The sequence below is a fragment of the Vipera berus genome, assembly GCF_964194415.1.
Source record: "Vipera berus genome assembly, chromosome: 1".
NCBI classification, from domain to species: domain Eukaryota; kingdom Metazoa; phylum Chordata; class Lepidosauria; order Squamata; family Viperidae; genus Vipera; species Vipera berus.
This window is the reverse complement of record NC_138202.1, coordinates 213,702,622-213,846,800: the sequence shown is the minus strand read 5'-3', so window position 1 is coordinate 213,846,800 and position 144,179 is coordinate 213,702,622. Positions and strand designations below refer to the sequence as shown.

Genomic DNA, 144,179 nt, shown 5'->3' with positions numbered 1-144,179 from the left:
TTAGGCCTTACACATTGATAAAACAGCTGACCTGTTAGACATGGCAAGTCACAAATGACCCACTGGCCCAAAGGTGAAATGACTAGGAGGTGCTAGTCTTGCCCTCAGGATATTCCCGCCACCCCACTTTCTTTTGTCCTTTTAGGAGTCAGGAAGACATACTGGGGCAGTCTGTCATTTTTATTTCCTAATGATGGTTATAAGAGTCCAGTGGACTCAGTGGCATTCTTGGAAATAACGAAGGTGAAAGTGGCTTTGCAGCATGAAACTTCCTTCCTCCCCCATTAACAGAATCCTAAAATCAGGAAAATGGTCATTGGTGGATGCCAAAAAGCATAAATGGTACACTGCTGCTCCTGAATTAAGAGATTGCCTGGCCCTGTTATAGATACTTATAATTTTTATACATTTGGTTTGGAGTTTGTACTTCTAATTCATCTATTATGCTTTTTAAGCCCCATTCAAACTTTATCATTATTAAAACTGGAGTGCTCACACCCATCAACATTGCTTGAAGTCTTCCTTGCATTTTGTATCAAATAATTGCTCATTCAAGGTGCAACTCAGGACACAGGTCTGTTAGAGGTGTGACAAGTCACAGGGGAACACACTGCCTGCAAGAGTTCAGGGGCCTTTAAGCAATGTGAGTGATGGATGGGATTGATTCAGAACCCAGATCCTGTGCGCAGTCCTGTTTAAACCAGGTCTAAATATGACTTAAATGGACTCCAGAAGATGGTAGAGGACAGGAAGGCCTGGAGGAATGTTGTCCAAGGGGTTGCGATGGGTCGGACACGACTTCGCAACTAACAACAAAATATGAGTTCTCTGTAACTGTGATGAAGCACAAACAACAGGCATTTAGGGAAACTAAAAAAAACTCAGTCAGACACAATTAGGTTTGTCTTACAAAGTAAACAGGAGTTGATGGGGCATGTTCCATTCATCTATGTCCAAAGGATTCATGTCCGCAATTACAAGAAGTGAATGTCGATTATCAGAAGCAAATTCACATTTACTCACCATCTTCATATTTGTTTTAATATCTCTGATCATGAGTTTGTAATTGTGTTTTTGTGTGTGTGTTACACACACAAATATCAAGCATTTTAATCTGTACATCTCCTAAGGAACAAATCAAATGTGACCAGAGAACAAACAAGCCCCTGTAGATCCCAAAACTAATAAAAGAGTAAAAGATTGCTTGCCTGGTCCTATGGACACCAATTAAATCCTTTTGCAATGTTTAATTTCCCTTTTAATAGGAAAGTTAATTAGAGGAGTATTCTAGCAAACAGATGGATTTTGAGTTAACATTGCAAAGCACTTTAAATCAGCTGGACACCAAATTCTTAGGAGTACATCCTGTCTTCTTGGATGTTTTTTTTTATCTGTCTTGGTCTGCATAGAAAAAATATGCAGTGTAACTAAGGAGAGGCAGGATACTTCTGGGTTTTATTTCCTGAAGCTATTTCTGGATTGATTTAAATTAAATTCTGCTTGGACTGTCTCTTCATATCGACCTTGCTTATTTATCCTTTCCCCTCAATTCAAGGAAAGAAAATGCTTCTTTCTTCCTATTGACTCAGCACAGTTTCCAGGGGAAAAGCCACATTAGTCTATTGTACTATAGTTAAAGCAGCAGTCTTGTTTAGTTAACTTAAGTGTACCTTTGCAAAATAGACCCCATTTTGTCACATGTATGGCATAATTACCCCCAAAGTGGTGGGAAAGCGCACATATCTGACCATCTTTTGGGAAGGAGCGGAAATTGCCCTGGGATCCGAATCGGAAGGAAATAAAATTCAGACAATGCAGGCAAAACAGTGATAACTTCTTGACAGTGGCCCTTAGGTATGAAATTGGTGAGCTGATGAATATGCCTGGTGCAAGTCTTGATGTCGTTTCTTGATGTTCCAAATGAATTCTGTGAAATTCCATAAACAATGCTCCCCAAAGCAGCATAACAAACTTAATCAAAAGAGACTTATCTTGCCTATTAGACTTCTCTGAGTGATTTTTGACTTCATTCTCAAACTGTACTCGCCACTTCTTGGTTCTGACTCATTGCAGCATAATGGACTGTTAGAATGCACTTGGATTTTGTTCACTTTCTTCTGTTTCTCCTTCAGGGATCATCTCTCTTCCATGCAATTCGTAAAAAAGAATTGGGTTTGTTTTTTTTTACCCAGTTGTCAAAAAGTACTGTTAGATGGATCTTTGATCAACTGTATACTCTTTTTTTTAAAGATTTTTATCCTGCCCCTTTTCTTTATATACTGTACAGCTTGACAGTGGACATACCTAAATACTCCTTCCTGTTCCTATTTTCTCCCCAACGACAACCCTTTGAGGTGAGTTGGGTTGAGAAAGAGGGACTGGCCCTAAGTCCCCCTGCCAATATTCATGCCTAAGACAGGTCTGGAATTCACCAACTCCTGGTTTCTAGGCCAGCACTGTGCTCCCTATATGTCTGGAAATTCTCGGTCATCCAGGTCATAGTTGTCCAAAGTTGCTTTTTCAATTTCCTTGTTTTTCTTTGAAGACGTTTCACTTCACTTCAGCTCATGACTGAAGAAGCTTCATGGATGAGAAGCGAAATGTCTTCAAAGAAAAACAAGGAAATCCAGTTGCCTCTTGAAAAAAAGCACCTTTGGGATGTCCTCCCCCATACTAAACAAATCAGTTATTGTTTTTTATTTATATGCTGCCCTATCATTTATTTATTTAAGAAAATTTATAGGACCACTCAGTGACTGCTTAAGGGCAGCTTAAGGATAAAAACCAATATAAAAAAGCAAGGTAATGGCAACTGGTTCCTGTTTATGACCTTTGCTATGTCCCAAGGACATGTGACCACCTCCTCCAACCCTCCTGACGACAGCGATCACCATACAATATTTTGCTAAGAAGTACAGATAGTCCTCGACGTACGGCCACAAAATTTGTGTTGCTAAGTGAAACATTTGTTAAGTGAATTTTACAACCTTTCTTGCCACAGTTGTTAAGTGAATCACGGCAGTCGTTAAGTTAGTAACCCGGTTGTTAAGTGAATCTGGCTTCCCCATTGACTTTGCTTGTCGGAAGGGTTCAGGAGGTGGTCACATGTCCTTGGGACATAGCAAAGGTCATAAACAGGAACCAGTTGCCATTACCTGAATTTTGATCACATGATCATGGGGATGCTGCAACAGTCATAAGTGTGAAAAACAATCTTAAGTCACTTGCTCTTGTAACTTTGAACGGTCACTAGATAAACTATATTGTATGTCGAGGACTATCTGTACTGAATTCAATAGGACTGCTTCTAAAGAATGTGTTTTAAGATTGCGTAAGCTTTTTTCCTTGATTATTTTACTATTTATATTTCAATTGCATGTTTTTCAACCTCTCTGCTTTAATATTCTTTGCCACATTTAATGACTTTCTGCCAACTGCATTCCATAACTAAGAAACTTTAGTTACTTAGTTAATAAGTAACTTAATTAGTTACGTTTGTATCATGGAAAATCATTTTTTGCTATGGCTACAGGTAAAAAGGTAGAGCAGGGTAGAATGGTATTCAATATATGTATATGTATTTTTAAAGTTTGTGCCCCACCCAAGATGGCGGACGTGCTCGGCTGAGCTCCGCGAGCACCAGCTGTTAGGCGTCTCTTGGGAGCCCCTCATGAGCCTTTGGGCTTTTTGAGAATGGAGATTGGGGGATTGGGGGATCAGGCAGCGAGACAATTAGGAGGTCGACGAAGCTGGCAGTGACTTACTTTGCGCTTTTTCGGCTTTTGGCCCTCTCGCCGGCGGTGGGGTCCCCACGTTGCCCTAGCTCGCCTTGGGCCGCTTTTTAGCGGCAATGTCGCCCTCGGGCCGTTTCGACGGTGGAAAGGGCGATTGTTAGTCATCTTGGCGGCGACGGCGTCTTCAGTCCATTTAGTGGCGGAGAAGACGACCGCGGATCATCATAATGGTGCAAAGATGACGTGGTTCCCGCACCGCTTTTGGACTGCTTTTGCAGCGACGATGTCGATTTTGGACCATCTTTACTATCCCGGCCTGCCTACCCTTTTTGCCTCGGACATAGGGACATACATATTTATCATCTTCCTGCCTACCCTCCCCCCTCTCCCCTTGGATTTTGGACACACCTGGGTATCGGCCACGGTGGGAGAGTGGCTTGACTTTTTCCATCTGCGGCCCCATGGAGGTGGGAGCTCTATGGGGTTGCCTACCCAGAGGATATCTGGTCCACCTCCAGGAACAGAGTTGCAACCCGTCGTGAGAGGGCGGGGGGTGGCCTGTCTCTGGGGGCACCCAACTGAGTGGCAGTGAAGTTGGGTGGGGACCTAGATATCTGTCTTTATGCTTCGATCCTCCCATGGATACAACTAATGGGACGCCTTTCCTGGACTTGCTAGACTCATGCGAAAATATACTAGCACGGACTTGTATGCCCTCAGGGGAGCCCCCCTCTCCTGGGTGCGACCCGCCTCCTTAAACACTTTCAACCTCGATGACGGGCCCGGGTTTTGGGACCCTGAGAGATGGCTGGGCAGGGGCAGGGGCCGTCAATATAAAGTTAATAGAAGGCCTCTGATCATTTTTTTATCTAAATTTTTTATAGGGTTAGGGAGAGGGGTGGGTGATAAGGGTTGTCTGGCTTTGGGGGGTGGCCAATCAACCATGGCTCAGGCCAGACTTGGGTCCGACCGCGCGGCGGGAGAACGGGGTGTCGCTGTCTCCGGAGCTCACGAGCGGGTCGTGGGATTACCAATTCCCACGACGGGGAATGGCAGCAGGCGGATAGACAGGGGGCCGTATCGCTACCGGGAGGGCCATCTCCGCTACTTGCAAGCGGTGAGGCGCTCCGACCCTCTGCCTCTTCCCCGAGGTCCCGGGAGCGAGGATGTGCAGCCTCCTGAGCTCCGGCTGGTGTATCTGAATGCCAGGTCCGTGGTCAACAAAGCTCCCCTCGTTAGGGATTTAGTTGAGGGTGAGCATGCGGACCTGGCCTGCATCACGGAGACTTGGTTGGGCCCAGAGGGTGGGGTCCCTTTGGTTGACCTCTGCCCACCAGGCTTCCGGGTGCTACACCGGCCACGAGCTCATGGTAGGGGTGGGGGAGTGGCGGTTACTATTAGGGAGACCTTATGTCCGCGGGAGACCACCGTTTCTCAGATAGTCGGGTGTGAGTCTCTCTTTGTGAGATTTGGTTCTGGGGCGCAGTTGGGCTTGCTGCTGGTGTACATTTCGCCTAGTCGCACAGCGGCAGCCCTGCCCGAGCTGCTCGATATCCTCTCAGGGTTGGTGGTTGAGTTTCCCAAACTTATAGTTTTGGGAGACTTCAATCTACCATCCCTGGGAGGTTCATCTGAGCTAGCTCGGGAGTTCATGGCTTCCATGACGGCCATGGACCTGACGCAAGTAATTTCTGAACCAACTCATGAGGGAGGTCACACCCTTGACCTGATTTTTTTATCTAGACGGTGGTTGGATGATCTTGGTGGGGGCTCTCCATTTATTATGCCCCTGTCATGGACCGATCATCATCTCCTGCGGATGGTCTTCCGTTTTGCCACCCCCCGCCGTGGGGATACGGAGCCAATCAGATGGTACCGCCCCAGACGCTTAATGGATCCTGATAGATTCCAAGCGGCGCTGGGGTCCCCACCTGCCTCCATTGCTCACAGCTCGGCGGATGCCTTAGTGGAAGCCTGGGAAAGGGCAGCCACTGAGGCACTTGACCGGGTTGTACCCTTGCGGCCCCTGACCCGGCGCAGATCCCAGCGAGCTCCATGGTTTTTCGCGGAGCTCCGGGAGATGAAGCGTCGGAAACGGGGCCTAGAGAGCTGTTGGAGGTCTAGCCGATCCGAACCCGACCGGTTGCGGTTAAGAACCTACATTAGGTCTTATCTCGCAGCGATGAGGGTGGCGAGGTGTAACTACTTCTCTACCCTCATCGCGTCCGCAGATAATCGCCCGGCCGCCCTGTTTAGGGTGACTCGCTCACTTCTTAATCAGGAGGTAAGGGAGGATCCCTTGCAGGGTCGTGCCGAGGAATTTAGTCAACATCTGTCGGATAAAATCGCTCGGATTCGGACCGGTTTGGACTCCAACTGGGCAGAGTCTGGCGATCAGGACACGAGCGGTCTTGTCAATGTTACCTGGGAAGAGTTTGATTCTGTGACCCCTGATGAAGTGGACAGGATTATGGGGAGGCTGAGCTCCTCCACATGTTTGTTGGACCCGTGCCCTTCCTGGCTGGTTTTGCAGCTAGGGAGAGGACACGAGGCTGGCTCCAGGCGGTTATATCTGCTTCTTTGAGTGAGGGTTATTTCCCCACCGTCTTGAAGGAGGCGGTGGTGAGACCTCTCCTCAAGAAGCCTGCCTTGGACCCAGCTGTATTGAACAACTTTCGTCCAGTCTCCAACCTTCGCTTTCTTGCGAAGGTTGTTGAGAGTGTGGTGGCGCATCAGCTCCCTCTGGTCCTGGGTGAAGCGGATTATTTGGACCCCTACCAATCGGGTTTCAGGCCCGGGTACAGCACGGAGACGGCATTGGTCGCTCTGGTGAATGATCTCTGGAGGGCTCGGGACAGGGGATATTCCTCTGTCCTAGTCCTATTAGACCTCTCGGCGGCTTTCGATACCATCGACCATGGTATCTTGCTGCGGCGTCTCAGGGGATTGGGAGTGGGAGGCACAGTTCTTCGGTGGTTCTCCTCCTATCTCCTGGGACGCTCGCAGTCGGTGTTGGCAGGGGGGCAGAGATCGGCCCCTAGGTCTCTCGTTTGTGGAGTTCCTCAGGGGTCGGTTCTCTCGCCTCTCCTGTTCAACATCTATATGAGACCGCTGGGTGAGATCATTCGTGGTTTTGGAGTTGGGTATCATCAATATGCCGATGATACCCAACTTTTCTTTTCGACCCCAAACCACCCCAGTGATGCCCTCGCTGTGATGTCCCGTTGCCTGGAGGCGGTTCGGGTCTGGATGGGGAGGAACAGACTTCAACTCAACCCTGACAAGACTGAGTGGCTGTGCATTCCGGCATCCCGGGACATTCAAAATGTTCCATCTCTTTCTGTGGGGGGTGAGCTCTTACCCCCCGTGGATAGGGCTCGCAACTTGGGAGTCCTCCTAGATTCACGGCTTACCCTGGAAGATCATGTGGTGGCCGTGACTAGGGAGGCTTTCGCCCAGGTTCGCCTGGTGCGCCAGTTGCGGCCCTATCTGGACCGGGATGCCCTGTGCACGGTCACTCATGCGCTCGTGACCTCTCGCCTTGACTACTGTAATGCTCTCTACATGGGGCTTCCCTTGAAGACCACTCGGAGGCTCCAACTGGTACAGAATGCGGCCGCGAGAGTTGTCTTGGGAGTTTCCCGGTACTCCCATGTTACACCTTTGCTCCGCGAGCTGCATTGGTTACCAGTTGTCTTCCGGGTGAGGTTCAAGGTCTTGGTTATGATCTTTAAGTCCCTACATGGCATGGGTCCGGGTTACCTCGGGGACCACCTGCTGCCGGCGTCAACTCCCCTCCGCCCTGTGCGTTCCCACAGAGAGGGCCTCCTCAGGGTGCCTCCGGTCAGGGAATGCCGACTGGCGGCCCCCAGGGGGAGAGCCTTCTCTGTGGGTGCCCCGGCTTTGTGGAACCAACTGCCGGTGGAGCTCCGGATGGCATCAGACCTCCGAACTTTCCGTCGTGGCCTGAAGACCCATTTATTTGAATTAGCTGGTCTGGCCTGACGGGGGATTTGGGTTTTAAATTGTTGTTTTAGAATAGTATTATTGTTTTTAACTGGGCACTGATTTAATCTTTTTTTAACTTTTGTATTGTATTGTATTGTTATTTATATATGCCCTGTGAACCGCCCTGAGTCCCTAGGGAGAAGGGCGGTATACAAATTAAATAAAACGTAAACGTAAAGTATACTGTTGCAGCTTGTACCGTATATACTTGAGTATAAGCCGAATTTTTCAGCCCACTTTTTGGGCTGAAAAATCCACTTCGGCTTATACTCCAGTGAACAAAAAAAAGAACTGTCCCTTCGTTCGGGCCAGGCTGCTGAGAGAAGGGAGCGGCAGAGCCTTGCAGAGCTGGTAGAGGTGGCGGCAGTCCAGCGTTGTTTCTCCCCCTCGTGCGTGCGTGTGTGTGTCAGACCCACGGGAATGGCTGGTAGGGAAGCGGCATTCCGGCATTCCCCCCCTTCCTGTGTGTCGAGCCCACGGGGCTTGACACACAGAGAAACGCAAATGCCGGACTGCCGCCACCTTTACTAGCCATTCCTGCGGGTCTGCCACACACACATACACACACACGCCGCCGGGCTCGGCTCCTCGGCAGGAGGGGCAGCCCCCGCCGCGCCCCCCTCCCGGCCCGCAGCGCCGCGCCGCCGCCGCTTCCTCCGGGCAAGTCGGGGGGGCTTGCGGGGCGAAGGCACCGGCCGGGGGGCAGGCAGGGCGGGAGGGCGGCCGCGCAGCTCAGCGCCGCCCCGAAGCCACAGCCAGCCGCCGCCGCCCGCGTCCCAGCGGAGAGAGCCTGCCCTGCGGAGCGCGCTCGCTCGCTCGCCCGCTGCCTCGCCTGGGACCAGCGGCGGCGCTGCAGTCCGTCGCCAGGCGGAGCTCAGTCGCGCAGCAGCCCAGCCAGCCAGCCCACGCCCCCTTCCCCTCCCGGCCCGCCGCGCCGCCGCCGCTTCCTCCGGGCAAGTCGGGGGGGCTTGCGGGGCGAAGGCACCGGCCGGGGGGCAGGGAGGGCGGCCGCGCAGCTCAGCGCCGCCCCGAAGCCACAGTCAGCCGCCGCCGCCCGCGTCCCGGCGGAGAGAGCCTGCCCTGCGGAGCGCGCTCGCTCGCCCCGAAGCCACAGCCAGCCGCCGCCGCCCGCGTCCCAGCGGAGAGAGCCTGCCCTGCGGAGCGCGCTCGCTCACCCCGAAGCCACAGCCAGCCTCCGCCGCCCGCGTCCCAGCGGAGAGAGCCTGCCCTGCGGAGCGCGCTCGCTCGCCCCGAAGCCACAGCCAGCCGCCGCCGCCCGCGTCCCGGCGGAGAGAGCCTGCCCTGCGGAGCGCGCTCGCTCACCCCGAAGCCACAGCCAGCCGCCGCCGCCCGCGTCCCGGCAGAGAGAGCCTGCCCTGCGGAGCGCGCTCGCTCGCTCGCCCGCTGCCTCGCCCAGGACCAGCGCCGGCACTGCAGTCCGCGCCGGGCGGAGCTCAGTCGCGCAGCAGCCCAGCCAGCCAGCCCGCCGGCGGGCGGACGGGCGGAGAGAAGCCCGGCCCGGAGGGGAGGGGGCGGAGTCGCCGGGGGCGCAGCCCGGGGCCCACATGGGGACACACCGGTCTGGCCGCAACGAGCCGAGCCCGACGTCCACCCCCCCCCAGCCGGACTGATCTCTGCCGAAGCTGGGGGGGGCAACCCGGGTGGCCGCGAATGGGCAGCCGGGCTTCCTTGCCAGGGAAGCCCCCAGGGCGCCCCCAGAGAGGGAAGGCGGGCAGGGGGGGGTCTTCAACTCTCAGGGGGCTGCAGCCTCCTTCAGAAACCAGCCCCCACCTCAACGGAAAGAGGCCTTTTGCCCCCGAAAGGCCTTGGTCACTGAATTACAGAAAACAAAGAAACCTGTAGCTGCCCTACAGAGGAGTGGGGGGAATGAGGAGGGGAAGAGACAGATAGCGCTCCCCACTATGAAAGTCACCACGCTTTCAGTCCAGAAATAATTAAGGCACAGCAGAAATCCAATTCTTTGAATGGAAATGAGGTTGTTTCTCCCCCTCGTGTGTGTGTGTGTGTGTGTGTGTGTGTCAGACCCGCAGGAATGGCTAGTAAAGGTGGCGGCAGTCCGGCATTTGCGTTTCTCTGTGTGTCAAGCCCCGTGGGCTCGACACACAGGAAGGGGGGGAATGCCGGAATGCCGCTTCCCTACCAGCCATTCCCGTGGGTCTGACACACACACGCACGCACGAGGGGGAGAAACAACGCTGGACTGCCGCCACCTCTGCCAGCCCTGCAAGCCTGTGCAGCCCCGGGGCGGCAGAGGCTTGCAGGGCTGGCAGAGGTGGCGGCAGTCCAGCGTTGTTTCTCCCCCTCGTGCGTGTGTGTGTATGTGTGTGTCAGACCCGCAGGAATGGCTAGTAAAGGTGGCGGCAGTCCGGCATTTGCGTTTCTCTGTGTGTCAAGCCCCGTGGGCTCGACACACAGGAAGGGGGGGAATGCCGGAACGCCGCTTCCCTACCAGCCATTCCCGTGGGTCTGACACACACACGCACGCACGAGGGGGAGAAACAACGCTGGACTGCCACCACCTCTGCCAGCCCTGCAAGCGGCAGAGGCTTGCAGGGCTGGCAGAGGTGGCGGCAGTCCAGCGTTGTTTCTCCCCCTCGTGCGTGTGTGTGTGTGTGTGTGTGTGTGTGTCAGACCCGCAGGAATGGCTAGTAAAGGTCCGGCATTTGCGTTTCTCTGTGTGTCAAGCCCCGTGGGCTCGACACACAGGAAGGGGGGGAATGCCGGAATGCCGCTTCCCTACCAGCTATTCCCGTGGGTCTGACACACACACGCACGCACGAGGGGGAGAAACAACGCTGGACTGCCGCCACCTCTGCCAGCCCTGCAAGCGGCAGAGGCTTGCAGGGCTGGCAGAGGTGGCGGCAGTCCAGCGTTTTTTCTCTCCCTCGTGCTTGTGTGTGTGTGTGTGTGTGTGTGTGTGTCAGACCCTCAGGAATGGCTAGTAAAGGTGGCGGCAGTCCGGCATTTGCGTTTCTCTGTGTGTCAAGCCCCGTGGGCCCGACACACAGGAGGGGGGGGGACGCCGCTTCCTTACCAGCCATTCCCGCGGGTCTGACACACGCACGCATGCATGAGGGGGGGAAACGCCGGACTGCCGCCACCTCTACCAGCCGTTCCCGCAGGTCTCACACACACACACACACACACACACACACACACACACACACACACACACGCACGAGGGAAACAACGCTTGACTGCTGCCTCCCTAGCAGACCTTCCCTGCGGGATGTGCTGCCAGGAAGCCTGGCAGCCTGATGAGCGGACCCTGCGAACCGCGGCCGAGCCAGCTCCGGGATGCTGCCAGAGTCAACGAGCGGCTCGTCGTGGCACAGAATATAGATATGTTGCTAAGAAGGGGCCAAGCTTATACTTATACTCAGCTTATACTCGAGTCAATAACTTTTTCCAGTTTTTGGGGGTAAAATTAGGGGTCTTGGCTTATACTCGAGTCGGCTTATACTCAAGTATATACGGTATTTAATTTTTAATTTGCTGACCTATTTTCTTTCATTTCAAAGTCTAAGAATTGGGAGTATCTTTTTTCCTGGTTTTGATCATTAGAATACCATCCTTAATTATACCGAATACCACTGGATTTGACAGGGGAAGAAAGGGCTGAAATCCAAGCATCCATGATAGTAAATGACTCTTTGTATTTTTCCAAACTGCTAATCGTCAGACTACTTGCTAGAAGTGCTACTAGGGCAAAAGGATCACAGGGGACTTTGTGGAAAATGTGTGAAACAGATTCCATTTACACCTGCTGCAATCTGCATAGTGCAACCGGCCTCGTTAGCAATTTGCTTTACTATTATTTCTGTGCTCCACAATATTATCTATGGATCAGACTCTAATCCGATGCCTTCTTGATGCTTCATTACAAGGTCAGGAAAAAAAGACATCGGACTTTGATTTCTTCTGTAGCCATGAAGTTCATTGGGTGAATTTGGAATTGTTGCACACACCGGTTCTTCTCACTGCACCAAGCCATAGTTAATCAACAGGGCTTGCACATCACAGTACATTGTAAATTATGATTTGCAGCCACCATGGTTTGCAAGGTTTACATAGCACCAAGTCCAAACTGAACAAATCTCTTTGTGACTTAGTGTGATGGGTAAACCTAGTCACTCTCTATAAGACTATACTACCTATACATCGGAAGGACAGGAACAAATATAGATAATTAGTATAATTTACGCGGTAGTTATTAATGCATTTTGGGGGGAAGGCAGAGAAATTTGTTGTGGATGTGTTGATACAATCTAAAACTAACTACAGGCAAGAAGGCTGTTCTATAAGTGGTGTTCCAGATAGAGAGTTCATCTCCACCACCACCATTTATTTCCAGTTTCCAGCAAAAGCGTTCATTGCAGATAATGAGTTTGTTTAATGATCATGGTGTTCACTTTAGAGTCACAATGTTTGCTTAACAACTGCCGTAAAAAATCTAAGTCAGGTCAGTCATGTGGGTGTCTTGCCTTTATGACTGTCATGACATCCAACACAAATTCCGGGCTCCATTATGATTGTAAGTCAAGGACCACCTGTATAAACAATTTTATCCTTTAACTTACGGTATTTACGCCATCAGAGTGTCAACAGTTTCTAGTTTATATTGTATAAATACCGCTGTATACTCAGCTGTGGTGGTTTTTGCCCTTCAAGTCTCTGCAGTTTTCTTGGCAAGGTTTTTGGGTTTTTTTTGTTTTTTTTTTTTGGGGGGGAAATGGTTTTCTATTAATTTCTTCCTAGGGGTGAGAGAGAGGGGTGGGTGGACTGGCACAAAGTCATCCAGATGGCTTCATACTGCTAGACTAGACTAGAACTGCCGCCTCCTGTTTTCTGGCCTGTTGACTTAATCACTACACCAAGCTGGCTCTTATCCCCAATTAATATCTGTATTTTATAATGTAGTACTCTCATCTTATAATGCAATCAAACAATTACTTGAAAATAATCAGGCAAGTTAGGGTTGCTTGCCGGTCCACAGTTCAGTATCAGTAACTGAGAATACCCTAGAGCAGTATAGATTAGCTAGACAGCTGAGACCATATCTGGAAAAAGCAGGCCTCAATTCCGTACATTTTTATTATATGCACAGGATATATCCAGCCTCGCTTGCTGTATCCCTTATGATGTAGTATTGCCTTTAATCTTCAGCTAGTTCAAAATGCAGGCGCCAGAATGCTTTTATAGATTGGGAATTTTTTTTTCTGGCATCAGATAAATTATTAATCCACTTATTTTCAGACTTAGTTCTCTGTGTAGTCTGGAACCAGGATATATGAAACTCTGAATGGTCCAAGGGTGCTATTTCAAGTTTAGTTTCACTTATTAAATATGTGCAGCCATAGACTACTATTCATTTATGTGACTAAATTTTAAAATGCAATGGAAACAAAAGACTGATTGGGGAACTAGCCCTATCATTAATTTCCATATGATTTAAATAAAGCTTTGGGGCTACTGGTATCATTAGAACTATTTTCTATGATATCATCTCATTAATATCAGGTACAGGAAAGCTTTATTTTTTCTTCATACAAACTGAAGTTGATAGCACACCTGTTCACAGTTCACTTTTCACAGTCTGATAAACGCAATGTGTAATTTAAAGGATAATTGGGGAAATCCTCAATCTAAGAATGTTTACCCCGAGGGCAAAACCTTGCTAATATCTACTCCCTGTCTCAATTTTATGCATAATTTGCAATCTTCAAGTGTGAATGCTTGCGAGGGTGCTTAAGTTATATTAATTTAATACTTAGCTTGTTTATGGTCCTGTTTCAATGTTACACTGACCAAGGCAAGAACCTAGCTGCCACCATAAGATTCTTATTTCTCTTCATGGCCAAATTATGTATCAACTCTCACAGCTCCTTAGATTAGTTGGCGTTGAGAATGAATCGGTGGTGGGATTCAAATTTGTGAACAACCAGTTCTCTGTGTGGACGCCGCTTCCGGGAGTCCATTTTGGGCCTGGGCAACATAAAATTAGCTACCGGTTCTGCCGAAGTGGTGCGAACTGGCTGAATCCCACCACTGGAGTGAATGCTTATTTTGATTATGTGCCATCAACCACATAGAAAGATTTTCTCCATGATCTGTCCTTAACCTGTTTCTTCAGGTCTTCCAGTAATATACCTTCTGGTATCTCCTATGTGACTGTCCTCCTTGTTGCTGATCATCCTCTTCTGCTCTTTTCCTCCATTAGAGTTTTCCCTGGAGCAGGGCTTTTCAACCGTTTCACCCACTGTACCACTTTTAGGATATGGCAACATCCGAGTACCACCAGTTGCCTAGCAAGGTGTCGAAAACTTGATGACCAAAAAAAAAAAAAAGGAAAAAAAGTGGTGAAGTACAGGTAGTCCTCGACTTACAACAGTTCGCTTAGTGACTGTTTGAAGTTACAATGGCACTGGGAAAAAGTGCCCCCCAAGCCACAGCTGAGCAAGACACGTGCCTGGCCACCTGGCGGCGCTGTTCCTCCTGTCCGAGGTTTTCATTGTTGTGAGCATTTTTGTTGAGGATTGGCAGCGGGGGTGCGCTGGGGGGGGTGTTTGGCTTTTATTCCCCCCATCTGCTGGGTGGTTGCTTCACATGACCCCGGGACACTGTGACCGTCATAAATATGAATCAGTTGCCAAGCATCTGAATGTAAATCACAAGACCCTGGGGATGCTGCAACATTCCAGCTGATCAGCGCTTCTTCTAGGCTCAGCAGAAGCGCCAGGATCAGTGCCGAGCTCCAGTTGGAGCCTGGCGCTGATCCTGGCGCTTCCACTGAGCCCTGACAACCCCAAAGAAGCGCTGATCTTGGCGCTTTCGCTGAGCCCTGACAGCCCTGCAGCTCCAGCCATCATTCGCTCAGTCTTGTGCGGTCATTCCCCTCCCCCGTTATCACTTTTCTAGGATGGTCGTGTACCACCTGCCAGGTGCCAATGTACCACAGGTGGTACCCGTATCACTGGTTGAAAAGCCCTGCCCTGGAGGAATACTTATCTAACAATTCATACAAATTTCCCACCAGTTTGTCTCCAACCACATTGATTTCCAAGCTCAGTTTAAGTTAGTAGCCACAGAGATATTTGAAACCCTGAACCATCCAGGCCCTCCCCACAGAAACCCAAACAGAACCTAAAATTGTATTCCAGGGCAAAATTATAATTACCATCTATTCTGTTTACACTGAAAAATTCACTGCATTACGTGGAGCTTATGCTAAAGAAAATGGTGCCTGGACTATCTCATGACAACCAAGTTATCAAATTCTAAACCTAGCATAATATATTAAACCCCTTGTGTGTCAATTGTTGTGCAGGTAGTCCTCCATTTACGACCACAACTGACCCAAAAGTTACGTTGCTGAGAAATTTGTTAAATGAATTTCACCCCATTTTACAACTGTTTGCTACATTTGTTAAGGGAATCATTGCAGTTGTTACATTAGTAACACTGTTGTTAAGTGAATCTGATTTCCTCATTGACTTTGCTTGTCAGAAGGTTGCAAAAGGGGATAATGTGACTCTGGGACACTGCAACTGTCCTAAATGTGACTCAGTTGTCAAGCATCTGAATGTAATGCTGCAATGGTCATAAGCGTGAATAACAGTCATAATCCAAAAGAAAGGGACACCTAGCTGTTGTGTCCCCTCACACTGTCTCCTGCTAGTATAAAATTATGTTGCGTTTTTAGATTTGCAAAAGGAAGCACCAGGGCAGAGAAACCTTCTGTAGAATTTACAAAATTATAATTTTTTTTCATTAAGGATGTTATGCAAAATATTATCACAATTACCCAGAGATGTATTACTTTGAATTGCATGCTTTCTGGTCTCTGGAACATTCTTCTGCTTCGGTAGTTTTCCTGTTAGCAAATGTTTTTTTTCCCCCTTGAATAATTTTAACCTCATTTATATAGACTACTACACCATAGTGCTGAAGAAAGAAGCGACAGAGACTCAGAACTACCTAACAGCAAGTTACAGAAATCTCTACATGCTACTTGGGGCGTTTAGCTGGAACAAGGTATTCACTGATGCGTAAGAGGAATGAGGTCGCACATCTGGCCTGTGGACCTTCAGCCTCTAGCTCAGGGGTCTCCAACCTTGGCAACTTTAAGACTTGTGGACTTCAATTCCCAGAATTCCTCAGCCAGCTTGCTGACTGAGGAATTCTAGGAGTTGAAGTCCACAAGTCTTAAATTTGCCACAGTTGAGGATCCCTGCTCTAGCTTGTCTTGGTGAATCAGGCATCAAGCTGTGTTCTTCATCCATTTGCTTGAGTGTGAGGAGTGCTTTCTGCATGGCAAACGCAGCTTCAAGAGGTGTCCAGTGGCACAGAGTTCTGCTCATGTTCTGTTCAAGTTTCAGGCCTGACTGTTCAGTGCACAACACAAGAAAGGACTGAGGTTGGGCAGGCAAGTCTGGGTATGGCCAATTGTGCAGCTGCCTTAGGCATAAGCGAACAGCCTTTTGAGGCTGAATGTATTGAAGAAGATTTGTACAATAAAAGATATACATGGACACTTGCTTTGTCCTTCAACCCATGTACACCAGACATGTCAAACACAAGGCCCGGGGGCCGGATCCGGCCCGCGAAGTGGTTTCATGTGGCCCGCGAAGCCATCCTGGAAACAGTGAGGGAACGGCCCCCACTGCCTTGGCCCTGGCCCAGAGACCCTCCTTCTGCCAGAGACCCTCAGATCTCTCCCACTCCTGCCCAGGCTCCCATAGGCACCCTTGATGCGAACGATGTAGAGCTGGCCATGCCCACCCAGTAGGTCTTACGCACTCTAGCCACACCCACCCAGTAGGCCACACCCACCCTGGCCATACCCACCCGGCCCCCTGAGGGCAACTGCAGTGCTGATGCGGCCCTCAATGAAATTGAGTTTGACACCCCTGATGTACACCAAATGGAACAACTATTCCTTTAGTCTCTATGGTGCAATTACTAGAGTTTTTTGTAGTAGTAAGAAGGAATTGTGGTGCTGGTCTATGGTAAGCAGTTCCAATATTTCAGAATAACAGAGTTGGAAGGGACCTTGGAGGTCTTCTAATCCAATCCCTTGCTCCGGCAGGAAGGCCTATACCATTTCACACAAATGGTTGTCCAATCCCTTCTTAGAAACTTCCAGTGTTGGAGAATTCCAAGTTGTTCCAGTAATTAACTGTTCTAACAGGAAAGTACTCCTTAGTTCTAGGTTGCTCCTCTCCTTAGTTTCCAACCATTGCTTCTTCTCCTGCCTTCAGGTGCTTTGGAGAATAGGTGGCAGCAACTTAGATATTGGAACACTGTTATCGTCACCTCTAGTCCTTCTTTTCATTAAACTAGATATACCCAATTCAGCAACCTTTCTTCATATGTTTTAGACTCCAGTTCTCTAATCATCTTTGTTGCTCTTCTCCACACTTTCTAGAGTCTCAATATGTTTTTAAAAAATAATGGTGACCAAAGCTGGATGCAGTCTTCCAAGTGTGGTCTATAAAGTGGTATAAACACTTCACGTGATCTTGATTCTATTCCTCTGTTAATGCAGCCTCGGACTGGTAAAGTAAAGGATAAGTAAAATGCTCATGTCTGTGGATGATTACCAGTAGCTACGTTCCAACTTTAGTGCCTCCCCATGTGGTTTGACTAAAGAGATGGCTATTGGCCATGCTGACTATGACACTCAGCTGTTAGCATCAAATATGTGCCAAGACAGGAAAATTTGCTCTAGGTCAGGATCCCGAAACTCACCAGTTCATCAATCCGTTCATGAAGTTTCAGATTATTTATCAACTCCCAAACATTTATTATATGCAAATAATTTAATATTTTACACACATACACACACTAAAGTAGGATCTTGTGGCAATAGCCATGTTCTCTTTGGAAGGTAGCATACTAAATCCTGGCTGAGCTCAGCGTCTGAGAACTTTGAAACTGGCTAAATCAAAGCTTCAGCCCATGTAAAATCTGAGCAGTTGACTCCTCTTCTGTGAATCAGCCTCTTTAGTGAGAGATGAATGTGGGTGGGAAGCCAGGAAATAACAATGTTTCCTGTTTATCAGGTGGAATAATAGGTAATAATCTATTTGCAACGGAGACAATAACTGCACAGAGAGAACTGACCTTCACACAAATTGTTCATTTACATTTTAGAGAGACAGAGAATACATTTTGAACTGAAATCTGTATCTGCCAACTCATTTCCCTTCTTAACACCCACTTAAAAAAAGAAATAAAAAAGGGAGATGTGGATTTTTTTGGGAAAAAAATGATCCACACAGAGGCAGTCTGACTGCAGCTGAAGATTTGTGTTATTATACTTTCGTTATCCTGGAAGGCAATTGTTTGCTTGTTTGTTTCCATGCTTTTTTTTGGGGGGGGGAAAGCATTGAGAATATTAACTGTGCTTGATAATAACATGCACCAGAATATAAATTTAGTTAAGCTTTTCTCTCCCCACCCTCAACTTATTGAAATTAGCTTTTCTCCTGAATGAATCATATGTTGACTCACTTAGCTGACTAACTGCTTTCACCATTGTCAGTGCCTGTCTTGAAGCAAAAATCCATTATTTTCGTTCTCTTGGCTTACGATTCAATTTTTTAATAATAACATCTCCACAGCAGTGCTGCATGTTATAAAAGGTAACCAAGGATGACTGATTAATAACAAGCCGCTTGAAAGAGGGATGTACCTTGGGAGCAATAGTCATAACAACACAAAAGCTTTGTTTAATATTTAAAAGCTTTCTTTTAATTTTTTAAAAAATATTTTAAATATTTAAAAGCCTTAAAACACGTTATAATGTTCATTTCCATTGCTCACTAATGCAAATAGATATCTGATAATTATGTGTTCATTTCCTACAAGCAATAAAATCAATCTTTGAGGTTCCAGGAATGAATCTGCTGGGAATTCATATGTAAATTATCAGAATTGCTCAAGACTAAAATACAGATATAATGTAGTACTTTTCATGTTCAATCCACAGCTGATACTAATATATACTGCTCAAAAAAATAAAGGGAACACAAGATAAGACATCCTACTATTAAATACAGTACGTTGTGTTGTTTAAGTGTTCCCTTTATTTTTTTGAGCAGTATAGTTTGGTCCTTTCTATTCTATTTTAATAGGGTACATATTTTAGACTTTGCACAAGCCTAGCCTCTCTTCTAGTTATTAACACAACCACATTTTTTTTAAAGCCTTGGCATAAACCAGTTAATGAACTGACTTACTCAGAAGCCTGAAAAAAGGAGGATGAGTGCATTGCAATCCTGTATGAATCTATTGGTCTTCCTGCCTTAAGGAAGAAAAAACTATTGGTCCAGTAGTTAAGGCTAAAAAGCAAGAAACTGAGTTCAAGTCCCGTCTTGGCCATGAAAGCCAACTGGATGACCATGGGCCAGTCACACTTTCTCAGCCCAATTTGGCATTATGATGTGTTGGAAAGCTGGTTGGGGGGGACTGAAATCTCACATCTTCTGGTTGAATATATTCCTTGTTTGTTTTCTTTTTCCTGTCCTGTCCTAATGATCTAGCATGAAATAGATCCATTTGCCTCCTGGTAAATCATCATATCTCAAGTTCAAATTGACTGTTGTTCATAAACAGGTAACTTGTAGATTTTCACCACTGTTAAATAGATTCCAGAGTCAATACACATCCCTGCACATTGCCTGGAACTTTATTTAATCATGGTGAAAGCTGACAAAAAATCGTAGTTGAGTTTCAATGACCTGGAGGTTGTCTGCTCTTTGCTTTGTGCTACATTCAGGCTGCCAGTTGGGCTCCAGGTTCTTTTACTCAGAATGTAGCTAGGGCATCTACCAGACTCAGTCTCTTGCCTTTGGCATGGTGTTGTTGTTGTTGTTGTTAGTTGCGAAGTCGTGTCCGACCCATCGCGACCCTATGGACAATGTTCCTCCAGGCTTTCCTGTCCTCCACCATCTTCTGGAGTCCATTTAGGCTCACGCCTACTGCTTCAGTGACTCCATCCAGCCACCTCATTCTCTGTCGTCCCCTTCTTCTATTGCCCTCGATCTTTCCCAGCATTAGGCTCTTCTCCAGCGAGTCCTTCCTCCTCATTAGGTGGCCAAAGTATTTGAGTTTTAGCTTCAGGATCTGGCCTTCTAAAGAGCAGTCAGGGTTGATCTCCTCTAGGACTGACCGGTTTGATCGCCTTGCGGTCCAAGGGACTCGCAGGAGTCTTCTCCAGCACCAGAGTTCAAAGGCCTCAATTCTTTTGCGCTCAGCCTTTCTTATGGTCCAACTTTCACTGCCATACATTGCAACTGGGAAGACCATAGCCTTGAGTATACACACTTTTGTTGACAGGGTGATGTCTCTGCTTTTTAGTGTGCTGTCTAGATTTGCCATGGCTTTCCTCCCGAGGAGCAAGCGTCTTTTAATTTCTTGACTACAGTCCCCATCTGCAGTGATCTTGGAGCCCAGGAAAATAAAATCTGTCACTACCTCCATTTCTTCCCCATCTATTTGCCAGGAATTGAGAGGGCCGGATGCCATGATCTTGGTTTTCTTAATGTTTAGTTTCAACCCAACTTTTGCACTCTCCTTCTTCACTCGCAACAAGAGACTCTTCAGTTCCTCTTCACTTTCTGCCATTAGAGTGGTATCATCTGCATATCTTAGGTTGTTGATATTTCTTCCAGCAATCTTAATTCCAACTTTTGACTCCTCTAGCCCTGCCTTTCTCATGATGTGCTCTGCATATAAGTTAAATAGGCAAGGCGACAGTATACAGCCTTGCCGGACACCTTTCCCAATTTGGAACCAATCAGTGGTTCCGTGTCCAGTTCTCACTGTTGCTTCTTGGCCCGCATATAGGTTTCTCAAGAGACAAATAAGATGTTCTGGTACTCCCATCTCTTTAAGAACTTGCCACAGTTTGTTATGATCCACACAATCAAAGGCTTTAGCATAGTCAATGAAGCAGAAGTAGATGTTTTTCTGGAACTCTCTAGCTTTCTCCATGATCCAGCGTATGTTGGCAATTTGATCTCTAGTTCCTCTGCCTCTTCGAAATCCTGCCTGTACTTCTGGTAGTTCTCGATCCACATACTGCTGGAGTCTAGCTTGTAGGATTTTAAGCATAACTTTACTAGCATTAGAAATGAGTGCAATGGTGCGATAGTTTGAACATTCTTTGGCACTGCCTTTCTTTGGAATTGGAATGTAAACTGATCTTTTCCAATCCTGTGGCCACTGTTGAGTTTTCCAAATTTGCTGGCAAATTGAGTGTAGCACTTTTACTGCATCGTCTTTTAAGATTTTGAATAGCTCAGCTGGAATACTGTCACCTCCACTAGCTTTGTTGTTGCTCAGCTTTTCTAAGGCCCACTTCACTTCACATTCTAGGATGTCTGGCTCGAGGTCAGTGACCACCTCATTGTGATTATCAGGGACGTTAAGCTCATTCTTGTATAGTTCTTCTGTGTAATTTTGCCATCTCTTCTTAATCTCTTCTGCCTCTGTTAGGTCCCTGCCATTTTGGTCCTTTATCATGCCCATTTTGGCATTGAACGTTCCCTTCATCTCTCCAATTTTCTTGAAAAGATCTCTGGTCCTCCCTATTCTATTGTTTTCTTCTATTTCTTTGCACTGTTCATTTAAGAAGGCATTCTTATCTCTTCTAACTATTCTCTGGAATTCTGCATTCAATTGGGCGTATCTTTCTTTTTCTCCCTTGCCTTTTGCTTCCCTCCTTTCCTCAGCTATTTGCAAAGCTTCCTCAGACAGCCATTTTGCTTTCTTGCATTTCTTTTTCTTTGGGATGGTTTTGGTTGCTACCTCTTGTACAATGTCGCGAACCTCTGTCCATAGTTCTTCAGGCACCCTGTCTATCAGATCTAATTCCTTAAATCTATTTGTCACCTCTACTGTATATTCAACGGGGATATGATTTAATTCATACCTGACTGGCCTGGTGCTTTTCCCTACTTTCTTCAGTTTAAGCCTAAACTTTGCAACAAGAAGCTCATGGTCTGAGCCACAGTCAGCTCCTGGTCTTGTTTTTACTGACTGTATAGAGCTTCTCCATCTTTGGCTGCAGAGCAGATAGTCAATCTGATTTCTGTGTTGACCGTCTGGTGATGTCCATGTGTAGAGCCGTCTCTTGGGTTGTTGGAAAAGAGTGTTTGCTATGACCATCGTATTCTCTTGACAAAATTCTATCAGCCTGTGCCCTGCTTCATTTTGTACTCCAAGGCCAAACTTGCCTGTTATTCCGGTTATCTTTTGGCTTTCTACTTTAGCATTCCAATCCCCCATGATGATAAGGACATCATTTTTTGGTGTTAGTTCTATAAGGTGCTGTAGGGCTTCATAGAACCGGTCAATTTCATCCTCTTCAGCACCGGTGGTTGGGGCATAGACTTGGACTACTGTGATATTGAATGGTTTGCCTTGGATTCGAACTGAGATCATTCTGTCATTTTGAGGATTGTATCCCAGTATTGCTTTTCCTACTCTTTTATTGACTATGAAGGCTACTCCATTTCTTCTGAGGGATTCTTGCCCACAGTAGTATACCTGATGGTCATCTGAATTAAATTCACCCATTCCTGTCCATTTTAGTTCGCTGATACCTAAGATGTCGATGTTCAGTCTTGTCATCTCTTGTTTGACCACGTCCAGCTTGCCTTGATTCATGGATCTTACATTCCAGGTTCCTATGGAGAAAAAATCTTTACAGCATCGGACTTTCCTTTCACCACCAGACATATCCACAGCTGAGCGTCCTTTCGGCTTTGGCCCAGTCGCTTCATTCTTTCTGGCGCTACTAGTACTAGCCCTCTGCTCTTCCCCAGTAGCATATTGGACGCCTTCCGACCTGAGGGGCTCATCTTCCAGCGTCATATCGTTTTGCCTTTTGGTACTGTCCATAGGGTTTTCATGGCAAAGATACTGGAGTGGGTTGCCATTTCCTTCTCCAGTGGATCACGTTTTGTCAGAACTCTCTGCTATGACCTGTCCGTCTTGGGTGGCCCTGCACGGCATAGCTCATAGCTTCATTGAATTACGCAAGCCCCTTCGCCACGACAAGGCAGTAATCCATGAAGGGGTTGGCATGGTACCTGCCTTAATACCATCAGGCAGTCCCTAGCATTCCAGAGCAGAAATGGAATCTAAAAGCTGGGGGGGGGGGTAAAATCAGTCCAAACCAGTTGCCGAGACAGACAGCTCAGTACTAAAACAAGCAGCAAAGGAATTGCAAAATGTTCAGGGCAGCAGCATTACAAATACAGGCTTTTTTGCCACACAAATATTGATCTCTTGATTCTTCGTCTCTTCCAGGAGATCAAGAGATTGGTGTTCCCTTGGCAAAAACATCCATGGATACCCAGTTATCTATTATTTCCATAATCCATGAATTGACTCTACTGTCTGGTGTAACATAAGGGACATGGCAGACAAAGGTTGGGGAATTCCTAAAGTTACCTAGCTCAGGGCATCCACAACAAGGTGGTAAAAAGAAAGCCAAGATGGCAGTTGCAACAGAGATTTCTGGGTGGAGAAAATGGTAGACTGACCCAACCTGAGACAAAGACCTCTGAACAGGAGGCAAGTCCAGGCCAGCAGAACTTCTTCAGACAAGAAGAGACCACTAGATCACCCACCTGTGCTCCAGAAGATAATTCCTCATGAGGAGACCTGCAGACCTGAAAGGAGCCTGTGGATGACTCATGATTAGGGTGGGAGAGAAATACCAAGCTCACAGCCTTGAGCTGTTCAAGGACACTAACTTCACCCATATCTCCACTTTTCTATTGCACATTTTGAATACAGTAATAAAGCTATAGAGATCTTCCAAGCAGCAGAGCATTTAAACTACCTGGTAAGTGATCCTCCAACCTGGATTAAAGTTAAAAGTAAAGAAACAGCTATAAGGATTTTAAAAATAATTAAAAACAAAAGCTTAACAAGAGTTTGAACTAAGAAAGTTTCAAGTAAACTAACAGGACAGTTGAATTTGCAACAGTATTTATTTTAAAGTGCTTCTGAATTAGTTAAATAAATAATACACATCTCCATGGCAGCAAGAACTGTTTAGGCTTGGTTAGCTTCATCAAACAAAAAGGTAAGGGAAAGTAGTGAAAGATCATCTGACTGTAAAACTATGGAATGCCAAATAGGACTAAACAGTTCAGGATACAGAGAAAGGGATGGGTGGGAAAATATTCTCCTTTAATTTTATATACAAATTATTTTAAGAACCAACATTTGGGTGAAACCTGAACTGTTTTTACTGGGACTTATAGATAACCAATGGGACGCGGTGGCTCAGTGGGTTAGGACGCTGAGCTTGTCGATCAGAAGGTCGGCAGTTTGGTGGGTCAAATCCCGAGTGCCGCGTAACAGAGTGAGTGCCTGTTACTCGTCCCAGCTTTTGCCAACCTAGCAGTTCGAAAGCACATAAAAATGCAAGTAGAAAAATAGGGACCACTACGGTGGGAAGGTAACAGCGTTCCGTGCGCCTTTGGCGTCTAGTCATGCCGGCCACATGACCATGGAGACGTCCTCGGACAAGCGCTGGCTCTTCGGCTTTGAAATGGAGATGAGCACCGGCCCCTAGAGTTGGAAACGACTAGCACGCATGTGTGGGGGAACCTTTACCTTTACCTATAGATAACCAATTAGACTTATGAAAGATTGGGTTTTTTTATATAACTATTGTATGCAGAAAAATAGAAAATACTGAAATACCTACGATGGAAGAATAGATTGTAAAGATGATGGAACTCAAAAAGGGACAAATTTGACCTGTCTAATCAGTACCTTTTAGGAGTGACCATGCCACTGGGCCTATTGAGACCTGTAGTTCAGCACGTAAATTCCCCAGTGTTGGCCTTTTTGCAAATTTGGTTAAAGAAAGTATTCTTATTTATTGCAGTGGCTTGTAGTCCATTTACTTCAAAAATAAGGTGCTACATATTGGCATTGTAAACAAAAAGCATTGTAGGAAGAGAGCCGTTAGTTTATGGTAGCCAAAATTCAGAAGGAATCTGGTGGCATCTTTTCAGAATAACACATTTTATTAAAAGACACAAGATTTTGCGAACAGCAACTCATTTCACCAGACTCCTGTTTTGTTTGCACTAAAGGAATAAATAATGTTTCTTTATTTTCATCAAAATAGAAGTGCTAAAACTCATGTGAGTGCACCCTTAAATATACTTTAAGCATTTCACATTTTAGGAAAGGCTTTAGAATACAGAATAAATGATGACTTAATTTAAAAAAACACAATATGTTATTAGTAACACACTGCTTTTCCATAAAAATAATCTAAGCAGCTAGCAATGACAACATCCACATAAGAGAAGAAATAACACTGTACAAGCATATAAAAATCTGATGACAGCTGACAAATGGTGTCAGCCCAGTTTGTTTTTTAAAAAAAAAATTAAAATATATACTAAGAGTCTGAGTGGCAGGAAAAGAGAAAAAAAAGCAAATTATCCCACAAAGCCAAACATGCTTTTAAAATACAACCTGTCTTCCAACAGCACTTTCTTGTTCCCCATCTCTAGTTTCTTATTTATTGCATTCCTTCTTTACCATATATATATAGAAGGTATTGTCACCCATAGCATACCATGCAATATATACTGCTCAAAAAAATAAAGGGAACACTTAAACAACACCATGTACTGTATTTAATAGTAGGATGTCTTATCTTGTGTTCCCTTTATTTTTTTGAGCAGTATATATTCTTTCCCACTGAAGAGATCTCACTCTTCAATGTTATTTCAGCAGCATGAAGGCAGCCTAAATGTTGTTTCTGATAATAATAATAATAAAAAGGTTAGGCTAGAGCCAGGAAAGTGTCACCATGGAAAACAAGCTTATTACCAAGATAATTACCAATGCAGAGAATAAGTGCCCAAGCCCAGCAAGCTGGTACGTGGTTATTAAATCTCATTAGCATGTTTGTATTGGATGCATTTCTGTGTCAGTGCTGTTTAGCATAGTGCTACTTCTGTTCAGAGGTCTGCAAGAACGAGTCCCCACCTTCAGAACTTACCTTTTCTCAAGAGGTCAACTATGTAAGCCTTTCCTGCCCTCCAGAGATACTTTAATTCCTCTGCCCAGTCAACTCACACCCAGTCTTCTGTTCTGGTTTGGCAGTTGCTTTCTTACTGCTGGGAATGTATAAAGAAAAGGTGAGCTGAGTCAACGTCAAAGTTTTCCCGTCCATAACTTTACCAGCATCACTAACCTTGTAAGGCAAGCCATTCAGAGTCGCCTTGCAGCGAGATGGGTAGCAAATAAATTTAATAAAGAAACAAACCAACCTTGTACTTTATTCTTCCTGCTGGGTTGGGAGAAATGTGCCAAGTAGACAAGGCTTTGAAATCTGCCTTTATTGAAGGTCACAGTGATTCTAGGTTTAAGTACAGTAATTATCTTGCTAGACCATGGCTACATTTTCTGTTTGCTGCTCCTTCCATAATCTCATTGATTTGTTTATTTCACATATGCATAGTCTCACTGCTTCCTGAGAATTTTTTAAGGGGTTGCATTACAGTTTTGTTTAAAAAAATATTTTTATAATCTTTGGCAAGATGTTAGGTTCCCTGAAGCATGCAAACTATTCTATATTTTTTCTTAGGAATGACATTTTGCAAATCCCTTTATTCTTCTTATCAGTTAGTTTTGAAGAGATGGAAGCAAAGTAAGTATAATACTAAGGTGTTGCAGTAGGACTGAATTGTGTCAGGTTTAAGCCTGCATAAAAGCTCACTAGGCATGAATTACTTTGGACAGGCCATCCTTTTCTAGACAAGCGTTGCAGCCAGTGTGTTCAGACTACTTTATGCCACCTGGGTTTCAAGTGACAAGCAATAGTCCACATTGTCCATCTGCTTCTTTAGTGAGAATACAATTCCATCCAGATTTAGACACCTATTCAGTTCCTGGACATACAAGATTACAAACCACAGGGCGTTCAACTTGCTAAGCTTGTTTGGCTATTGTCCAAACCATTACAGCATCCATAACCTAATGCAGCATTTATATTGGCTCACCTGACAGAAGACAGGGAGAAATAGCTAGATATCCTGAGCTTACAGATGAAATCCACTCTCGGGCTTCAAATGTCTTGATCCAGCACCTGCAAATAGCTATAAAACCAGGGTATCAGAATGGGTTGCTATGGAATAGCCACAGCCCAGCAGTCTCCGAGCCAAGCAGATACCTTTTAAACTCATGTCTATTGGGAGGAGCAGAAGACTATTTTCTTACTCTGGTCCAAGGGTAACTTGCAGCCTGGTGCAGATAGATTGAGGCAATGTCACAATTGTATGTATATTGATTTCTTTGTCGCCCTTGGATCAAACTTGACTCCCGATGAGGAGTCCATGCAGATTTCTTTGCAGCATTTTCAGAAGCCGCTTGCCCTTGCCGTCTTCCCAGGGCTGAGAGAAAAATGACAGGCCCAATGTCATCCTGCTGACTTTGTTCCTGAGGCAAAATGAGAACACGGATCTCCCTGCTCTTATTCCAGTGCCTTAACAACCAGACTAATTTGGTGTACCAAATTGTTTACTCAGAAGTGAACCCCAGTGAGTTTCGGAAGCTGACGCCCAGCTAGATGGGTCCATGTCTGCAGAACCCTTGTTGCCCATTATAGAAAATTGTGATGGCTCCTTCAAAATAGTAGTGAGTTGCTCCATTTTTCTTCTTTGCAGTAAAACTGACAAGCAATCTTTTCCTGAGCTGTATCATATGGTAACTTGGTCTCAGGGTGGAGGGACTCAGTTTTAATAAGGACGGGGAACACATATTTCCAATTCAGGTCTGAGATCAAAACCAGAAAATGAACAAATCAAGATATATGAGTTGCTTCCTCCCACAGTCAGTTCCTTCCAACTGATGAAGAAAATCTGTCTTCTTTCTTGTGAACAGATTACTTTCTAATTTTAAGGGGAAAGACGTTTTTCCCCCAGATTTATGCATCTCAGCTTTGAAGAGCTGCCATTTCCAAGATTTATCTAGTGCCTTGAATATGAATAGAGCAGAGGGCAAAATTTCTGTTGCTTCGTCTTGAAGGAATGGAGGCAGGTTGCTGGCAACTTTTCCTCCAAGAAATTATATAAGAAGGGGTCCAACACATGACAGGGGCCTGACAGCTTTTTATCGCTTCTGTCTGCCTTGCACGCTGACAGGAGTATAAAGAAAGGCTGTCTTAAAAGAAGCCTGAGAACAGAGGAATGGTGCCCAGAGGTCTGTCAAGAGTCACAGTTATTACCAGGGCACAGCAGGCGAAGCTTCTTCATGAAAAATAACAGGAAAATTGGCCTCTTATCACATTGTGTGGAATTCAGTACCTGCTTCGGATGTTTTCCTCAGTATTCCCTCCCCCCCCCAATACACTTTGCATAAGTTAGGATCAACATTTGAGAACTTCCATTCAGCTAGTAAACATGGCGCTCTATTTTACAATTGAGAACTGCTCATTTTACCCTTTCCTGTGTTCTTAGCTTCTGCATTCTCCAAATCCAGAAAAAAAGGATGCTACAACACTTACAAATGATACCGGTCTTTTATAAGTATGCTTCTTGCTCCAAAAGGGGTACAGAGGAGAGGTATTCAACAGAACCCACAGTCCGCTATGATCTTAGCTTTGCAGTTGGTCTTCCTTTTTTAGAAAAATTAGAAGTGTGAAAATTACCTAGTCCTGAATGCCATCTCCCCCCTTCTGTAACTGGTAATCCAAGGTCTTCCTTAATTCAGAATGATTGAAAGACATTGAAAGATGGATGGATGGATGGACAAAATGTTCAGCTTTCAAATTGTTCATATTCTCTGAATTCATCAGTTAGCCATAAGCAACCTACTTAGTCTCAACCTGAAACCCCACCAATCTACAAAAGCAAAATCAATAATATAGTAAAGATGGCAGCATTACCAGATGTAGAGTGTTTTGGAAATTGGGACACCCCAAAAAAACATTGCTTTTTCTAGTTTTCTCTAATGTCTAGTCAGGGCGATACTACATGTATGTAATACGATGCGTTATTTCCTCCTCATGGAAATGTCAGCCCCATGTTTAATTCCCAAATGGTTCTAATGTTAAAAGAGAATAACAGTCAATTTATTCTGACCTCAGCTTGAGACCTTGGCCAGATGGTTAAGTGAATCTAGGGGACCTGTCCAGAATACCATTTTCCTGCCTTGATATCTTTCTTAAGTTTTGAGCTTGCGTAAATTTTACATTTCTTACCCAAATCTTTTCCCAAGTATCCATTGTAATAACTTCTTGAAAATTCTGAGCCCACTTTATCATACAATCTTTCATGCAGCACAAATGGTACTCCTCTCTTCCTCTATATCTCAGTTATCCTGTCAGTAATTTTGCGATGTAGATTAGGTTAAGAAATAAAATGAAGATCACCCAATGAACTTTACAGCAGAGTGGGACTACGAATCTGAGTATGATCCTAATCAAATATTCAAATCAGTATACAATACTGTACTACATTCCTTATTTGTGTTCCAGAGATTTTATAGCAATCATGGCAGTGACAACATTGTAATTTTTAAGATTACTGCAATAGCAAGGAGAAAGTTTGAACAGGATTTTGCAACTTTTTGGTGGTAAGGCCAAAAGGTTAATAATAAAGGCAAAAACGTTAGAAAATCAGGCGGCAATCTCAAACCCATGTGAAAATCGCTGAAGTCTTATCAGAGGTGGTGAAATTTTGCAATTGTTGCCATTATTTTAATTTTGATATGTTTGCCATTTAGGAATGTCACATTTACTGAATTATTATTGTGTGCTAATTTATTGAAGTCACTGCCAAAATACCACTTCATTAGAACATTCTGGATTGATCTCATTTGTTTTTGTTTTTAATTTTCCTAAGTTTGGAGTCAAAATTAATTACACAGCTTTGATGTAAATTACTATATCGCCAGTAATTTCATATCTGCAACATCAGTCTGGTATTCTTTTTCAGTTTTGTTGCCTATTGGTTCCAGCATAAAACAGATCAGTAGATCTCAGAAATTACAGCTCAGATTTTGCTCAGAAGGTAGGGTATCTAATGTTAGTTTGATTTTATGGACAAGGGTTTTTTTGTTGTTCTTGTTCAAATAAATGTAATATAGCTTGACTTCTCCAGTTCCCCCTTAGCAGAAGGTTCAGAAAAATGCTATAGGGAACCACACAATTAGCCTATTTATTTAAAAGTATTGTATAAATACCATTCAATGAATACAAATACAGAGTAAATTTGCATAGGATTTTGTATTTAGGATAATAGGCAATCAAGAGTTCTCTGCATCTATAATTGGCAAGATATAGGGGAGCAAACATTCTAGAACAGCTAGCAAACAAACTACAATGTTTTTTTTAAAAAAAACATTATTCCAAGCATGTTTCCAGCTATAATTCTGATTGTCTCTGTTGGATTTTGTGAAATGAACCTCTGAGTAAACACATTCAAATTTGCACTTCCATCATTAACTTCTTAGCATGTGTTTTTCCCAAATCCCTACAAGTTGGTCCCATAATTCCTGCAACGTATCTGGAGAACACCAGGATGGAGAAAGCTTTGTGGTGGTTGCCACCTATTAGAGCATAATGGTGTTTCTTTGTGCTTTTGCAAACTGCTTATTTGTTTGCTTGTTTATTTGTAATAATCACCAAAGCTTATTTTTTTAAGCCAATAGGTAACAACACCTTGCTTATCTTGATTAATTTCAAAAAGCTAAGATAGTTTTCACCAGATTGGCGCTAAACTGGCTAGACTAGGAATTTGGAAAAAAATATCCCAGAAGGAAAAAGAAATGACAAAGCACTTCCATCTTTTTCCCCCCCAAGAAACTATATAGATGTGTCCAACATCTCACCAGAGGTGAAGCTTAGTTCAGTGCAGATTTTTTTACCTTTCCTTTAATTCTTTTGGGTGGGTGTGTGTGCGTGTGTGTGTGTGTGTGTATTTATGGTGGCTGCAAGTATGGTATAGTGTCACAGAAATGAACCCCATTCATTGTAACAATATAGAATAGTACATTGGAAAGTGTTGGGATCCATTTACTGATAGGCTAGATAATCCATGAATTACAGTTTTCTTGTTCTCATTAATTAAATCTGCAACAAGAAGTCTCTGGATTCACAGCTTGATAGAAACTCAGAACTGTAGTAGAGACTGTAATTAGCAATCTAGTTTTGATAATAAAAGAAGTAGTGTTTGAGAAGAAGATGGAAGAATAAAGCTGTATAATTATGATTGAGGATTGTATGGAGCAAGCCTGCTCATCTGGCACAATTTTCTCCATTCAAACTGAAGAAGGGAGAAATGGTTTTGTTTTACCAATTCAACAAATACAAGGGAATAATGAATGCATAGGATTACAGCTATTTGTTTATATTCAGGTTTTTAAGGAAGGCTTAAAAGCTAGCTTAAAAGCTATTGGATTCTATATAAGTATAGAAATTCTTGGTTTACGCAGTAGCTTAAAAACTTAGGTAAGGTGTTATAATCTGGCCAGACCATCTGCAAGAAAAGTAGCTAAAAGAAGCAGCTGTCTCATTATTAAGAATGTTTGATAGAGGGTTGCTATGTTTTGAGAAAGGCAAGTGAACCAAGATATTTTTGACATGACTTTTTATTGTTAAGACTGCGCATTGATTTTACCAATGTTGGGGGAAAAATTATACTCTGAATCAGCCATTTTCCAGGTACTCAGGTGAAAGATTAAGTAGCTACAAACTGTAACAATTTTGTACAAGAACTTTCAACTAAATTTATACAATGGTATTATGTCAAGCATGGGATGGATGGTCTTCCACCTCTGGAAGGCATTTGTTTGTCTGCAATAACCAGTTGTGGAGGGGAAAAAAATACAGTACCTGCGATTGATATCCAAAAGTAGCCTTAGGGCAGGGATGTCAAACTTGCAACATGACGTGTCGCGATGTATCGTGACTTTTTTGCCATTGCCAGCAATGGGGTGGATGCGGTTTTGCTATGATGCATCCAGCCCGTGGGCTGGCAGTTTGACACCCTTGCTTTAGGGGGTTGGCTTCAAAATAATTCCAATGATTAAATGCTAACCATCCGTTAGTACAAGCCACTTATAATAATATCTCTCTTGTTTTTCATAGGCATAATGGGGAAGCAGAATAGCAAACTGGCTCCTGAAGTGATGGAAGATCTGGTGAAGAGCACGGAATTTAATGAACATGAACTCAAGCAGTGGTACAAAGGATTTCTAAAAGATTGTCCTAGTGGAAGACTGAACTTAGATGAATTTCAGCAGCTTTATGTTAAGGTGAGCTCACAGTTTGTGGCATGTCATACCTCATTGATAACATGGGTCAAGACTAATTAATTGTATCATTTGTAGCCAAGCTACTTAGAGTGGTTTTTTGACAGCAGCAAAATCATAATCAGTGACAAAACATGCCCTCTCTGCTATTGGCTGCCTACTCCTCCTCCTCCTCCTCCTTCATTTTAGAATAAATACATAGAGAATGTCCCATTCAAGAGTACTAATTTAGACCCTTTAGAAAGTGGGGAGATCACCCAACACATGCTAGACCACTTCCTTCTACTCAACATAAAAGCATGTCAAAGAATTGTTAATAAACAATGGAATGACAGCACAATTTTTTATATTCTTTCCTGCCTTCTGTCTCATGTTGTTTTGCTGGAAAACATTTTGTAAATGTGTGTGCAGAGCGTGCATATTTTTGGGGCTTATATGCTGCTTCAGTGGTAATTGATTCTAAGCAACATATGTGCTCTAATTATCAACAAAACCCTTTGTCATTAATATATGTGTTGATGAACAGACTGTACTCTTTACTTTTATTTATTAAATTTATTTATTTTTTAAATTTATTCACTATCCATCTTGCTGTCACTCTGGGCAGCTTACAGTCTGGTAAAACAATATTATTAAAGGCTAAAATATAGGATAAATACATTAAATATATTAAAAACAACAAAGAAATAACTAAGTAGGGAGTAAACAGTTTTCAAAATAATATTAGAATTGTTTAATTCAGGTTAAATAAATTGATTTTGCCCTTGGGGTAAATTATTTTTATATGGAAAACTTTTCATAAACTAGCATAAACTGTTTTAAAGGAGAGGAGATAATGAGAGTACAAGATGAAAACTGAAGACTTGAGAAAGATACAGTGAAGGATCACAACCTAAAATTTATTTCTACAGGCAAAATAAACTTAGTATCCCTTGCTGGTTAACATTTACTTAAATGTTTTATTATCCGTATGTCTTTCTTCACTCCTTTTACTCCTTTCCTGTTTATCTCATCAGATGTGCTGTTAAATACACACACACACACACACACACACACACACACACACACACAATAAAAGCAATGTTAATTGAAACTGCATACAAAATAACAGAAGATTGAACTGATCTCTGTAAACCTCCACAGATGCACTCAGAATAGATTCGTTATTTTCCAGATCTCTGTCCCAGCATTTATGTGACAATTTGGAGGCTGTTTATTCTACCAATTTTTTGATTTACTTCTCTTGGTTGACGGGATTTCTAGTGGCTGAGGACCACCACTCCAGCAATGAAAATTACTTCATTAACAGTGTCTTCAAGGTTAACATGGATTCCATAGACAACTCTAATATAGCCAGATAGGCAAAGATATTGAAAACTTGAAGAGTTGAGAACCAGGTTAACCCAGAAGCAAACTTCAATCCAAATAGGGGATAATCTTGGGCAGATTAATATCAGCTGAGTTTAAATGGGCACTAAGGCTCTGTAAACCACAGCAGTGCCCACAACTCGCTATAACTGGAATCTGAAAGAGAGCAGGAGCCCAATATTTTCCATTAAAAATATTTCAAATATAGTGTACTGTATACAGCACAGTTTCAAATCCATTCATGAGGGGTATGTCACATTTTCACTGAGTTGACGTAATTTGATTTCTAATTTTGACTGGTTAATACTGAACTTGGGGAAGTGACACCTAGATTGATATACTAGATATCAGTCAGGGTATCTAGATACAGTTCCTAGGTTTACGCTACATGATTGAGCAGTGTTTCAACTGTAATTATTGCAATGCCATGGAACATGAATGCTGACATTGTTCCTGGATTGCTTGAAGTTTTTAAAATGAAAGTTGGATATGAAAAGCTGACCATGATAAAGACTTCCAAGTTTAGCTTATTCGTTTGTCGCCAAGGCTAATGCATTTGTTGCAAGTAAGTTTACTGTGCAAGTATGGTTTACTAGATGCTAACAAATGATAGCCAGCTTTTCATAGCTCTCCCTGTACAAATATGCAAGAACAGGGCAGACTAACTATACTGGAACACTAATAACAGCAAGAGAAGGAATAGGAAAAGCACATTGTGCTTCATGGATTCACTTTGTAGCACAGTAGTGAAATACACACAACTGTATATACAATTGCAAAATCTTTGAGATTTACTGTCATCGCTGGCAATTTTCTGAAACTGGTCTGATCAACTCTGTACTACAGTCATGGACCAGCATAAAACTAGTCTGCTATTGCATATATTGAAAATCACATTCTTAACATTTAAAACTTGGAGAGAGGTCAGTTTGGCTGCATTTGTTCTGTACCAGCCTGCTACCGGCCCTGCAGAAAAGGCAGGGACAACCCCTTTACAAACGGCAAGAGGCTGGAATTACGCCTGCCAAATTTATAGCTACAAAAACAAACAAGACACGAACCAAGAAACATGAGCTTTAAGAAACATGAACCATTCGAGCGGTTGCCTTCAGCAAACCAGCCCTCCCAGACATTCCCCTTATATAGAGTTCAGGACGTGGCTTCTCTCTGCCTCCTTCCGAGAAGCCCCATTGCCTTCCTCTGTTTACTCCTAATTGACTGCCTCCTGCGTCGGGCGTCCTTGAACAGGGCCAGCTGTGGGTCATCTTCATCCACACTGTCAGGCTCACACAGCTGGGTCTCCGTGGTGACCAAGTGGGAGGGGCCTGGCTGAGGGCTCTCATCAGCAAGATCTTCAACCCCCTCAGCAAGGTCTTCAACACCCCCCTCCTCCTCTGAGTCGTCCGACCCAACTGCCGAACCCACAGGCTGACCCTGAATCACAACAGCATTCTGCTTTGTCATTTTGTATGGTCTAATATTATAAAATATAACTATTTTATATTATTTAAGCTGGTGCCTTACTCTAACCACACTGCTTTATTGAAAAGGCAAGGTCTTATGAAAGGGCACGGTTTTTTTTCCTGGCTGTGGATGTCATGCTTAATAACTTCCACTAACTATTTTGATATTATGCTTTTGTCGAGCTGCATTTGATTCTGATTCAGTTTTCCTACAACTTATGGATGATAAACCTACACATCTATAATGAAGCTTATTTTTATGAGCAAATCTATTTTTTGGATGCAAGCGTTCTTTATCAAACTAAATCTGGTATTCTGTATGGTAACAAATTCCAGAGGGCTTGTCTGTTGAATAGAGATGGAAATAGAGATAGAGGCTCCCTAAAGACTAAACTGATTGTAATGCAAGCTGATCAGCTGGGCTCTAATCCATGAAAGCTTTTAACAAATGTGTTTGTCTTTATGCAGCCCCAAGACTGTTGTTTAATGTTACAGCTGCCCCTTCAGAAGACTACCTATAATAAAATCAATTTGATTATACTTCATTGTACGAGAGAACATATAATGGATGATGAAAGCATAGGAGCAGTTTTTCCCCAGCACGCTACAAAACATGGAGACATGTTCAGTGCAAGACTGAGATTGGAGCAGAGGTTTGCAATGAAGGCCTCTGTCACAACATCAGCCAGCTTGGCCAAAATGAAATGAAATTCTCTTTTTGATTGTCTAAATTACAAGCATACTTACAAAATAAGATTCTACCTTTTCAATATCTCTGAAAACTGCAAAGAAACTAGATTTGATTGTCAATTTTTTTTCAGCTTCTAGCTACATTTCCTTGACTCTCAGGAGAACTAGAAGTCTAAGCTTGTAGCATTTGTGGAAAAGAAATGAAAAAAAGATTCAGAAAGCCATTTCCCCAAGTTTTATAATAGAGAAGTTAAATGGTTAGTGGGTGCAAGTATTTCATAAAAGGAAAATGAAATACTTTTCTCAAGGTATCCTTAGGCGAAGAATTGGTAATTTTGAATCTATAAGTTATACCAGCTTCCTTTTGTGTCTCTGTAGAGTCTCTTCTGCACTAGTTTTTGATGGACCACTAAAAACAAATATCTTACAGACTGGTTTTCTTTCACTGTTGTTTAGTCTTAATGGATTGCACAGAGGCTGTTCTCTGGATATATTGACATAATTTAAATTGATGTTTCATAATTCACTCTGTAGTAAGCTGCCCAGTGTTGTATTTTTTTTTTTAAAAAAAAACACTATCAGATTAAGCCGCCCTGAGTCTTCGGAGAAGGGCGGGATATAAATGGAATTAAAATAAATAAATAAATAAATTACTTCTGATTTTTGTCTATCATAGACTAACATGGCTCTCTAACAGTACGCTGATTATGGAAAGCAAAGGGGGAAAAACATCTTTTCAAATGAGCACATTTTCACTATTTTTATCTGATATTTATTAAAGAAAAATATTTTTAAAAGTTAAGAGGTACAGAAAATTATGAAATATAGAAAAGTGGAAAAGATATTTTTAAAAAGGGAAGAAAGATAGAAGAAAAAGTGAACAACAGGATAGATCCAGAAAGAAACAAGAAACAAAAGGGAAAAAAAGAAATATTTAAAGAAGCAACTTCCCATCTTCTTTGCAGCAGCTACAAACATAGTTAATACTGTTTCCACCCTCATAAATTGCACAATCCAGTTTCCTTTCTTCCTATGTATAGCTGTTTTTAATCAGTAAATTCATAATTCACCAGTTCATATTTATCAATTTTCAGCAAAAAGTCCATAAAAGGTTTCCAGTCTTTTTATGAAAGTACTTAGTCCAGCTACTTTACTAATCAAGCAAGCCAATTTAGCTATTTCTACGAGTTCTGCCATCTTCATGATCTACCCTTCTTCCATTGTAGGTATTTCTGGATTTTTCATCTTGGTGCTGCATTTTAGTTTTATAATGAAATTTATCTCTAGCCTTGTAAAGAATAAAAAAGGGGAAAGAAGAAAGAACATCTTAACAAAACAGACCGAAACTTATGTCAGATATAACCCAAGTGAAGCAATTTCAGATGCTGTCAAAGATTGTTGTTGTTGTTAGCTGCGAAGTCGTGTCCGACCCATCGCGACCCTATGGACAACATTCCTCCAGGCCTTCCTGTCCTCTACCATCTTCTGGAGTCCATTTAAGCTCACGCCTACTGCTTCAGTGACTCCATCCAGCCACCTCATTCTCTGTCGTCCCCTTCTTCTATTGCCCTCGATCTTTCCCAGCATTAGGCTCTTCTCGAGTGAGTCCTTCCTGTCAAAGATTAAGTATATGCTTAATTTTCCTACTGAAGTCAGTGTGACAACGCATGCTTTATTTTTCGTTGTAACGGAGTTCAAAGTATCACAACATTACCACAGCATTGTTTTCTTTATGGAATGATTGAATATGCCTAACACTCATTAAAAAGGATAGAGACATCTTTTTAGAGCCTACCGCTGCACTGGCATTGCAACATTTTGTCCTGTTTTTATGTAGCTTCCTATAACACTTCTGTTTTCTCTCTCAAGAACCGCCTACTCACATGAAAAGAGTGTGTTGTGCCAAATACTTCCTCGCATAGTAGGCAACAGCAGTTGCTTATAACCTTGTGGGTTTGTCAGGAGCCAGGAAAGCGTTGCTTCGTGCCACACTTGCTCAACCATTATCTTATTTCCAAAAAACGTGGCTATACTTCACATTCAGTAGCTTGGAGACCTTCTTACAAAATAAAATTAAAAGAGAGAGAGATCAGTGCAGTGATTTGTTTGGAAATGCGTACCTGCCCAGAAGAATTACGTCAAAAATAAGCTGAGGTTGACAGAAAGCTTTTCTGTGGCTGCTCCTCCCTCCAGCAGTTCAACAGAGCCCATTTTTAGCTATGTGGAAGGCTGTTATGACCTCGGTAGCTTTACCAAGATACCAGGACAAGTTGGTAGAGAAAAGTACTATGGAAGGGCAACAGATCCTGCTGTTGGGCATTCCAAGGGGACAATTAATTTGATGTATGTATGTATGTATGTATGTATGTATGTATGTATGTATGGGATTTGTATGCCGCCCTATCTCCCAAAGGACTCAGGGCAGCTAACAACGATAAAAACACAAAATACAAACATTAAAAGGTATTAAATCAAATTATCCCATAAATAGTCCAATTAAAAACACAATAAAACAAAATTAAGAAAACTGTTTACTGTTTTTACTGTTTTATGATTGTTTCATTAGCTTTATTGTTATTGTGAGCTGCCCAGAATTGCTTAAGGTGAGCAGTCATATAAATCTTACAAATGAATAAATAAAACATCTCGAAGGTTGAAGGGGTAGTTTACCTCCTGATAAAAGTATTTCACCTCAAGTATCAAGGGGATCATTTTAGGAGAATAATCATACCATACTTTAAAAGTTAAACCCATTTGTTCAAAAAGGTGGAAGACCCCCCTTCTTCCCCACCAGTTATTACACTTCATATCAGCTCCCTGTGTTGACTTCTGAACCTTCTTAGCCAACATGGGAATTGAAGGTCCCCATATGTGACAAGGATGATTGCCATGTATCAGGCTTTTTTAAGACCAGCCAAAGGCTGCCATCAACTACATAATTTGAGGAGCAGAATTACTCAAAATTTTGGGGAATCCTTTACCAGGGTTCTCAGGTAATAACTCAATTTCACTCAGGCTGTTGAAGGTTCATAAGCTGGAATAAGGGAGTCATGATAAATTGTAAGGGAGCTGGTAAATTGTACTGCTGGTTTCAGAAAAGGTTGTTTGGCTGATTGTGTGAAGTTATATTGCATTCTGGCTGAGAAAGTACATGTTTGTTTGCTGAGCATTTGACCTAAGAGGGTGTTTCCCAGCCTCTGCAAATTTAAGATGTGAGGACTTCAACTCCCAGCTACAGCTCGCCTATTAATCTGGTGATGTGATTGTGGGCGAAGCCATGTTTCTCAGCTGCTTAGCTTCAGAAAACACCTTTTAAAAAGATGATTGGGAAGTAGGAATTTGTGACTTGACCAACAATCAAGAATGAAGAATTTTGTGAGGAAAGTTAGTGGAAATAGGAGACAGGATAGGATATCTCGAATACTGCCAAAACGGAGATAAGAGGGCAGCAAAGTGACTTGTGGGGGCGTATCAGGTTTACCTTCTTACTAGGTATCATAATTATACTTTTCAATTATGCCTTTCAATTGTTCTGGAGGAGAAGATGAAAGGACGAGAGGCCAGCTTTTTTTCTTTCAGACACATCAGAGAAAGTGAGGTGCACACCGGTAGCCCATATATGTAGCACTGAGATATAAATATTCAAGTAAACACTGTCTTAAGAACTTTTAGATTTAGTTATGTTCCGTGTTTCCCCGAAAGTAAAGCCTACCAGGAAAAATAAGCTCAAGCTTGATTTTTGGAGGTGGGCCTAATATAATCCTTACCCCAAAAATAAGCCCTAGTTTTGGGGCGAGGCACACACCTAAGGCACACACACATCCTGAGATACCTTAAGATTTTAGAGCTTAAATGGACTCCGGAAGATGGTAGAGGACAGGAAGGCCTGGAGGAATGTTGTCCATAGGGTTGCGATGGGTCAGACACGACTTTGCAGCTAACAACAACAACAACACACCTAAAAATCAAGTTAGGGCGGGGTTGTAGGTGTGGAGCTGGTCCACGCACCCCACACCCAATCACCTTGCAGCCAGGCCTCTCCTCACTGGCCCACTTCTTCTGAAGCGTTTTCTGCGGCCAAGCCTGCATTTCTCAGTCACAGGCCTTTCTGCAAGACCTCTGCAGCCAAGGACCGAGCTATGGATTAAATCCATAGTTCGCTACTCGGCTGCAGAGGCCTTCCAGAAAGTCCTGACTGTGAAATATAGGCCAGAATGAAGCTGCTCCTTCGGCCACAGAAGAAGTGGGCTGGGCGAGGCTGTCGGTGCCAGAGGTGAGTATAAAAGACATCCCCCGAAAATAAGATCTGGTGCCTCTTTGGGAGGGGAAAAAAAAAAGACCTGGTCTTATTTTCAGGGAAAGACGGGTAGTATTCAAAGAGTAGCACAATTTAAGAAGATTATCTGCCTGATCAAATGTGAAGTGCTGTCTGTTCTTTTATTATTTCTCTGAAGGCAGAGATCTTGGTTACAAGTGTGTTTCAGGCAGTTTGTTTAGTGTCCTGTTAGCTCCCTGGGGAAACGCCTAGTACTAATACTGGGATGGCGAAATTATTTCTGTAACGGAGCACTGTGAAATTTTAAGCGTAAGCTATTATGTCCCTAGAGAACACGGTGGAAGAAATTACATAAAGGTGAGGAGCAGAGATTTTCCAAAACACAGAAAGTGTGTTCATAAGCACACTGGCAAAAGAAAAAAAAACCTTCAAGTTTGATCTACTTTCATAAAGTGGGGTTCTTTTTATCAGAAATATGGATTTCCTTTGTCAACTGGTAATCCTACATTGGAGAGGGGAAAAATAAGGAAATAGGAGGACAAATGTCAGGAAAAGCATCTGAGGTAATTCAGTTGATACTTAGGCACCAAGAAAGTAGTGTGTGGCAACTCAGAGCTGTGGAAAAGGTGCTTCACAACTCCAAGTATAATTCTGATTTGGGCTTAGAGGCTGTTGTGGGGATAAACAGCTCAGACTCAACCCAGAAAAAAACAACAGATCAACTACAACAATTACAAATACAAATAGGAGAATTTATTTATTTATTTATTTATTTTTGGGACTTATATGCCGCCCTATCTCCCGAAGGACTCAGGGCGGCTAACAACAATAAAAACAACAATACAAAAGTTAAAAGAAATTAAATAAACAGCCCCAATAAATAAGTTCAATTAAAAATTAAAACATTTTAAAAACCCTGTCGTCAGTCCAGGTCAGCCTGATGAAAAAGGAAAGTTTTAAGGCCGCGGCGAAAGGACTGGAGGTCCGGGGCCATCCGGAGCTCAAGGGGGAGTTGATTCCAAAGGGCTGGCGCTCCCACAGAGAAGGCCCTCCCCCTGGGGGTCGCCAGCCGACATTGTCTAGCCGACGGCACCCTGAGGAGGCCCTCTGTGTGTGAGCGCACTGGGCGATGGGAAGTTGTTCCCGGCAGCAGACGGGAATACTTCAAATTTTAAACGTTAGATATTTAAAACTAATTCACCAAAGTGCAAAACAATTTTGTGAACTATAATGTTAAATGATTAAACTGCTATTAACATGCTATATGGTTAAACTGCTAAACTAGTATATGAATGCACACAAAAATCATTGTGGACACATATTTGAGCACACCAAACACATATTGGAAAAGAAAAACAGCATAAAAGCATGCAAATGTTGTATGAGAAATACTTTACTGCCTAAAGCCACGGCAGGCGCAAGAAATTTTCTTTTGGAGACATGAAGGTTCCAGTCCAACAATATAAAGCAAAAAAACAACATTTTGAGAACAGGTAGACCCTCTATAAGGAACCAGAATTCTGAAAGTAGGACACTGTTTCCTATAGAAAAGACATTGAAGGAATACGTGATCTTAGAGCCTCAGGTTCTTTTAGATCACAAAATCAAATTTGCTCTGTAAAATGCGACTGTTATGTCTTCCTTCCAGTATTGCAGAGGGCAAGTCATTCAAGCAGGCAAAATTGGAAGTTCTGCAGTTTGTTGTTGTACAGGAATTATTGAACAGTTAGTCCTCAACTTATGACTGATTACTTAGTAACTGTTTGAATTCACAGTGGACCTCCTCCCCCCAAAAGCTACTTAATGATCTAGTTCCAGAATTCTGATAGCTGCTACAGACACACATTTCATGGTCACATGGCCGCATTTCAGGTACTTGGCAACCAGCTCACCTGTGTTAGGATGTTAGCCTGCAGCAGGGGAGGGAGGGTATGTAGCCAACTCAGAGCCTTCCCAGAAAGAGGCCCAGATTAAGAGACTGTGCATTCCAAGGCTGGATGGGGGAGGGGAAAAAGGGTTGGGATACCCACACCCTAGAACTGTGGTGGCGAACCTATGGCATGTGTGTCACAGGTGGCATGCAGAGCCCTCTCTGTGGGCATGCACGCCGTCGCCCCAGTCCTAGGCCTTCAGCTGGGTTTTATAAAACCTTTTCACTTTAGGCCTCCGCCGCCGTGTGCAAAAAAAAAAGGTTCAATCAATCAATCAATTTCAACTCGCGGGGAAAAAAAAGATCTCACAAAGTTGGAATTGATTGAACTTTTTAGTCCCACCCAGTCTGCTGTTACCACTGCAGCCATGCCCACCCAATGGGCCACACCCACCCAATGGGTCATGCCCACCCAGCACCCGATGATACATAAGTGGGTTTTGGGTTGCAGTTTGGGCACTCGGTCTCTAAAAGGTTCACCATCACTGCCCTAGAATCTCTTAGGATATATCTAACAGGTTAGAGAGTTCTAGCTTTAGTTTAGCAAGATTCTGTCCCTTAGGTGCAACCATATAAAGGACTGAACTCAATTGGATCACATTACATCGTTCCTGGGCTTGGGCTTGACATCCCCCATATAGCTGGCGGCAGCAGACTCCATTCACAGGACCACCACATTTACAATGTTTTCTGCCAGTTTCAGACCTTTTCAGCCAGTTTCTGGCAAAAAATCATCCATAGTAATACATAGATAGAGTCATGGTGGCACAGTGGTTAGAATGCAGTATTGCAAGCTAACTCTGTCCACAGCCAGGAGTTTGATCCTGATCGGCTCAAGGTCAGTCAAGTGAAGACCCAGATCGTTGGAGGAAATATGCTGGCACTGTAAACATTCAGAGTGCTGTAAAGCACTATGGAGAACTATATAAGTCTAAGTACTATTGCTATTGCTATATTCGCTTAATGACACCTGGAAGAAATACTCGTAAAATTGGGTTTGGTCATATGGATGTCTTGACTTACGACCATCCTGACATGACAGAAATTCCAGGTTCCATTGCTGTCCAGGAATACCTGCATTTGATGCTGTAAAGTATTTCCAATGTATATCCAGGTACTATATTATTACCTAGATTGTCCAGAAGTACCTGGAGAGTCTATCCAACACCTACTGTTGAATTGCAGTTCTGACTCTTGATAGCGCCATAGCCAGGAAGCTTGGCAAAAGAAGTTTCATTGGGATAAATCATTCTGTGTTTAAGTTTTCCAGAAAGAAGAAAATTTGTCTAGAAAGATTAGGGTGGCCTATGTTGAATTAAGTCAGAATCATTATATATTTTAATTCTGCTTATTCTTAATACTAAAAAATAATGTTAAAAATGTTTAACTGTTTAGTTAAGGAGGCACTAGTCATTTGCTAGGTATTTTACTCACTCCCCAAATCTTTGGTTTATAAAGTTCAGTGAATTTTCTGTCTCAGGATTCTTGACACTGGGCTGACAGATAAAAACATAAGCTCTTCCAAATGCCACCACTTCTTCTCTCCTATCACTTTCACAGCATTTGGAAACGAGCCATATGTCTTTATTCCTCCTAATGTTGGAATACCGACAATAGGCAGGTAGTAACAAAACCCAATCAGTGCTTCCTCCAGCTAAGGAAGGGCTTCAGAAACTTTTATTCCAATCAGAATTCCGCCTCCTGAATTCCAGCATTTTATGGAGAAAGCAAAAGAAACCTGCACACTTTCATTCCTATCAGAATTGACTTTGGCAGTTTATGTTTTATGGAAATGACTGTCATATCCATGCAGCATATGAATAATTTGCAAGCAAAAACCTCCCAACTCTAAGCTGTTGATCTTTGGGGAACCACTAGGGCAAGCCCAGAACTTCTGGCAATAAATAAATAAAAAAATGACTTCCCCTCTTCCCCCTTCCTGAATTTCAGCATCATAAATCTCCAAACAAAAGAGAACAGGACAAACATTGTCAGAACCCAAAAGCGCAAATGCCATGTGCGGAGGATTCTTTGTCGCGCGCAGCTTCTCCTCCAGAAATGAAACATCACTGGGCCTTCAGCTGCTGCTGAAACCTGAGACCCAACAGATATCAGTATATCCAGTGCTGAAGGATGCGGGATTGATAACGTTTCATTGAGGAGACATTGACAGTCTATTAATGTTGAAAGTTTGTTAATGCACTGTGTGAATTAAATATGATTTGCAACTAAAAATAGGACACAACTATAGAGGCTAACCCTGCCCAAACTCTCCCCGTGGAGTGGAAGCCCAGTAAGCTTCTGTTCTTAAAAGCCAGCATAGGCAAGCTGTTAGTGCAGACTTGAACCACAATAAAGTGGGGGTCAAAATCAGCCAGACTTCTGTTCTTGCCTTCAAACACAATTACAGCTTCTATTCAATCAACTCAGCTGAAGACAGCGAATAAGAATAAGGCTGATGGGACATGGGGATATAAGGGTTAAGGTCAACGCGCTTGGTCCTTTTCTGTATCTTAAATTTTAAAGCCTCACCTATCCAGATAAATGGTTTAACAAGGCTTTGAAGAAGCAGTTTTTCCTTACCGTGTTTACAGCACTCTGATCATAACTGATAGATCAGCATCAATTCCACACTGTCACATCTAGTTTCTATCCTGAAAGTGCATTTGAACAGCATCATTTATAGGCTGGTGCCTTATTAATGATCAGTCTAGATATCTTGTATAATTGTGAAAGACAGTAGTTGAAAGTCAGGTCATGCTTCTGCTAATCATAGACTGAACATTTTAGTACCTTGGGATAGCATCTTTATTTGCATTAAATAAAGCAAATTTGTCTCTCTTTCTCTTTGGGTTTCACTAGAGTTTGCATGAATTGCTCTATTTTGCCCAACAGAACCACGGATTGCAGAGCTGTTCCAGTGTACTTGGTGTTCACGTTTGGTCTCTTCATTATATATCTCAAGCATGACAAAATAGCACTGAAGAAAACATTTGTGCTGGAAGATTAGGTAGCTAAAGCTAGAAGTGGAGTACAAAAGGAAAGAATTTATTTCCTCTGTGCATAAATTACAATGGGTTTTTACAATGATTTTACAAACTCCTTGCTGCTTTTAGGGATATCTGTTTCCATCAGAGTGGTGCATAGAATGTGGAAATTAAATTGAGCTATTTCCTACAACAATAAATAAATATCATAAGCTGAAATATAACTTAGCCAGACCCGGTGCGGCAGGATGTGGGGGAAAACAATTGTGGGGAGAATGAGATATCTCAGTGGGTTGGGGAGGCCTTGGGTGGTCTGAAGCAGGTGTCCTGTTCCATCACTAGCCCCCCTCCACGGCCTTCCCCACCCTGAGATACTTCATGTGCACTTAACAACCCGCGGATTCGATTAGCGCAGACATGTCAAACACAAGGCCCGGGGGCCGGATCCGGCCCACAAAGTGATTTCATGTGGCCCGCGAAGCCATCCTGGAAACAGTGAGGGAACGGCCCCCACTGCCTTGGCCCTGGCCCAGAGACCCTCCTTCTGCCAGAAACCCTCAGATCTGTCCCACTCCTGCCCAGGCCCCCATAGGCACCCTTGATGTGAACGATGTAGAGCTGGCCATGCCCACCCAGTAGGCCATACGCACTCTAGCCACGCCCACCCAGTAGGCCACGCCCACCCTGGCCATACCCACCTGGCCCCCTGAGGGCAACCGCAATGCTGATGCGGCCCTCAATGAAATTGAGTTTGACACCCCTGGATTAGCGAATGCATGGGCAAAAGCAGGGAGTGATGGCCGTCAAGGTACGCCATTCACTCCTACGAATCCTCGAGTTACGAATGGAATGGGCAGGTTCCATTACATTCGTAACTCGAGGACTACCTGTAAAACACTGTATCATTTCTATTGCACTTACCCTGACGCTGCTATTAATTTATTGAGATAATGGGTCACATTAGATGAAAGATCAGAAGACTCTGCTGTTCTTTTACAGACTGAATGCAGCTGGTTTTACCGAGCATATTCTCTAGGTTAAGGCAGAAGCATATGAACAACATGGGAGATTTTTCCTGACTTCTGTGGCAGGAGGTGGAAATGTGGGCCTGCCAAATATTACTGAGCCAAAAGTGCTTTTTCAAGAGGCAACTGACTTTCTTGTTTTTCTTTGAAAAATTCAAAGAAAAACAAGAAAGTGCATTTGCCTCTTGAAAAAAGCACCTTTGGGGCAATCATGACTTCGATGACTGAGAATCTCCATAGACATTACTGAGCCACAATTCTCATTATTATAGAAGTCACCATTGGCTGGGGCTTCTGGGGTGTGTTCGCCACGCCTACTCAAGAGAATTTGTTCTATGGTTGGAGTCAAGTCTTAGTACTTTTTCCCCTTGCAATACTTGTAGATTCTTACCAGTTATAATAGCAACTGCATAAATAATTTCCACGGAAGTGCCACAAACAAGTTAGTGAGGTTAGATCTACCCTGGTAGCACTGACTCTAAAATGAGATTTCAGTTCTGCTGCACCGGAGAATACACTTACTATAGTAATTGTTAACTTGGGAACTCACGCTCAGTCGGGTTACACATTACACTAAGCCAGGGGTAGACAACCTTAGCTCTTTTATGACACGTGGCTCAGAAAATCTGGGAGTTGAGTCATAAAAGAGCCAAGGTTGCCTACCCCTGTACTAAGCCATAGTGTGTTTAGTTTGATTTTTGACTTAATTTGCTGGGTGAATCCAGTCAATTGTGTCTTATTCCATAACTATAACTAAATTCAAGGTGCTAGTGATGACATACAAAGCCCTACATGGCGTGGGTCCGGATTACCTACGGGAACACCTACTGCCAGTGTCAACATCCCTCTGTCCTGTGCGCTCCCACAGAGAGGGCCTCCTCAGGGTGCCACCGGTCAGAGAATGTCGGCTGGTGACCCCCAGGGGGAGAGCATTCTCGGTGGGTGCGCCAATCCTTTGGAACCGCTTACCAGCTGAAATCCGGATGGCCCCCGACCTTCGCTCCTTCCGGCGTGATCTAAAAACTTATCTATTCCAACAAGCCGGCCTGGCCTGATGGATTTGGGTTTTAAAATTTTCTCACTTTATTGCTTTATTGTATTCTTACTTTATTGCTCTGTACACCGCCCTGAGTCCTCCGGGAGAAGGGCGGTATATAAAACAAACAAACAAACAAACAAACAAACAAATAAATAAATAAATAAATATATCAGAGGTGGGGAACTATGACCTCTTTATGACTTATGAGCCAGCAGGAATTCTGGGAGTTGAAATTCACAAGTCATAAAAGAGCCATAGTTCCCCACCCCTGAAATAAATCGTAACAGCACAATGAGTGAACCCTATTCATGTGAGTGTTTAGGGATTTAAGAGTGCCTGGGCTTAGTAACCAAGCATTAGTTGCTATTAGCCAGCAATTCAGTTTATTGTCCTTTCAAAACAAGAAGAATTATATAGTGTTATGAATGCAGATACTGTCTAATGAACTTATGTACCTTAGTATTATTTAGACTGAGATTCGTTCCCACAACTTTTGAGGAAGGGTTTTTTCCCCACTTTTTTAAACTGCTTCCCAAATTCTTAGTTTAATAACGTTTCCCCTAAGTTGTAATCTTAGAGATATCCGAACATTTGCACTGCAATTTTTTTTTCAAGTCCTGAGATACCTTAAGACAGACGTGTCAAACACAAGGCCCGGGGGCCAGATCCGGCCCGCGAACTGGTGTCATGCAGCCCGCGAAGCCATCCTGGAAACAGTGAGGGAACGGCCCCCACTGCCTTGGCCCTGGCCCAGAGACCCTCCTCCTGCCAGAGACCCTCAGATCTGTTCCACTCCTGCCCAGGCCCCCATAGGCACCCTTGATGCGAACAATGTAGAGCTGGCCATGCCCACCCAGTAGGCCATATGCACTCTAGCCATGCCCACCCAGTAGGCCACGCCCACCCAGGCCATAACCACCGGGCCCCCTGAGGGCAACCGCAATGCTGATGCGGCCCTCAGTGAAATTGAGTTTGACACCCCTGCCTTAAGATTTTAGAGACTTAAACATTTCCAAGAGTTGGAATTGATTTCTCGCCAAATAAGCACCAAAACCTTCTGCCCATAATAATAGAAAATCTGCACTGGGATTTTTTTTGTATCAGAATTTACAATAGGTAACATATAACAGTAAAATTTTTGACACGTTTAGCAAGCAGGAAATCCCTTTGGTTGCCTGCTGATATCTTAAACCATCATGTGGTTTCATTTGGTGAACCATAGCGGCCTTCGTGATGGCATTACAGGCAGATACCATTTTGCTCTTAATGTCCAATGGGGAAAAAAAAACAAAATTCAGCAACATGACACTCCTGTTTTAGAAGGATTATCAGAGTTAAGTAATACTTCCCCAAAGCTGACATTTTATTTGAAAGAAAGGATAAAGGTTTATATTCAAGTATCAAGAAAAGAAGGAAATGGCAGAAATGCCTGCAAAGGGAATAGGCTTTGGAAGCTAGCAAGATTACAGTACAGTATGCAAAAGAGAGAAGTTCAGGAGCAGCTACTTACCTATTTTATTTATTTATTTTATTATTTTATTCAATGGGACTTATATGCCGCCCTATCTCCCGAAGGACTCAGGGCGGCTAACAACAGTAAAATACAAGTAAAAATACAAATATTAAAAATTAAACTATATCTATAGCCCCAACTACAGCCAATAAAACCTTAAAACCATATTAAAAACCCCTTATCATCAGTCCAGGTCGGCCTGTTGGAAAAGAAATGTCTTAGGGTCACGACGAAAGGACCGGAGGTCTGGGGGTCATCCGGAGCTCCAGGGGAAGCTGATTCCACAGGGCAGGTGCCCCCACAGAGAAGGCCCTCCCCCTGGGGGTCGCCAGCCGACATTGTCTGGCCGACGGCACCCTGAGGAGGCCCTCTCTGTGTGAGCGCACAGGGCGATGGGAAGTCGTTCCTGGCAGCAGACGGTCCTGCAGGTATCCCGGGCCTAAGCCATGTAGGGCTTTATAGGTAAGAACCAGCACCTTAAATCTCACCCGGAGGGCAACCGGTAACCAATGCAGCTCACGCAGGAGGGGTGTAATATGGGAGTATCGGGATGCTCCCATCACAACCTGCGCAGCCGCATTCTGCACCAGCTGAAGTCTTTGGGTGGTCTTCAAGGGCAGCCCCATGTAGAGAGCATTGCAGTAACCAACACGGGAGGTAACAAGCGCATGAGTGACCGTACGTAAAGCATCTCGGTCCAGATAGGGGCGCAACTGAAGAACCCCAACCCTTCTTCTGCTCCCGTTGACTCCAATATCCAATAACTGAGTAAGTGTTCTGCAACTTAACACGGTGCCTTTCTGCCATTTCTCAGCGCTCCATTTAAGCTGCTAAACTGGAATGCCCTTGTCCTTGCTTCTATTTTAGAGGATTATGCAAAGCAGAAAGCTGATTTATTTTCCTCACTGCAGGCATAAAGATTTGGGTACTGGTTTTGTCCTTCCCTTAAAGATCAACTAGAAGGCTTTGTTTGGCTCATAGAAACTTTGGGACGTTACAAGGCACTCAGAGAGCGTGAAATTATTTCCAAAGAATGAATTTGAGGTGCAAAATAAGTGGATGTATGGCCTCCAGATCTTTTGAAACTAATTGTCACCCAGTAAAATAAAAAATGCCAGATCAAAGGTCTAGGACTGCCATATCCTTGTGCACAGTCACTCATGCGCTCATGACCTCCCGGTTAGATTACTGTAACGCTCTCTACATGGGGCTGCCCTTGAGGACCACTCGGAGGCTTTAACTGGTGCAGAATGCAGCCGCGCAAGTTGTGATGGGGGCTCCTCGATACTCCCATGTAACACCTCTGCTCCACGAGCTGCATTGGCTTCCGGTTGCCCTCCGGGTGAGATTCAAGGTGCTGGTGATGACCTATAAAGCCCTAAATGGCTTGGGTCCGGGATATCTGAGGGAACACCTGCTGCCGGCATCAAGTTCCCTTCGTCCTGTGCGCTCCCACAGGGAGGGCCTTCTCAGGGTGCCGCCGGCAAAGGATTGCCGGAGGGCGACACCCAAGGGGAGGGCCTTCTCTGTGGGTACGCCTGCCCTTTGGAACCAGTTACCCGTAGAGCTCAGGACTGCCCCAGATTTTCATTTGTTCCGCCGGGACCTAAAGACCTGGCTCTTTGAGCTTTCTGGCCAGGACTGAGAACTTTTAATTTTTAACCTATTGTAATTGGGTTTTTTAATTAGAGTTAAGGGTTTTACATTTTAATTAAGGATAATTTAATTTATTTTAATTTGTTATTAACTTTTGTATTGTTATATTGTTTTAATCGCCTTGTGAAACGCCCTGGGTCCTACAGGAGAAGGGCGGTATATAAGTCAAATAAATAAATAAATAAATAAATAAATAAATAAATAAATAAATAAATAAATAAATAAATAAATAAATAACCCATCTATCAAATGTTAGGTTTTTTGTACTCCTTGTTGCCATCTGATGATCCATCTAGTTTATCTGAGGTCCAGATATGGTAGCTTTAAGTAAAGAATTTACCAACATGTTTTGGTCACAAAGATGTGTGAATTCTCTGAAAATCAACTTGAATGTGTACTAAGATTTCTATATTTGCATTCCAGACAAAGAAGAGTTTTGTGGCACTGCAAGATTTTGAATAAATCAAATAACTAGGCAACATTTTCTTGGATAGTACCACATAAGGGGAGAAGCAAACACGCCTTTTAAAAAAAATCCAGTTTCTTAAGTTTGTATCATTTTCCAAGCCATTAATAATAATAATAAATATTTCCTTCACGTGGTAATTGCCCTTCCTTGCAAGCAAGATTAGGAAATTAGACCACATAAAGGGATAATGAGCTTATTTAAAAAAATCTTAGCAATTAACAGGAAATTAATTACAGCAATTTCCTCTCCCCCTGAACTCTAAAAGAATGCTCTTCCTACTTAGGGAGAGAAATTGAATTCTATCACATGTTGATGATTATATTTTAATTCAAGGCAATTTTGCTTATTGGTGGCTAATCTATCTGATAATTTCAAAGATCTATAACTGGACTATACTTAGCAATAGGTTTATATCCTCAATTTATGACCACAATTGAGTCCAAAATTTCTGTTGCTAAGTGAGAAATTTGTTAAGTGAGTCTTGCCCCATTTTATGACTTTTCTTGCCACATTTGTTAAGTGAATCACTGCAGTTATTAAATTAGTAACATGGTTAAGTGAATCCCGCATCCCCATTGACTTTGTCAGAAGATCACAAAAGGCGATCATGTGACCCCGGGATACTCCAAACGTCATAAATGTGAGTCAGTTGCCAAGCATCTGAATTTTGATCACGTGACCATGGGGATGTTGCAACAGTCAGACAGGTTAGGCATGGAACTAATTCAAATAAAGGTTTGCCTTTATAAAACTGAACATGATGCACCTTTAAACAAGAAGGCATTCTACACTGCTCCTTACGACTGTTTTTCTCCATATCTGAACTACAGATTGTACATACAACAATATTTGCTATGCTAATGAGGTTGCTGTATTGCTTTTGAATAACAGGCAGAGGAAAAATGTTGTGAAAGACTGTGATTTATTGAAACAAGCTAAGATCAGACCATGCTGGGTTAATTCAGTTAAATTTCAGAACAGCAGATTATTTTTCGCCAGGAAGCCACTCTGCCATATGGTGTGGGAAGAAATTTCCTTCCTTCCTTCCTTCCTTCCTTCCTTCCTTCCTTCCTTCCTTCCTTCCTTCCTTCCTTCCTTCCTTCCTTCCTTCCTTCCTTCCTTCCTGTTTGGCAAAATATATTTTATTCCAAAGAGTAATTACTGCTTAAAAAACTATTCCTACCTCAGACAATAATTTGGCCTACAAATAAAAGTGTTAGAAAACTGTTAATATTGGTTGATTGCCTCTAGAAAGTCATATCTAGTGTAGAGCTTTTGAAATCAATAGACTTAATGATTACACACATGATTTCATATTGAATTATATCGTAGAACTTCCTAATGATTATTATAGAATAAACAAATAGAAGACCTATCAGAAGCACTGATTCTTGCTTTGCATAACACACACATACACAGAGAGACATACATATACATATACATACATTCAAGTTGATATCAGATACTGAAAGAGGTAATTTTAGCTAACCAGACATATTGTATTCTTATATCAGAAAGAATAGTTGGATGCTCTAAGTTTTAAATAAGTTCAGATGTAATACCAAAAGTGGAGAAAGACAGAGACACTTAGCCTCACGAACCACATTTTTTTTATTATCTGTGACTCCTTTTCTATCTCACCTCATCCCTGAGAGATCAACAAAGTACCAAGGGACTTTGCAATGGACAGTAAAAACTTACTTTGCGTGGACATACTTTTGTTCTTTAAAAAGTGTATTTTCTTAGAATATATAGCCCGATTCCATGAAAGTATCAGGTAGATCTTCAGAGAGTTTGTCCTGCTTTCCCACTTCCCTCATTTTCTTCCCCTTTCCCTTAGATCAGGGGTGTCAAACTCAATTTCATTGAGGGCCGCATCAGCATTGCGGTTACCCTTGAGGGGCAGGTGGGTGTGGCCAGGGTGGGCGTGGCCTACTGGTTGGGCATGGCTGGAGTGGGTGTGGCCAGCTTTACATTGTTCGCGTCGAGGGTGCCTATGGGGGCTGGGCAGGAGTGGGACAGAGCTGAGGGTCTCTGGCAGAAGGAGATGGGACTGGGACAATTGCCAAGGCATGGTCCACTGGAGGAGCCTCACTGTTCCTCTCAGGCCATGCGTGTGTGGGGGGGGCTGGACGGTGGTGCGGAGGTCAAATGCCCAGCCTAGCCCTCAAGCACCCGCAGCACTAAGCCCACCCCCACTTCCCCAAGAGGGTGCCCAGCTGCTGTGCTTGCTCTCCTTAGCCAGGTTGCTCATGATGAGTATGAGGGCAACGTCATACTCTTTGTATGCTTCCTTAGCAATAGGATGGGAGACCACCCAGGTTAGGCCAGGAGGAGGGGGCAAGGGGATGGTGAAAGGGCAGCAGAGAAGGACTAAGGCAGGACTTCCCTCAGACCCTCCCTCTCCTTCCTTCCTTCCTTCCTCCCTCCCTCCCTCCCTCCCTCCCTCCCTCCCTCCCTCCCTTCCTTCCTTCCTTCCTTCCTTCCTTCCTTCCTTCCTTCCTTCCTTCCTTCCTTCCTTCCTTCCTGAACAGAGTGGTGGGAAAATATTTGAGATGAGGGAGGGAGAAAAACAGGCAAGAAACGCAGATGGGGAAGTGTCATCCTTCATGAGGAATGAAGAAATGTACCATCGCCTGGAAGTGGCCAGCACATGGCCCTCTCCTCACAGCGCCGAGAGGCTGAGCCGGTGGCACAAATCTGAAGAGAAGCACAACGCTGCCCAGCCCCTAGCCTGCCCGAAGTAGGCAGGGCCATGTGCTGGTCACTTCCAGGCGATGGTACATTTCTTCATTCCTCACAAAGGGTGATACTTCCCCAGCGTGCACCCAGGGGGCGGGGCCGATGCGGCAGGGGCCGGTCCCTCACTGTTTCCAGATGGCCTTGTGGAGCTAAGACTGAATGTATTTCAGCATAGATGACCACCACAAAATTGTACATTGGCTCCTGGCCGGCCTGGGCCGGAGCCAAGGCAGTGGGGGCTGTTCCCTCACTGTTTCCAGGATGGCTTCGCGGGCCACATGAAACCACTTCGCGGGCCGGATCTGGCCCCCAGGCCTTGTGTTTGACATGTCTGCCTTAGATTAAAACACTAATCTTTGTAACCACTTACCAAACTGTAAATATTCAATGTTAGAGTCTTTTATTTACTTCAATAAAGAAAAATAAAGGCCGAAAGCTGGTCTGATAGTAGCCTGTATTCTCAGAATATGACGGAGAGAGATGTTGATGTGTATGTGCCACGAACATGCCTGATGAAATGGAGTATATTTGCTAAAAAGGCCCAACAGAGGCTTCACTTTCTTAGGGTCTTGTGGAAGAACAGGGTAGAACAACAGCTAATGACCCTCTTTTACCGGTCTACTATAGAGAGCGTCCTCTCGTATGGTATTGTGGTTTGGTATGCTGGTCTGACAGCCGCGGATAGGAGAGTATTACAGAGGGTAGTGAGCACAGCACAAGACATTGTGGGCTGTTCCCTGACACCACTGGATGACATCGCCAGGGCTCGTTGCCTTGGAAGAGTGAGGAAGATTCTCAGGGATGACTCACACCCTGGACGGTACCTTTTTACTCTCCTACCATCCGGTAGGAGATATAGGAATATAGCCAGCCATACCAACAGGCTGAAAAATAGCTTTTATCCGTGGGCTGTTAGGCTTTTAAATGGGACATAATCTTATGCAGAATTGACTTGGGAGGCCGGTGTGTGGTGTAGTTGGTTCACATAGTGTGGTGGGATGGAGGGTTTGTTGTCACTGTGTGTTGGGGGGAGAGAGCACGGGGGGAGGCTCAGCTAATCTCAATGTACACATGTTGTACTTTGACAATAAAGGTTTATTATTATTATTTTCAGTAGAAGGCAATTCTTGAGGTGAGGAACTAATAGTAGTTCCAATTCAGTGAGTAAAAAAGCACCAGTCCCTCAGTGACAGTGACAAATCCAGAGGGTGGGAAACTGATAATATCCAGTCAGCAGGCGGAGAACCATTAATTCCCCAGAGTGATGTTTGAACGGGGATTATCAGATTCATCCTAGCCCAAGGGAAGGCGCAACAAATTTGAGTGAAAGGAGGGAAATCTCATCTCAAACAGTTCAGGTAGGAAAAACTTAAAGGAAAACCCAGATCTGACCCCTCACTGAAATATAGATCAATGATATTTAATCTGCTAGTCAAGCATGGACATCGGCAAGGGTGGGGCAAAGGGCATCTTATGTAGTAGTGGGGAACATCACAAGCCTGCAATGTGATATCAATCATTTTTGCCATTATTGTGACTAACTGTGGACAGCTCTGCAATCTACATAGTTGGCAGAGGCAATCAAAGCTCACTAAAAAGCCAATAAGGAGCAGGAGAATTCCCCTCTCAAGTTTTTTTTTTGAACCCTCTTTTCCCAAACTAGCTCAAAACTATGTACATAGAAGCCTAAATCCTCAGAAATCTGGGATTTGAGAGGCAAGGGGGAAAAATGTAACAATCTAGTGCAGACATGTCAAACACAAGGCCCGGGGGCCGGATCCGGCCCGCGAAGTAGTTTCATGCGGCCCGCGAAGCCATTCTGGAAACAGTGAGGGAATGGCCCCCACTGCCTTGGCCCTGGCCCAGAGACCCTCAGATCTGTCCCACTCCTGCCCAGGCCCCCGTAGGCACCCTTGATGAGAACGATGTAGAGCTGGCCACGCCCACCCAGTAGGCCATATGCACTCTAGCCACGCCCAGCCAGTAGGCCACGCCCACCCTGGCCATACTCACCCGGCCCCTTGAGGGCAACCGCAATGCTGATGCGGCCCTCAATGAAATTGAGTTTGACACCCCTGATCTAGTGGAAGCTAGATGCTGATCGGAATTTTAGTTATTTTTACAGAAGATGACTTGAGCTCTGGTGCCTTTGTTATACAGTTTTGTATTTTTTTTTATGTTCTACTTTTGTGTCCCAAAGGTGCTTTTTCAAGAGGCAACTGAACTTTCTTGTTTTTCTTTGAAGACATTTTGCTTCTCATCCAAGAAGCTTCTAGAGCTCAGAAGAGAGCCGAAGAAGCTTCTAGGATGAGAAGTGAAAGGTCTTCAAAGAAAAACAAGAAAGTCCAGTTGCCTCTTTAAAAAGCACCTTTGGGACAACCGTGGCCTGAGAATTTCCATAGACATGCTGCTTTTGTGGTTTGTGAAGGTGTGTCCCTAGGTTTGTGGGTGAAAGTGAAGAAACTGGGATACCTTTTAAAGGCAATGGTATTTTCTTTTTTCTTTTCTCTCTCTTCTTTCTTTCTTTCTTTCAACTCCTGCCTATTCTCTTAACTTTTAGGTGCATAACAAAGAGTTGAATTCTTACTGAATCAATTTATTGAAATTATATTTATTATGTTATATTAATAAGAGAACCATTTTGGTTAGTGGTTAAGAAACCTGGCGACAGTGAGTTTTACTCCTGCCTTAGGCATGAAAGGTGACTGACTGACTTTGGGTCAGTCATTTTCTTTCAGCTCAACCCACCTCACAGGGCTGTTGTTGTGGGGAAAATAGGCAAGATGGATGGCAAGCAAATCTAATAAATAAATAAAATAGGAGGAGGAAGATGTGTTAGATACGTTTGCCACCTTGAGTTGTTTAGAAAATAATAAACTTTAAAACAATAATTCTGACCTTCTGTAATTCAGAAGAAATAAAAAAAAACAAAGTCAAGAAGAAATAAGAAAATACCTATTTTCTGAAAGATTTAAATCTGGATATTTGTGTTGTGGTTAATGTTATGAAAACAGATTTTGTTATTTTATCTGCATTTGTGACAATTAAAGTAATTACAAGATTTCCAAATAAGAACATTCTTAACAAAGCACCATCATTAAAAAAGAAGACCAGAATCATGTTTCTTTCATGCCTCACTTGAGCACTGCAAAATTTAATTAGTTAATATTTGTACAGCCATGAAGATACAAGAAGTATTTAAGTTTTAATATTAACCTCAGAGACATACAGTTATATATTTCCTGCTGAATATATTTAAAAAATAAAAAGCCAAAAAGCAACAGTAGGTGTTATGAGTATCTAGAAAAGTATTAATAGGAAAGATGGAGCAGCAATTTTAATTAATTGCAGCAATTTTATGGAGCCCCCAGATTACATTATTCTTTAGTGCACAGCCATGTTCTTCTCTCCTTCTGCCTGTGCAAGAGATGCCTCATTTTGTAGAAATGCCAAAACAGATGCAGCCTTTTCAAGACTCGTTTTGCCATTCTTAATTCTGTCATGTTTTGAGGGGGTGTAGCTTCTATCTCAGCATAAATTGATAGAATCATAAGACTGGAAGGGACTTTGGAGGTCTTCTAGTCCAGTCCCCTACCCAAGGCAGGAAATCTTATATAGGTAATCCTTGACTTACAACAGATCATATAGTGACTGTTCAAAGATACGATGGTACTGGAAAAAAGTGACTTATGACCATTTTTCAGAGTTACGACCTTTGCAGCATCCCCATTATCATGTGATCAAAATTCAGAGGCTTGGCAACTGGTTCATAATTTATGACTGTTGCAGGGTCATGTGATCGCCTTTTGCGACCTGACAAAGTCACTGGGGAAGCCAGATTCACTTAACAACCTTGTTACTAACTTAATAAATACAATGATTCACTTAACAACTGTGGCAGGAAAAGGCTTAAAATGTAGCAAAACTCACTTAAGAAATGTCCCACTGAACAACAGAAATGTTAGGCTCAATTGTGGTTGTAAGTTCGAGGACTACCTGTACCATCCTGCACAAATGGCAGTCCAATCTTTTCTTGAAAACCTCCAGCAATGGAGCACCCACAACTCTAGGAGGCAAGTATTTCCACTGATTAATTGTTCTAACTGTCAGGAAATTTCTCCTTACATTGGACCTCTCTTGGACAAGCTTCCACCCATTGCTTCTTATCCTGCCCTCAGGTGCTTTGAAGAATAAGTTGACCACCTCTTCTCTGTGACAGCCCCTCAGGTACCAGAAGACAGCTATCATGTCACCCCTAATCCTTCTCTTCATTAGGGTGGACACACCCAGTTCCCTTAACACCCAGTTCCCTTAACCATTCATTGTACAATATAGCCTCCAGACCTCTTATCAGCTTTATTGCTCTTCTCTGCACTCTTTCTAGGGCCTCAGCATCTTTTTTGTATCATGGTAACCAGGAGTGAATGCAGTATTCCAACCGAGGGCTCACTAGTGCGGCATAAATTAGTGCTATCATTTCCCGTGACTTTCTATCTCTTGATTCAGCCCCCACATAATGCCTTCCCTACAGCTGAATATGCCTGCTTTTCTGGGCCTGCTTGTGAAAAATTCTGAAATCTGAATTGTATTAGATATTTCACAACCGATAAAAACCTAGGTTGACTATGGTTCTGTGCATAGATGTGAGTACCACCAGCTCCAAGGAAATAGTTGGTCGAGAGACTAAAATGGGCAGAAGAAAGCTGAGGAAAACAATAATAATTTATTAGAACAGCTTACATCCTTGGACAATACTTTTAACACCATCAAACCTGCCCTAAGTCTGGGAAGAATGTGCTAGGTGGCTCTTAGCATCTGATTGACTTTGGAACCAGCAATAATAATTTATTAAATGCACATACCACCTAACTTCCAAGACTCTAAGCAGTTTACAATTTTTACTGATTGCTTACTTTCTGGATAGAGATAGAGTAGTAAAATACCCAAGAGTTAAGAAATGTATGAATAAGATGTTAGAGTTATGACTACAAAAAAGTGCAGGACAGAATTGATCTTATTTAAGAATGACTTGTATTTGAACCGAGTCCCTGCTCCCAGTGTTGCTTAGCATTTTTACAAAAGATGACAAGATAAGGGCCATTGATCAGATGTCCATGTTGACAATGCTGTTTGGAGTAGATAGAAATTCAAATGCTAACTGGACCTCAGGTAACAAGCCAATTTCTATGAAGACACCCAAAAAAAGTGTGAAAATAACAATGGATTATATTGGCCTGTTTATACTTTAGAAAACCCTGTGTCTTAGTACGGGATAAGAGAGACATGAAATAATAGTGTGATGGAGTGACAGGAAGGGCTAATATAATTCTAGCAGCATCAACAAAATCATGTAGTGAGGTATTGAGAAATAATGATTCCATTCTACTTTGTTTAGACAGACCTTGCCTGGAAAGAAAACAAGCAGGAGGAGTTTGGAAATGGCTCATCTACAACAGTCTACTATAAAACAGTGTCAGTATATATATTAAAAAAATCCATCCATTTTATTCTGTTACCATAAGTCAGAGGTCCCCAACCTTTTGGGCACCCGGGACCGGTTCTGTGGAAAGAGGTTTTTCCGTGGACCGGAGAGTGCATGATTTCATGTACTGCCTGCATCCAGCAGATGTGGCTTTGCTTGTTTGTGCGGACTGGTTGCTGGCATGCCGCGGCCCGGCACCGGTCTGCAAACCGAGGGTTGGGAACCCCTGCCATAAGTCATGGCTCAAATCAGTATTTTGTTTGGGTTGTTTTCTCAAGCGGTGAATATCTTGTAAAAGATAGATATTTTTTTTCTTGTACTGATCAAATGAGCCACGTAGGGAAGGAATGACAAACTCTGTTCATCGTTTTGCATCCAAACCAACATGACTCCACATTTCTCAGCTAGACAGAATGGCCACCCTGGATATTGCTTCTGGTGCCACAGAGACCTTTCAAAAGCAACTGCTGCCTTTACAAAATAGTTTTGATATATTTGACACCAACTATAGACTGTTAACTATGCAAGAAAATAACCAGAAGGGATGTGCAGCTCCTCAAACTGCCGTCCAAAGAGTGCTGTGGAATATTCAGGAAACCTAGCATTATCTGGGACACTTCGAAGCACTTAAGTCTTTTCCCAGGAGTTGCAACAGCTGTAAAAACAGTTATATGCTCTCAGGATAAAATATTGCTGCTTTAAGCCATAGCAGTCAGATTCTGTATCCATGACCCTGCATTTTCTGAAGCAACTTTCTGGAACTGAAACCAAAACATTGCACCTTCCTATTCATTAATGCTTTTGTAAACCATCCAGGATCTGCCTTGAAGTGGGGGAACATGTCACCAAAGATTGAAGTAGAGCTAATCTATCTTGGCTTTTTTGCACTTGATGCATACACACCGAAAACTCCTCTTTGCTAGTGAAGCGACATGGAGGCACTGCTGTTAAGACGCTGGGTGCCACGTTGCATCATAGATTTGTTTCGAGCCTTTTGAAAAGGCTTTATTCCAAGAAAAACGGCCTTTTTACAGGACCTAATTGTCAAGCATGTGGACCAATGTAGGTTTTGCTTTGATGGTTCCACCATCCTTAGATCAGAATCATTCTCTTTAAACCAGAATACATTAGAACGTGTAGATTTATCCTTAAGTTTGTACATTTGGATTTTTAACACAGATTTAGATTAGAGCAATTTCTTTTGTTCAGTTCTATTTGTTTCAAAACATTCTGGTATAAATTGGCATGAAGATGATGACATCATACAAATAGGGCCATTCTATACTTCCATCCTATTTAACTTATATGCAGAGCACATCATGAGAAAGGCAGGGCTAGATGAATCAAAAGTTGGAATTAAGATTGCCGGAAGAAACATCAACAACCTAAGATATGCAGATGATACCACTCTAATGGCAAAAAGTGAAGAGGAACTAAAGAGCCTCTTGTTGCGAGTGAAGGAGAGTGCAAAACTTGGGTTGAAACTAAACATTAAGAAAACCAAGATCATGGCATCCGGCCCTCTCAATTCCTGGCAAATAGATGGGGAAGAAATGGAGGTAGTGACAGATTTTATTTTCCTGGGCTCCAAGATCACCGCAGATGGGGACTGTAGCCAAGAAATTAAAAGACGCTTGCTCCTTGGGAGGAAAGCCATGGCAAATCTAGACAGCACACTAAAAAACAAAGATATCACCCTGTCAACAAAAGTGCGTATAGTCAAGGCTATGGTCTTCCCAGTTGCAATGTATGGCAGTGAAAGTTGGACCATAAGAAAGGCTGAGCACCAAAGAATTGAAGCCTTTGAACTATGGTGCTGGAGAAGACTCCTGCGAGTCCCTTGGACTGCAAGGCGATCAAACCAGTCAGTCCTAGAGGAGATCAACCCTGACTGCTGTTTAGAAGGCCAGATCCTGAAGCTAAAACTCAAATACTTTGGCCACCTAATGAGAAGGAAGGACTCACTGGAGAAGAGCCTAATGCTGGGAAAGATTGAGGGCACTAGAAGAAGGGGACGACAGAGAATGAGGTGGCTGGATAGAGTCACTGAAGCAGTAGGCGTGAGCTTAAATGGACTCCAGAAGATGGTAGAGGACAGGAAGGCCTGGAGGAACGTTGTCCATAGGGTCGCGATGGGTCGGACACGACTTCGCAACTAACAACAACAACAATACTTCCATCCTGTTGTTTGTGGCAAATGCAGAATGACAGAGTTGGAAGGGACCTGGGTGGTCTTCTATCTAGTCCAGGGGTAGGCAACCTCGGCTCTTTTATGACTCATGGACTTCAACTCCCAGAATTCCTGAGTCAGCATAGCTGGGAGTTGAAGTCCATGAGTCATAAAAGAGCCGAGGTTACCTACCCCTGATCTAGTCCAACCTCCTGCTCAGGCAGGAAGCCCTATACCATTTCAGACAAATAGTTGTCCGATATCTATACAAGTAGTCCTTGTTTAGCAACTGCTTATTTAGCAACTGTTTGTATTTATGATGGTGATTTGTGACCAACCTTAAGCTCCCAGATTGTGGTCACATGATTGCAGGGATGCTGCAGTGGCCAGAAGTCCAAAGACTGGTCATGAGTCCTCCTCATTTAACGCCATCGTATCTGAATGGTTGCTGAATGAGTATTACAGCCTGTAGTGTTTGAAAAAAAGTAAAGCAAAAGACCAGCTTTTTTTCTAGATGGTATATTTAAACTGGAAGGAGAAAGCAAATGACTTATCAGGATTCAGACTACAGACAATCATGAAATCAAAGTTCAGCTCGGTATCGTGTTGCTGTTAGAAAAAGGTCATCCTGCTATTTTAGAGAATGTGGTTTATTTTATGGAACTAATTGGCATTGTGGAAGTGGCATAAAGATAGTTTGTAGGGCCAAAAAAGCAGCTAACTCTTGGTGTCAAATTGAATGAAACTATTAAAGCAGTCGTAATTTGGCTGGAAAAATGTTAAAACCAATATTACCACTTGCTCATGGGTGTTCTCTAACTTATTTGTAACCTTGTTCGTTGGTTTTACAAGCCAACAAGTTGTGCTTCAACAACTCTTTAAGAATTTCCAATATTCCATGTGTGTAAGCCAGCTTCTTGGCAACAAGAATGAAGTGCCTTTTGGAATCAGAATTTTAAATGATTAGAGGGACTGAGAAAGATGGATTGATCCATCCAATCATCAAGCAAGTAATTCAATGTTTTTTTCCAAATGATGCTTTGCAATACAGAAATGAAGATGGGGTCGAAAAATAAACCAACAGGGTTCAAAAAGTACATGATTACAATACAATTTTTTATATCTGGTAGCGGCCCACAAGCCAGGTGGTGGCCCTCTTCTAATCATGCAACTTCTATTTCTAGCATACTAATTAGAGGTCTTTTATATTATAAGAAATGAGGCATTGGAGGATGGGTTAAAAAAGGCTGCTGAAATTTATCATCCCCACATAACACTGTGTGGGCCTTTTGTGACCATATCTAGACATTTTTTAATTGGTCCAACCTTTTAAATACATTTCTTCTGTTTCCACACTGGTTACACTCCTGCTGAGCTTAGTAAATATTCTGGTATAGGATTTCATTTTTGTGATACATTTTGAGCTGCTGGGCTGCAACCAATTAAATCCTAGAAATAATAGTTAATAAACTGCATAATACATTCCTGACAGAGCTAAATTTTGAACCGGCAACCATCCAGCTCTATAACTCTTCTCCAGTACAGTATTTTAGAAGTCATAATTAGGAAAGCATTAGATAGTAATTTGATTTTGCTTAATCCCTTTGGAAAGGTACAACATGAACAAGAGTCCTAGAACATTTTGTTTTAGAAACAACTGAGGCATTGTGCAGGACGTCTGAAACATATAATTCCATAATTGGTTTAACTCAGTGTTGTAACTAGTTGGTCATCCCATCATTTCTGGTAAATAATCAGTTCATTCATGCACCTAGAGCGGCTGATTGTTGTCCATTGCCCTTGTTTGTTATATACTTTATGAAGAATTCTAAATGATTCACGATGGTTTGCTGCTACCAACATTTTAGCTCAAGTATCCCATCAGGTCTTATTTTTAATGTGAGGGGGTGGGGACAACTTCACATAATTCTTCCTATGCTGCTGGGGGAAGCTTAAATGTCTTTAATCAGACAGAAGATGGCTTTAAGTAGTCCAAAGTCTAGAGCAGGGGTAGGCAACCTCGGCTCTTTTATGACTCATGGACTCCAACTCCCAGAATTCCTGAGTCAGCCGACTCAGGAATTCTGGGAGTTGAAGTCCATGAGTCATAAAAGAGCCGAGGTTGCCTACCCCTGCTCTAGAGCAACCTGACTCCAGTCTGGAGCCATCAGCCCACCATTCTAACTGAAAAGTCAGAGGGACTGGCTACCCATCATCCCTTTGGCATACAGGTAGTCTTCAACTTACCACAGCTCCTTTTCTGACCATTTAAAATTCCAACAGCATTGAAACAAGTGACTTACCACTGTTTTTAATGCTTACAACCATTGCAGCATCCCCACAGTCACGTATTCAAAATTCAGACGCTCGGCAACTGTTTCATATTTATGATGGATGCTGTTTCCTGGGGCCGTGTGATCCCTTTTGCGACCTTCTGCCAAGCAGAGTCAGTGGGGAAGCCAGATTTCACTTAACAGCCGTGTCACTAATTTAACCATTGCAGTGATTCACTTAACAACTGTGGCAAGAAAGGTCATAAAATGGGACCAAAATTCACTTAACAAATGTCTCACTGAGCAACATAAATTTTGGGCTCAGTTGTGGCTGTAAATCAAGGACTACCTGTACAAAATATAGGAATTGGTCATATCGTGGCATCTTTTAACGCAAGATGGCTGTCTAGAACCATGGTTGCCTATAAACCGACCGACAGTTGTCCTCCAGTTTTAACCAGGAATCTTTCCCACCATCAACCTTGAGATGGTTGAGAATAAATTTCAAGTCTTTTGCAGCCATACCATGTGCTATTTTCCCTGAAGATTTGAGGTATATTTCTAGGAGATGATACATATCTAATTGTCTGTTTTTTCCTATAAGAGAACACAGTGACATTTAGTATTGAGGGATGAGTTTAAAGAGCTTTACCACAGACCTAAATGACCAGTCAGAATTGCTTGCTTTACCCAGTAGTCATAGGTAAGCCTCTTAAGGCCCATTAATATATTAGTGTTAATATATTGGTTTAAATCTAGATACTTAACCTTAATTAGATTATTGCTTAAGCTGAACGTTTTTTTAATCTCAAAACAAGTGCATGTGTGACTTAGTAAGGAAGAAGCTATTTAATAACAGTAACAGTGAAGAATTGTATAAATTGAAGTTATGTTTCCATGTTTTTCTGATTATTACACCATTGTTTAGTTATATATGACTGATATCCAGTAACAATTTAAAACAAATTCAAAAATATAATCTACATATTTAAAACCTCAATCAAGGGGGAGACTCAGTAAGACATTGATAATTTTTTAAAAAGCAGCAAAAATAATGGAAAAGCTCTGCTTATACCAAAGATTCCCCCCCCAAGGCAACTGGGCTTTCTTGTTTCCTCTTTGAAGACATTTTGCTTCTCATCCAAGAAGCTTCTTCAGCTCTGACTGGATGGTGGGGAATGGAAGGATCCAGTAAGAGCCAAAGGAGCTTCTTGGATGAGAAGTGAAACATCTTCAAAGAGGAAGAAATAAAGTCCAACTGCCTCGTGAAAAAGCACCTTTGGGACAACCATGACTTGGATGACTGAGAATCTCCATAGACTGCCACTTGAGAGACATATTTATGACAAACCATTGTACAAAAAGGGGGCAGTCACTGAAAAGGCCCTGCTGTGAATTGGCCATATTCCAGGTTTTGGAGGAAAAAATTAACTGTTTTCAGTCCAGTTGAAATGGTAGGCATTTTTTAGGGACACAGTTCTCTGTTCTTAGAATCATGTCTGATGACAGTTGTATAGACATGCGTTTAATTATTATATCAAAATCTTGGAGTATTTATGATAAAGTAGCAGCAGCAACTTCGATATATTTCCCGCACTATGAAATCTAGAAAATTGGCTTTTGATAATTAAATCATTCATGCAAATTATTTGTTTGGAGAATTTGCATGGCCGCTTTACTTAAACAAAGGACTCTTGTCAGTGAACAAATAGTGCACAATATAAAACAAGACAAAACTACAGTTAGAACACAATCATAAGTCAGTAATTGAGGCAGCCTGTGAGCAAATCACCACACCAAAACACACATATTGGGCTCAGCTAACAACCTGGCCCCAGTGTCAGAAGGAAAAATCTCTCTGGCTTTTCGGAAAGCCAGTAGACGCAGACATGTCAAACACAAGGCCCGGGGGCCGGATCCGGCCCGTGAAGTGGTTTCATGTGGCCCGCAAAGCCACCCTGGAAAGAGTGAGGGAACGGCCCCCACTGCCTTGGCCCTGGCCCGGAGACCCTCCTTCTGCCAGAGACCCCCAGATCTGTCCCACTCCTGCCCAGGCCCCCATAGGCACCCTTGATGCGAACGATGTAGATCTGGCCACGCCCATCCAGTAGGCCACGCCCACCCTGGCCATACTCACCCGGCCCCCTGAGGGCAACCGCAATGCTGATGTGGCCCTCAATGAAATTGAGTTTGACACCCCTGCAGTAGAGTGAGGGCCATCTTAATCTAGGGCAGGTGACACACAAAGGCCATCATTTGCAATTCAAAATGGCAAAGCCGAGTTCTCTAATTTAAACTATATTTCTGCTATGCTGGTCTTTTGCTGTTCTCCTTAAAAGCAAAATGACATCTTGACATTTAAATCATCATCATAATTTCTTCAAAGTCCAACAAATAAATATTTAGCAGGATCCATTTCCCCCTTGAAGTCTCACTTTTCTTCCTTGAAAGCCAGCCAGCCAAAGCTGGCCAAATTTCATTTTATGCCAGCGGCAAAAATCAAAGCTTTAGCTTGATGTTGCTTTAGCAAACTGTCAGCTGAATCTTGGGGCAGCTCTTCCCTTCACTTCACAGCTGCTGCCCACCCCAGCATCTGCTGCCTGAGGCTGCTGTTTCTGTCCTTCAGATTCCTGAACGAGAAGCAGAGAAAGGAAAAGGAAGGTTTCTCTGTATGTTTGTGTGCGTCTGTGTGTGTGTGTGTGTGTGTGTGTGTGAGAGAGAGAGAGAAGAGAGAAGGAGAGTGTTTGGGAAAAGAGTGCGAGACAGTAGAGAAAAGGTGAAGGAAGAGAGAAAAGAGGAAGGAAAAAAAGGAACAACTTAAAATTCACACAGCATCAAGAATGTAGCACCCAGATTTCTAGCATTCTTCTAAAACAAGGTGCTCCAAAGTGATCGGTATGAACCCTCAAGGGTCAGTGGAACTATTTACCTTATTATTCACAGTACCACTAGTTAAAGTGGTATTTATTAAATTATTTTCATATAATGTCTGGGGATTGATGAACGATCGGAAACATTTTGAATGGGTGATGAACTGAAGAGTTCAGGGTCCCCTGCTCTAAAGCATGTATATTAAACCACCATAAAGCTAATCCTCACTTAATAACCATTTGTTAGCGGCCATTCAAAGTTCAGAGTTACAAAGGTGCTGAAAAAAGGGACTCCCTTAAGACGGTCGAAGCAACCCCAGATCATGATCTTGGTAACTGGTTCACACAACAGTTGCAGCATTGTCACGTGATTGTCATTTGAAACCTTCCCAGTCGGGTTCCGACAAACAGAGTCAGTGGAGAAGCCAGCAGGAGGTCACAAGTCACAATCACATGATGCCTCGCTTAACAACTGTGGATGATTTGCTTAACAATCATAGGAAAAAAAGGTCATAAAAATCAGATGGTCACGAGACGGCTCACTTGACCTTAGATTTCCCTACTGCAGTCATAAGCTGAGGACCACCTGTATCTGTGACAGGCTAGTTCAAAAGCTCTTCGTTTTATTTATTTATTTATTTTTGGTGCCTCATTCCCTTCATTTAGCTAGGGAAGTGAACCATGCATTTCCTTTCTTTCTGCCTGAAGGTTAAGTTGTTTACTCCAGTCTCTCATGTGATCTCACAATACAAAAATGTCACTTCTTCCTCAATTTCCCCCTTTGGCAGCAATCAAACTTCTGTACCTAGGAAATCTTACAGATGGCAGCTGATTATAAATTGCAAACCTGGCACGGTGTTAAAGTATTGATGTGCTTGACATTGTAAAATGATGGCTGAGGAGAATACATTGCAGGCTGGGACATCAGGCCAGGTACAAGAAAGACTCTGGATTAAACATAATTTTGTCTACAACAGTTGCCTATCCATGATACCAAAACTCAAGATTAGACCAGTGTTTCTTAAAGTGTGGTCCTGGGAATTCCCCAAGACCCTCTCAGGGGTCCATGAAATCAAAATTATTTGGCATTCTATGTTGAAAAATAATACAATATGAAATTCCATCAAAAAAAAAACATGAGAAGCAGTCGTGGCAGCAAATGCACCAGTTTTGATTTTTAATATGTTAAATACAGATAAATTTAAGCCATACGACAAAAAGCTCTTGTAGGGTTCTCCATAATTTTTAAAAATGGAAAAGGGGTCGGAGAGAAAAAAAAAGCTTGAGAAATATTGCATTAGGATCATTTTTTCCCCGCCTTGTGCTCTTCAGAGCTGTTTGGATGGACTTGTGAGGAATAGTAAAGTTTTCATGGAAGAGAATATTTGTAGCTCAGGGTTGAACTGTGGAATCCTTAGTACTCTCTGGGCGTGGTGGTTTTCTTGCAGATGTTTCATTATCAGACTAGGTAACTTCATCAGTGCACTGATGATGTTACCTAGTTTGATAATGAAATGTCTGCAAGAAAACCACCAAGCTCAGAGAGCACCAAGGACCCCATAGTGAGGTTATAGTTTTACAGGTCTGAACAGCACTTAGTTAAGAAGGCTGCCTTTGAGCTACATTGCTTTGCATCTAGGGAAACAGGTTGTAGTCAGTGAAAATTTGTATCAATCCATCTATTAATTATCAAGTGTTGCTAGCAGTTTTTGTGATTTTGCATCTAAAGATCTAAGGCGACAATCCTGTACAATGTAGTTCCTCATATTAGCAGTGGGCTAATGCCTCCTTAAGTAACACCAGCTGCCTACAATTAGTGCAGGTTCGCATCCCACCAGGCTCAAGGTTGACTCAGCCTTCCATCCTTCCGAGGGAGGTAAAATGAGGACCCAGATTGTTGGGGGCAATTAAGCTGACTTTGTAATAATGCCGCTTGGGGTGTGTGTGTGAAAGCCCTAATAAGCAGGCATATACATAGAATGAAGGCTACTGCTAAGCTTGTAAGCCGCCCTGAGTCTTCGGAGAAGGGCGGGATATAAATGGAATTAAAATAAAAAATAAATAAAATAAATATTGGAGAAACTTCCATTGTACTAAGTCAGCTTATTTCTAATAAGCATATATAGAATTGTACAACTACGGTATATAACTCAACATCTGACTAGGGTTGATTTTATTTACAGCTTTAATTCTCTTGACAGAAAAAAAATGTATTTTATTCTCAGATTCACATGAAAGCCATTACAGCTATAACATTACAACTATTTTAAAGAGGAACAATTTATCATTTGTGACTGAGAGTCTACTCCTGTAGGTTTACTTTGGAATAGTTTCCAGTGATTTCTTTATTTTAAAGAACAGGCGTCTTTCAGAATGTCATACTTTCATGGTTTATAATGAGTCACTGGCACACTAAATAAATAAATATTTCATATTTCAGACATTCAGATTCAGACACCTTATTTTTTAGAAGTTTGAAATACTCCCATTTGCTTTTAATGTCTTTTTAACAGCTTCCATGTGAGTAATATCTATACTTTGGAGCAGTGTTTTTCAAACTTGGCAACTTTAAGATGTGTGAATTTCAACTCTCATATTGGCTAGGGAATTCTGGGAGTATACTGGTTCCATCATTCCCCTGCTTATCCATCAACTTTCATCTATTTTCTGCTGTTTTTGTAATAGTGATATTTTCTCAACATCCTTAACTTCTCTTATAAATCCTTGAAGCTATTGAAGAGCCATGACTCCTTTATGTAAATTTATTCAGAAAAGATGTTTTGAGGGTGGGATACCATCCGTGTGAAATGACACATTTAGAGAAACTTAATGCCTGCAAATTGTATGAAATGTATGTATTTTATTTGGCATTCCACTTATTTGGAAAGTGATCTTTTTGTTTTCATTTCATTGCCATTTTAATATACGCACTTGGTTTCTTCTTCTGTAGTGGATCTTCTCTGCTTTAGCTTCAGGTAGTTTAACTAGACAAGTTTTTTTTATATACTGAAAAAGAAATACTTTTAAGATAAAACAAATAAATAGAGCTAGGATGGATAATGAGCCCAACAAATGTAGAATCAAGATGTTGTGGTGCTATGGTGGGAAGTATGACATTTTAGGGGAGGTTTTCTGGATTTATATTTATTTTTGTCTTGTGAAATACTGGCAACGGCCACCGCATATATCAGAGAGGTGGGCCATATGCATTTTCCAAATAAATAAATACAAATGTAAATTCCTTTTCGCCTATTTGATGTCTTCTAAATGGGTTGAACTTCAGATTTCATAACCCATGACCAAGACTGCTATGCTGGTAACCTTTATGGAATGTTGAAGTTTAAAACACTGTAATAGATTAATTCTTATAATTTTTATTTATTTAATTCAGCTTAGGCAGTGCCCAACTTCGACTGTTTTGGGATGGTCCACAGTGTAATAAACCATAAAAACATAATGCACAACGAGCCAAGGAGGGGATCTGGTTTCTTTATACAAGAATGTAGACAAAATATAGGGCCTTTCCACCTTAATCCAAGATCTAGCACAAGGGTAGGCAACCTTGGCTCTTTTATGACTCATGGACTTCAACTCCCAGATTTCCTGAGCCAGAATAGCTGGCTCAGGAATTCTGGGAGTTGAAGTCCATGAGTCATAAAAGAGCCAAGGTTGCCTACCCCTGATCTAGCAGAACAGCCAGGACTTCAAGGCTTTATGGAATGCCATCAGGGTGGAAGTCCCATGGAAATCAAGGGGAACCTCATTCCACAGGGTAAATGCCATGGGGGATAGATGGTCCCATAAATAACCTGGTGCTATGCCTTGGACGATTTTTATTGATAAGGACCATCACCTTGCTTGCACCTAGAAGAATTCTGGGAACTAAGGCAACTTTCATAGTATGTTATTATGTTGACATCATGAGAGCATATTGGTCGTGTTGCTATATTTATTTAATTCCATTTATATCCCGCCCTTCTCCGAAGACTCAGGGCAGCTTACAAGCTTCTGGACCAGTTGAAGCTTCCAAGTGGATTTCAAGAAACCTTCTTTAAAAACTGGGATAATTTTTAGCTTAAGAGAATCTTGCTTACTGTCCTTGTTTGTATGCAACATTCATAGGAACTATTAGTCCTGAATACTTAGTTAATTTTATCCAGAAATCTCTTAGGAATGCTCTTCCTGATCTTTCTCACAGTGGATAGCCTTGAATTAATATATGCCATACAAAACCTTTCACATGTACAGTATCTTGGCTATTTGGAGCAAAAGTATGGATTGCCATTGCTACATTTGCTGCATTAAGGACCCTAACAGTACAGAAATAATAGCTTGAAGTAGAGGTAATCGTTCATTACATCATAGGGCTAGAAAATGTACAATGAGTTTTATTGACTAAGATGGAAGGACATAGGGAATGAATAATTTATGCCTGTAGGCTGCCGTTCACTGTCTACTTGCATTAAACACAGTACACTAGCACTGATGTCTGAGTAGACAGATATTGAATCATACTGTGGACAATTCTCATTGTCATCTGCTTATCTGTTTAAAGAGAATGATTACCTACTTTTTCCAACTAAGGGATTGCTCAAAAGGACTTGCATATTTATTTGCATGTTTATGGCGAAGAACTCAAGACCCTGTGTGGAATAGCCACTGAATAAGCTGGCTTAGGTGAGGTGTCAATTTTGCTGCATTTACAATACTACATCTGGGGAAAGAGAAGCTTGAAATCAAGAGAAATGGCCTTCTTTTACTGTTTTAAAAGGCACCTACTGCAGGACAGGTTGATAATCATTTGCCCAAGAACAGAGCAATAACACCTGAGCATTAGCAGGTTTCCTTTCCTTATTAAAGGAAAATATTTCTTAGAGAGTCCTCAGAGGATGCAATGAATAGAAGGAAACGCCGAGAGTAAATTCAGACATAATCTCTCTGCCTAGGCCCTAGGGAGACAAAGCAGCAGCAGCAACAGCAACTATTTGCCTTGAGCTCATTGCAGGAATATGAGCTTCTTCTGTTCATATTGACCTGATGTTTTCTGTTGTCACTTAGTGCTATTAACTCATAATGGAAGGAGATAGTGCAACAGCCTTAAAATAAAGATGTCCCTCTATTAAAAGCAGTTGAACTGCAGTAATACTGAATGCAGGTAAAAGACCTCTCCATTAGATACAGTGGGAAATCTGGACTTGCTATGCTGTATTTTTCATGAGAAACTTGTGTCACTCTCCAGAGGTTGCTAAAGAATCCCCAGCATAGAGCTATGGTGGCACAGTGGTTAGGATGCAGTAGGGCAGGCTACTTCTGCTGACTGCCGCCTGCCAGCAGTTCGCCGGTTCGATTCTCACCAGCTCAAGATTGACTCAGCCTTTCATCCTTCCAAGGTCGGTAAAATGAGGACCCAGATTGTTGGGGGCAATAGGCTGACTCTGTAAACTGCTTAGAGAGGGCTGTAAAGCACTGTGAAGGGGTATATAAGTATAAGTGCTACTGCTATTGCTGTCGTATTATTTACCACTGGCCATACTGACTGGTTGGGCTGATTTTAATAGTCCAGCGACATCTGGAGGGTCACAGGTTTCCTGCTTTTGTAATGATTTGAGCACCTGGAAATGATGTTTTTGGCTCTAGGTGAGGAAGTGCATAGAAGCCCTGAGGCAGGTGAAGCAATCTCATTGATGAGATACCTTACCAGACAGGAATATTGATCTGTCAGTTAATAACCCCAGAAGGCTGTTTATATGCATTTTTCTTTCAAGTTAGTATTCTATGTGTCTGAGCTATAGAATAATGGTTCATTTATATATTTAAATACTCAACTGGATTTATTTAGATACTTCCTTTTTTTGATAATGACAGTGAAATTTATTTTACATATTTTTTTTCATGTTATTCATATTTTTACACTCACATCCTAGCACTCATGCAGGGGCTCAAGGAGTCATGTACAGGTAGTCCTCGATTTACAACAGATCATGGAAAGTTACAAAGGCACTGAAAAAAGTGGCAAGTCCATTTTTCACACTTACGACCTTTGTAGCGCCCCCCCTCCCCATGATCATGTGATCGAAATTCAGGTGCCTGTCAGCTTGTTCATATTTATGACCATTGCTGTGTAACAGGGTCAGGGGGGGCCTCCTTCTGTGACTTTCTGGCAAGCAAAGTCAATGGGGAAAAGTGATTCACTTAACAACCGTGTTGCTAACTTGTCAACTGCAGTGATTCACTTAACAACTGTAGCAAGAAAAGTCATAAAGTGGGGCCAAACCCACTTAACAAATGTCTCACTTAACAACAGAAATGTTGGGCTCAATTGTGGTCGTGAGTCGATCACTACCTGTATAAGGCCACCTCTTCCTTTTTTCTCTCTCTCTCACACAAACCCTGTAAGGTAGAGTGGAGAGAGAAAGAGAGAGAGAGAGTCCCACATTCACTTAATGAGCTTCCATAACTGAGGCTGGACAAGAACGTATCCATTTCTACTCCAGCCTCTTAACCACTTCACCACACGAGGTTGTCAGGAATGTGTTAGAAGGGGCTTGGGAAGGCTTGCAGATGTTGTGATTCAGGGTCAGCCTGTGGGTTCGGCAGTTGGGTCGGACGACTCAGGAGGAGGAGGGGGTGTTGAAGAGCTTGCTGATGATGGCCTTGAGGCTCCGCAGAGCCCTCAGCCAGGCCCCTCCCACCAGGTCACGACGGAGACCCAGCTGTGTGAGCCTGACAGCGTGGATGAAGATGACCCACAGCTGGCCCTGTTCAAGGACGCCCGACGCAGGAGGCAGTCAATCAGGAGTAAACAGAGGAAGGAAATGGGGCACCTCGGAAGGAGGCAGAGAGAAGCCACGCCCTGAACTGTATAAAAGGGGAATGTGTGGGAGGGCTGGTTTGCTGAAGGCAACCGCTTGAATAGTTCCTGTTTCATAGCTCCTGTTTCATGGTTGGTGTCTGTTTTATGTTAATAAATTTGGCAGGCTTTATTCCAGCCTCTTGCCGTTTGTAAAGAGGTTGTCCCTGCTTTTTCTGCAGGGCCGGTAGCAGGCTGGTACAGAACAGCAGAGGAGACCCAGCCCTACTTTGTGAGGATTATCCAAATTTGTTACAAAAAAAAGTTGGATAAATTTTAACATTATAGCTATGGAGGATGGAAAGACAAGGCAAAGAGGAGCATAAGGAAAGAGCCCTGGTGGCGCAGTGGTGGGAACACAGTACTGCAGGCTAATTCTGCTGACTGCCGCCTGCCAGCAGTTCGCCAGTTCAATTCTCACCGGCTCAAGGTTGACTCATCCTTCCATCCTTCGGAGGTCAGGAAAATGAGGACCCAGATTGTTGAGGGAAATACGCTGACTCTAAACTGCTTAGAGAGGGCTGTAAAAGCACTGTGAAGTGGTATATAAGTCGAACTGCTATTGCTATTCGATCAGGGCAGCCTTGCAATTAAGGAAGGGACCCTAATTGATGCAGCTCAATCCTACATGCTGAATGGGAGAATGCTGGAGAAACGTGGAGAGTGGACTCACAGGCTGCTAACTGCAACGTTAATCACTCCTTTGGCGTCTAGTCATGCCGGCCACATGACCACGAAGACGTCCTCGGACAAGCGCTGGCTCTTTGGCTTTGAAACGGAGATGAGCACCGGCCCCTAGAGTCAGAAATGACTAGCACGCATGTGCGGGGGAAACTTTACCTTTACCTTTTTATTCTGTATGCATTTTCTTACATCAGAGTCTAGCTGGTGAAACTGGTTAAAAAATCGAATAGAACCTGGAAACCTTATACAGTATCCTTCAAACTTGAGTTGTGGGCTGCTTTTCAAAAAGTCTATCTCAGCTGCCATTCAGGGAGGGCTCATAAAAAAATCAAGTCTCTTCTAGTGATTTACTGTAGCAACTAATAAATAATCCTAATCCATTTTTAGAGAAGAAAAAAATAAATAAATGCATAATTGAAATTCTACTTTGCAAGCTAGCATATATGCATCTGAAATTTTTGATAAGATTTTTTTGATAAGATGTATTGTAAAACTTTTCAATTAAAAAAAAAGATTTTTGTGGATTCCTTTCTCTTTAATCCAGATACTTCCCTGTGCATGTTAACTTTTTATCCACACCCAGAGAATCTTGACTTTACTCTTTTTGGTGTCCATTTTCACTGTAGGTTGAAAATAGCAAACTGATGTGAGATTAGCATTAATCTAGTATTTCTTTCTTAAGCATCAGTAAAGGTAAAGGTAAAGGTTCCCCCGCACATGCATGCTAGTCGTTTCCAACTCTAGGGGCCGGTGCTCATCTCCGTTTCAAAGCCGAAGAGCCAGCGCTTGTCCGAGGATGTCTCCGTGGTCATGTGGCCGGCATGACTAGACTCCAAAGGAGCATGGAACGCTGTTATCTTCCCACCATAGTGGTCCCTATTTTTCTACTTGCATTTTTACGTGCTTTCGAACTGTTAGGTTGGCAGAAGCTGGGACGAGTAACAGGCACTCACTCTGTTACCCGGCACTTGGGATTCGACCCGCCAAACTGCCGACCTTCTGATCGACAAGCTCAGCATCCTAACCCACTGAGAACACCGTGATTAGGTGGTTGAGCAGCTTACATCAACTTAGGGTATTTTCTAGCGCCTGCCAGAAGGATTGTTTATGAAAACAATAATTTTGAGGCTGTGCTTTGTGGTATCTATAAATAGAATGAATACATTTCTCCTCGACAAGATGTAAATATTCTATGTACGCTTGAGGCTTCTAGAAATGAAACAGTGGAGGGAAACACAGGTTTTATGCAGCCTGAAAATACAATTTGATCTATTTATTTAGGATGGGAAGGATGCATATTATTTTCAAACAACACTCCAATCTTACCTACAGTATCTCCTTATGGAAGTAGGTTCTAGTGAAATTCAGCATAGCTTATACCCAGATAAATAAGTATTGAAGTGCAGATTGTCTAGACAAGAGAGGATCAATCCACTAATGGGCAACTTAGGCAGAGTTGCCCAAATATGATTGATACAGTAGTCCTCAGAATAAAAATTGCAGGTAAAAGGTTCTCCGTCATGCCATTTTAGAAGAGTGCAGCTGTTTATAGAAAGGATAACTATTGAATTGACATCCTTCATCCACAGATGCAGAGGTGGGGTGGGGGGAGAAAAATTTGGCAGGAAATCTTAGGTGTTCATTTTAAAAACAAAAACAACAAAAAATAAATGTCTTCTTTCCTTCTGTCCATCCATCCTTCCTTCCACCCCATCAGCAACAGTATTGCGCTTTTACATATAATCAGGTGAACTTTTCATGATCTGCCATTACAGGTGTTAAAACACACTGCATCCTATGTGTCGTTTAGGTCTGCTTCACTTTAAAAGCAAAGTGTTTCAGGGGCTGTTTCAGGCAGGGACACCAGGAAACAAATTCAAATGCTAGAGAGGGATACAGCAACTTTAGCGCTGTTAATAACCCCTTTTCCTGAAGCTAATGAACCTCAGTGGGGTTCACAGAGATTCTCTTCCCGAAAACCCCGTTCCCACTAACATTATTAAGTATTTAGGCTTTAAATGGTTGTAGGCCAGGGGTGTCAAACTCAGTTTCATTGAGGGCCGCATCAGCATTGCGGTTGCCCTCAGGGGGCCGGGTGGGTGTGGCCAGGGTGGGCGTGGCCTACTGGGTGGGCGTGGCTAGAGTGCGTATGGCCTACTGGGTGGGCGTGGCCAGCTCTACATCGTTCGCATCAAGGGTGCCTATGGGGGCCTGGGCAGGAGTGGGACAGATCTGAGGGTCTCTGGCAGAAGGAGGGTCTCTGGGCCAGAGCCAAGGCAGTGGGGGCTGTTCCTTCACTGTTTCCAGGATGGCTTCGCGGGCCACATGAAACCACTTCGCGGGCTGGATCCGGCCCCCGGGCCTTGTGTTTGACATGTCTGTTGTAGGCGATTTGTAGCTCCGGAACCCCCTCCTTTTTTCTTGGGCAGTCTTGGGACTCCCTCTGAGTAGGCTATCAAAGGGTGAGTGTCCAGTGTCACATGATTTGTGAGTAAGAGAACCTAGAAAGAAAAGCACTTTCAGAGTTACAGGATTTCTTTACTACTTTATAGCTGTTCGAATACAAGTAGCTTTACCTTCCTGTGAATTGAGAGCAGGACTTTCTGAACCACTTCTTGATCTGGGCTAAAGCCTCATTTATCTGACCGTTGGCTTGGCAGTGGATCTTCCCTCTGTCCTTGCAGACAATTAATTCAAACAAAAATACCTCCCCTAATCAATGCATTATTCAAAAACAAAAGAAAACTCCAGCAAACAGTCTCAGTTATCTCCAGGTAAAAGGATAGCAACTAGCAAGTCGGAGAAAAATAGGAACTCACAGTATTCTTGGAGAGTTACTTTCCACATTTAACATGACTTTAGAGGTGGAGAATTCGTAGCGGAGTAGATGTTGCCAAACCACGTCTCACAGTGACACCAGTCAGGTAAGACAGTGCAAGCGGGAGGCTGAGAGTTAAAGTTTAGTGACTTGGGAAAGGCAGCAAATTCCTCGTCTTTACTTCTGAATATATCTGTCCTGAAGCAAATAGGGTTTAGTAGTAGCCCTAACCATTGGATTTGATGCTTTCTTGGCCTCTGTTCTTGTGGCATGAACCTAGGATTCTCATCTATTTACTTCTCTGATAGGCTTCAGTATAATTTTTTTAGCAAAGACGTTCAGTGTGTAGAGTCTTGTGTTGGAGGAAAATCACTTGTCAAGTTCCATGGAATTACCTGCCTCCCCCAGTTGACGTCACGGCAGAGTAATTGTTTCAGCAATAATGCCCAGTGGGGCTGTGGTTAGCATTGCATAAGGGTAAGATTGCCAATATGCCGGCCTGTGGCACTCTGCTGTGACTGCCTTTAACTTCTCATTGTTCAGATCTAATTAGAGAACACTGTAATTCAAAATCAATTCATTTCCTGCTGGTTAATAACTAATTCCCCATCAGTGTGAATCAAGAGATTTATTCCTGCAGGTTAGAACTTTATTTAAAGCCGCAATTGCATCTGAGACCAGCCATGTACAGAGAAGTAATAAATAGGCAAGCACTTGTCACTCTCTGCTGAGGTGGGGGCTTTGGAGAGGAGGGGTAGGTAAAAGAAACATCTTCTTTAATGGACAGAAAGAGACACTTGAACCCAAGACTCCTAGAAAGACAATTCTGCTAAGACAAGCCGGTTCCAAGCTTTATAATGGTGTTTTTCTAATGGGAGAAACTGTCTTTTTTAGCTTTCCAAGAGCCTTGTGGGAGCCTCCATGCTACAGCACAATTTGATGCTTAAACTAAGGAGCACAAGCTTGCCATGGGTCCTGCTCTACCTTCCTTTGTGAGGCAACCACAGAAAAAGATCTCCAACTGGGCTTGGTTGACTTAAGGACTTGGCAATTATATTCAGTTCAGAGATGGAATTCTGAATGCATCTATATGTGTAGAAAAAACAAGGGCTGAGGCAAGTGTGTGTATGAACGTGCAACCAACTTCTACGAACCTTATACATTTGTTTTTATCATGTCCGATACTCAGAATAACAGATGCTCCACATCACAACTCCCTTGTGGTGGGTTTTTTCCCCCCTGCAGTTTTAAAACCATTTGTCAGGAGGCATGCAGAGAAGAGTGAGAGATTCTGTTCTAAGCTCCTTCTTCCCCCCCACCCCCATGTACATTGTACACTTAGCTAATTTCCATGTTGTTTGAATCCCAGTGGGGGAATTCAGAATTTCTTTTTAGATGAGGGAGAAGGTGGTGGAAATGAATGCCTTGGAGAAGGCCCTCCCCTCCTCTGTACAAAGGAGACCAATTCCTAAGAGATTTAGTTTCCCTGTTTGTTTTATACTGCACTTCTTTCCGTGGCACTCAGAATATTTTATATGGCTATTCATCTGCCCTACTCTAAACAATCCAGTGAATGGTTTAATCTGAATAGTTGCAACTGACAGATAGAGGATGGGTGGATAGCTAATAAATAATATAGATAAATAGACGATAGATAGATAGATAGATAGATAGATAGATAGATAGATAGATAGATAGATAGATAGATAGATAGATAGATAGATAGATAGATGATAGAGGTAAAGGTTCCCCCGCACATGGGTGCTAGTCGTTTCCAATTCTAGGGGCCGGTGCTTATCTCCATTTCAAAGCTGAAGAGCCAGCGCTTGTCCGAGGACGTCTCCGTGGTCATGTGGCTGGCATGACTAGATGCCAAACGCGCACGGAACGTTGTTACCTTCCCACCGTAGTGGTCCCTATTTTTCTACTTGCATTTTTACGTGCTTTCGAACTGCTAGGTTGGCAGAAGCTGGGACGAGTAACAGGCGCTCACTCTGTTACGCGGCACTCGGGATTCGACCCGCCAAACTGCCGATCTTCTTATCGACAAGCTCAGTGTCCTAACCCACTAAACCACTGCGTCCAGATAGATAGATAGATAGATAGATAGATAGATAGATAGATAGATAGATAGATAGATAGATAGAAAGAGATGATAATAGATGAGAGAGAGAGAGAGATTGATCTCTATAGATAGGCAGAGACATTAAATAGATAGACAAATGATACAGAATGAGCTTCAGAACCAAATCTGAGTCTCGTCAATATTGACTGATACTCTAAACCAGAACTGTGGAATTAGATATTGTGTTACTACAGATGCATTTGTTTATTAATAAAATGTATGCCATTCAGTTGGATTTCAAGCAGTTTATGTGTCAGCCATGCATCCAGAGCGATATGAATTGGTATTGCAACAAAATTTAAGAATTACAGAAGGCCTGCTCCTGGCTTGAGCTACCTTTTCTTACTAACTAGTGGCCGGCAAAAACAAACAAAAAGCCTAGCAATATCAATGAGTAAATAATGTTTGCTCAGTTAATGAGCAGAAAAAGTCAAGGCCGACGGCAACTTCACCTATTCAACATGTATTGTCCATCAGGCTAATCTGCAGGAGGGGGTCAAGAAAATGCAAGGTGAGAATCTGCTACTTCATAATCAAAACCCTGCCCTTTTTTAACATGGCAGTAATAATTAAGGGACGCGGTGGGTTAGGACGCTGAGCTTGTCAATCAGAAGGTCGGCAGTTTAGCGGGTCGAATCCAGAGTGCTGCATAACAGAGTGAGCGCCTGTTACTCATCCCAGCTTCTGCCAACCTAGCAGTTCGAAAGCACATAAAAATGCAAGTAGAAAAATAGGGACCACTACGGTGGGAAGGTAACAGCATTCTGTGCGCCTTTGGCGTCTAGTCATGCTGGCCACATGACCACGGAGATGTCCTCGGACAAGCGCTGGCTCTTCGGCTTTGAAACGGAGATGAGCACCGGCCCCTAGAGTCAGAGACGACTAGCACGCATGTGCGGGGGATACCTTTACCTTTAATAATTACATGGGTAATTATAATTATAATTATAATTCAAGAATAATCCAATGCTAAGAGGGCAACACACCACCCCAGAGACAAATCTTCAGAAGATTTTAACATGGTTGTTTCCTTCTTCCAAAGTGGCCCAGTATAGACCACATTTTGTTCCAGGATACTTTCCTTTTATAGCTCTTTGCAGAGTCAGCAGATTATTATTATTTTTACATAATTCCTTCAGAAATGCTGTCCCTTGCAAAAAAAAATTAAGTGATTACAGCTCTCTTTATATTCCAACCACTGATAGACATTTGGTCACTGTAGTACCGTAAGCATTAGTACCATTGGGATGAATCCTGAATTTTATTCAGCTGGAAGAACAGCTCACGCTGAGAGAAATAGGGCAGGAGACTATGTATTGGTTGAGTTTCCTCCTTCCTTTTCATCATAGGACAGCCCCTTCTCATTGCCCAAGGAATCCTCTCCCCATGAGGGACACCCAGAAGATTGCAAACCACATTCTCAAACAGCAGGAAATCTCTGCCACATCGAAAGCCCCCTGCTGACTAAAGGAATTTTCCCATCTCTTGAAGGATTTTGCTACAAATTACTGATTTTTTTAAAAAAATGATTGATTGCTTATTTCTGGTGTTTTCTATAGTCTCAAGATGCCGGAGTTTAGCTTCTGCTAAGCAGCACAAAACAATGTCAAATAAATCACACAGCAGCCAAATTATATTTTCATAGTGCCGATTTTGGTGCTTTGGAAAGCTTCCTAAGGAAATCGGGGTGATCCTGTCTTATGCCTCTGGTGCTACGTTGTTTGTAACACTGTGGTGGTGTGGCCTTTTTGAGTCACCAAGAGGAAGAAAAGTGGGAGGGAGTTCTTGTGATGTCCACGTCAGTGTGCAAAGTCACTTTCAGAGGCAGTCCTTAGGGGTTGAGAACCTGATATGAATTGTCTGTAGGCTGAAAAAAAACCAGTGTCTCTGTCCTAAAAGCACCTCTAAATCGTTCTGAAAGGATACCTTTTAAAAGAAGTCTCTGGGCTGACAGAAAAAGCAAATGCAAAGAAAACCCTTGTATTATAATTTTCCTGTGGATTTCAGACCGTGATTTAAAAAGACGAGTTTGAATATGAAATTTAAAAGCAGTTTAAAAAACAACTTTTTTCTCCTCACATCATTTTGTCTTTTCATTTCCTGACTGCTAGAATGCAAGCAGAACACCCTTGAGTACAGGTGAAACTCGAAAAATTAGAATATCGTGCAAAAGTTCATTTATTTCAGTAATGCAACTTAAAAGGGGAAACTAATATATGAGATAGACTCATTACATGCAAAGCAAGGTAGTTCAAGCCCTGATTTGTCATAATTGTGATGATTATGTAATGAGTCTATCTCATATATTAGTTTCCCCTTGTAAGTTGCATTACTGAAATAAATGAACTTTTGCACGATATTCTAATTTTTCGAGTTTCACCTGTAATTTCTATTGGAGCCAGAGAGTGCAGAAATTGAAGGAGGAAGCATTTTGTTCCCCCATAAATACTGTTCCTTTGCTGGCAATTAACATTAAGAAAAGAGGTTGCCCTTTTTTTTGTTAATGCCAATTACAGGTAGTCCTCGACTTACAACAGTTCATTTAGTGACCATTCAAAGTTGCAAAGGCACTGAAAACAGTGACCAATGACCGTTTTTCACACTTAACGACCACTGCAGCCTCCCAATGGTCACATGATCAAAATTGAGATGCTGAGCAACCGGTTCATATTTATGACGGTTGCAATGTCCTAGGGTCACGTGTGTTCAGATTTTGCGACCTTCTGACAAGCAAAGTCACTTGGGGAAGCCAGATTCACTTAACAGCCGTGTTACTAACTTAACAAATGCAGTGATTCACTTAACAACTGTGGCAGGAAAAGTGGTAAAACGGGGCAAAGGCTCACTTAAGAAATGTTTCACTTGGCAAATTAGTTTTGGGCTCAATTGTTGTCGTAACTCGAGGACTACCTGTATCACTGAAGGGCAAGATGTTGATTACAACATAGCTTGAGAGTCAAGGGTTTCCTTTCTGGTTTCCTCGCTTTATAATTTCAATTGAAATAAATAGTTTTTTTGTTTTTTTGAGCTGTACGCAGTTGCTAATTGCTCTTAATAAGCTGAGCTTTCTTTTGGCTAATTGACTCTAGATAGCTGTTTAAAATCAGCCCAGACATTTTTTACTTTTCTTATTTTTTTATTGTTAAGAAGGGAGTCTCTTCTGGCCTCTTTTAGGACTGGGAGAGCAGACTGGCTGTGACTTAACCCTTTTCAGGGATTCACAGACTGGGAAATTGTCGAGAGGGCTAAAAGAGAAAAAAGAAACCAAACCCAAGGCCTTAGTTTTCTTCCACTTAAAGATCCAGCACACCAAAGTTAGGTGCAGCTGTTTCCATGGTGTTTCACCGTATTTCAAAGCTTTAGTTTTCTGTTAAAAGCTGAGAAGAAAACTTTCATGTCTGAAACGATTGCAACATGTAGACCGACTCAGGAATGAGATGTTAAAATAACTCAGGACTCGTCCTGCTGTTTTCACATCTCAGCAAGAAGTAGTGTTGGCTTCTTATTGCCAGCCAGAAGGAAGGCGTCTTTTGGTGGAAATAAGAGTTCCACATGAATCAGAAATACACTTTTTTTTCTCTTAAAAGCAGAGCTGAGCAATTCCGACTCCTCAGCAATACAACTTTGCCCTTGTTTCTTTGTGACGTGCTGTTCCGATCCACTCCCTGAGTAGAAGAAAGTTCATCCATTTTTTTTTAGATGAATACGTGGATTTATGGGCCTCCTTCCCCTTAGGCTTCTAGATGGCTTCGCAGAACAGAGCTCTCTGTCAGAACAGCCATTCATTTAGCGACGACGGTTCAGAGCTACGACGGTCCTGAAACAAGTGACTTACAACTGGTCCTCATATTTATGATTGTCATCTCTGTGTGTGTATGTATATGTGTGTGTGTGTATCTATATCTATCTATATCTATCTATATATATATCTATCATACACACACACACAAACACACACACCGTTAACCGTGGCAAAAATGTTCACAAAAATGGCACAACTCACCTATCAGCCACTATGCTTAGCAACAGAAATTCTGGTTAAATTTTAAAAGAAATACTTTCCATAAATATCAAGCAGATAATATCAAAGACCTCACTCAGTTGCTCCTGATATTAAAAATGTAGCAGAATAGGATAAGCTGAAATTACCACACACACAAAAAAAGTAACTGCATGTGCTCATTCTCCGGTTATTGGTACAAAGGCATCCCTGAAATTCAATGCTGTGAAAGGTCATGAAGATGCACTTTGTCTTCGCTTCATAAATGGACAATTTTCATGGTTATTAGAATTCATAGCTGAAGCAAGAAACGAAGGAAGAAAGGAAAGCCCCGAAGGCCAATATGTCTCGGGTTTCCTGGCACAGTCTTGACAGCAACTGGAAATAGCTAATCTAGTTTGATTTACAACATTATAAATTTTGCAGGCCCTTGGAAGAATTCAAGCCCAGATGTCATCTTCAAAGGGACCGAAGGCTGGAGTCTTGGTCTTGAATATAATTTTATAAGTGTCAGTATGGGTGACGATGACGTCAAATGTGCAAAAGACAGGAATACTAAGAAAGCCAAATATTTCTGTCAGGTCAAGGTGCTCAGAGCTCAGCCTTAAATAAATACATTCTTAAATCGGATACAGACAACGAAAAGTGAAGGTTTATATGGTCTGCTAATATTTTCTTCTCTGTTTAATGTGGTAGTTCTTCCCCTACGGAGATGCCTCCAAGTTTGCCCAACATGCTTTCAGAACCTTTGATAAGAATGGCGACGGCACCATTGACTTCAGAGAGTTCATCTGCGCCCTCTCCATCACCTCAAGGGGTAGCTTTGAACAGAAATTAAACTGGGCCTTCAATATGTACGACTTAGATGGAGATGGGAAAATCACCAGGGTGGAGATGCTGGAAATTATAGAGGTAAGCCAGCTTCCAGTATCCCATTGCTTTCTAATATGAGCAAGAAACAAAATATTTTGCTTTGGTGATTTTTCTTGGCGGGGAGGGGGGTGTTTGATCACCTTGAGGGTTTTATGATTGAAAATTGCAGAAATACGCCAGTGGTGAAATAGAATGGATGGCTCTGTACAAAAAAACCTGTGACTATGTAAGCAGGAGGTTTGTCGGTGTGATGGCTGACAATTAAATCTGTGCCATAGGGTGCATGGTACATCTATGGATTCTGTGGAATTGCCTCTCAGTATTCTTCACCATGGGTCATGCGGGTTGTAGCTACTAGATATTGTAGCCTCCCAACATTTGGAGGGCCACAGTGAGGAAATCAAAGTTTTGGGGACAATGATTACATGAGATACGTTGTCCTGAAAGCCCTGTCATAAAAGATAAAGTTAGGATTGAGTTCCAAACCTTCTTCGCAGGTAATCGTGCGTAATGCAAAAACTGCACAGCCTCCCATCAAATTGCAACACAATGCAAAATTACGCAATGAGCCTAGACATCATTACAGGTAGCCCTTTTGATGATAACTTACTCAGCGACCATTGAAAGTTACAATGGTGATTAATGAGTGGTACTTAAGTCTGGTCCTCCAAGTTCCATCCAGCACCCCGAAGTCACACGACTGTGATCTGGGAACCTGACAGCTGTCTCATGCCTACAGCGGTTGCAGCATCATACAGTCATGTGATCTCTGCCAGCTTCAGACAAGCAAAGTTTGGCTCTGCTACACCACAGCAGTCACCCTTGCACTCCCCCCCCGTAATTAGGTACTTAACAACTCACGATCCTTACTTAACACCAGCAACAAGGAGTCTTGGCTTGTCACCACTGAGTGGTATGGTCATGTGATATTGCATTTTATGACTGCATTGCTTGGTAATGGAATATCTGGTCCTAGTTACTGTCATTAACCGATGACTGCCTGAATTGACATGTCAGCTGAATGGGGGTGGGAGGGAAAACACGGACTTGTCTTCATTAGTAAGTAGGCAGCAGTGGCAATATTAGGTCCTTGTGCATGAATTTAATTTTTAATTTAATTTAATTTAATTTATTAATATTTCTATACCGCCCTTCTCCCGAAGGACTCAGGGCGGTGTACAGGGCAAGAGTAAAATACAAAATTACAAAAGTTAAAAGTAATTAAATATATGCCCGTTAAAAGAACAATTAATACATAATAAATAACCCCAATAAAATAATAATAACCCCCCCAATCCCCCCTCAGGCCAGGCCGGCTTGTTCGAACAAGTATGTTTTTAGGTCGCGGCGGAAGGAGCGGAGATCGGGCGCCGTCCGGAGCTCAACTGGTAGCTGGTTCCATAATTCTGGGGCACCCACAGAGAAAGATCTCCCCCTGGGGGCTACCAATCTACATTCTCTGACCGGTGGCACCCTGAGGAGGCCCTCTCTGTGGGAACGCACAGGGCGGAGGGAAGTTGATGCAGGCAGCAGGTGTTCCCTAAGGTACTCCGGACCCCTGCCATGTAGGGCTTTAAACACCATTACTAGTACCTTGAATCTCACCCGGAAGACAACTGGCAACCAATGCAGCTCACGGAGCAGAGGTGTAACGTGGGAGCATCGGGAGACTCCCAACACAACTCTCGCGGCTGCATTCTGTACCAGTTGGAGCCTCCGGGTGGTCCTCAAGGGAAGCCCCATGTAGAGAGCGTTGCAGTAGACCAGACGAGAGGTCACGAACGCATGAGTGACCGTGCATAAATCATCCCGGCTTAGATAGGGCCGCAACTGGCGCACCAGGCGAACCTGGGCGAAAGCCCCCCTAGTCACAGCCACCATGTGATCTTCCAAGGTGAGCCGTGAATCTAGGAGGACTCCCAAGTTGCGAGCCCTATCTACGGGGGGTAATAATTCACCCCCCATAGAAAGAGATGGAATATCCGAATAAACCCGGGATGAAGGTATGCAAAGCCACTCGGTCTTGTCGGGGTTGAGTTGAAGTCTGTTCCTCCCCATCCAGACCCGAACCGAATGAGTGGGGTGGCAGGTTCCTTACCCCAGCTCTATATCTTAAGCCTCAATACAGCAGAGTCCTTGAGTGAATCATTTAAATTTTCTCACAGAGAGGTGAAAGAGTGTCATTCAATCTGATAGTGACCCTGTTAATGTGGTGACAGAATCTGCCCTCCATTCTCATTATTGATGGCTTGCTTCTTTTTGACAAGATTCAGCCCCACAAGGCTGCCTGGTTTAAAAAAAAAAAGTAAATATAGGTGAATAGTCCCAATTGTACACAGACCCATTCTGTTTACAAAATACAAACGTGAAGTTCTCCCTAATTTAAGGAAGCAACGCATCGGGTTTTCAAAATAAATAAATAAATAAATAAATCAGAAAGCATCCATCTCTTGGGTGTAACTTAGACTTTTGCGGTGTATTGTACCGACACTGATCGCGTATGTTCAACATTCTGTTTAATCTACATTTAACTGTTGTGCTTAAATCAGGCCAGATGACAGAGTTGACGCTTAAAGTGCAATCCAATATTCACTACCCAGGGAATAAGCCCAACTGAACTCAGCTGACTTTCTCTCTCTCTAAAGAACTATAGCATCGCTCTGTAGTAGCTTCAACTGATCGAGTAATTTTTGCTGGATCTCATGAAATTCCTCTTTTTCTCTCTCTCTCTCTCTCTCTCTCTTTCTCTCTCTCAAGGCCATTTATAAAATGGTGGGCACTGTAATAATGATGAAAATGAACGAAGATGGCCTCACACCGGAGCAACGAGTAGACAAGATTTTCAGCAAAATGGATAAGAACAAAGACGACCAGATTACGTTGGATGAATTCAAAGAAGCGGCAAAGAGCGACCCTTCCATCGTATTACTCCTGCAATGTGACATTCAGAAATGAGCATGTATAAAATGCTTTCATGGACTGCACAGAAGTTTAAATGTTCCATTCAGTTTGCAGCTATCTATACAACACACACACACACACACACACACACACACACAAACAACAAATTGCTTGGACTATCTATCAATGGACTTGCTTCTTGTGTTTGAAACACTTGTGTGCATGAGAATGTCAATTGCTAAAAGAATTTTAAAAAAAATATCTATTATAAAACAAAATTATGCCACAATGTGAAGTGTGCAATGTCATTTCATAAGTCCTTTATCCTCTGATGCCTACGCAGTGATACCAGGCTGCAGTGAACTATACTATTTATTGTTCAAGTTTTACTGATGCTAGTTATGTCTTCTTAAACTGGATAATGTTAGTGACACTGACCCCTCCCCCCCCATGGTAGTGTAACTGTTCATTAGCAAGTATGTCGCCCTTCTGCTATATAGTCGTAGTGGACAGACTGAGGGCAGCTTTAGGAGTCTGGTCCAGCCATGTGCTTGTATTGTCAGTGGATATAAATGTATTTCATTTGCATGACTTTTAGGTTTGCCTTAATTCTTACCTCATTTGCATCCTTCATTTGGGAAAAAAAGAGAGAAAAGGCTTGTGTCAGAGGAATGAAGCATAAAACTTTTAAAAAGCCTTGGTGGAGCAGTGGGCTAATGCCTCCTTAAGTAACACCAGCTGCCTGCAATTAGTGCAGGTTCGAGTCCCACCAGGCTCAAGGTTGACTCAGCCTTCCATCCTTCCGAGGTAGGTAAAATGAGGACCCAGATTGTTGGGGGCAATTAAGCTGACTTTGTAATAATGCTGCTTGGGGGGCCCTGAAAGCCCTAATAAGCAGGCATATACATAGGATGAAGGCTATTGCTAAGCACATTGATTTGTGCTTTAGATTGTAAGCCGCCCTGAGTCTTTGGAGAAGGGCGGGATATAAATGGGATTAAAAAAAAAAGCTAAACCCACTAAGGTGTTCTCGTCAGTGAAGGCTAAACAAACAAACAAATCGAGAAATAGAGGAAAAAACATATTTTCAACGTTGTTCTACTGGAAGTTTAAACTGTTTTGTTGGGAGTGTATTAATTTCTGCTTGAGATTTTCATAAGCTTCCAAAAAGGTTGAGATCAATTTCCCCAAATAAATTTATAACCTTTGACTTCTCATGTGTTTCCTTTTACACAGGTACCTTGCTGCTAGCGCTGGAATTAATAGATGATAAATGCTATTCGATAGCCAAATATTTCTCAGTGGAGCTTCCATGTATGTATGGGGACTTCACCCTGATGTTTACAGAACTCAGCTCCAACCATTTTCCTTTGCAGGTTTAATGGACAGGAGGAATAACCCTGAGGAACGGAAGGAAGAGCTGCAACCAAGGCAATAGTCAGATAAAAGAAATTTAAGTCCAAAACAGAAATGTAATTTGAGAAAATGTCTCAGGCTTGACTCTCCCTAGTTGTCACCAAGAAAAAGAGAGGGAGGGCGGGAAAAGCGTATTTGGACTTACAAGATTCTGTTACTGTAACCATATAATAAAAGTAGTTTTAGCATTCATAACTTTGGTTTTCTAGTCTGGTCTACTGCAAAGGGCTAACGTCAGCCTCTCATAATTCCTAGAAACTATAATGAAAGTCAGTTGATTCTCTGGCTCTCGTTCTTGTATCACACATTCCAGGAACAATCAAAACACTTGAGCTCCAGCAAAAGGTGGCATATTTCTAGTTTTAATTTCTAGAATGCTTTCTAAAGCGGGCATCTGAAAGCCTGTTGAAAGGCATTTGATCCCAGAAGGACTATCAAAGCACAGCAGTTCAGCTGAACTGTTGATCCTGTAATTACTATTGTTCAAAAGGTGTTCTTTTCTGAGAAAAAATACATTGTAAGAGCTCACAGCCGGATTCCCAGTTTGTTTTTCCAAGATACGCCTTGGCAAAATCTTGGAAACAGGTTAAAAGAAAACATTGGCAAAGAAGGCAAAGCTAGTTTCCTAAATATGGCTCTTAATGGATTTTCTATCGTCACCGTTGCCTTAATAAGAAAAGCTGAGTAGCCATCACTACTGTAGTTTTAGTATCGCCGTGGAATGCAAAAGCTAACTCAATTGATGCAAAGAAATCCACCTTATAGTTTACTAGCTTTGTCTCTGAAAATATGAGCTGTTTCAACAAAAGTGTGGGAGTATATGCTAAGCACGTCTAATTGAAAAGCATCTTCCTGAAACTCCTGCCATATTAAAATGCAGGTAAATGACAACATTGAAAATGTCATTTACTGTCCTAAACGTCAGGTCAAAAGAACTGTGTTCAGGTGGACACAGGCATCTAAAAATGGTTCAGTGGCTTCCTGTGAAATCCAAGGTGCTTAGTTCAAAGACCTTGGGGGTTTTAAGTCCTGACACCTCCAGGTGATATTGATACCTGTGAGGCAGTATGGACCTTGATAGATCGCTCTCCTTTGAACTCATACAGCCAAGAGCTAGACCAGTCTAAGTGACCTCAGCATCTGAAAGATACTTCCCATATATATATGATGATAATCTAACTTGGAGGTGGTAAGAGATAAGAGCAAGCCTGGATTCTCTAGGAAAGGGTGAAGTTTAGGTCAGATGGACTTCTTCAGAAGTAGTTCAAACCACTCTTGTAAAACTGCAGATCTGGATTGACACTTGTTCCCTAACTGCAAATCTTGTGTTTTAGATCACCAGTAACTTCATACAGAACAGGCAGAAATCTAATCCAGTATTATTAGATTTCTTAACGGTATTTCTCTCTTGTCTGGATTCAGTTATAAAATATGGATTCTCAACCGGTCTAAAACTACCGGACAAAATTCTGTACTTCCACTATATTCCAAAATTGGTAAATAAAGAATGACTATTTAAATTCTATGCACTCTCCTTATAAAAACATTTCACAATAAATTATAAAAGTGAACTTAATAGTTCACTGATGAATCTCCCCACTCCCTCTCCTTGCCTGGAATAAAAAAATAAATAAATACAAATAATATGTGATTTCAGGTTAATTTATTGGAGGGGCTGAGGAATAGTATTTAACTTCCCACTCATCCTAAGGGGCACAGGAGGCCATTCAGAGTTATAGCTACACCACCAAAAGGAACAGAGATGATTTTATTTTCAATTTATAGCTGACTGGATAGAATTGTCACTCTCCACTTTTACAATATATTCAGAACACGTAACAGAACAGGAGAGGAGACAAATTTGGCTGCTTCATCTCAAGATTACCCATGCAAATCCAGAGCACCGAAGAGAGCTCACTAAAGGTAAAAATAAATAAATACGGCTTTAAATATTACAGAAATATTTAAAATGCAGTGGGGATAAAACTGCAGAATCTGAAGTCAGACTCAAGCAGGAGTGCCTAAGGGAGCCTTCAGTATACAGGTAGTCTGACTTAACGATCCCTAATTGGGATCGGAATTCCTGTTGCTAAGCAAGCAGTTGATAAGTGAGCCACACCTGATTTTACCACCTTTTTTTGCAGTGGTTGTTAAGCAAATTGTTAAGTGAATCACGCAGTCATGACGCAAATCCGGCTGCTTCTGTTGACTGCTGGAAGCCACTTGGCAAAGATGGCAACTGGCAACCACATGACCCCCAAGGCCTGCAGAATTCCACAGTGGGATAGGGGAAGATAGGTGTGGGGGGGTGTCATTGCAGCATCCCTGAGGTCGGTCATAAGGATGGGCGGATTGTCAAGCACCTGAATTTTGTTCTTGTGACTGTAAATTCAGGCAGGAATCATAACTCCATTCAGCCCACATCATTTCAAACGGTTGCTGAATGAGTGGTCATAAGTCGAGGACTACCTGTACTCAGTCCTCCACGTCTTCTGTTGTGGCGTCTTTCTTGGCAAAATGCAACACAAAGCAGACAGGATAATCCTGCCTTTGGTAGCAGAGAAAAGAATGTGCTGATTTACTGGGGAAATTGCTAAAGACATATAATAGAAAAACAGATTTTTCTGGGGGGGGGACCAAAATTGATCACAAGGTAGCATTCTGAAATTTAAAAAAATGCAGAAAACTCATTACAAAATTGAAAGGAGGCTAGTTGAATTTTTAAAAATTTCTAGGACTAGAAAGTCAACCCTTAACTGCCACAAATATATAAAAAATACGTATCTCTGGCTTCTCTTCTTAAGCAGCAGATTCCTCAATGCCAATCAGTCTCCTACATCGTGTCACAACACATTGTGGTCAGCTCTCATTAGCAATGTGTGTCTATGTAGGAAAGGGCAATTTAGACAAACCACTGTCATGCAGGTTCCTTAAAGTGAGAGTGATGACATCTGTCTTTGTCACACAGCTGGAAAGCAGTTTTTAAGGTTAAAGACTCAGCTAAGGTTGACATGTTCAGCATTTTTTTTGTAACACTTGCTGGCATCCCTCTCACGTACCTGAAGTTGAGGACAGAATTGCATATCAATGTATTAAATATTTGAAAATGAAGGGACATTCAAACCATAGGCTGCTCACATCAAAGGCCGTTATGGAAGCCCCTATTGTGAATTGCAGCCTCTGCACTGAGCAAATTGAATGTTTTTGGGTATTCCCAAAGAATGTTGTATAGGTAGTCCTCAGCTTAAGACAAATTGCTTAACATCCGTTTGGAGTTACGATGGACCTCCCCAGAACTACTTAAGACTTGGATTCAAAGTTCCAACAGCCGCCCTGTTCTGCTGGTCACGTGATCGCATTTCAGGTGCTCAGTATCTGGCCCACATTTACAGCCCATCCCATGGTCACATGACCACAATTTGTGTCTTTTGCCACAATTTATCACCACCACAAAAAGGTCATCAAATCAGGCACGGTCACATGGTGACCTGTTTAATGATCAGCACAAATTACAACCATATATCCAACCTCCATTACGATCTTGAGAACTGTCTGTATTTGGAGAAGCAATAAATACTATATTCCCTCCCATCCTTTCTCAGCATGGATCATCTATTAGGGCGATCTGTAAGGATGGATGACCTGTTCTCTTCCCAATTTTGAACAAGCTGACCCATTTCTCATCATTGGTAAAATGCTAGCTGGGGCTGGCAAGTGTCAAAAAACTAAAAACATCCATACATGTTGCTTACTCTCACGCTAAGTTGATTGAGGGATTTTCATTCTGTAAACTAGCCTTTAATTTAAGACTGGAGTGAAACTCAAAATTGCTGGATTTAAGACATTGTGGATTTGGAACATAGTTCCCCTTCCTCAAATCATACCTATTTGCTCAAAAACTTAAAATCGTATGTAAATGAATTCTTCTAAGATCAAGGTCAGATTTTTCAAGAAGACTACACCACCACCACCCCTTCCAACAAACCATTCTTTCTGAGATTTCTAAATTCCAATCTGATTCAGGCAAGTTTCAGTCGCCAGAATGAGGAAGGCTTGGGAGGGCCAGTGCAGGCCCTGCCTGAGTTATGGGAGCCTGGTGCAGACTGACTGTTAATGGTATTGTGGGTGACCTTGGAGGATGAGGAAAGATGAGAGAACAATCCAAAAAGAGAGGAAGGAGCCCACAGTAGTTTAAAGGTCAGAAAAGGAAACTTAGGAAGTTTCTTTGCCTACCCTAATTGATCAGTTAGTGGCAGTTTGCACCTTCAGACTTGCAAGTAGATTTAGCTCATCTGCCGTAGTCATGTTTCCTGCCTGGTCTATCCAGGAGGGCTGACATTGTGGGAGGCCGTGGGAAAGCCAGGGTGGGTCGGCAGAAGTTCAGGGACTTACTAGAATGACTTATGACCTTCCCTCCCAGCTTCTCCATTGAGTTTGCTTGTGGGAAGCCAGCAGGGAAGGTTGCAAATGGCAATCACTTGACCGCGGCTCCCTGTGACATTGTGATCAAGAGACGGGCAGACAAGTACCCAGATTGCAACGACATGACTGTAGAGGTGCTGCAATGGCTAAACTGGTTTATGCCTTGCAGGAATGAGTAGCTTTGGTTCCTCCAGATCAGGGGCCTCCAACCTGTGGGCCATGGCCCCACGAGTGGGCTGTGAGGCGTTTGCAACTCCGCCGTGAAAATGGCCAGCAAGCTCATCTTCACTTGCGTGTGCAGCGGGCAAGCTCGTGCACGTGTGCTCCATTTACATGATAGGCAGGCACGTATGCATGCAGCTCACGGGAACGGAGCTGCACAGGTGCTTGCCAGCCTCTTGCACAAACCATCCCCTCCTCCTGCCCAGTCCAAAAAGCCAGAAACATTGGGAAACTGCTCCAGATGATACGTAAGTACAGGGGTGTCAAACTGCCGGCCTGCGGGTCAGATGCGTCATGGTGAAACTGCGCCTACCCCATTGCCGGCAATGGGAAAAAAGTCATAATAATGTTATGTGACGTTGCGAGTTTGACATCCCTGCATAAGTACATCAGCCTACAGCTAATATCAGCATGGCCAGTGAGGAGGATTTATATTTCAGCAATGCTGGCAGGACTACATACGGCCTAGTCCTGGTTTAGCATTCCCTGTATACCAGTTTAGTTTGTTCAAAAACAGTGATTTAGCACAATATGCAAATCCAACATCAACTGAATTTTTATTTGCCACAGGAACTAAATGGTTAACAGAAGCATTTGAAAGATTGTAAGAAACAATAAAGTGGTTTAACAATGTATATTGCAGTGATGAAGGAAACAATACAAATTTAGACAGAAATGTTAAGAGGAATTACTAATAAAGGATTCAGTTTTTCACCTGCTATTGTAACATTCAAAAATATTGTAAAAACAGGTAGGGATATTGTATAAAATTTATTCAGCTTCTGTCGTTTATATTTACCTCTCTTTTGGGAACAATAAAAATAAGAAACATTTCCCGCATTCAGCAAATATATTATTAATAGCAAACTCTGGCAAGAAATATACAGTAAATGTAATTCATAGGAACAAAGTAGAAGAACATATTGACTGCTATAATTCTAGCATCAAAATATTTACAAAATCTGAGCATAAAATTCAAATTTGTTAGGTACCATTAAAGGCCTGTTATAAGGAGAGAAAGGCCACAAGTAAACTTCAAGAACGAAAAAAAGGCTCTTTTTCACTGATTTTACCAGCAGTGAACAGAGTCTGTGCGTCTTCAACACGACAAAACAAGTTAGTAACAACAGATGAGATGTTCTTATTCTCCGTCTTCATTTTCTTCATTTGTACGACTGAAATTCAGCGTCTTTTGTCCCCTCTCAGGATCTTGCATTCTAAGGATTCGGATAAGATTACTTGTAGGCAAAGAACTAGATACAAAATGAAAAAGAAAAACACACACCAAATAATGATTCTTTTGTGCAGTGTTTTCATACTTGTACCCCACCTGGTTAACAGCAACTCACCTTTGTAAATAGCTATCAAAACCATTTAAGTATTTCATATACAGTTCCTAGAAACACTGGTACGATCTTAAGCTGATTCATTTAATTTCACAAACCTAAGCAAAATTCTAAAGCTGCCAAAACTTTACCAGTCCTTGGGTTAAAGGGTGATACGCGAGGTGCCTTCAACTGCCATCAGGTGGGAGCTGAGAGGTGGGAAACTTATTCTCAGAGACTCCAGAAGAAAGGACTAGAATGAATGGTTGGAAACTGCAAAGAAGCCAATTTCACCTAAATGTTAAAAGAGCGTTAACTGTTCTCTATTTGCTTCCAGAATTGACGAGCCCTTCTTCACTACAAAAATGAACTAAAGCGCTACTTAATGGCATCTGTCAAGGCTGCTGTAGTGGCATTCGTAAATATTGCAGACTCTGAACAAGCTAATCTGCAAAAATCTTTTCATTATACGTTCAATCCGTAGGGTTCAGTATTGCACAAAGCTGCTCTGAGTACTAGGATATTCATATTCTCATTGCTCTTTATATACATACATACATACATATATACATATTTATTTATTTATTTAATGGGACTTATATGCCGCCCTATCTCCCGCAGGACTCAGGGTGGCTAACAACAATAAAATACAAATAAGATACAAATATTAAGAAGAAATTAAACTATACCTAGCCCCAACTAAAACCAATAAAACGTTAAAACCATATTAAAACCCCTTATCATCAGTCCAGTCGGCGTGTTGGAAAAGACGTGTCTTAAGGTCACGACGGAAGGACTGGAGGTCAGGAGCCATCCGGAGCTCCAAGGGGAGCTGATTCCACAGGGCAGGTGCCCCCACAGAGAAGGCCCTCCCCCTGGGGGTCGCCAGCTGACATTGTCTGGCCGAAGGCACCCTGAAGAGGCCCTCTCTGTGTGAGCGCACAGGGCGATGGGAAGTCGTTCCTGGCACCAGTCGGTCCTGCAGGTATCCCGGGCCTAAGGCATGAAGGGCTTTATAGGTAAGAACCAGCACCTTAAATCTCACCCGGAGAGCAACCGGTAACCAATGCAGCTCACACAGGAGGGGTGTAATATGGGAGTATCGGGATGCTCCCATCACAACCCGCGCGGCCGCATTCTGCACCAGCTGAAGTCTTCGGGTGGTCTTCAAGGGCAGCCACATGTAGAGAGCATTGCAATAATCTACACAGGAGGTAATGAGCGCATAGGTGACCGTACGTAAAGCATCTCGGTCCAGATAGGGGCGCAACCGGCGCACCAGGTGAACCTGGGCAAATGCCCCCCTGGCCACGACTCCTATATGATCTTGTAAACTGAGTCATGCATCCAAGAGGACGCCTAAGTTGCGCACCCTATCAACGGGAGGTAACACCTCTCCCCCCATAACCAAAGGTAGAATATCCTGAACTGTATGAGATGCCGGTACGTAAAGCCACTCGGTCTTGGCCAGGTTGAGTTGGAGCCTGTTCTTCTCCATCCAGATTCGTACTGCTTCCAGGCAACGGGACATCACGTCGAGGGCATCACTGGGTTGGTTCGGGGTGGAGATGAAAAGCTGGGCATCATCAGCATATTGATGTTACCTCACCCCGAATGATCTCACCCAGTGGCTTCATATAGATGTTGAACAGTAGGGGAGAGAGGACCGACTCCTGGGGCACCCCACAATTGAGGGGCCTCGGGGTTGACCTCTGCCCTCCTGTCAATACCATCTGCGAACAGCCTGAGAGGTAGGAGAACCACCATAAAATGGTGCCTCCCACTCCCAGCCCCCAGAGATGTCGCAGCAAGATACCATGGTCGATGGTATCAAAAGCCGCTGAGAGATCTAATAGGACCAGGACAGAGGAATAACCCCTATCCTGAGCCCGCCAGAGATCATCCACCAGCATGACCAATGCCGTCTCCGTGCTGTACCCGGGCCTGAACCCCGATTGGTATGGATCCAGATACTCAGTTTCCTCCAGGATCAACGGGACCTGCCGTGCCACCATGCTCTCAACAACCTTCGCAAGAAAGCGAAGGTTGGAGACAGGACGAAAATTATTCAAAATAGCTGGATCCAAGGCAGGTTTCTTGAGGAGGGGCCTCACCACTGCCTCCTTCAAGGCGGCAGGGAAGCATCCCTCACTCAAAGAAGCATTAATCACTGCCTGGAGCCAGCCTCGTGTGACCTCCCGAGCCACATAAACCAGCCAGGAGGGACACGGGTCCAACAAACACATGGCGGCACTTAATCTACCCATGATCCTGTCCACTTCATCCGGAGTCACAGGGTCAAACTCCTCCCAAATAATGTCGGCCAGACCTGTCGCTTCCACCTCGTCAGATACTGCCCAGTCGGAGTCCAGACCGGTCCGGATCTGAGCAATTCTGTCCAGCAGATGCTGACCAAACTCCTCGGCACATCCCCGCATACACACACACACACACACACACTTTAGTTTATACACACACAAACATCACAAAACTGATAGCAATAGCTTTTGACTATTTTATTCTCAGATGTTAACAAAGGCAACAGTGCTTCTGCTAAATGCTTCGCTAGAACTGACTCAAGAGTCAACTGCTCAATCTTTCCCCCCAGGTGCCAGGAAACAGGCTCAAGGTTGCCGAGGGGGCTGCTATCTCAAACTGCATGGAAACCTTGCTGATCAGCTAAGTGATCTCACTCATTTCTGGTGGACAATGAACCCAATTACTTATTGTCAGCCCAATGGATAACTCTGAATCCGTTCAGCATTACTGTCTACAAAGCATATGAACCCATAGGGAGGAAAGAATTAACAGCATTTAAAAATCTATAATTCACAAATGCATAGCTTATTACAAATCACTTAAGTAACAACAATAAGTATTCTGTTAAAAAAAGCAATAGAAAGAAGTTATCTCCTGAAAGAATGGTTACTGAGGTTAGGGTTCAATCCTGTGGCCATGTAGGTACTCAGCTCTTATAGAAATCTTACTAACAAACTGGGAACTTCATGCAAGGGATATATGCTAAACCTCAATACAACATACATACATATATATACAGGTAGTCCTTCATTTAGTGACTTTAAGTTACAGTGGCACGGAAAAAAGTGACTTAGGACCATTTTTGACACTTACAACCACTGCAGCATTTCTATGGTCACGTGATCAAAATTCGGATGTTTGTCAACATCTATGATGGCTGCAGTGTCCCTGGATCACATGATCACCTTTTGTGACCTTCTGACAAGCAAAGTCAATGGGGAAGCCAGGTTCACTTAACAACTGTGTTACTAACTGCAGTGATTCACTTAACAACTGTGGCAAGAAAGGTCATAAAATGAGACAAAACTCGCTTAACAACTGTCTCGCTTAGCAACAGACATTTTGGACCGAATTGTTGTGGGCTACCTATATATGCATCTTTATGTTGTCATTTTTGCATTTATTTAAACCTAATTCAATCGGAGATATTTCTAAAGCCTCAAGTTAGTGCATTTGATTTCAAAATATAGTATTCATCGCATCTTATCCAGACACTTCTAGAGCTTCCAATCTAAATTAACAATAAAAGTACATACATTTGAGTGTCTAGATAAATGATATAAAATATTTTTAAAAATATTAAAATGCCGATAAGGATAGAGAACAGGAAATATAATATATACCTCATGTTTTGGGGAGTGAGCAAAATAAACTGCCGATAACGTTGAGAGTCTGCCATCTTAAGCATCATATCCATTGCAATTCTTCTGTTAACCATGTCCTAAAAGATATTAAAGTGTGCAAATTGTTATTTAAAAAACGTATTTTATTTAAATTTCCAAAACAATTCAATGTATATTATTGTCGTGTAAACTCATTCATTCAATTTCTAGAGCCGCCCAACTCAACCAAGTGTCTCTGGGAAGCTTACAATTCTAAACGTATAAAAAAATTAAAAAAAAAAACATTAAAGCAATAAACACAAAAACACACCACAAATAAACCAAGAAAAACATCCAACTACCCACCAAATTAGCCCATCCATGATCTCACAGTTTACAGTAAAAAAATTCAGCCAACCGTACCATAAATACATCAAATTCATCCAAGCATCTGAAAGGAGATTCAGCAATGGACCAGAGAGAGAGGATGAAGCAGACTGTGGAGAATGAACGTTCCCCTCCGGATAGAGATTTCATGTCATCAAGAGCAGCCTTATTTCCATCTCCAGGCTGCACCTTCAATTATATAAAAAGAAAAAAATGTAACTGAAATTATATGAAAAAAAAGTATTTGCAGGTGAAACAAAAACTTCCAAGTGAAACAAAAAACCCACCATAAACTTGCAGAGGGTGGTGGGGGGTCTGGGATTCTGTGGTGTGGCGGCTGACCATAGGACGTGGTTTGAGGTTGGCACTCCTCAGTGATGGTGGTAGCACTGGCGATGCTGGGGCTGAAGTAGAAGCCTGAAGGTCCAAAGTCTCCACTTCAACCCCCAGCACTGCCATCACCAATGTACGGTGCTGCTGGGCAAGGCAGCCAAAAGAGCAACAATGGAGAAGGCAGGACCACTATTAACACAGTGCAGTATTGCCAATTCCTTCAGGCAGTTCAGCATGTCACTTCAAAATTAATGAGAAGTCCCACGTACAACCAAAATGGATGACCCATGACAGCAGGAGGCCGCAAACAGCTGTAAAGGTGAGCCAGTTACCAAGTGCCCAAAATGCAATTATACGATGAGTGTGTAAGCAGTCCTGGGAAGGTCCATTTGTAATTTTGAATGATCATTAAGCAACCAGTTATAAGTGAAGACTACCTGTATTTTTTTCTTGTGTCTCTGACATAACAAGTCCGCAAGAAACAATAACGACAAATTCATACGAAAGCTAACATTTCACTGACAGACTATCACTCTGATTGCAAACATGATGTATTTATAATCGTCTGTTTGGAAGCAGAAAGCATTTCTTGTCTTTGTTGCTGGCCCATTTTAAATTTCCGAGGATTCTTCAAGAAAGTATTCAAGTTGGATCACAGCTGAACATCAACCTCTGAATGATTCATCTGGAAGCTTCATCTCCTGACCAGTATATCTGGTAATAATCTTAATGAAAAACTAAATACAATCCTCAAATATTTTGCTACAAGACAAATTGTAGAATAAAGCCCTCTTTTTAAAAAAAAAAAAAACAATTAACTGTAATTCCTGAATTGCAAAGCTCACATGTTCTGAGTGGGCAAGACTCGTGTTCTCCTCACAAGCCTAAGCTAACATATTGCTGCTTTCTCCGGGCAGAATTTTCCTCGGTATAGATTGCTCTAAATGCCTTAATTGAGAGACTGTGGGGTAACTGTGGTTTCTTTGTATAGCAAAATGCATTTCAAAAATTGCTGGAACTCTGCTAATCATGTGGGAAACCACTCGACTCTTCTAGGTTTGAAAGGAAAAAGTTTGCAGAGTTGTGCAAAACAATTTGAGCGTAAACTTTTCAGTCTCAAAAATTTTGTGTTTGAATACACAACCTGAACGTCTCTACCATTCTGTATAATGTGTTTTATAGAAATCTTATCATCATTTTAGCCACTGTCTGTCCACTGCAGGATGAAGGCCTCTTCTGCCATGTTTCCAACCAATAGGGCCCTGAGCTTTCTTTTGCCAATACTTGCTGATGTTGTCTTGTTTCAGGTCTCTTTCGTGGATGCTTTTTATCTAGTGGGATCCGTTCTGAGAGCGCCTTGGTCTACCTGCCATCAGTTCTTCTTGTTCTGTCACCAGCCCGTTTCCGTTTCAAGTCTTTTACTCTCTTGACAATGATGCCGTAGACTTTCGTTTGTTCTCCAATCCAGGTGCGGGTCTTTCTATCTTGCCTTGTAACGTCGACCATGTATCTTTCCATAGCTCTTTGCACCAATCTTAGCTTCTGTTATCGATCGTGAGGTTAGAGTCCACGATTCAACTGCATATGTTTAAGAGCAGCACCCACTGATGAAAAACATTTCTTTTCAGGCACAGGGGGAGATTGTTCCTGCATATTATGCTTAACTTGCCGAATGCCTGCCAGCCCCATTTAACACAGCGTTCAATTTCCTTTATTGTTATCACCTTCCATTCTCTCTCTTCTTTGTCAAGCGTCCAAGATGAAATTTGTCTTGTTTCTTGGGAAAGGAAATCCAACTCTTCAATTAATGACCACATGAGGCTGCCTTTCCACTACTGGATGAATGCTAGGTCTTAAGGTTGGGATGGAGAGCTGCTGGTAGGCCAGTTTATATGAAAGAAAATGGGTTGATCATTCTTGTTTGTTAGAACAATAATTTGTTTAAGGATATGTAGGGTTATTGTTCAAAAACCTGAACCAAAATAGAAAGCTACAGATAAATAGCTAGGTTACTGACTTTCTTTGCACTTACTCAGACTTGTCTCCATAATTTCCTTTTCAATTATTTATTTCTTTTCCTTTTAAATGTCTTTCCTTAAGTCTACTTTTAATAAACTAGATGTTAAAGAGAAAAACACAAAAGATCTTCCAAGGAAAAGCGCAACGCTACAAGTTTATCTTTTCAGTCAGCGTGAGTAGGACAAAAAGGAAGTAATGAATAGATGGAAAACCAGTTCAAAAATCTCACCCTATCCCAATCATTAGAACCTTGCAAATAAACTAACATCTATAATGAATGCATTGTTTTGACAGAGCTAATTTACATGCTTTAAAATTAAAAATTACATTTAAATTCAACAAGGTATCACGCATTAATACCTTAAAGTAAAACTCTTTTATGAAACATATGCACAGAGACCCTAAGCTAAACAATGTATAAAAAATAAATCCTTCCACTGCTTCAAGGCCACTGAAATGAATGAAGTATTCATCACCGCAACATTTCATGAATCGCATCCAAAGCATGTAATACAATAAACACAGGCAATTGTTCCAACTGTCCACCCTGTATTTACAATTAAATGTAACTAGCAATAAAATACCATGCTAAGAAAAAGTGGCCAGAAGACATTTACTTTTTTCTGCAAAAATCAATGCAGTCCATTTATCAGAATTATGAGGACATCTTGAGGTGATACATGTCATAACAACGCTCCAATATGAAAATAATTATTTCTAAAAAAAAACCTATCGCGAGCAATTTTATGAACATTCGGCTACGTTATGATCTGTACAATTACACAATTTACAATTAAGTTTTCAAAAATGGCAGGACTGTGAAAAGTCGAATCCCACTTTTTTCCTCATAAAATTACCTCTAAAACATTTTGCAGGCTAGAACCAAAGTACTGCATACTCATAAAAGAGTTACCTGCTTCTTCACCCATTTGCTCAACTTGGAAACTGGCCAGAGAAGATCAAGTCCATTAATTCCATGATTATTATGAAAGCCAATAGGAATGGTGAAAGAGAAGCTAAGCACTACACCCATCTTTTCACCAACATGTTTATTGTATTAGAATTCCATGTATTCATTAATGTGGAATTCCAGGTTGCCAATAACTTTCAATAAACTAAAAATCAGCCCAACGAATACCAAACTGATCGGCCACGTTCAAAATTAGATGTAACATTCTCACTTTCTTGTAGTCAAGTTTTTACTGTTCCATATCACTCAAGAAAAAGAATACTTAACAACAATATCACATAGGTAGCACTGTAGTTCACCTAAAATTTTTAAATATCTTAATTTCGGTTGCAGTAACTGGCAACACATTTTTTTATCTGTTAAAGCCTCAAACTATTAAAAAAGGGGGAAATGTTTAAAATTAAAAATGATAGAACCTGAATGAATATTCAGGAATTATTTTAATATGTACAAATGTTTATGTACATATAATATGCAAAATGTAATAGATTACTGTACAGGTAACTCTTACAACAGTTTGTTTAGTGAGTGTTCAAAGTTACAACAGCACTGGAAAAAGTGACTAATGACTGTTTTTCAGTTACGACCTCTGCAGCATCCCCATGGTCATGTGATCAAAATTCAGACACTTGGCAACTGGTTCGTATTTATGACCGTTGCTGCATCCCAAGGTCTTGTGATCCCCTTTTGTGACGTTCCTGACAAGCAAAGTCAATGGGGAAGCCAGATTCACTTAACAGCCGGGTTACTAACTTTATCAACTGCAGTGATTCACTTAACAACCGTGACAAGATAGATCGTAAAATGGGGCAAAACTCACTTAACAAATATCCCACTAAGCTACAGAAATTTTAGGCTCAATTGTGTCCGCAAGTTGAGGACTAGCTGTACAAAAGCAAGACTTTGATGTAGAAAGAATTACACATCACGAAAGGCAAATTTGTCAGGTATAAAAATGCACTTATAAAAACCCTTACGTATTTCATTAGTGTAATCTAGCTTTCTTTCCAAAATAAAGTTGTTATGGATTAATTGGGAAGCTGATGATAAGAACAGTGGGATGGAGAATAATTAAGTATAATGTGTAGTAAAATGGGAATTATGGGAAAATTTTCAGATTTGTTATCAAAAGTTGCTTAATCATCTCTGACTACTGGGAAATTGTTCACAAGACCTCAATTAATAACAAGAGTTCCTGATCTGGAGACATAATCCAATATTTTCACACATTTAAGACATAAAAAATGAGACATGTTTGATTCAGCAATGACTGAAGCTGCATAAATTATTGAGCCAGTTGTTTTGTGGTGGTGGTGGGGGGGGAAAGGTTTCCAGAAGTCAAGCTTGACTCCTAGTGACAGTTTTCATGGCAACAGTACAGAAGTGGCTTGTTTTTGCCTTCCCTGCCAGCTCTAGCTTTTTGGATAATAAAGTGCTATTAAATTGAGGCAATGACCTAGGGAGCATTTGTACCTTTGGAAAAAAGCTCTTTATCATTTTCTGTTTGCTCTGAGGTATTAAAAAATAGAAATGGGTTTCTATTTCTTGCGAGGGAATGTTTTTGTACAACTGGGTACTGACGTGGAAGCTCATTCGCATGCAGATTATGTGGAGGAGTGAAACCACTGTTTTCCATTTCATTTTAAGGCCAATCTTTGTTAAATGTATAAACCTGAACTGGCATAGTGTAAGAAAAAAAAAACAACTTTATTCAAAAATCAACTCATTCTAAACAATAGAAAAAGTAAAACAACAACAAAAACAAAAGTCAACCAAAAACCTGACTTACAGTAATTGAAAGTCTTTCATTCTTGTGGTCAAACACTATTTTTCCAGAATACGACCGTTGACTTAACAAAGAATTGAAGTAACATTTGCATCGCATAGTAAGAAACCTTCAAAATGAAAACATTGGGGGGGAAATGAACATAGAAAAGAAATTGAAAAATTATTAAACTTATAAATAACATATGAAATGACACTAGCAGACAACATGGGTATGTCTATGTGTATCAGCTCCAGTGCTGCTTTTTTTATCCTTCTTAGTGCATTGCCTTGTCCTGACAAAGGCAAAAGTGGATAAAAGCCCCATTCTTGAAACAATTAAATAAGGTCTCATAAGCCAGACTAAATCAAATAAAGAACATACCAGCTGTTCAGCCTCTGGCATATGATTATAATTACTAAAAAAAAGCTAGTATTTCAAAATTTGAAGTTTTATAAACTCCTGTGGCACCGAGAAATAAAAATTAAATATTAGGATTATTTTTGAAGATAAATGTGCCTGCAATAAACAATCCCCTTTGCCTACTGTCTTCAATCTCTGTTAAGATCTATGCACAGAGATTCAATTATGCAAAAAACTAATTGTTGTTCTGCATCATCACATTGGTTCTTGTTAACATGAAACATGTAAGTCACAAACATTTCAATAAGTTCAAACTGCCACTGTCTCTTATTAGATCCTTGCTTGTTACTGGATATTTTTTAAAATATTGTGCGTGCGTGCGCGCGCACACACACACACACAAAAACACACACACACACACACACACTACCTACCTTCTAAAATACAGATATCTTTTATGTCTCTCAACCATCATCTCATCCAATAGTTTAATGAATTTCTTCAAATTTTTGCTTTTGCTTTCTGCACTCCGGTATTGTTCTTTTGCTTCCTGAAGCTGTCTGTATATTTAAAAAGAGAAAAGAAAAATAAACATTAGTTTCAAACCAATATCAAAGTAACCTAGGGAAATTCTGAGTTAGAGAGATGCCCATAACCTGATACCTACTGGAAGTTTTTCTGGATGGCTAGAAGACTATCCTGAACAATGTGGAATGACATTCCATGAAGACCTGGGAAGAAAAATGATTGCCCCAAACTAAAATTTGGGGACCCCCCAATGATAGTGACGTTCAACAATGAAAAACAAGTATTGCTTCACGGAACACATTAGTTTTAAAAAGTTGTCCAAATAAAAAATGAACGCCAATTGTTGATTTTTAGTATTTAATACTTGATAATAGGTAAAAATGATAATATCGCTCCAGATTCAGAAAACCCATTCTCCTTCGCTAATTGGTAATTGCATTTTCTGTAAAGAATTTCATAAACATTTTCAATGTTTTATGATTTTATTTTCTAAAAATATTTTCCAGATATATGAACTGGAATTCCTCTCAAAATATAAATTAATTTGGAAATAATATTTTGAGGGCATTCACCTTTTAGGTCAGTCAGAAAGTTATGGAATATAACATCTAATAAAAAAGTTTTGACCCTTTTGTAGGCTAAATTGTGACTAGTCACTAAGCCAGAAAACACTGATGTAGAGTTCAGATGTCTCCTACCTATTCACTTACCGTCACATACCAAATTCATTTACACACTTGCACACACATTTACCTTATTATTTCTTCTCTATCTCCAGTACGTTCTCTTTCTGAATTTATTTTCTGTCTTAAATGATTCATTTCTGTATCAAGGCTTTTGTAAGTCCTAGTTACTTCTATTCGCTCCGGATGGATCTTTGAAGCCTTTGCAATAATTTCCTAATAAATGTTAAAATACGGCAAAAGGTAATTTTCATTAATTTTCATTAAGATGAAACAGTGCAGTAATATAGAAAAAATATAAAGGGAAATGAAAGTAAGTATAATAAATAAAAGGAATAGGAGAAGGTTTAAAAAAATTAAGAGCAAGTGTAGGTGTGAAAGAAAAACAATACACAAAAGCTGGATAGAATAAAATCTGAACAGCAATGGGCTGCATACTAGCCCTCTGTGCAAATCAAAAAGAAATGGGAAGCAACCCAGTAGCATAAAGCTGAAACAGAACTATAGGTCAGATTATTTATTATTTTAATATTTATTAAAAGTATTGACCTGCTCCTCATGTATACAAATAAAATTGCCCCGTCCTTTATGATTTCCTCATAAATACTGGACCGCTGGATGCCTTGTCATGTCAAACTGAAACAGCCTACTTCAGGTTATTTATTTATACAGCTCCAGGGTGTTTTAAATTACGCTGCTCTAGTTTATTACTTAATGTTTAGTGTAACCTATTTAACATATTAATTAAAATATTGAACCTTTAAACAATTCTTTAGAGCAGCAGCCCAAATCTTTTGGGTGTCAGGGACCAGTTCCATGGAGAGAGATTTTTCCACAGACCAGAAGGGGCATGGTTTCACATGCTGCCTGCATCCCACAGATGCCTGAATCCTACTTGTTTGCACAGCCTGGTTTATGGCATGTTGCAGCCCGGTGCCGGTCTACAAACTGGGGGTTTGTATTCACACACACAGATTTCTTTGGATTTGAAGCAAAAAGATACTGATATATCATTTGTCCCAACTTATTAAAGCAGTTACAGACAGGTGCTACATTCATACTCCCTCATAATCCGAAGCATCATTTTCTTCCAGATCTGAAGCACAGCACAAGTCTTAAATTGTACAATTTAGCTTCAATGCAATGATATCTCTGAAACATTTCAGAATTTTGCATGCTATATCATCCTGAACATCCATATAAAGGAGGGTTTAAATATATGGCAATGAAAGAAAGCTAGACGTTGTTGAAAATTTTACGTTCTTTTTCCCCTGCAAGCTTGCTTCCACCATCTGGTAATATATATTTAATTGCCTTTGAATACTGACTTTCTATCTGCGTATTTCTGCACCTAATAACTAGAGAAATAATTACTCTGATTTCCCCTAGGGCTCAAAAAACTGAATTAGCAATTGTTATTAGCAATGGGTTTTATTGTTCATGGAAAATTATTTTGACTTTCTCAATGCAATTTATACTTAATTAAAATGGTTCCTCCTTAGCTATCCCACCAGAACAGCTTTTTCTACATCCAGAAATTCAGTCATACAAGAAACCTAGGATTGTTTTTCCTTGACAAACTGAACAACTCTGTTTCTGTCTCCTTTTCTGTATATTATATTGTACCTTCTCTCTTTAGCACACTTCCCCTACCCTGTGAAATAGCAATTCTGTCAAAGAGGGGAAAAGACATGCCAGATTGGGCAAGCAACGACTTATCAAATGGAAGCCCCTAGAATTGCTATGAGAAAAACATTTGTTTCAGAAAACTGGCTTCAACACTGGTGCCTCCGATCAAGGAATGTCGATTGGTGGCCCCCAGGGGGAGAGCGTTCTCTGTGGGTGCACCAGACCTTTGGAACCGCTTGCTGGTTGAGCTCCGAACGGCCCCCGACCTTCGCTCCTTTCGGCGTGATCTCAAAACCTTTCTTTTTGAACAAGCTGGCCTGGTCTGATGGGTTGGGGCTGGGTTTTGTAATCGGTTTTAACTTTTAATATGTATTAATTTATTACGGGCATTGTAGTTTAATTACTTTTTAATTTTTGTATCCTGGTTTTATTATGTATTGCCCTGTTCACCGCCCTGAGTCCTTCGGGAGAAGGGCGGTATACAAATTAAATTATTAAATTAAATATTAACTAGTTAGAGCAGTCCTTTACTCCTTAACAAGCTCTTTTGTGGGGGTGGGAAAGCATATCTACAAACAAACAAACAATGTACCAAATTAAAACAGCACAAAGCACTGCCAAGATTGCCATGATCTTAAGGACACAGCGTAAGCAGTGCCTTGCTGGATTGAACCCCTGGCCCATCTACTTCAGCAGCCTGTTCTTACTGTGGCCCACTAGAGGCCAATCAACTGCATAAGGAAGTCCATTACTCGCACTGCCACCATAGTTAATAACCCATCTTTATGCCCAGATTTAGAGAAGTTCCTGCATATTTGATATTTAGAAATATTGGAGGAAATGAGTCCTAGAAATATATGTATTTTAAAAAAAATCAGGGACCATTAGGCTCTGTTAATTAAAATTCAACTCCACAGAAATACATGGTACATAGTACAATAAGCCAGAGAGAATGTTACCTTTCTCCTATGTTGCCATGTTATAGAGAATATTACCACCGTTCCCATCATTTAGTAGGCAACAGCACTGCAAAGAAATTTGGCAAACATGCTAAAGAAAGTAAATACCTCTAATTCTCTCTCTTTGGTAGCTACGTTACGTTTAGATGTTTTTAGGGACTCCAAATGGACTTTTTCTTTTTCTTCATAATGTCTTAGATTGTTTTTACTTCTCTCCAGTTCATCGTAAGCCTGATGCAAACCATCCTATCAGGAAGAAATCAATACCAAAGATAGGTTAACTAATTAATTAAATTTATATGTACCACATATAAATGCACTGGGTGCAGGTCTGCTTCTGGGTGCAATTCAAGGTGTCTGTAATCGCTTTTAAAGGCCCTCATGGCATCGGGAGGCTACTTGCAGGACCACCTCAACCCAGTGGGGCTGGCCCACCCCACCCACGCGAGCCAGAGGAGGCATGCTGCAGGCCCAATTGGTAAAGATATTCTGGTGGGTAGGGTGCAGAAGAGCCTTCTCTGCTGTTGCTCCTGCCCTTTGGAACATTTTGTCCCCCAAAATGAGATCAGCTTCAACCCTCCTGAGCTTCCATAAGAGCTTAAAGACCTGGCTTGGGGCTCCAACTGGGGAGGGGGGGGGGAAAGGAACGGCTTCACGTGGCAGGTGGTTGATAGACTAATAATAGATCCCACTTCCTCCCTCCCTATCTTTTAGTTAGGGCTGAGTATTCATCTTTTATATTATCTAGTACGTGTTCTGAACCAGCCTGCTACCGGCCTTGCAATAAGGCAAACCCCTGTTCAAACAGTAGAGACTGGAGAGCGTCTGAGGCTGGAAAGCTTCTGCCAAGATATATTACTCAAACAACAGGACAAGAAACAAAACACTGGAACTTGAATCCTCAAACGGAAGGGTTGCTTTCAGCAACCAGCCCCTCCCCAAACACTCCTTTTATTTAGAGTTCAGGGCGTGGCCTCCCTGTGCCTCCTCCCGAGGAGTCCCACAGCCTTTCTCTGTTTGTTCCTGCTCGACTGCCTCCTGCGTCGGGCGTCCTTGAACAGGGCCAGCTGTGGGTCATCATCCTCCGCACTATCGGGCTCACGCAGCTGAGAAGAGGGCCCCGGCTGGGGGCTCTGCGAAGCCTCCAAGCCATCATCAGCCAGTTCGTCTTCCACACCCTCCTCCTCCCCCTCATCTGAGTCATCTGAGACATCTGAGCCGGCTGCCGGACCCACAGGCTGGCCCTGAGTCACAACAGTACGTATTGTGCATGTTTTGTAATATTTTATCTTTTTAACATTGTAAACCTCCCAGCGTTACCTTGTGGTAAGATGGGTGGTCAGTAAATTTAATAAATAAAAATAAGAACAGGCCTATCTCACACTGCAAAGCAACTCTCGGCAGCTTACAATTAAAATCGTAAATGTAAAACATTAAGAACATTAGATACAGAAACAACAACAACAAAAAAAGGCAAGATGGGTACAATGATAGGGTCTTCCCTATTGAGTCTACTAGCCACCTCCAGCATAGAGCGCCACCATCAGGTGCCCAAGCCAACCAGCAGCCCCAAGTTTTAATACCCTATCAAAAGCCAAAAGAGGGAGGGCAGATTTCAGCTTAGGTGGCAGGATATTCCACAGAACAGGGACCACAGCAGGAAAGGCTCTACCCCTTAGATCTTGCCAGCCAAAACTCTTTGACATACAGGGCTGCAGCATGCCCCTTCTGCCTGATCAAGTGGGGTGGGACAATCAGAATAACAGAATTGGAAGGGAGCTTGCAGATCTTCTAGTCCAACTCCATACCGTTTCAAACAAATAGCTGTCCTATCTCTTCTTAAAAACCTCCAGCCTTGTAGCACCCACAACTTCTGGAGGCAAGTTGTTCCACTAATTAATTGTTCTCACTGTCAGGAAATTTCTCTCTTTAGTTTCAGGTTGCTTCTTTCCTTGACAAGTTTCCATCCATTGCTTCTAGTCCTGCCTTCTGGAGCTTTGGAGAATAAGCTGACCCCTCTTCTTACTGGCAGCCCCTTAAGATATTGGAGCACTGCTATCGTGTCACTCCTAGGCTTCCTTTTCATTAAACTAGACATGCCCCACTTCTAGACATTCATTCACCTGTTTCTTCTTCTAGTAACTTGGGAAGACATAATACAAATCACGTTGGGATGAGGCAGGGGAGTCAGATAACCTGGTCCCATGTCCTGAAGGACTTTAAAGGTGATAACCAACAGCTTGAATTGGATCCTGGAAGCAATCAGGCCACCAGTGCAACAGCAGTGTTCCATGCACAAACCTAGGGTGATCCAAACTGTCTGCACCACTGCATTCATTCTGGAGCTTCCACATCCTCTTCAAGGATAGCCGCATATAGAGCATGTGCTCTACGTTATTATATAATACATTACACCTTAATATTATTGTACCACTGATCCAAACTTAATGTCATGTTGAATTCAGGAGTTAAAATTGTGCATCATTTCTATATTAGAAAATGAAATTAGTAATTAACACTACTACGAAATAAACCATTTTTATTTTTTTGATATCAGGTGAAACAAGGATAGATTAATTCTGTTAAATCCAGAGTTGATTACACTTTCTTCTCTTGAGAGAAGAAACTGAAATCTTATACAAGCTCCAAGGGAGAACAATTCTGAAGATTCAGTGGATGTACAGGTCAAAATAAAAATGTTTCTTTCCCCTGCTTGCCTTTTTAAAAAAATGTGTGATATGAAATGTGTGGCATCAGTTTAATGAACAATCATGTGGAGGGAAAACTATAGAATGTGCTGGCACTCCTATCTAAAATCTGCTCACTCAAGGTTTTACTTTTTCCCCCCAGGAAGTTCTGTATTCCTATTTCTAGCTAACTAGCTGATCTCCTATTCTGCATTCAGGTCAAATTGTAGAACATTATATCTATTATTCTTATTAATTATGCCTACTATTTTGAATTTTCTGGTGCCTCAAACCACAAAAACAATTAAAATAATTTAAATGTGAACTAAACGATATAACTATTCCTTCTTTCAGTCTTGTTCATTCTGCCCATCATATTGAATGGTAATAAGACTACCTTGATTGTAGCTGCTTCATCTTGTACTTGATTAATTTTCTCTTTAATGGCTGCACATTTTTGTTCTTCTTCTTGTAAAAGACATTTCAGTTCCTCCATTTTTGCCTTTTGCTTATGTATTCGTTCCTTAACAATTTCTATCTTCTGTTGATTATCATGAATTTCTTCTTCCTGATATAAAATAATCCATTAAAAAATCAATTTGTATTACTAGTCATAAAACTGACTAACCAAAGAATAGCGAGGAGACTACAGACTGGATCATATTGTAGGAATTTTAACACTATTGGCTTTATTATAACACAAGTTTTTGTAGGGGTTAGCTTCCCCAAAGTATTATGAGGCAAAAATTAGGTTTATCCCAATGTGCTAGAGATAATCGCTATCAATTTAATCATCTATCAAGACGATCTATTCTCCATTACATTTCAGATTTGCTATTTCCACAAGGAAGTGGTGCTAATTTTTTTTTCCACCCAAAGCATTGGAAACATACAACTAACTTGTAATATTGTTAATATTATTTCCCCAATTACTTTGGAAGAGAGTATCTGAAAATATTCCATATGCAAACAATGTGTGTCTATTTTTGAAGTGAAGCACTATAAAATATGCAATTGAGTAGCTTTTAAGACAAAATCAAATCCAATATAGAGAGATGCTCTCTGACTACGGCATTATTCACCATATATATACTACACTACAGGTAATCTTTGCTTAGGGACTGCCTGAGACAACAACTATTTGTAGCTACGAAACTGCTGAAAATGTAACTTTTCAACCAACATTTATATAGAATCTCTCTCACAGTCACGTGTTCACCGTTACAGTCAATTAACAGGTTGTGCTTTGTAATATCATAAACAGTGGCAATCGCATGATTTTCCATTTAGTGACCACATTTAACAACCAAGTTGTTGGTCCCAATTGCAGTCACTAAATGAGGACTATCTGTAGTACAATATTTGCATTCCAAGTTCTAAAGATTCATAATTTCTGCAAACATTCATTCACTTATTTCTTCTTCTAGTAACTGAGGAAGACGTAATGCAAATCAGCAAATAAAACCAATTTCTCAAAAGTAATAAGATCCTTCACTGTAGGAATTACTGTCAGTCTTCAGTAGTTACATCATGGTGTACCAAGTAAAGATAGGAAGTGTTTAAACAGTTCTTACTAATGTAGAGATGACCACTGATTCTTCTACATTTTCAAGGTCTGTAATTTCTGAGTTTGTTTTTCTCATTGCTATCTGTAACAGAAATGAAAACAAATGTTAAAAAATCAAGATACCAACTAAGCTATGAAAAGAGTGGTTAAGAGTACCAGATTCAAATTACAATGAGTATAAAAAAGAAAACTACTCTTCTATAACAGATTCATATCCCATCTTTCCAGGTGATATACATAGCATCCTCTCCTCTTAAGTTTTCTTCACATTCATAATCCTGAGCTAGATTGGATTGATAAAGAATGAATGGCCGTGTGAGTTTCTGTGGTTGAGGATGGGCTAGAACCTAGATGTCCCCTTTCTTAATACACCTTAACCACACCACAGAGAGCATCAATTATTAGAACTGGTTTCATCCTTATATTGTACAACAGACATGTCAAACTCGCGACGTCACGTGACGTTGCACAACATATCGGGACGGTTTTGCCATTGCTGGCAATGGGGTGGGCGCGGCTTCCGCACAACACATCTGGCCCACAGGCCAGCAGTTTGACACCCTGTTGTACAATGAAGATTCTTAACTAGCAAAGCTGTGTCAAGTGTTGGAGCAGTTTCTGCTGACTCTTCAGCCAGAGAGATTGACAAAAAAGCCCTTGAAAAACATGATATTGTGAGATGTACTTGTCAACCTCAGATGAATGTTGAAATTCTCTAGGGTCACAAGACCCACCTGTATCAGCTGACTCAGGAAATCTGCTTGGCCTACTGTAGTAGATAACAGGATAAGAGTTAATTTCCAATAGAGGTTGCTCATTATATTTTTACCTGCAGTTCTTTTTTGTGGTTATGATGATCAGTAAGATGTTGCTTGTTCTGTCTTATATTGATTTCAATAGAACGTATTCGTTGTTGCATTGCCAAGAGATGAATTTTTGTTTTTTCAACTTCTCTCTCCAAATTTCTTAAAGATATAAAGAATTAATCACAACGACTCCTTAGCTAGAAACCTATTTTTACAAGCTGAAGTAACTGACATAAATTACTTAGATGCACACTGGATTCATCAGCTCGAAATTTCCTTTTTTTTTGTTAAAATAACTGAGCACTGATTTAACTGTGCTCTTAAATGGACATTAATAAAATAAAAGCCATTTTATGTATACTGGACACTACAGCAAATATTTAATTAGGACTGGTTAAGCACAAGCAGGGAGCAGTCGGTTGAAGAGAAAGACTTGCAAGCAATACAGACAACACTTTAAAGCTCCTAACTGTCCAGGTTTATTTTCTTTTATACCTTTATTTTCCATGTCTGTATATGTACAAATAAACAAACACACATATTTTCTATTAATTAGTTTGCAATAATAGATTACCCAGAGACACAACTGAAGTAACAGCGAGAGCGAGAGCAAGAGAGAGCGAGAGAGAGTGAGAGAGAGAGAGAGAGAGAGAGAGAGAGATGGCACAGAACTAATGCAAAAAGAATGATCATCAGTTATTCTAACCTTATGTCTGCTTCTACATCTCTGCTGAGAAATCTAGACCCTCTGTTTTCAGAAGAGTAGTATCTTTCCTCAAACACCTGATCACCATCAGCAGTAAAAGCTTCTTTACAATTTTTGGGAGGTTTGCTATGCTGCATAACTCTTCGAGCTTCATAATTACTCTAAGAAAAAAATAAAGCACACAATCAATTTACAAGTAAACCTGCAATATTTACAACTCGGGGAGATTTAAAACAGAAGGATCTGAAAACTTTCTAAATGTGGCTATCACCGCAACCGCCTTTTAAAATATCCAGATGAATACCAATAGGCTTATCCCAATACTGTACTCTTCTTATTGGATTTATCTTTATGCAAGAGTTATTTCAAAAAAGAACTCAATTCTCTCAAAATCATGGGTACACCCCCTTGACAGCCAGCAGATAATCTGCCTTAAATCAAATCTGATTTTAACTTCTCCTCTGTCACAACTGATGAAACGTGCAAGTCTTTCTTTTGTATCTTGTTATCATTTCCTTTAAGTTCCACCACTCATTCTCTCTTATATAATAGCAAAACGACCTGATAAACATCTGAACATGATTTGGTACAAAATACAAACAGCACGCATTTAATTAGTAGTCTGTCTCCGTGGTGGCGAACCTATGGCACGCATGCCACAAGTGGCACACAGAGCCCTCTCTGTGGGCACACACGCTGTCGCCCGTCCTAGGCCTTCAGCTGGGTTTTACAAATCCTTTTCGGTTTAGGCCTCCATTGCCATGTGCACAAAAAAAAAAGGTTCAATCAATCAATTTCAACTTCTCGCGGGGAAAAAAAAGATCTCGCAAAGTTGGAATTGATTGATTGAACTTTTTAGTCCCACCCAATGGGCCACGCCCACCCGGCACCCGACAATACATAAGTGGGTTTTGGGTTGCAGTTTGGGCACTTGGTCTCTAAAAGGTTCGCCATCACTGGTCTGTCTAATCCTAAAGAAAATGAATTTTCACAAAAATATCATGCTAACATTCTCCATGCATTACAAGTATGAAAGTGAATTCTTACTTTAATCAGCAGGACAGTCTCTATGCTCCTCATGTCAATTAAGCAATTGGCTACTACTGTATTGTCAATGTCTAATGCCGTCAAAACTGTTGGGAAGTCAGGGTGAAAAACAGCCCTACAAAAAGTTAAAACAGTAGGGTACATTTTTGTGACAAGCGATATTAGGGATATTAACTTTTACATCCAGTGAGTCTGTTCCACAAACGGAAGTTATCTTGGGTTTAGGGGAAATTTTGAGCGATGGGCGTAGGAACAAGAAACATTTCTACCCTGAAACAAAACATGGAGGTTTACAGGTTTTGTCATGAGGAATAAAATATGAACTTATGACTGACATCATTCAGAATTTTTCACTGTTCTGACTGCTACAATTGGGTTATTGTTTTATGAGTTTTAACTGGAAAAAATTGAAAGCAATTCTGAGTGGCAAACAGCAGACTGGAGAAGGATTGGTTTAGAAATGAAAGGATAATTCTGGAGTAGAACAGTTTAGAAGAAAGCAGCAATTAAACACGTTGCTGGGAAAAAGGTTACTGCATACCATCTCCTAAATTTTTAGAGAATTCCTGAAACTTTGAGAACAATTTTCAGAGGATACATGTTTCCTCCTTTTCATTAACAGAGGCTTATACTGGGTCTGTATATAAAAGAGCATACACTGGATATAAATTATGTATTCTATTAAAAGGCCTCAAAACCGGGAGAATAGTGTGTTCACATATAACGTATGAAGAATTGTTGGTTTTTTTATTGAAAAGTTTTAACATACATTTTATCTTTAACAATCCCCCCTCCCCCTCCCATACCCATCCCTCCCTACCCCTCCCCCCTTCCCCCCCCCCCCCGACTTCCCAGAGCTAAGTACAGGGTATAAAAACAAGAAAAAAAACAGTCATAAACATCCAAATGCTAACAACCACAAACTCTAAAATCTATCACTCTCTAGCTCATATAGGATAACTACAAACACTATTACTATTAAATATAAAAAGAAAAAAGAAAAAAGAAAAAAAGGAAGACTTATTCAAATGCTACATGAAACTTTTTAGTCCCGTATTTGTTCTGGATATACTCAATCCATTTTCTCCACTCCATAATGTAACGTTCTTGCGAGTGATCTTTCAAGTAAGCCGATATCTTTGCCATCTCTGCCAGGTCTGAAACCTTTAAAGTCCATTCTTCTATAGTCGGCAGTTCCTCCTTCTTCCAATACTGACCTATTAAGAGTCTTGCTGCCGTAATTAAATTCAACATCAACTTAGTGTCCACAACAGTAGCTTCTGTAATTATACCCAACAGAAAGAATTGCGGACAAAACTTTATCTTTTGCTTGAAGATCTTCTGCATATTCCACCAAATTTTTATCCAAAAGGCCTTAACCTTTTTGCAAGTCCACCATATGTGAAAATATGTTGCATCTTCCTCACCACACCTCCAGCATTTGGGCTGATAGTTCGGATACATACTTGCAAGCTTTTTAGGATCTAAATGCCATCTATAAAACATTTTATAAAAGTTCTCTCTTAAATTTTGAGCTTGTGTAAATTTTACATTCCTCACCCAGATCTTTTCCCACGTGTCCATTGTAATAACTTCTTGGATATTTTGGGCCCATTTTATCATGCAATCTTTAACAAGTTCTGTTTCTGAATCAATTTCTATCAATGCAAGATATATCCGTTTAATATGTGCAGGACCCTGATTTCTAATTTGCTTTATCAGATTTTCATCAGTCATTGTAAAACCAATTTTCAGATCTTCTTTCCACCTGGCCCGTAGCTGAATATATTGAAACCAAGTTTGAATAATCTTCTCATCTCGCAAGAGATCGTACGGTTTCAGACACCAGACATTTCTTTCCAGACTTAAAATCTCCTTATACGTAGTCACATCATGTTTAAAACCAACATTTATATTTTCTATTGCGTGTTTTGGAATTGCCCACAATGGTATCTTACAATCTAACTTATGTCTATACTTCTTCCAGACTCTCAACAATGCCTGTCTTAAAATATGCACTTTGAACACATTATCTACCTTCTTATCATACAACAAATATGCATGCCAGCCAAATAACAAGTCGTGGCCCTCAAGATTTAATAATCTCTCTTGCGTCAAATTAATCCAATCACTTATTCCTGCTAACGCAGCAGCTTCATAATATAATTTAAGATTGGGCATTTTAAGGCCACCTCTTTCACGAGTATCCTGCATAATCTTAAGTTTAACTCGTGGCCTTTTCCCTGCCCAAACAAATTTATTGATACCTCGCTGCCATTCCTCCAGATTAGAATCTTTCTTAAGAACCGGTATCATTTGAAATAAAAATAAAAATTTAGGCAGGACATTCATTTTCACTGCTGCAATTCTTCCCAGCAAAGACAATTGCAGTTTTTCCCAGCTCTCCAATTCTTTTTGAATTTTTCCCCATAACTTTTCAGTTATTTTTATATAACTTTGTATTAGAGGGTGACAAAAACACCCCCAAATATTTGACCCTTTTAACAATCTCAAATCCAGTTAATCCTTCTAAAAGGGCCTTTTGCGATACTGTAATATTTTTGGCCAGAATTTTAGTTTTTTGTACATTAACTTTAAATCCAGAAACCTTCTCATATTGTATTATTATCTCCATCAGGTCCACAACAGAGTTCTCCGGCTGGGTCACCGTAACAACCAGATCATCTGCGAACGCTCTCAATTTATAATCCTGATCTCTAATTTGTATACCCTTAATTCTTTCCGAATTCCGTATTTTTACCAATAATATCTCCAGTGTTAACACAAATAACAAAGGCGATAACGGACACCCTTGCCTTGTGCCCTTCTCAATATAACAAGCTTCAGTCAAGCTATTATTAACTATTATTCGGGCAGTTTGTTTTTGATATAATGCCCTAATTGGTTGCAAAAATTTATCCCCAAAATTCATTTTATCTAGAACTTTCATCAAAAATTGCCAATTCAATTGATCAAAGGCTTTTTCAGCATCTAAAAAAATTAGCGCCGCAGGGATCTGGTTGTTCCTTTCCAAAAACTCTAACACATCAACTATATGCCTCACATTATTTTTCATTTGCCTACCACTAATAAACCCAGTTTGATCCCCATGAATCACCTGTTGCAGAACCCTCATCAGTCTATTAGCCAATACCTTAGCAAATATCTTACAATCTGTATTTAAAAGTGATATCGGTCTATAGTTTTTAACTTGAGTAGCATCTTGATCTTCCTTCGGTATCAAAGAGATAAAAGCAGTTCTCCAAGACGGAGGCACCTTTCCCCCTCTCTGAATTATCTGAAACAGCTCCTTTAACGGCTTTATCAACTCCATTTGTAGATTTTTGTAGTAAACCGCAGTCAAACCATCCGTACCTGGTGCTTTATCCAACTTCAATTCCTTAATTGCTGTAAGAATTTCTTCTTCTGTTATCAATTGGTTAATCTGCTCTTTTTGTGCCTGCGTAAGAACCGGGATGCTAGCATTCTCCAAATATACGTCAATATCTTTTTCATTAATCTTCTCCTTGGCATATAATTTAGAATAAAAGTCCAGAAAGGCCTCCTTGATAAGATCCTGTTGAAACACAACCTTTCCCTTATGTTCAATTTTATCTATATTAGAAGCCCTTTGTTTTTTCCTTAGTCTATAAGCTAACCATCTACCTGGCTTGTTAGCATTGCAAAAAGTGTTATGCCTAGCAAACCGCAAATTGGTTGCCACTTGGTCAGCCATTAATTTATCAAATTGTCCTCTTAATAGCTTAATAACCTTAGTCTTCACATCCAATGGGTTCAAAATCAAGGCCTTTTCTTTTTCCCTAATTTCATTCTCCAATTCTTTCCTTCTGGCTTCCAAAGTACGTCTGTGTTTATTATTCATATATATCAACACCCCTCTCATATAGGCCTTGCTAGCATCCCAAACCATGTCCATAGAAGTATCCTTATTCATATTAATTTCAAAAAAATCCTTCATCCGCTGTTTACATTCTTCCACGTTTCTCTGATTTCTAAACAAGTTCTCATTTACGCGCCACGAGCGCCTATCTCTATTGTCCTTATTGATCTCTAACCAAACTGGACTATGGTCAGAAATAGCTCTTGCACAGATCTTTACCTTCTTAATCCTAGAAAAAAAGTCATTGGTCAACAAAATAAAATCAATCCTAGAAAAAGATTGATGTCTGTCAGAAAAAAAAGTATAATCCTTTTCACGTAGGTGTATGTCACGCCAGATATCTCTCAATTCCAAGTCGTCCTTCATTTCAAAAAAAGATTTAGGCAATCTGGCATGACTCGGAGCACGCTTAAAAGAACCCGCCTTGTCCATCTGTACATCCAATACACCATTCCAGTCCCCCATAAAAATAAATGATTTGTAATCCAATTGGGTAAGCTTTGTATGAAGTAAGCTAAAAAAATCAGCTTGCTGTTGATTAGGAGCATACAGTCCAACTAAAAGCGTTTTTTTGCCTTCTAGCAGCAAATCTATCATAAGATATCTACCATGTTTATCTGCTTCAATTAGTTCCGCTGATAAAGTAGTTTTAACATAAACAACCACTCCATTTTTCTTATTCATCGCAGAGGCAACAAATTGCGTGCCCAATCTTGAATTGGATAAATACTTTTGGTCCATAACCCTAATATGCGTTTCTTGCAAACATATAACATCAATCTTGAATTGTTTTAAATATTGAAAAACTTTCTTTCTCTTCTGTGGTGAATTTAGTCCATTAACATTCCAGGTTAGAAATTTAGTCGCCATGCGTGGCATCCCGAAGCTGTTGGAGCAGATCTTTAATAGCCCCTCTGTCTTCTTTGGGCCGTGCTCCTCCCACTGCTTCGCTGTAAGTACGCTTTGAGAATTCCATAAACTTCTGTTGGTCTTGCTCTTTTATTTGTTTTGCTCGTTTTAAAGCGGCACGTGTCACCCTCTGCTCTCCAGCACCAGCCAACGATGTTGTACTTTGATCCCCTCCAGCACCATTCTCCTCTTTCTGTCCACCTTCAGCCTCTTGAGATTTCCCTTCTCCAAATCCCTTTACAGCTTCCAAAAGTAATAGTGGGGTCGCTTTTAAAACATCATTATAGAAATCACGCGCCTGTGTCACAGTAACCAGACGGTATCTTTTGCCTTCATGCATCACCACCAATCCGACAGGAATCTCCCATCTAAACTTTATTTCACGTTGCTTAAGTTCATGCACAAGAAATGCAAAATCCTTCCTTCTCCTTAGAATCTTTGGAGGAATTTCTTTTAAAACCAAAACTTCTTGGTCAGCAATCACAACTTTAGTATCATAAGCGGCTTGAATAACTTCATCTCTGGTTTCTCTCTTTATAAAATAGACCACCACATCTCTAGGTAGCTTTCTCTGTCTAGCAATCCATGAGTTTACACGAAAAACTTTATCCATGCATCCCTTTATTTCAGATGCTGGCTGATCCAATACTGCTTCCAACGCCTCAGAAATCAACTGCTTTAGGTCTTCTTTAGGATTCTCTTTTAAGCCTCTGATTCTGATAGCATGCTGCATCTGATGATACTGGACAAGACTCAATTCTCCGTCCATTCTATCCCTTAAATCTTCATTCTCCAGTACCTTTACTTCTAATATAGCATTCTTTTGACTCAGATCCTCCACTTTTTCATCCAAACTTTGCACACATTCAGCCACGCTTTGCACTGTGGACAATATGTCTACCCTCATCGCACTAAACTTCTCTTCCATCCTCTCCTCCATTACTTTAAACTTCTCTTCTATCCTCTCCTCCAATTTCTCCAATTTCTCCTCCACCTTTGCCAGCTTGTCACCCAGCATTTCTGATATTACCTGGGATTGTTTTTCCAAGGCATCTACTAGCTCTTTCGATGTCAATGCAGCAGGAGGAAGGAAAGCTTGCAACGATGTCTGTTGCACCGGGGAAGTTCCCGCACTCCGAAGAGTTTTTGAGGGAGGTTTAGCCGCCATCTTTTCACTTTCACTTGTTGCGCACTTTCACTTTAGGTTTATAAAGTCCATTAAGCTAGAGAATAAGAATAAAAGTCCTCTTCACCTTGACCTCCTGTACCGCTCTGCCTGCTCCTTTTTATTCCAAGGTCTTCCCTTCTGGCAGGGGTGGTCGCAAACGCCTGGCTCTGCTCCAAAAATCCCAGAGCAGAGACGCTGAACAGCTGGGAGCAACCCAGGCTACGGGGGAGTTCAATCCTTCAGCCGCCCAAGCTTTAAGCTCAGGCGGCCCCGGAGAACTCAACCCCTACCTGGGGCCTCACCCCCTCCTCTTCTCCCGAGGAGGGGGCTTCAAATCCACCCGAACAGCTGATCGGCGCTGTTTCGGGTGAAAACAACTCAGCTGAGCAGCGGGCAGCCCGAAACGGCTGTCTCCAGCGCCGCGCCGCACCGGAAGTCCCCGTATGAAGAATTGTTATCAATATGCCATTGTGAACCACTATAATGAGCTAAAGGCAACAGAAGCAAATCTCATATTTGCCGATGCAAATCTCAGAAGTTACTTACAAGCTAATTATATGCAAAGTTATTCTAAAATATCTCTCGGTGAGTTTATTTCCTAGTATATAATTTACTAGTGAGCTTTAATTAAAACAACATTATACAAATTACATCAGACAACTGGGAATAAAGGAATTGATTTTAATGAAGACTGATTTAGAAATTAGATTTTAAAACAAAAGACTCAGATATATATATACTTACCTTGGCTTTACATCATAAACACTGTTCTGAAAATGGATGACAATAATCGGAGGACGAAAACCACCTTGGCAGCATTTGGACATCAATGCCTGTAATACTCTTTCATCTTTATGATTGTCACAACAAAATGCAAGAAGCAGGTTTTTTAAGCATGCTTCAACAGCCACTGTAAGCTCAGGATCTTTGAGATGAATAAAAGCACCTAAATGTAAGAATTAAATCTCAGTACATATTGTCAAAATAAGCTCTTTCAGTTGTTCAGTATAGGATTGCTGTTTTCCCACTGCAGGCAGGTAGTGTTAGGCACAACACTATTTCCATGACAGCACTTTTTTTTTAGTTAAGCAGAAGATTCAATATATTTGTGGGTTTAAATCTGTCAGTGCCCATTTTTCCCAAATATGACATTTTGATAAAGGTCTCTGATTATATTCAAACTGCTTATAGTTACCAACATATAAAGTAAAACTGAAGTATTCCTCTTTCTGGTATCTGAGTAGAATCATATACTTATTTTTGAAATAAAACATAGAACCCTACATTCTTGTTATATTTTTGTCATGCTATAAATACAAGAAAAAAATACATAGCTGCAAACATAGCATGAGTTTTGAATTCTCACTGCAACAACTTCTGTAATTATAGTTTTAGCTCACAAAGATAAACACAACTCTACATATTGAGAAAATTCCATAAACCGACTACAAGGCTGAATTAGGAATGACTCTACACAATCAAGAAGAGGCCAATTCTATGTACATAAAACAAGCTGCATAATGCTGAAAGCTTTTATAATTCAAATTATGTATGGATTGCTTGTCTGTGACTTCAGATTCTTGCTTTGTAAATATACAACTCCTCAGTTCATATACCAAACACACAATGCAATGGGTAGGAATCTAAAAGTCTTTCCTTGCCATTGTAATATTTCTTACGGGGAAAAAAGGGTGTGGAGGGATGGTTTGCCTTATATCACAAGATAAGAAACATGGTTATACACATACATATGATGGCAATACTGTATTTATCCTTCAGTTTGAGAACATCAAAGCTGCAACTCAATCTGTGAGTCAAAAGTTTTCATTATTTGATTACATAGAGAAGAACTCTTAACAGATTACCTAACGGTCCTACTGGTTTGAATGTAAACTGCCCTTGAGCATCAGCTGCATTAATTGCTTCACAAAGGTCTGGCATATATGATCCAAATCTTTTCATACGATTGGTTTTACTCTCCTTTAATTGTCTTAGCTGTTGCTGTTGAGAATCTACTCTTCTTTTCACTTCATTTTCTTCCTTCCTAAACAAAAAACAAAAAACAACAACCACCTATTTCTCTTTGAGAAAACATTTCATATGTAGCTTAATTTCTTTTCTTAGCAAAACTTTTAATTCAAGATTCCAAAATTATGGTACATATATAATTTATGAAGCATAGTAAAAACTGGGTACTTATGAACATATTTATTCAGGAGTTCACAGTGGGTTACATATTGTTCCTTCTTATTTTCCCCAATATTCTCTATGAGATAGGGTGGTCATTGAAAGACAACGACTGAGCTACGTTTCCCATAACTTTACATCACTCACTGAGCAGTTTATTATGTCAGCATATTGCCCCCCAACAATGTAGTTATCCCAGACTCCAAAAGACCTTTTTGATTCCTATATTAAGTTATAAAGTTCTGCATTCCTGAGTTGTAGTGATAAATCTCTTTACACTTGTATATAACAAGACTTGTCTTTTATAATTGTCCTTGCTTCAAGATAAAACCTCTGCCTTCCCCCATTTACAATTATGAAGTCTGCATTCCTGTGATAAACCTTTGTCCCCTGCTTCATTTATAATTGTATATAACAAGACTTGTCTTTTATAATTGTCCATGTTTCAAGTTATGTTTCAAGTTATGTTTCAAGTTATGCCTTTCAAGTCATGCCTTTCAAAGATATGCCTTCCTGATGACAACCCTTGTATTCTCTGTTAGCATTTGTATACGATAAGCTATGCTTTGTTTCCTGTGATGACCTTTGCTCTCTTCATTAGCAGTTGTATGCAATGAGTTACGTTTTCCTTTGACCTTCCATATGTTGCTCCCTCATGAGTGTACTTCCCCCTCCCTGATGAAACTGCTCAATAAAAAGAGTGCTGTGCAAAGCTGTTCGGGACAACATCATCCACCCCGGGCACTCTGTGCTCTCTCACCTTGAACAAACTTGTGTTGGTGCCTCAGTTTGTCCTAGGATTCTGTCTCTGCGCTATCGCAGTTCCCAAGTGTGACCGTTGGAACGTCCAGCACACTGGGTCGGTGGCAAAGGGCTAAATCCTTCCCTATTCAAGGTGTTCACCCTTGCGAGGGTCCCTCTAAATTCTCACCCCTGTTACGGGGCTCTAAGAGTTGAGGCCAGAACCCTGACCGGTCGCTCAGCGCAACACAACAATCTGGGTCCTCATTTTACCGACCTGGGAAAGATGGAAGGCTGAATCAACGCTGAGCCAGTCAGCATCGAACTCCTGGCAATGGGCAGAATCAGCCTGCAATACTTGACAAAGTAGACCATAACCTGTGTCTTAGTGAGCTAGAAAAAGATGGGATAGGCAACAATACCATCAGCTGGCTGACAAACCGTACTCAGCAAGTAGTCCTCAATGGTACTACAACCACATGGAGAGAAGTAAGCAGTGGGGTACCATAAGGTTCTGTCTTAGGCCTAGTACTCTTCCAATATCTTCATCAATGACTTAGAAGAGGGAATAGAAGGAGAACTCATCAAATTTGCAGATGACACTAAACTGGCACTAATAGCCAACACCACAGAAGACAAGCTCAGGATCCAAAAAGATCTTGACGAACTTGAACAATGGGCCCTATCCAACAAAATGCATTTTAATGTTGAGAAAAGCAAAGTTTTACATTAAGGCAGGAAAAATCAAAGGTACAAGTACAGATTGGGTGAGACCTGGTTCAAAAACAGTAACTGTGAGAGGGACCTTGGAGTCCTAGTGGATGATCACTTGACTATGAGCCAGCAGTATGTAGCAGCAGCCAAAAAAGCTAATACAATCCTGGGTTGTATAAACAGAGGCATAGAATCAAGATCACGCGAAGTATTAGTACCGCTTTATAAAACCCTAGTTAAGAGCACACCTGGAATAGTGCAACCAGTTTTGGTCACCATAGTACAAAAAAGATGTCCAGACTTTGGAAAAAGTTCAGAGAAGAACAACTAAGATGATCAAAGGCCTGGGGACCAAAACGTATGAAGAACGGCTGCAGGACTTGGGTTTGGCTAGTCTAAAGAAAAGAAGAAATAGGGGTGACATGATAGCAGTATTCCAGTATTTGAGGGGCTGCCACAAAGAAGGGGGGGGCAAGCTATTCTCCAAAGCAACCTGGAATTAAGGAGAAAAGCAACCTGGAATTAAGGAGAAACTTCCTAACAATGACAATTAACCAATGGAACAGCTTGCCTTCAGAAATTGTTGGAGGTTTTTAAGAAGAGACTAGACAGTCACTTGTCTAAAATGGTATGGGTTCTCCTGCTTAAGCAACGGGCTGGACTAGAAGACTTACAAGGTCCCTTCCAGCTCTATTCTATTCTATTCTATTCTATTCTATTCTATTCTATTCTATTCTGTTCTGTTCTGTTCTGTTCCGTTCCGTTCCGTTCCGTTCCGTTCCACTCCACTTCATTCCGACAACTGTGCCATCATGTTAAGAGCGGGCTAGAATACGGGTCTCCCACTTTCTGATCCAACATTTCAACCACCAAATCTAATAAACAATCAAGCCACACTTATTGCCTAATAAGCTTACCTAAGTCGAGTAAAATCTTCATCGTATGAATGTAGAGCCTGTTCAAACTGTTTAATCTGCTGACCAACTGATTGATCTTGATCCTGTAACATCTTTAGCTTTTCTTTCAAACGGTCTACTGTTTTTTGTTTTTCCACTTTTTCAGGCTCTGAAATCTGTTCAGCACTGCAACATTGCACAATTTAGATTATTTTGTTCAAGCACTAATTTGGTAAAATTTGAATTATAAAAAAACAGTAACAAATATCAATGTTTTATCTACATTTCAAGTTATGCAGTTACATTTTAAAACAGGGTAATTTTAAAAAAAACAACCCACAGGTTTAATGCTTATACACTATGACACAACCAATGGCTAAAATGAGTCTTATGACTCCTTTTGTTGCATATGTTTAAAGCGCACTGTTTAAATGCATGGGATTTTATAGATAGATGTTACTGAAAGAGGAATCACTCTCCCTATCTCACCTATCTTGAAATCTGTTTTTGAATAGAGCAGATTTGGAAGAGTAAAATGAAAAATGGAGAAGCGAAGAAAGGTCTGCTTTGCTGATAGATATAATTCTACCTCTAGCAGAATATTCATTAAAGATTTGATTCTTTTTTTTCTTTGTATTAAATATTTCAAGGGAAAACCACCACAATTTTAAAGAACCCATTCTTTTTCTAATACAGAACATAATTAGAAAAGAAAAAAAAGAAAAGAATTATCACCTATTTTTTAGTTCCTCGATTTTTTTGTAAAGTTGTTCGTGATCTTTTAACAAACGCTTCAGTTCAGCTTGAGACCTGTTATGTGCTGCCTGGACAAGGAAAAAAAAGGTCTGTGTTAAAAATAGCTTGAACGTAAGTATAGTACATACTGACCCACAATATTTCAGATAAAGAAAAGGTCCTACAAAACCTCTCTTGAACTTATATTCCTCTGGGCCATATGCGTTTTATTTTTCCTAATCCGTTTTTGCTTCCACGTCAATAGTGACAAAATCCACACAAAAGAATTTCACAAAATATAAGCATCTAAAATTACATTACTACGAGGCAGCATTCAGCACTTTAAGACTGTGGGTGAAAATTCAAACCTCTGCATCATTGTGTCCTTTTCTTTTTGCCTGCACTTCTGTTTTCAAAGCAATACACGATGGTTCCAGAGTTTGAGCTTCTTCAGTTATGTTCTCTAGCTTGTCTTGCATAGTTCTATGTTTAACTTCTGCTGCATCAACTTCATTCTAAAAAACAAATGTCAGAAAGGGGTAGAGAACAATGACACAAAAACGTTATTGATATTCAAATCCATCTGAAAACAATGAGATAATTTAACATGGTTACATTCTTTGGAATGCTATAAGATGACAATATTTTGAAAAATGTCATTGCAACTGCATCTTGCTTTCCAATATATTTTAGACCTATTTCACTTACCATGAATACTGGAGCACGAATATTATAGCTGAACCAAGTATAAACAGCAGTTGTCATAACATATGAGTATTTTCATCTTTGAGCCCTCGTTACACAAAGTAGTAGTCTACCATTGGTGCTTCTGGCAAACGATCAAATTGAAATGTATAATTTACTAAATTTGGTGAAATATTCTATGCACCTATACTTCTGTTCTTAATCCGATCAATTAAACAGTATTTTCTGCCTATTGTGCTTGGGTATCTATATCAAGAGGGACGCGGTGGCTCAGTGGGTTAGGATGCTGAGCTTGTCGATCAGAAGGTCGGCAGTTTGGCGGGTCCAATCCCAAGTGCCGCATAACAGAGTGAGCGCCTGTTACTCGTCCCAGCCTCTGCCAACCTAGCAGTTCGAAAGCACGTAAAAATGCAAGTAGAAAAATAGGGACCACTACAGTGGGAAGGTAACAGCGTTCTGTGCGCCTTTGGCGTCTAGTCATGCTGGCCACATGACCACGGAGACGTCCTCGGACAAGCGCTGGCTCTTCGGCTTTGAAACGGAGATGAGCACCGGCCCCTAGAGTCGGAAACGACTAGCACACATGTGCGGGGGAACCTTTACCTTATCTATATCAAAAGTATCCTACACAGGATTTAAATATAGCTCTGCTTCCAGAAGGAACACACTTTGACATTTATTTAGAAGTAAACATTTGTCTCAATTTTGTTTTGTTATAAACCAAGCGATCAGATGTTTAAATGCTACAATGCACAAACCATGAAACCTGTTTCCCATAACTTTTTATTATTCATATAACAAGAGAGAATCTTTTTTACAGATTCTACATAAAGGAACTCAAATTAAGGAAAGATCTAGATATTCACTTCTTCAATCATCTATGTGCAAAAAATTCATTTTATTTATAAAAATATTAATCCATAATTAGCTTCTATTTAATTAGATTTTCAACATAAATCAATAGTAAGATTATTTGTGTAATTCTATGTATAACAGTTGTTCTTAAATTTTTTGTAGTCTTCTAGATCATAATCTGAAAACTTGTTTTTCTCAGGTGACAAATTAGGACAATATGGAGGCAATTGTATGAATTTTGGCAATTTCTAATAATCTTTTAAAAAAATAATTTTAATATTTCAAATGAATCAACCACTTCATGACAAGCTTTGCAACATACCTGCCATTCTTTCACTCGCTTAGTGAATTTATCAGTTTTTGCTTCTTGGGCAGTAACCTCAACTCTGATTGCTTCTATTTCTTTTTCAGTGTCTCGTACCTAAAATATAAAATCAGTATCAAAATCATTTATGAAATGTTACAATCAATCATTACAATACATACAATACAATCAATAACCATATTGCAGATGATAAGCAATTACCATCGCCCAGGCTATTTGACGCTGTAATTCCTGTAGCTCATTCTGCATTTCACTCAAAGCAGCAATACTTCTGTAACGTTCCTCCTTCTCCAAATATTGTTTTCTAAGCTCTTCAAGAAACTGCAAGAAAATATAAAAAGATAGCAGGAGAAATACACTAATTTCTGTATGAGTTCCACTGACTGAAATGTTCAGTAGACTGAAGGTAAAGCACGAGCATTATAAGCTTTTCCAAGAAATTAAAAAAATCTGATATTAACAATGTGCCCAGTTAAGACTTTTAAGAATCCTTTCTTATTGATCATACATACTATGAGATTATGTACTGTGGACTTCCTCCATGTGTCTATAGTCCTCTAATTGTTTGGCTATAGTCAAACTTGTTAGAAGTTAGTTTCTAAAAATCCCTTTAAAAAATTCTATTTTAACAGAATGAGAAATTGGAGCTTAACTAACCAGAAAAAAAATTGTCAAAAAGTAAAACTGAAAGAAAAGAGCAACCATGCAGAAGCCAGTTCAACAGATAATTGAATTGTGATGGGTATATTGAACCAGTCAATTATTAAAGAATACATTGCTAACTAGTTGAGTTTTACTAAGAATACATTGCTAACTAGTTGTTTTACTAACATCTTAAAACGTAAAAATGCATGTATTTAACCTTTACTAGTATATTATTGCTGCAAAGTACAATATTAGAAGTAGTTTTCTAATACCTCTCCTCCTTGTTCAACTTGATCATATGTTCTTTGTTTAGTTTCCATGATATATGAATAATCTTCTTTCATCTGCTCCAGTTGAGTTGCTTTCATAAAAAACTCAAGAAACATAAAAAAATCATGTTTTAAAACTGTCTTTTTATTAAAACTGTCTTTCTATCTATTAGAGCAAGTATTATGAATGCAATTTTTTCATACAGTTCAACCAAGCGGTCTTTACCACTCCTCAGATCAACACACGCAACTGTCCATATATTCCTCTAAACATTCCTCTCCATGCTCTTCATGCTCCTCAAAATTAAGAATGGATGGCAGACACTGGTTTTCCATTCTTCAAACATTCATATTTTTTTCTGTACAAACCTGGTTCACACTGTATATATTGTAAGTCATACCACATGATGGCTTTATTACCTTGTATTTGTCACCCTCATTTTTAGACTGTAAGAACTGTTTGCTCATTTCCTGGGTGAGTACAGAGACAGGATTATCTACCTGCAACAAAATAAGCATATTTTATTTTGTAAAAAAACATGAATAGTCAGCTACCTAACATTCAACTATTATCCTCTATATCTATACCTACAACACCTTGTCATAATTACAGTGATCCAGGTTATTTTTAAACTTCTAACGAAAACATATTACTGTAAATCCCTTTATTATATTTATATTAAGCATTTAAGGTTTTTCTAATTTATGAACTGATCACTCACAGGATTTTTATTTAATTCAATTATAAATTCCACATGCTATACAATTCAGATTACCAATGAGACGGTAAAAATGTATATACAGTGCTGCTCAGTACAGAATAGAATTGCAGTTACCTGGATATTAAAATGATCCAGGATTGCAGTAAGTTCTTCTTTCTTGGAAGAAATTAAGACTCCTAAGTATAAGACAGAATAACTGTAAGTATCATTATAAATATTATTGTAGAGCCTTTTAATAGAACAGACTTTCTAAGAATGTACCCACTTAAGAAAAATATTGTCTGAGCTTCACTATGTAATTTAAATGAAAGGCAAATAGGACCAAATGTGTCATGAAGCTCCGATATGATTTTGTCAATGTGTCTGTATTGCTAATGGCAGCATTTATTGGAAGTTGTTGGGGAAAAGAGTCTCTTTAATTAATCCTGTAATTCTATGACATTTTTATCCGCAGCATAACATTCACATAATCCATCATCCCAGTAACTCTGTAAGCATTTATTCATATTTAAATTGCATAATTGCCCCAGAAACACATAAGGACAGAACATGAATGTGAAAACGTTTGTTAGCATTTTGATCATCAGTAAGTAAAATTGTATCTACAGGTAGTCCTCAACTTATGACCGTAATGGAGTTTGCCCATGAAGATCGCAAATGATGATGGATGTTAAGGGAGACGGCCTTGCTTAGCGACCCTCACTCCCTGTTCTCCCTGATGTGACCATGAAATGAACATGTGAGTTAAGCAGAGCACAGGGTGTCTCAGGGATGGGGGAAGTCCTGGCAGACTAAAGACAGGCAGCAGAAGCTACTGGGACATGAGAGACTCTTATAATGTGTAGTATACATGTACGTCAAATTTATCATTCACGTAATTAATTAAAATGAATGGAAGGGGTGCTCCACATATTGAACTTAAAAACATACAGAACACATTACTGAAAAAAGTAAAGAACAACACGCAAGCTCAGCTTTTTAGAAGTTCAGTACAAGTAGTTCTCTTAATGACAGTAATTGGCACATAAATTTCCATCGCTAAGAGATTGCAAAGCATGACCTCACATGACTGGATCACTTAGCAATGATTATTCCAGGGGTCGTTCCTCACTGCTGTTTTTAAGTGAAATTTGTGGATCGTTAAGCAAGAACCTCCCGTGATGGTGACTTGCAACTTCATGCCAGCTTCCAACAAGCAAAGTCAATGGGGAAGTTGGCTAGAAGTTGCAACTCCAAGGCAGTTCACAAGCAGCCAGAGGAGAGGTGAACACTAGACAGGGGAGTACATGTATGTGCGGGCTGGAAATGGGCACTTTGGTATTATTTCGTACTCTGTAGCAGGGCTCTTAGGGAGAAAAAAAATGTGGGAGTGACTTGCAACCTTCCCTGCTGGCATCTCCACTGATAATGCTTGTGGGAAACCTGCAGAGAAATTTGCAAATGGCTATCACATGACTATGGAATGCTGGAACAGTAGCGTGAGCCAGATCAAGATCACGTGACCGAGGCAGTAATGCAATGCCCACGATTGCTGAACAAGTGATCATTAACTAACATCTATCTGTACAACTTAACTTTTTTTCCCTAAAGGTACTGTACATTTTCAAAACTGAAAGTGAAATATAAACAAACCTGTACTGCTTTTCAGCTTATAACTACGATGTCCTTCCGAGGTTATGTGCTGATTTATAGTAATACAGTCACCATATTGCTCTGGTTTAAATGCATCTTCACCTCGATTTCGCAGAGTTATTGAAACATCTGCAGAACTGAAGCACAAAATGATTTGCCACTGAGGGGCTTCTTGTTTATAAGTACAGTACTTTAAGTGATCACGACATTGTTTTCAACAACTGCACTGATCTTAATTTAGAAAGGTCATACATCTAGAGCGGAGGTCTCCAAACTTTCCGGGCTCAAGGACCGGAGGGTAGGAGAACAGTTTCAAAATTGATGTGTGTGCGCACACATGCACAGGGCCACACACACCGGCGCAGCACTAGCAGCCCCGTTCACATGTGGCATGCGCTGGTACTGTGCGCATGAATGAATGGCTGCGAACTCTACGTGGCGACTAACGGCCCGTTCACGCATGTGCGAACAGGCCGGGCAACCCACCCAGGCTAGCGGCCCGTTCATGCATGCGCAAACAGGCCATGGACACTCATCCCACGCTAGTGTCACCGTTCGCGCCCACACGCATGCGCAAACGGGGCCACAGGCACTAGCGCGAGTGGAGGGTAATCCACGCCCATGTGTGTGCGCACCGGCCAGCCATTTCTGCGGCCCACTGGCCAAGAGCCCACAGCCCAGTCCTGGGCTGTGGCTCATAGGTTGGGGAGCCCTGATCTACAGCTTTAAGAGGCAACCAACAGATCCCTGCTCATCAATTGCATGTTTGAGCCTCGTTCCCCATCTTTTAACTCAGCTCAAGGATCCAACTGAACATCAGTCGTCATAAATAAAAGCAAAACAGAGAAAGAAGCACAAAGGCAACTAACTGCAAGGCAGGTGAAGAATGGCTCATATGACTAAGATGCTTTTCTTAACAGTTTGTACCTACGTATGGATAGAATAGCCAGTTTACTTACCTGCAGAAGAGTAAGCAGGTGTTAAATATAAAAAGAGCTGAGCGTGGCAATTTCAAAAGACAATGCTGGCATACAAAATATAAGACTGAATATTTATAGCAACACAACACAAATCCACACTGCAATTCCCTAAAGAACACAGCCAATGCTGTAATAGCTCTGGTGGATTGAATCCAAAGCATATCTCAGCTGAAAATTTTGCCAGCTAGTAACAGAAGCCAGAGTAGATTAACCAGAAGAAAAGCTGTGGAGAATAGCTTCCCCTATCCATTCTCTCACATCATTGAATCCTGAATTGAAGGAAGCAATCTAAACTTTTTTCCAGATAGCTGAAATGATTGCAGAATCTAAAAACAAACTGAAGCAGCAAGAAGTGTGCTAACGCCTCCTCCCCTTGTGCATTTCTCCATATGGAGAAACTAACTGCCTGCAGTGGAGATGAATTTTGTCCCAGGGAATTTAGGATCTCAAAATTAAGAACAGGGGTTATAGCTATGAATTATTAATTACAAAATAATATTGAGTTTTTGAGGAATATGATTTCAGAATACAGCATCACACACACGATACCACCTAGAGCAAACTCCTGCTCAATTACAAATTCAAATTAAACCATTCCCAGCTAGTGGCTATCCGGTCTTTGGTTGAAAACGTTCGTCAAAGAGAAACCCTCCAACCGTCCTAGGTAACTGGTTCCACTTTCCAACTGATCTCATTTAAGGCATCTTTCCTAACATTAAATAGGAGTTTTCCTTCCTATTTTAAGCTTATTCTATGCCCTAAATAGAATACAGTGTTCCAATGAGACACAGAATAGAATCAAGCAAAAATTAATCAGGAGGAAAGTACAGGTCCTCCCTCCAATAGTAATACTATCCACTTCAAAGGTTCTACTGATTTCTTATCTATTGATTACCTCCAATTTTTCCAAGCCTGGAACTTAAGCTTCTCACACCCTCAGCTGGCTAGTGCTCGCAATAGTGGAGAGAGTAAGGTCTTTCCTTTACCAAAATCTTTCTATGGCCTCAAGGTAAATAATTAAAATTTATTTATGTGATTATCACGTATGCATACTGTGCAGCTCACCTAAGAGACTCCAGGTGTTCCTTCACCATACCTGGCACTGCAAATCGGCCTAAAAAATGACTGTTTTTAGCTAAAAGACCAGAGATCCTTCCCCCACACTTAGTACTGCTCCTGCTGAAATTCACTAACCTCTGTCCATCTTTCACAAATACTTTCAAGGACGATCCTCGGTTTGTCACGATGGCTTTGCCTCCAAGGCCTACAATCAGGGCAGTTAGCACAGCGCTTTTCCCACCTGAAGAAAGCAATAAATATAACTTGAGCCAACAGTGATACCACTGCTACACAAAGACCGTTTCCCCCCCCCTTTTAAACAGGAACTTGTCTTTAGCCCCCACCCTCAATCTTTCATCCAGCTAATCCCCATTATTAAAAAAGCAGCTTCTCAAACAAGCTACTAAGAAAAACAGGAAGAGGAGAAGGAGGAGACTTTAGAAAAAAATGCAATAATGAAGGGAGAGAATGACTACAGCTAAAATACTTGGCATTTAGTAACAAAATGACCAAGACTGAAAACACACTGCTATAGTAAAGACTCTTCCTCCAGCACGATCTAAAACAATAGTGGGTATTGTTCCATTTTCTTAGTAACTCGGGACAATCCCTGAAGCCAAGGGCAGGAGTGGGAGTGCTAGCAGGAAAATTAAGTATCTTTCAGTCTCAGAAATAATTAAGTTTGGACATCATCCAAATATTCTTTAGGTAATCCATGCCAACAAACAGCAGCTCTACTGCTCTCAAGAAAATCAAACTGGAAGCGGAAATAACCATTGAGGCAAGTGGTAGGATGATGCAAAGACAGTAAGATACAAACTTCAATATGGTGGAGGGTACAAGATTCTACTACGGTACCTCCTCCACGTACTTGCCCCAACTAGCTGGTTTTCTCATGAATTACCTTCACCACAAAGGTACTGAAGGAAAAGCACTATGACTGCTGCGAGCAACAGCCTCTAGTAGAAACATCCATTTCACTTCACTTCACTTCAGACAGCCGATCCAGTCCAAGATAGAAGGTGCATTATCTTACCTTTCCTTCGCTAGGAACGATGGGGAAGGATAAGATTAAAAGGACATCTGCTAATGTAGCTACCAACACCTCCACGATGCGTGAACAAGGCAGAGTTCAGTTTTGCTTTATCTGAAGGTGATGGCCATGACTGATTGGGCAGAAGAGTGTTGTGACATGTTGAACAGCTCTGGCTGTTAAAAACCTAATCATGGTTTCACAGTTGTCATGAACAATGACACTAATGTTGCAAAGGCACATCAGGTTACAACCATCAGCATCAGATGTATTGCCCATAAACTACACCTGGTTGGGCAGGGTAGTTTTGGTCTGGAAAGAGCAGCACCAAAATCAGAATAATAGAGTTGGAAGGGACCTTGGAGGTCATCTAGTCCAACCTCCTGCTCAAGCAGGAGATCTTATACCATTCCAGACAAGTGAGTCCAGTCTCTTCTTAAAAACCTCCAGTGATGGGAGTACCCACAACCTTTGAAGGCAAGCCATTTCACTGGTTAATTGTTCTGTCAGGAATTTTTTCCCCTTAGTTTTCTTCTTGATTAGTTTCCATCCAGTTTCTTGTCTTGCTTTCTGGTGCTTTGGAAAAGAGATTGGTCCCTTTTTCTTTGTGGCAGCCCCTCAAATATTGGAACACTGCTATCATGGTACCCTTAGTCCTTCTTTTCATTAGACTAGACCAGGGGTAGACAACCTTGGCTCTTTTACGACTCGTGGACTTCAACTCCCAAAATTCCTGAGCCAGCCATGCTGAGGGGAAAGGGAGAGGTTGCCATGCTGAGCCATGATGGCTCAGGAATTCTGGGAGTTGAAGTCCACGAGTCATAAAAGAGCCAAGGTTCCCTACCCCTGGTCTAGACAGACACAATTCCTGCAACCATTCCTTATATGTTTTATCCTTCAGCCGTCTATGTTGCTCTTTTCTGCACTCTTTCCAGAGGCTCAACATCTTTTTATAATATGGAGACCAAAACTGGATGCAGTATTCTAAGTGTGGTGCTACTAAATCTTTGTAAAATGGTATTATTAGTACTTCATTCAATTCAGTTGAGTGGGTTGCCAGAGGTATTGTTATGGACAACTGCCACAAGGCTTCTGGCTATTTCCTTTGAGGTCTTAAGGGAAGGCTAATAATAGACCTCAACCAGGTAGCTTCCCATCAATCTGAACAGCTTATCTTGCCCAATGTCCTTATCCAGTGGAGCTCTGACTACCCACCATTCAAACCACCTGCAATTGTAGATACATGACATCACAAGGCAATTGACCTTGGGACAGCATGACCATTAGAGTTCAGATTTATTACCATTTCCTGCCCTTGAACTGTACTTTTTCAATCACAGAGCTGGTTATGCTGAACTAGGTTCTGCCCTTGGTTCTCTTCTTACAAATGACTTTGAATAAAGTATAGAAAACCATGGAGATTCTCAATCATCCAGGTCACGGTTGTCAAAAGGCAACCAGACTTTATTTTTTTCCCCTTGGAAACACTTCACTTCTTTGGAACTGAACTTCAAGAAGGTTCTTCAGAACTGAAGCAGCTTATTGAATGAGAAGTGAGACGTTTTCAAGGGAAAAAAAAACAAGAAAGCCCAGTTGCCTTTTAAAAAGTCCCTTTGGAATAAAATACAGATTCCAGATTCTGGACTTGTACGCTAGTTGAAAACTTGAGTGATGGGCCAATATTTATACTTGCAAGTCTGTATGATTCATGGGTGAAAGAAGCGTGATCTATAATGGCAATCGCTCCATTTCTTGGTTGCTTAAAGAACACAGAGTAGGTCGCATTCAGGAAAAAGGGTCCGGGCCATCCAATAAATCTCCACTCTCACATCTGCAGTCAAGGCTCTGCTTAACATTGTTTTCTGTTTTATATGAAGGAACCAAAGGAAAACAAGGCAACAGATCTGCTCCTGATCTGGGTAACCAATGGCAAAATTTGATCAGGCATACACATTCAAAAAAAGGGACACGGTGGCTCAGTGGGTTAGGACGCTGAGCTTGTCGATCAGAAGGTCGACAGTTTGGCAGGTCGAATCCCAAGTGCCGCATAAGAGTGAGCGCCTGTTACTCGTCCCAGCTTCTGCCAACCTAGCAGTTCGAAAACACGTAAAAATGCAAGTAGAAAAATAGGGACCACTACGGTGGGAAGGTAACAGTGTTCCGTGCGCCTTTGGCATCTAGTCATGCCGGCCACATGACCACGGAGACGTCCTCAGACAAGCGCTGGCTCTTCGGCTTTGAAACGGAGATGAGCACCGGCCCCTAGAGTCGGAAACAACTAGCACGCATGTGCGGTGGAACCTTTACCTTTTTTACACATTCAAAGATGTGTATTTTATGTATTTGGGGGCTTCATTCACAAGTATTAGTAATTGCGAGGTTTTAAATTCAGAGTGGTAGTACAAAGTTGGATTGTCTAGCTATGTATGCGCTCTTTCCAAGCTCTTGTGTTAAGATGACTGGAACTTCAGGATGAAACTGAAGTATTTTTTTTTATTTTCAGTATCATGTTACAAGTTTTACATTAGTAAGATATAAAAGCATGCACAGAGTACAAACCTAGAGGCTAAAAAAAAATCCCTACAAAATAATATTTTCAAGATGACTTGGTTGAGCTCTGGTTCTTCAACTTGTTGATACAGGGTTTTCAATTTGTTTGAAAATGATAGAAGGCTCTTTGGTGAGTTTCCTATGTCTTTGCAATCTATGCATGCTCTTATGGCTTGCTTGTGACGCTGACACAGAGTTTACAAAGTTGAAAGATAATCTGGGACAATTTGGCTGCTGACTGTATACAACAAGCAACTCTTCTCTCTCTCTCTTTCTCCTATTCTAAAGGACATTCATGCTACTGAAGCAATTCAGTAATACACTTTTTCCCAGTTATGCATCTATATATAAAGTGTTAAAAGAAACACATAACAACGAAGTTCAATATATAACTTTTGTAGAATCTTGCATGAAATGACCTACTTACTGAAGAAAGCTGATGAAAAGTTTAGCCATTTGTCCTATCCATTGGCTCTAGCATTTCAAGGTAAGGACAGTTATTTGTTCTTTTGTCAGTTATAGCTGCCAGTTTCAATTGCTCCCTATATGGATTCCCCCTTTTTTAAAAAATTCCCCCCTTCATCAATCTTTCCAGTAGTTGGCAGGTTGATAGCGGTCATATGCACTGTCATTTCAACTATTCTTGTTGCCCTTAAATCATGTGTGTCCAACCTGTAGCCCAACAACTGCATGTGGCTCTGGACAGGTATTAATGCAGTCTCACCAGATATAATAAAAATAGTAAGATATAAAGGAAGTTTGTTATTTATATACACAAACTGAAACATATATTTTATATGCGGCCCAAGACAATTCCTCTTTACTTAATGTGGCCCAGGCAAGCCAAAATATTGGACACCTTAGATAGAAAATCAGGGTTCAAAAACTTGCTTTATGCTTCCATTTTTTTCCATATGTTTCAAACACTCAAAATACTGTAAGCTTTAGTCCAATGGAGCAAAGCAAACTGTTTCAAAATTTGTTCTCTTAAAGCACAGCCAATTTGGAATTTTCAAATGCAGTGTGCTTATTGGAGTTGCTTAGATCCAAATTAAAACAAAAAAGAATGTTTAGTACAAATTTTCTGCATACCTATAAATGAAAAGTTAACACCATGGCATTGTTTTTGATTAAAGAATTACAACTTACTTCCATTGTTTCCAACTATAAAATTGACATTGGATCCAAACTTGAATGGCCCCAACATAGAGTGGCACATAAAATTCTTCAACTGGATACTTTCAATTATTCCAACTTCCCCTGAGACCTATGAGTACATCAGAAAGACATTTTAATTGCTAAAAAAAATCCAATCACAAATTTCTTCTACACAAGCTTGAGAAAGCCCCGAAACCTCACAATGCTGACAGCACACAATGCTTGAATGGTTCTGAAACCCTGTGGTACTAAGATTTCTAAAATAACTGAATGCATGTGATCTCCTCTAAAAAAACCTAATGACTTCTTTGGTATTAGAATTGGGCAAAAATAAATACATCACTTATTTTTAATCTGTGCATTAGAGAAATTATCGAAATTTGTAGCATAGCAACTGCTTACTATATGCTTATACAGGAAACTGTGAAGCAAAGGCCAGTGTTTTGTCAGCAGTCACACTTTCCCTCCACAAGCCTTATCATATATTTTTTGGGCGGGAAACTGTATTCCACCAGGAAGGCCCAATAGTTTAAAAATCCCTATTGTGACAGAAACCTTGGAAACAATTCTGTCTGATTGTATTATTCCTCTAATGTTTTTCAACATATATATGGTTACAACAGTTGCCCTTTCATATGTAACTCTCAAAACAGAAATATTAGAGCTTTCTAATTTTCTTGTAATCCTCAACATTTTTAAATTTTTGAGAATACTGTATGTCAAGTCTAAAAACATATCATTCTATATTGCCCTTTCTCAGATTGCTTTTAAGGCTCCATAATCACTGGTATACCCTTAAAGCCTTGAATACAGCTCTAAAGGTATATTCTAAAAATGTTGATGCAATTTTAATGTGTGCTACTTAGATCTAGTGGTTAAGGCTAGAAACCAAGAGACTATGAATTCCAGTGATGCCTCAATCATAAAAGCTGGCTTGGTGATTTTAGCCCAGTCACTTTCCCTCAGCAAATGTCAGGTTCTGGTGACAGGCAGACAACCAATATATCAACAGTCAGTTGATCTGAAAAATGCAGACCTTGAACTTGCGAGAAAATGCTAGGAAGAGAAAAATGAAGTTTTTAATAAAGTTTTAATGTGAAAAAAAATGAAGAAATGTAATCTAGAGTAATCATAAGGAAATTTACATTAACAAAATGTAGTTTTTTATTTTGCCCTGCTGGCCCCTTGTTCAGAGTGTAACTCTCAGCATGGCATTCAAACACGAATTATACATGATTTCCAAAATTCACTTTAGTCTAGGTTTCTGTTAAAATTTAATGCAGTCTAGGCTAAAACCAAAGCCAAAAAACAATGGCATGACCCAGACTGTTGGGGGCAATATGCTAACTCTGTAAACTGCTTAGAGAGGGCTATAAAGCACTGTGAAGCGGTATATAAATCCAAGTGCTATTGCTATTAAATATCAGCAGTTGAATCCTGGCATTTAATGCCATTGTCATTTTTTTCAGTTCAGCTAATAACTAATTAAAACATAAGTGATGATTCCGCACAGTATGCACAGACATCCAACTAAGTTACAGAGCCTGCTCTTTGACACTGTCATAATGCATATATTGCCCCAATGCCTTTGCTCACATGGCTAATAGTAAAGTATATTTAGAATTTTAATTTAGTAACTGGAGAATCACAAGTTGCTCACTGCTGAATCAAAATGTATAAAAAATTGAAATGATTAATTTGATGCCTAATCACTTCACCAATTGAGGGGTTTTTTAACACTTAAGATTGTTGTTTCATTTTTCCTTTCAAGATAATTTCAAAATTACATCGTTGCACTTATAGCTTACCGGTTGCAAATCAGAACTACTGCCACTCTGCAGCTGTGAGCATTCGTCACTAAGGTCTTCATCAGAGCTATCTATGAATTCTTGCCTAGCTCTTTTGTTGGATACTGGTGTTGAAAAACGGTCTTCTTTTCTTTTTGCCATAACTAAAAGCAAAAATTGAACAAAGGTTATCTCACTCCATGCATAACCGTAAAAAACCCCCGGCAGAATGCAGCTAAAGGTAATACAATTGAACTGAGTGGAACAAGTTTAAGAACTGCTATATAAATGCCAAATTAAAATTAAAGCCCCCCTGTAGAGTTTAATTCTGGCTGTATAATTCCCAGTGAGGGAAAGATCAGGAATTATTCCAAAAGAACAAAGAGGGATACATTTTAATTACATTTTGTTAAACAGAAAAGTCATAAATTTAAAGAAAAATAAGTTCTTTAAAACAATTGAAGAACTATGAATCGGTATGCATATTTTGTGGTAGCGGCCCCCAAGTGGTCAATTTATATTCCCCCCTAGAGTCACTCCTGAAATTTGGCAGTAAATAATTCTGTCTTAGCAGTATAATTTAAGTAGTTTTCTTCAGATTTTGGAGGAGGTAGGGAGCACCAATATCCCACTCAGATTCTCACCTTTAAAATGCACTTAAATACACACAAGAACAATTTTAGTAAGGGAAGGGACTGACTACTTTGATTAAAATAATGGAAATGGGAGTGCTCTGCCTCTCATATGCCTCTTACACCTATTCCTGTTAAAATCCTAATTTTTTGAAAACGGCTGAGAAATGTCAGCCATACCACTTTTCTGTGATATTACTAAATAGCCTGCAGCTATCCAAGACTTCAGAAAGCTAGGTTTGGTACCCAGTCCCTTTGAACTGTCTGCAACTTTTACAGTCAGTTTCATTTTCAATATTTGAAAACTATATTTTTATATGAAAATGTCTCGCATCAGTCATAATTCCATTCGCAGTTTATTTAATTTTCTTAATTAAACTGTGTTTAAAACAGCTTTATTTCTCAGTCTCTTGGGGCGTTTTGGATGGGCTAATTTTTTTAGAGAATTTTGGCTTCCTTTTAAATTATTCTATTAAATTTCTTTTAGTTTGATTTATAGAGATATAGATTGATGCTTTTATTGAGCATCACCTTTAAAACGGACAGGAGGATTACTTCTAATAATTAAAGATTGACAGAAAAACTCGTAATTCAACTTTCACGTTGAATTCAACTCCTGTGATTTCACGAACACGTCCATGTAGTTTTCTGGACAACAAACAGAAGCGAGCTGCATATTTACTCAGCTTTCCTGTCTAGTTTTACAGCACTAGTTCTCCTAGTACTCCTTAATAGTCTCTCATCCAAGTATTAACTAACCCCAACCCTGATTAGCTTCCAACACTAATAGTTTCAGGTGGGCATGGCCATCTGCTAACGGCCATATAAATGGAATTAAATGAAGCTTATATTATGGCATAGCCTAAATATACTGCCCCCATTACAACAAATGGAACTATTGGAAATCTGACATTATACTGCTTTTTCGTGTTACTTGGTCCTGTAAGAGTTTAGGAAATCCCCACCTCAGAACGTCTCAAAAAGGCAGAAGCGGGTGTGTGTGTGTGTGTGTGTGTGTCAAAGAATCCAAATCCTTTTTAAATCCTTTCCCCAAATTTTAAAAAATGGTTCTACTTCCTTTAAATCACACCTTTCTCCTGCTGAGGAAATTTCCTTTGTTAAGGAAAAAAAGAAAGATGGAAGCTTGTTTTCATTCTTTCAAAAAAGGGGGGGGAAAAGACCCGTTTCCACTTCCGTCCTACCAGGCGGCGACTAACTCCAATCAGGGCGCGCAACTGAAGGGCCAGTAAACAACCACCAGAAGCCGAGGCTCGTTCATTTTTCACTCCCAAAGTTAGATCGTGGTTTAGTTCTAGTGTATCTGGGTGCAAACTTTTCGGGATGCGAGGGAACTCGTCTTCTGCAATAGGCGGCAGGCAGAGCACAAGCCGAGGAGCCGCGTACCTGAGATGATTTCGGGGGAACGGCTCCTCTTCCCGACCCGTTTTTCTCAGCCCCCTTCTTCCCTCGCTTGAATACTCTGGCAAAGGCGACCCTTGGCAGGCAACGCCTTTCCCCCATCTTAGACGGCTAGGGCGGGCAGAGCCATTCCGCCTGGAGTTCAGCGAGCAGACATATGACCGCCTTGCCTTGCCTTGCCGTCCTCGCAGCGCAGGAGAAATTCCCCTTCACCTGCAGGGAGCAAAACGCAACTGGCATGAGGACGGAGCTCCATCACAATCCAATCCCTTGGTTTCTTCGGGCCCAGCTCTTCCCCCACCCACCCCCGGGCCAAATTCGTTTCCCCCAGCCCCTTTCGGGCAGGGCAAGAGGATTTGGGGGGCTGTCTTGAAAAGGCTGCCGTCCTTCGCGCCCTTACTTGGAAGCCTCGGGAAGATTCTGCCGAAATTACCGTTGGGCAAATTCCCCTCAGGCAAACCGCCAAGCGCGGGGGCCCTTCTCCTGCCCCACCCCCCACCCTTCTTCTTCCACAACCGCACCGCTCCTCTCGAGAGCCCCGCAGCCGAAGCGCGCCCGAATCTTTGGGCAGACTGCCAGGGACGCATGCGCATTTCCCAACTGCTCCGTCAGTTTCGCTTTCTTAGGCCGATTTGCATGAATGGAAGATGGCTGGCTCTGGCCCGAAAGCCGCCATTGGCGGGGAACGTTAGCTCAATGACGTCGAATTGCGTTCCACGCCTGGCGATTGGCTAGACTCGCAGGGGTCTTCAAACCTGGCCCTTTTATGATTTGTGGACTTCAACTCCCAGAATTCCTCAGCCAGGCATGCTGGCTGAGGAATTCTGGGAGTTGAAGTCCACAAGTCATAAAAGGGACAAGTTTGAAGACCCCTGGGCTAGAGAGACAAAAGACTCGCGTTCGGTATAGTGTCACTTCTCAGAAGAAAACGAACCGAAAGACGCTGCTCTATGGTTTCCAAATCTATTTCTAGTTAATATCCCGCTGAGAACCAGAAATGACGTAATAATATTATGGAATGTGTTTCCTCTTCGATCAATAGTTCTGCCCCAGCCCATTTCCGGACGTCATGATTTGGCGCAAGCGCAGTTAGGCCTCACCGAATTACGAATCTTGGCGCTATTACTTGGAGAAGTCGCTGCCTTGTCTGTCCGCGTATGGGCGGGGGAACCGTCGTGTTGAGGTACCGGGAGGAAGATTTGCCTTGCTGTAGAGATCGCAAGAGGTTTTTGATTGAGTCTGATTCGGTGCTAGATTACAGCTTTGTACACTTATCTCGGAGCTGAGTCCCATTAAATGTCAGAACACTGAGTAATCGTCCATAGGATTGCATGTCTAAAAGCAAATATAAATAGGAAATCCTTTGTGAAATTGCATCTAATATAAAAATTGCCAGGCATGTAGATGATGAGAGGAATAACGGAATAGGGTTACGCCATAGCGAAATATAAAAATGGCCTTTGGGAAGCCTAAAACGGAAATCTCTCTATATAAGAGGAGAAAGAGTTGTGTTTTCTAAGGAATTTAATTACATATCTTTCATTGGTTTCTGTACGAAAGTCCCTAGTGCCTACCTTCTGATTCAACAGAAACAAGGTATTCTGGCTACATAAACACACAAGCATGTTACTTGGCTACTCACAAAACAAAAAAGATATATTAAAAATAGAATAAAATAAAGTGTGCCATTAAAATAGAACTGGACATAATCAAAATCAAGGAGACTGCAGAATTAAAAGCTGAAAGTAAATTTTCTGAAACTAGTGTGTTCCATTCTCTGACATTTCTGCTTGCCTCATCTCAAAAACAGCATATTTTTGGTTATGGGTTTTCGCTTAAATAGTTAAAATCTTTTGTGACAAATTTACAGTGAAAGACAGATTTATCAGTTAGCATTCAACATGGTGTTGAAATGGAACCATTATGTTTGAGAGAGATATCTCTCACTATGATGCTGGGGGAGAAGATGAAGCAATTCTGCTTGTGAATTTTCTAGAAGCATCAAATGACTTTGGGAAACAATATACTTGCCTCATTAGATTAATCAAGTGGGATTCTTGATATTATGTATCTTAGCATAGAAAAATGAAAGTCGTATTAGGGATTGTTAACCTCTAGACACCTTCTTTTCCAGAAATGAGCTCCACTGTGTTTATAGGTCTTGTTCAAAGAAAAACATGCATAAGACTGTAGTCTAAAAGTTTCAAATATTGATGTGCTGTTATTTTCACAACTATGTAATAGTCTCTTGAAATTTAGACAAAATAAATCACTGGCTACCTAGGAAAGTTAATTAGTTTAGGGGAAAAAAGCTTATAGATTGTAATGCCATCTGCAAGATAAACAAGATCAGGATGTGAATAGCACAAGGAAGAGAAACTCGTGAAGTTGAGAAATCTGTCACTTAAAGAAGACTTCAGTGTTATTCTATTTTCGATAGTTCCGATAGTTCCTTTAACTCCTGAGATAAAAGAAACTTTGCACTTAGCTAAAAGTATTGAATTCCTAACTTTTGTGCTTGGTTTTAGAAAAGGCTTTAAAACTGAACAATTTGAAAAATGTAAGAGGAAAAAGGAGGTTTTGGCATTGCCTCCTACATGAAGTCTTTCATATAATTTCTTTTAAGTTGTGAATGCTGATTTACCATTAAGTTTTTTCTAAGAAGAGTGTGTATATATCACTAGAATAAGTTTCCTCAGTGCCCTCCACACCCCCATTCCACCCCAGCCCCAAAGTTTTGGTTATTTCTAATTCTTTAGATCTCTCTCTCTTTTTATCGTAAGCTTGTGAAATTTGTTAGTTTCTCCAAGAGTGATAGGCTAAAAGCCATTCTATAGGGGTTTTTTTTTTGAGGATTTAAATCACTATCTCTCAGTCCTGATGTTTCATTCCATATTCTTCTAAATATCTGACTTTTTTCTGGCATTATTAGCTAGCTGCATGTTGGCAATGACTTGAAAAAAATAGTGCAAGTTATTAACTGAATTCCCATTTTAATCTGGTAAAGTAGAAACCTAGGCACAGAAGTACAGACCTATACAGTTTGCTTCTCAGTGATTATTCTTAAATTTGTTTTCTATTACATTGCAATCCTTGGAGCTTACTTTTGAGTAGATGTAGGTATTACTGCTGTATAAATTCACTTATTATTAGAGATTACTGAACACATTTGGAGACCCTTTTGTAGAAATTGCAGGATTTTGCACTGCCAAGTTCTTGGCTACCTGCAATCCTAAAATATGTCTTAAACAGCTATTCTACTAAGCCAGCAGAAAGCAATTGGAGATAGGTCTTATGCACAATTCATTCTGGAGACACTGTGATGATGATTAACATCGTGAGAGTATTCAGCTGTAAATCACAGCAAGAGACAACATTTTCTGTGTATGTGCAAAAGAAGGGAAACGAT

The 144,179-nt window shown here is 41.4% G+C and overlaps 2 protein-coding genes across 8 annotated transcripts; one reads left to right on the top strand and one right to left on the bottom strand.

Annotated features, from left to right (window-relative positions):
- Positions 1-31,910: 31,910 nt before the first annotated feature.
- VSNL1 (visinin like 1) lies at positions 31,911-86,327 on the top strand (the record flags this gene model as incomplete). 2 transcript variants are annotated; one of them, XM_081340142.1, is made up of 3 exons in its annotated part: positions 31,911-32,072; positions 83,196-83,411; positions 86,130-86,327. In XM_081340142.1, the coding sequence occupies 3 exons, from the start codon at positions 31,911-31,913 to the stop codon at positions 86,325-86,327; spliced, it is 576 nt and encodes a 191-aa protein (XP_081196268.1). The 2 variants fall into 2 exon arrangements, with proteins under 2 accessions (XP_081196268.1, XP_081196269.1); XM_081340143.1 differs by lacking the exon at positions 83,196-83,411.
- A 6,544-nt stretch (positions 86,328-92,871) lies between these two features.
- On the bottom strand, positions 92,872-141,342 carry SMC6 (structural maintenance of chromosomes 6). Of its 6 annotated transcripts, none has more exons than XM_081340087.1 (28): positions 141,171-141,342; positions 140,756-140,983; positions 138,741-138,883; positions 136,924-137,041; positions 132,327-132,432; positions 130,153-130,289; positions 128,635-128,696; positions 128,219-128,299; positions 127,802-127,903; positions 127,086-127,205; positions 126,882-126,980; positions 125,368-125,514; positions 125,000-125,088; positions 124,286-124,450; positions 121,592-121,770; positions 120,471-120,672; positions 113,749-113,863; positions 112,702-112,862; positions 112,019-112,154; positions 111,197-111,271; positions 110,020-110,190; positions 107,044-107,181; positions 104,418-104,563; positions 103,571-103,696; positions 102,798-102,903; positions 97,723-97,875; positions 97,321-97,418; positions 92,872-93,586 (listed from the first exon to the last, which is right to left on the bottom strand). In XM_081340087.1, the coding sequence occupies exons 3-28, from the start codon at positions 138,879-138,881 to the stop codon at positions 93,475-93,477; spliced, it is 3,285 nt and encodes a 1,094-aa protein (XP_081196213.1). In that variant the 5' UTR covers positions 138,882-138,883; positions 140,756-140,983; positions 141,171-141,342; the 3' UTR covers positions 92,872-93,474. The 6 variants fall into 6 exon arrangements, with proteins under 6 accessions (XP_081196213.1, XP_081196217.1, XP_081196214.1 ...); XM_081340091.1 differs by having other exon boundaries at positions 92,872-93,550; XM_081340088.1 differs by lacking the exon at positions 140,756-140,983 and having other exon boundaries at positions 141,204-141,229.
- Between the last annotated feature and the right edge of the window lie 2,837 nt (positions 141,343-144,179).

What these genes read in the sequence shown, in the direction of transcription:
- SMC6 (XM_081340087.1), bottom strand. Translation starts at nt 138,881, where the DNA reads ATGGCAAAAAGAAAAGAAGACCGTTTTTCAACACCAGTATCCAACAAA. An exon ending in CAAACCAGTAGGACCGTTAG is followed by an intron (nt 120,673 to 121,591) that starts GTAATCTGTTAA and finishes TCTTACATTTAG; the next exon opens with GTGCTTTTATTCATCTCAAA. An exon ending in ATGAATTTGATGTATTTATG is followed by an intron (nt 97,419 to 97,722) that starts GTACGGTTGGCT and finishes AATATCTTTTAG; the next exon opens with GACATGGTTAACAGAAGAAT.